Here is a 144,179-nt window from a genome sequence, read left to right as displayed (position 1 = left end):
TAAATAATTAAAAAATCGGGAATTTGGGCAATCGGGACGACTTGTCGACAGGGACGAGATGTATATCTTTGGACTCGTATTAATAAGTAGATCAATAATTCGTGTGTATTTCCCGAAAATTTAATTTTTACCCGGAGATATAATAAAAATTCGGGAATTTGGGCAAGAGGAAACAGTTGTCGACAATTACTATGTGAAAATCATCCGATTCGCGTTCCGATCTAGGTGAAAAATTCCTATAGCTTTTTCCCGAAAATTCAATTATTAGCCGAGAAAGTAAAAATACTTGAATTTGGGAAATGGGGACCAGTTCTCGGCAGGTACGAAATGGGTATCATTTGACTCGCATTAACACGTAGATCAATAATTCGTATGACTTTCTTCCGAAAATCCCATTTTTACCCGAGAAAATAATAAAAATTCGGGAATTTGGGCAATGGGGACCACTTGTCGAAAGGAAAGAGATACATACCATTCGATTCGTATTAATAAGTAGATGAAAAATCAGTATGTTTATTTTCCGCAAATTCAACTATTACCCGGGAAAATATCAAAATACGGGAATTTGAGGAATGGGGACCAGTTCTCGGCAGGTACGAAATGGGTTTCATTTGATTCGCATTAACAAATAGATCAATAATTCGTATGACGTTTTTCCGAAAATTCAACTTTATTCGGGAAAATAGTATCAATTCGGGAACATGGACAAATAGCACTTGACGAAGGAAACGACATGGTTATCGTTCGATTCGTATTAAAAAGTAGATCATTATTTCGTTTGCTTTTTTCCCGAAAATGTAATTTTTACCCGGGAGAAAATTAAGAATTCGGGAAACTGAGGAACGGGGAGCAGTTGTAGACAGGGACGACATGGGTACCATTCTATTCGTATTAACATGTAGATTTCAGTTTTCAGTTTTCGCAAATTTCAGTTTTCACCTTGGAAAATAAAAAATCCGGGATTCGGGCAAAGGGGACAATTGTAGACAGGGACGAGATGGGTATCATTCGATTCTTATTTAGAAGTAGATCAGTAATTTGTATGCCTTATTCAGGAAAATTAATTTTTAAATGGGAAAAATAAAATTTTGGGAATTTGGGCAACGAAATCAAGTTGTAGAGCAGGGATGACATTGGTATCACACGATTTGTATTCGCAAGTAGATCAATATCTCGTACTCCATTTACCATAAAGTTCATTTTTTACCCCGGAAATAATAAAAATTCAGGAATTTGGGCAATGGAGACAAATTGTCGACAGAGACGGGATGGGTATCATTCGATTCTTATCCACAAGTAGATCAGTAAATTGTATGCCTTATTCCCGAAATTTCAATTTTTAAATGGGAAAAAATAAAAATTCGGGAAATTGGGCTGTTTGCACCTGTTGCCGACAGGGACTCCGTGGGCACCATTCGATTCGTATTAACATGTAGATTAATAATTCGTATGACTTTTTCCAGAAAATGTAATTTAACCAGGAAAATAATAAAAATTCGGGAATTTTGGGCAACAAATACCAGTTGTAGACAGGGACGACATGTGTACTATTCGATTCGCATAAAAAAGTAAATCAATACTTCGTATGACTTTTCCCGAAAATTTAATTTTTAACCACGAAAATAAAAAGAATTTTCGAATTTTTGTAACGGATAACAGTTGTTGACAGGGACGACATGGTATAATTCGATTGATATTAAAAACTAGATCAATAATTCGTATGCCAATATCCCGAAAATTAAATTTTTACCCGGGAAAATAAAAATGCGGGAATATGGTCAATGAGGACCAGGTGTCAACGGGGACAAGATGGGAATCGTTGGATTTTCATTCGCAAGTAGATCAATAATTCGTATGCTTTTTCCCAAAAATTAAATTTTTCACCGGGAAATAAATTTTTGGGAATTGTTGCGATGGGGTCCTGTTTTCGAGAGGGACGACGTGGATATCTATCGATTCGTTTTGACAAGTAGAAATATAATTCGTATGACATTTTCCCGAAAATTATTTTTACGGGAAAATAATCATATTCGGGAGTTGGGCAAAGGGAACCAGTTATCGACAGGGATGGCATGGGTATCATTCGATTCGTATTAAAAAGTAGAATAATATTTAGTTTGTCTTTTTCCCGAACATTTAATGTTTAACCGGGAAAATATTATAAATTCGGGAATTTGGGCAACGGGGCCAGTTGTTGGCAGAGATGACATGGGTAGCATTCTATTCAAAGTAGATCAATAATTCGTATGCCATTTTCCCGAAACTTCAATTTTCGCCACGGAAAATATTGAATATTCCGGAATTTGGGAAATGGAGACTAAATGCCGAAAGGGACGGGGTGGGTATCATTCGATTCTTACTCACAAAGATCAGTAATTTGTATGCCTTTTTCCAGAAATTTCAATTTTTGAATGGGAAAATAATAAAACTTCGGGAAATATGGCAATGGGGACTAGTTGTAGACAGGGACAAAATGCATATCATTCGATTCGTGCTAATAACTTGATAAATAATTCGTATGATTCGTATTAAATGGTAGATAAATAATTCGTACTCCCGAAAATTAATTTTTTTACCAGGTAAAATAATTATAATTCTTCAATTCGGGCAACGGCGACCACTTGTCGTCAGAGACTACATGGTATCATTCGATTCATATAAACAAGTAGATGAATAATTCGTATGCGTTTCTCGGGAAAATTCCATTTTTACCCCGGAAAATAAAAAAAATGGGAATTTGGGCAATGGGGACCACTTGTCGACAGGCACGAGATGGATATCATTCGATTCGTATTAATAAGTAGATAAATAATTCTTATGCCTTTTTCTCGAAAATTCTACTTATCCCCGGGTAAAAAATACGGGAATTTGGGCAACGAGAACCAGTTGTCAAAAGGGACGACATTGCTTCCAATCCATTCGTATTAAGAAGATCAGTAATTCGTATGCCATTTTCCCGATAATTGAATTTTTACCAGGGAAAATAAAAAAAATCGGTTTTTTGGCAATGGGGACCAGTTCCTGACAACGACGAGAAGGATATAATTATTTTCGTATTAACAAGTAGATTAATAATTCGTATGTTTTTCTCCGAAAATTTAGTTTAAAAACGGAAGAATAATAAAAATTCGGGAACTCGGGTAATGGAGACCAGTTTTCGACAGGGACGAGATGCATATCATTGGATTCGTATTAGTAAATAGATCAATACTTCGAAGGCTCTTTTACCAAAAATTCCATTTTTACCGGGAAAATAATGAAAATTTTCAATTTGGGCTACGGAGGTTAGTTGTCGACAGGGACGACATGGGTATCATCCGATTCTTATTTACAAATACATCAGTAATTCGTAAGCGCTGTTCCCGAAATTTCAGTTTTTAATAGGAAAATAATAAAAATTCGGGAATTTGATCAATGTGGGCATGTTGTCCAAAGGGACGACCTGGGTACCATTCTATTCGTATTAACATGTAGAGCATTCGTATGCCATTTTCGCGAAATTTCAGTTTTCACCTTGGAAAATAAAAAAATCCGTAATTTGGGCAATTGGACAAATTGTAGACAGGGACAAGATGAGTATCATTCGATTCTTATTCAGAAGTAGATGAGTAATTTGTATGCCTTATTCACGAAATTCAATTTTTAAATGGGAAAAATAAAAATTCGGAAATTTGGGCAACGAAGACAAGTTGTGGACCAGGGACGACATTGGTATCATTCGATTTGTATTAGTAAGTAGATCAATATCTCGTATACCATTTACCCCAAAATTCAATTTTTACCACGGAAAATAATAAAAAATTCTTCAATTTGGGCAACGGCAGCCAGTTGTCGACAGGGACTGCATGGTATCATTCGATTCATATTAACAAGTAGATTAGTAATTCGTATGCCATTTTTCCGAAAATTCTATTTTTCCCCGAGAAAATATTAAAAATTCGGGAATTTGGGCAATGGGGACCAGCACTTGACGGGTACGAAATTGGTATCATTCGATTCGTATAATGAGTACATAATTAATTCGTATGCCTTTTTCCGAAATTTACATTTTTACCCGGGAAAATAATAAATATTCGGGATTTTAAGCAATTGAGACCAGTTGTGGAAAGGGACGAGATGGACACCATTCGATTCGTATTAATAAGTAGATAAATATTTCGTATGCGTTTCTCGGGAAATTCCGCTTTTACCCGAGAAAAGAATAAAAATTCAGGAATTTGGGCAACGGGGACCACTTCTCGACAGGGACGAGATGGATACCATTCCATTCGTATTAATAACTAAAAAAGGTATGCCTTTTTCCCGAAAATTCTATGTATACCTGTGTAAAAAATTCGGGAATTCGGGCAATGAGAACCAGTTGTGGACAGGGACGACATGGGTACGAATCCATTCGTATTACCAGGTAGATCAATAATTCGTGTCCTATTTTTTAAAAATTCAATTTTTACCCTAGAAAATAAAGCATTTCGGGAATTTGGGCAATGGGAACCAGTTGTCGACAGTGACGACATCGGAATCATTCGATTCGTATTCCCAAGTAGATCAATAAGTCCTATACCTTTTCCCCAAAAATTTCATTTTTAACCTGGAAATTAATAAAAACTCGGGAACTTTGGCAAATACCACTTGTCGAAAGAAATTACATGGGTATCGTTTGATTCGTATTGATAAGTAGATAAATAATTCGTATGACTTTTTGCCGAAAATTCCATTTTTACCCATGAAAATAAAAATTCGGGAATTTGGGCAATGGGGCCCAGTTGTCGACAGGAACGAGATGGATATCATTCAATTCATATTGTAAAACTCCTTGGTTAGAGCAATAAAATGTACTCGGGATTTGCACTTTTTCCTTCACCCTTTTAATATAAAAGTTTTATGTACACATATTATAATAAGAAACTCCACTAATATTTAGGTAAGATTAGATAGGAACCCGATGACCAAGCGTCGTGGGCTTTGAGGTGAGGTACTCTCGGTTTTCCCGAATTTTTTTCATATTCCCGAAAAAAAATGTTATTTTCCGGAAAATGTCATACGAAATGTTTATCTACTTGCTAATACGAATCGAATTATATCCATTTCGTCCCTGTCGATAGCTGATCCCGATTGCCGAAGTTCCGAATTTTTATTATTTTCCAACGTAAAAATGGATTTTGGAGGAAAAGGCATACGAATTGCTTATGTACTTATTAACACGAATCGAATGATATCTATCTCGTCCCTATGGACAACTTGCCGAGATTGCCCAAATTTCCGATTTTTTTATATTCCCCGAGCTCCTCTGTGGCTAAGCGGTTAGCGTACGCGCCTTTGACGTGGAAGACCCGGGTTCGATTCCCAGCTGGAGCTCATGTGGTTCGGATTCCACGTTAATCAGTAGGTCCACGTCTCATATAGCCTCGCTGCTGAAAAGGGACGTTAAACTCAAAATCAACTCAACTCATTTTTATATTTCCCATTTGAAATTTAAATTTCGGGAATAAGGCATACGAATTACTGAAATATTTCTGAATAAGAATCGAATAATACCCATGTCGTCCCTGTCGACAACTAATCCTCGTTTTCAAAATTCAAAATTTTTATTGTTCCCGGGTAAATTAAATTTTCGGTAAAATGCATACGAATTATTGATATACTTGATAATAGGAATCGATTGGTACCCATGTCGTCCCTGTCGACAATTTGTCCCTATTGCCCAAATTCACGAATTATTATTTTCTCGGATAAAATGGAACCCTGTCGTTTCCTTCGTCAAGTGGTATTTCTCCAAGTTCCCGAATTTTTATTATTTCCCGAATAAAAATTGAATTTTCGGAAAAACGTCGTACGAATTATTGATCTACTTGTTAATGCAAATCAAATTAAACCCATTTCGTACCTGCCGAGAACTGATCTCCATTTCCCAAATTCCCTTATTTTGATATTTTCCCGGGTAATAATTGAATTTTCGGAAAATATACATACGGATTATTGATCTACCTATTAATACAAATGGAATGGTATATATCTCTTTCCTGTCGAAAACTGGTCCCCATTCCCCAAATTCTTGAATTTTTATTATTTTACCGGATAAAACTAAATTTTCAAAAAAACATACGATTTATTTATCTACTTTTTAATACGAATCGAAAGATACACATGTCGTCCCTGCCGACAACTGGTCCCCATTGTCCAAATTGAAGAATTTTAAAAATTTCCCGAGTAATAAATAAATTTTCGGAAAAAATGCATGAAATTATGAATCTACTCGTTAATACGAACCGGATGCTACCCATGTCGTCCCTGTAGACAACTTGTCGAAATTGCCGAAATTCCCGAATTTTTATTATTTCCCATTTAAAATTGAAATTTCGGGAATAAGGCATATGAATTACTGATGTATTTCTGAATAAGAATCGAATGATAGCCATGTCGCCCTGTCGACAACTAATCCTTGTTTTCCAAATTCAAAATTTTTATTTTGTTACCGGTTAAAATTTAAATTTTGTGGAAAAATGCATACGAATTATTGGTCTACTTGATAATAGGAATCGATTGGTACCCATGTCGTCCCTGTCGACAATTTGTCCCTATGGCCCAAATTCACGAATTATTATTTTCTCGGATAAAAATGGAATTTTCCGGAAAAAAGGCATAGGAATTATTTATCTACTTTCAAATACGAATCGAATTATATCCATCACGTCCCTGTCGACATCTGGTCTGAATTACCCAAGTTCGCGAATTTTTTTAATCTCCCGGGTAAAAATGGAATTTTTGTGAAAAAGGCATACGAATTATTTACGTACTTACTAATACGAAAAGAATGATGTCCATCTCGGGACTGTTGACAACTGGTATAAATTGCTTAAATTTAAGAATTTTTTTTTTCCGGGTAAATATGTAATTTTCGAGAAAGGCCTACGAATTATTGATATATTTATTAATGCAAATCGATTGGTACCCATGTCGTCGGTATCGACAACTGGTCCCCATTGCCCGAATTTTTATTATTTTCCTGGGTAAAAATAGAATTTTCCGGAAATAACATACAAATTATTTATTTGGTTATTAATACGAATCGAATTATATCCATTTCGTTACTGTCGACAATTAGTTCTCATTGCCAAAATACCTGAAATGTTATTACTTTCCTAGGTAAAAATATAATTTTCCGGAAAGAGGCATACGATTTATTTATCTACTTAACTACATGAATCAAATGATATCCATGTCGTCCCATTCGACAACTGATCACCATTACCCAAGTTCCCGAATTTTTATTAATTTCCCGGGTAAAAATGGAATTTTCTGGAAAAAGTCATACGAATTTTTATCCACTTACTAATTTTATTATTTTCCCGAGTTCAAATGGAATTCTCTGGGAAAGTCTTAGGAATTATTGATCTACTTGTTAATGCGAATCGAATGATACCCATTTCGTACATGTCGAGAACGGGTCCCATTTCCCAAATTCCGAATTTTCATTATTTTTTTCCGGGAAATTATTGAATTTTCGGGAAAAGACATAAGATTTATTGATCTACTCGGGAATACGAATCGAATTATTCTCATCTCGTCCGTGTCGACAAGTGGTTCGATTTTCGCAAATTTTCGAATTATTATTTTCCCGGGTAAAAATTGAATATGCGATTAAATTGGCATACGAATTAGTTATCTACTTGGTAATGCCAATCGAACTCCTGTCGTCACTGTCGAAAACTAGTCCCAAAATTCCCGAATTTTTATTATTTTCCCGTTTTGAAACTAAATTTTCGGGAAAATGGCATAGAATTATTTACATAGTTCTCATTACGAATCGAATTATACCCATGTCGTCCCTGCCGACAATTGGTCTCCGTTGTCCAAATTCCCGAATTTTTAAAATTTTCCGAGTAATAATTAAATTTTCGGACAAATTCATACAAATTATTCGTCTACTTGTTAATACGAATCGAATGGTGCCGATGTCGTCCCTTGGACAACTTGCCCACGTTGACCAAATTCCCGAATTTTTATTATTTCCCTATTAGAAACTGAAATTTCGGGAACATGGCATAAGAATTACTGATGTACTTGTAAATAAGAATCGAATGATACCCATGTCGTCCCTGTCGACAACTAATCCCCGTAGCCCAAATTCAAAATTTTTATTATTTTCCGAAGTAAAAATGGAATTTTCTGTAAAAGGGCCTTCGAAGTATTGATCTATTTACTAATACGAATCGAACGGTACCTATGTCGTGCTGTTGACAACTGGTCTCCAATGACCAAGTTCCCGAATTTTTACTCTTTTTCCGGGTAGAAATGAAATTTTCGGGAAAAAGGAATACGAATTATTAATCTACTTGTTAATACGAATCGAATGATATTCATCTCGTCCCTTTCGAAAACTGGTCTCCATTACCCAAGTTCCCGATTTTTTTAAGATTCTCACAATTTTAAACTGAATTTTCGGGGAGGAACATACGAATTATTGGTCTACTTGTTAATATGAATCAAATGATATCCTTCTGGTCGTTGTCAGGAACTGGTCCCCATTGCCAAAAATCTAATTTTTTATTTTCCCGGGTAAAAATTGAATTTTCGGGAAAATGGCATACGAATTATTGATCTTCTTGTTAATACGAATGGATTGGTGGCCATGTCGTCCTTGTCGACAACTGGTTCTCGTTGCCCAAATTCCAGTATCTCTTACCCGCGTATAAGTAGAATTTTCGGGAAAAAGGCATACGAATTATGAATCTACTTATTAATACGAATGGAATGATATCCATCTCGTCCCTGTCGACAAGTGGTCCACATTGCTCAAATTCCCATTTTTTTTATTTTCCGGGGTATAAACGGAATTTTCCCGAGAAACGCATACGAATTATTCATCTACTTGTTTATATGAATCGAATGATATCCATTTCGTCCCTGTCTACAACTAGTCACCATTGCCATTTTTCCCAAAGTTTTATTATTTTCCCATTTAAAAATTGAAATTTCGGGAATAAGGCATACAAATTACTGATCTTTTTTGAATAAGAATCGAATGATGCCCATCCCGCCACTTTCGGCAATTAGTCCCCATTGCCTAAATTCCGGAATTTTCAATATTTTTCGTGGTAAAAATTGAAGTTTCGGGAAAATGGCATACGAATTATTGATCTAATTGTGATGACGAATAGAATGTTACCAATGTCATCTCTGCCAACAACTGGCCCCGTTGCCCAAATTCCCGAATTTATAATATTTTCCCGGTTAAAAATTAAATTTTCGAGAAGAAGACATACGAAATATTGTTCTACTCTTTAATACGAATCGAATGATACCCATGCCATCCCTGTCGATAACTGGTTCCCTTTGCCCAAATTTCCGAATATTATTTTTTTCCCGAAAAGAAAATTTCGAAAAAATGTCATACGAATTATTTATCTACTTGTCAATATGAATCGATAGATACCCACGTCGCCCCTGTCGACAAGGGGACCCTATTGCCCAAATTCCCAATTTTTTTATTTTCCGGGGAAAAAACGGAATTTTCCCGAGAAACGCATACGAATTATTCATATACTTTTTATATGAATCGGATGATACCATGTAGTCCCTGTCGACAACTGGTCGCGGTTGCCCGACTTGAGGAATTATAATTATTTTCCCTGGTAAAAAATGATTTATCGGGAAAATGGCATGCGAATTATTAATCTACTTGTTAATAGGAATCATACGAATTATTTTCAAGTTATTAGCACCAATCGAATGATATCCATTTCGTCCCTGTCTATCGCATTAACAAGTAATAATTAGTATGACGTTTTTCCGAAAATTCAATTATTACCCTTGAAAGTAATTCAATTATTACCCTGGAAAAAAATCGGGAATTTGGGGAATAGGGATCAGTTGTCGACAGGGACGAGATGAGTATAATTCGATTCGTACTAATAAGTAGATAAATAATTCGAAAGATATTTCCCCGAAAATTGCATTTTTACCTGAGAAAATAATAAAAATTCGGGAATTTGTGCAATGGGACCAGTTGTACACAGGGACGAGATGGATATTCGATTTATTTTAATAGTAGATAAATATTTCGTATGCCATTTTCCCGAATATTCATTGTTTACCCCGGAAATAATAAAAATTCAGGAATTTAGGCAATGAGAATAAACGTTCGACAGGGACGAAATGGGTATCATTCGACTTTTATTCACAAGTAGATCAGTAATTCGTATGTCATATTTTCGAAATTTCAATTTTTAAATGGGAAAATAAAAATTCGAGAATTTGGTCAATGGGGACAAATTGTCGACAGGGACGACGTGGCTACCGTTTGATTCGTATTAACAAGTAGATTATTATCAACTATTCATATTTTCCGAAAATTTAATTTTTACTCGGGAAAATAATAAAAAATTGGATATTTGGGGAACCGGTACCAGTTATCGTATTGGACGACATGGATATAACTCGATTCGCATTAACAAGTAGATCAATAATTCGTATATCATTTTCCCGAAAGTTCAATTTTACCCCGGAAATAATAAAAATTCAGGAATTTGGGCAATGCGGACAAATTGTCGACAAGGACGAAATGGGTATCATTCGATGCTTACCCACAAGTAGATCAGTAATTTGTATGCCTTATTCTCGGAATTTCAATTTTTAAATGGGAAAATAATAAAAATTCGAAAATTTGGGTAATGGGCACCAGTTATCGACAGGGACGACGTGGGCACCATGCGATTCAAATTAACAAGTAGATAAATAATTCGTATGAATTTTTCCTGAAAATTTAAATTTAACCAGAAAAATAAAAAAATCCGAAATTTGGGCAACGAATACAAGTTGTTGACAGGAACGCCATGGGTATCATTCGATTCGCATAAAAGGTAAATCAATAATTCGAATGACTTTTCCCGAAAATTTAATTTTTAGCCATGAAAATAATACAAATTCTCGAATCTGTGTAACGAATAACAGTTGCTGACAGGGACGACATGGTATCATTCGATTCATATTAACAAGTAGATCAATGATCCGTATGCCACTTTCCCGAAAATTCAATTTTTACTCGGGAAAATAGGAAAAATCGTTAATTTGGGCAATGGGGACCAGTTGTCAACAGGGACGAGATGGGAATAATTCGATTCGTATTAATAAGTAGATAAAAGATTCGTATGCCTTTTTCCCGAAGATTCCATTTTTACCCGGTAAATTATTAAAAATTCGTGAATTTGGGCAATTGGAACCAGTTGACGAGAGGGACAATAAAAAATCCGGAATTTGAGCAATGGGGACAAATTGTAAACAGGGACAAGATGGGTATCATTCGATTCTTATTCAGAAGTAGATCAGTAATTTGTATGTCTTATTCACGAAATTTAATTTTTAAATGGGAAAAATAAAAATTCTGGAATTCGGCAACGAAAACAAGTTGTCGAGTAGGGACGACATTGGTATCATTCGATTCGTATTCGCAAGTAGATCAATATCTCGTATTCCATTTACCCCAAAATTCATTTACCAGGGAAAATCATAAAAATTCGTCAATTTTGGCTACGGCGACCAGTTTTCGAGAGGGACTGCATGGTATCATTCGATTCATATAACTAGTAGATCAATAATTCGTATGCCATTTTTCCCCGAGGAAATATTAAAAATTCGGGAATTTGGGCAATGGGGACAAGTTCTCGACAGGTATGAAATGGGTATCATTCGATTCGTATTAATGAGTGTATAAATTAACGCCCCCTTCCGCCTAGCCTCGTCTAATCGAAACCAAATCGAGAGTTTGTTAGAAAAATTAAAAATAAAAAATCAAACTGTCAACCTGGGCTCAGATAACAAAGCCTGGCAGAGAGGGCTTTGGAGAGCGGTGCCGAGCCGTATCGCGAAAATTACTCCGAAAGCACAGGCAAAAATCACAGATCCAATATTTCTCTTTCCAAGGCAAAGGTAAACACATCAAACATAAACAAAGTAAACACTAACACAATGTTTCAGTTTGAAATTTAACAATTTTATTGACCAAACGAGGGAGGTGTAGATGTGCTAAATCGTTAGGAGTTCAAACATGAAATAAATAAATATAGGAACAACTAATTTTTCCGGCAATCAACCTGACTAATTTTCCAATCAATCAACTTTTAACTTTTGTTTCAATAGCAAATATTCTTCTGAATCTAACTTGCAAATATATTGTTGAAAGAAGCAATAGTTAACAGTTAATAATCTTACTAAATCTGGAATTTTAGCAAGTAATAAATCTCTTGTTCATTTCTATTAAACTCAACTTCTCAAATCGAATCACATTGATAAATTAAAAATTTTATTCAATCAGTTTTCTAACAATATTTTAGACAATCACTGATTGAAATTAATTCAAAAATTGATAAACTAAATTGTTCTTATTCAAAATAGTAAAATTTAACCCTGTTGGCAACTTTCGAGAAAAATTGAGAAAATATTCGTATTTAGAGAAAGATAGTTAATTTCGTATCAGTTTAAATATAAAGCCAAAAAGCTGCAAAGAAAAATATATAAATTAAATATTGGAAATACTGGATCCGGAAATGATTCTAGTATCAATCCGAGGTTTCCGTCAAAAATTAGAAAATGAGTATCGCTACTTAAATCAGGGAGGAATCTTCTTACTAGCGAAATGCAAATGTCCGCGAGCTTAATCCCTTTTGGAGACAAAACTACACACAACCGCACCAAATTCTCACTGTTAACGAAACACAACTACTTTTAAATAGAAATCAAAGTAGCAACTCACCTATTTTCAGATTACTTAAATCTTTACCTACAGACTTCCTTCCTTCCGCTGGAAACTTGGCCTCTTTGACTGAATGAAGGACTAACAACGATAGCAATTCTTTGCTCAGTGCCAGATAGCTTACTCTTAAAATTCTCGTGATTCAAACTAATTTCAAGAAATAAATTACGCCTTTACAGTTTCACCATTGGACAATTCTTTTGAATTACTGGTAGAAACAAGGTCTAAACCAGCAATCGCTCCAGACTAATATAAGTTTTGCCCAACACTACAAGTTTTCTCTCCTATATAATTTCCTTTTTTTAAAAAAAGAAATATTTCAGAAAGAAAGATGTGAGAAAACGAACGTAAAATATATATTGGAAACACTCTCTGAGATCGGAAAATAAAGCAATATGAGGGATTTATAATCACTTTGATTTCAATGCTCACTTTCCCTCTGCGACTCTGTAACTTTCTAACTGCACTAAAGTAACTATTTTCCTTTCCAAATTCTTTCTGAATCACTGAAAACTTATTACAACTTGTGTAATAGAATAACACACTTAATTCGAAAAGAATGAAAAACAATATTAACTTCTCTGGCACGGAACTCCGATTTGCCCAAGTAGAAGTATTTAACCACATGTCCTACTGCCACACCCAATCTAAGCCGAGAACGCGTAACAGGCAACAACTCCACATCTCCGGTAGACAATCAAGATACTAGACAACGTAACCAGGTGTTACGCTGTCAGGTAGATATCGGCGAGTTAAGGCACGCCCCCGAACGATCGCGCGCAAAACTCTTTTTTTTCTCCAGTTGTCCCAGTACATTAATTTACAGTCTATTCCTCCTTACATTTTTTTTAAATTTTCTTGCAGTTTTTTTCTTTTCTTCATTTTTTAAAAAGATTTTTTTTTACAAAAGTGAACTAATAATTTTAACAAATGACAAATTTTAACAATACTAATATAAATAGTAATATTAATATAATATATACAATTTTTCCTCCTTTTACTCATCCATTCTTCGTTTTCCAAGAACTCGAAAGGATGGGATAATACAATAATTAATTCGTATGTCTTTTCCCGAAATTTACATTTTTACCCGGGAAAATAATAAATATTCGGGATTTTAAGCAATGGAGACCAGTTATGGAAAGGGACGAGATGGATACCATTCGATTCGTATTAATAAGTAGATAAATATTTCGTACGCGTTTCAAGGGAAATTCCGTTTTTACCCCGGAAAAGAATAAAAATTCAGAAATTTGGGCAATGGGGACCACTTCTCGACAGGGACGAGATTGATATCATTCGATTCGTACTAATAATTAAAAAAAATCGTATGCCTTTTTCCCGAAAATTCTACTTATACCCGGGTAAAAAATTCGGGAATTTGGGCAATGAGAACCAGTTGTTGAAAGTAGCGACACGGATACCAATCCATCCGTATTACCAAATAGATCAATAATTCGTGTGCTATTTTATTGAAAATTTAATTTTTACTCGAGGAAACAAAATTTCGGGAATTTGGGCAATGGGAACCGGTTTTAGACAGCGACGACATGGGAATCATTCGATTCGTATTTTCAAGTAGATCAATAATTCCAATACCTTTTTCCCGAAAATTCCACTTTTACCGGGAAATTAATAAAAACTCGGGCAAATGCCGCTTCTCGAAGGAAACGACATGGGTATCGTTTGATTTGCATTAATAAGTAGATAAATAATTCGTATGACTTTTTCCCGAAAATTCCACTTTTACCCGGGAACAAAAAAAATTTGGAAATTTTGTCAATGGGGCACAGTTGTCAACAGGAACGAGATGGATATCATTCGATTCATATTAATAAGTACATAAATATTTCGTATGTCTTTTTTCCGTAAATTCCACTTTTACCCGGGAAGATAATAGAAATTCGGGAATTTGGGCAATGGGGACCACTTCTCGACAGGGACTAGATGGATATCATTCGATTTGTATTAATAGTACATAAATATTTCGTATTCTTTTTTCCCGAAAATTCAATTATTGCCCTGGAAAATAATAACAATTCGGGAATTCGGGGAATAAGGATCACTTGTCGACAGGGACGAGATGAGTATCATTCGATTCGTACTAACAAGTAGATAAAAAATTCGTAGGTCTTTTTCCCGAAAACGCCATATTTACCCGTGAAAAAATAAAATTTCGTAAACTTGAGCAATTTGGACCAGTTGTCGACAGGGACGTGATGAATATCATTCGATTCGTATTAAAAAGTAGATATAATTCCTATGCCTTTTTTTCGAAAATTTCCATTTTTATCCGAGAAAATAATAAGAATTCGTGAATTTCGGCAATAGGGACTAATTGTCGACACGGACGACATGGGTACCAATCGATTTCTGTTATCAATTAGATCAATAATTCGTATGCATTTTCTCCGAAAATTTAGTTTTTACCCGGGAACAAAAATTTTGAATTTGGTAAACGGGGATTAATCGTTGAACGGAAGACATGGGTACCATTTGATTCTTATTCAGAAATACATCAGTAATTCGTATGCATTATTCCCGAAATTTCAATTTTAAATGGAAAATAATAAAAATTCGGGAATTTGGGCAATGGGGACCAGTTTTCGACAGGATAGAGATATATATCATTCTATTCGTATTAATAAGTAGATCAATAATCCGTAGGTATATTTTCCGAAAATTGAATTATTACCCGGGAAAATAACAAAATGCGGGAACTTGGGGAATGGAGACCAGTTCTCGACAGGTACGAAATGGGTTTCATTTGATTCGTATTAACAAGTAGATAAATAATTCGTATGACTTTTCCCGAAAATTATATTTTTACCTGGAAAATAATAAAAATTCGCGAACTTCAACATATACCACTTGTCGGAAACGACATGATTATCGTTCGATTCGTGTTAATAAGTAGATAAATAATTCATATCACTTTTCCCCGAAAATTACATATTCACCCGGGTAAATAATAAAAATTCTGGAACGTGGGCAATGGGGACAAGTTGTCCACAGGGACTACACGGATATCATTCGATTCGCATAAAAAAATTACTAATTCCTATGACTTTTTCCAGAAAATGTAATTTTAACCAAAAAAATAATAAAAATTCTAGAATTTTGGCAACGAATAGCAGTTGTTGACAGGGACGACATGGGAATCATTCGATTCGCATAAAAAAGTGAATCAATAATTTGTATGCCTTTTTCCTGAAACTTCCATTTTTACCCGGTAAAATATTAAAAATTCGGGAATTTGGGCAATTGGGACCAGTTGTCGACAGGGACGAGATGCATATAATTCGATTCGTTTTAATAAGTAGATAAAGAGTTCGTATGCCATTTTCCAGAAAATTTCATTTTTACCCTGGTAAATAATAAAAAATCGGGAATTTGCGCAATGGGGACTGGTTTTCGACAGGGACGAGATCGATATCATTGGATTCGTATTAGTAAGTAGATCAATAATTCGTATGTCTATTTCCCGAAAATTTAGTTTTTACTTGGGGAAATAATATTAAATAAAGATTCGGGAATTTGGGCAATGGGAACCAGTTGGCGACAATTACTATATGAGAATCATGCGATTCGTGTTCCGATGTAGATCGAAAATTCCTATACCATTTTCCCGAAAATTCAATTACTACCCGATAAAATAAAAATACTTGAATTTGGGAAATGGGGACCAGTTCTCGGCAGGTAAGAAATGGTATCATTTGATTCTCATTAAGAAGTAGATCAATAACTCGTATGACTTTTTCCCGAAAATTCCATTTTTACCCAAGAAAATAATAAAAATTCGGGAACGTGGGCAATGGGGACCAGTTGTCGACAGGAACGATATGGATATCATTCGATTTGTGTTAATAAGTAGATAAATAATTCAAATGCCTTTACCCGGGAAATAATAATAAACGGTAAATTGGGCAATGGGGACAAGTTGTCAACAGGGACGAGGTGGACATCATTCCATTTCGTATTAATAAGCACAAAAATATTTCTTATGCCCTTTTCACGACAATTCCATTTTTAACCGGGAAGATAAAAAATTCGGGAATTTGGGCAATTGGGACCAGTTTTCCACAGAGACGAGATGGATATCATTCGATTCGTATTAATAGTACATAAAAATTTCGTATTCCTTTTCTCTAAAATTCTATTATTACCCTGAAAAATTATAATAATTCGAGAATATGGGGAATGGGGATCATTTGTCGACTGGAATGAGATGAGTATCATTCGATTCGTATTAATAAGTAGATAAATAATTCATATGATATTTTTTCCAAAAATTGCGTTTCTACCCCGAAAATAATAAAAATTCCGGAATTTGGGCAATGGGGACCAATTACCGACAGGGACTAGATGGATATCATTGGATTCGTACTAATAAATACATAAATAGTTCGTATGGCATTTTCCCGAAAACTCAATTTTCACCTCGGAAATAATAAAAATTCAGGAATTTGCGTAATGGCGACAAATTGTCGACAGTGACAAAATGGGTATCATTCGATTCTTATCCACAAGTAGATCAGTAATTTCTATGCCTTATTCCCGAAATATCAATTTTTAAATGGAAAAAAATAAAAATTCGTTAAATTGGGCAATGAGGACCAATTTTCAACAGGGACGAGATGGGAATCGTTGGTTTCGCATTCGCAAGTAGATCAATAATTCGTATGCCTTTTCCCCGAAAATTCAATTTTTACCCGGGAAAATAAAAATTGGGGATTTGTGGCAATGGGGTCTCGTTGTCGGCAGGGTTGACATGGGTATCATTCGATTCATATTGACAATTAGATAAATAATTCGTATGACATTTTCCCGAAAATTTCTACTTCCCGCGAAAATAATAAAATTCGGGAATTTGGGCAAAGTGTTACCAGTTATCGACAGGAATGGCGTGGGTATCATTCGATTCGCACTAAAGAGTAGAAAAATATTTGATTTGTCTTTTTCCCGAAAATTTAATTTCTACATGGGAAAATATTATAAATTTAGGAATTTGGGCAATAGGCACCAGTTGTCGACAAGGACGACGTGGGCACCATTCGATTCATATTAACATGTAGATCAATAATTCGTATGACTTGTTCCCGATAATTTAATTTTAACCAGGAAAATAATAAAAAATCGGGAACTTGGGTTATGGTTACCAGTTGTCGAATGGGACGACATGGATATCATTCGATTCATATTAATAAGTAGATAAATAATTGGTATGCCTTTTTCGGAATATACAATTTTTACCACGGAAAGTAATAAAAATTCAGGAATTTGGGCAATGGAGACTTATTGTCGACAGTGACGAGATGGGTATCATTCGATTCTTATTAATAACCAAATAAAAAATTTGTATGTTTTTTTCCGAAAAATTCCATTGTTACCCGGGAAAATAATAAAAATTCGGAAATTACGGCAATGGGAACCAGTTGTCGATAGGGACGACATGGGTACCAATCGATTTGTATTGATAAATAGAGCAATAATTCGTATGTCTTTTTCCCGAACATTCCATTTTTACCCGGAAAAAATAAAATTTCGTAAATATGAGCAATTTTGACCAGTTGTCTGCAGGAAAGATATGCATATCATTCGATTCCTATTAATAAGTAGGTAAATAATTCGTATGATTTTTTCACAAAATAATCATTTTTACCCGGGAGAATAATAAAAATTCGGGAACTTGGGCAATGGAGACCAGTTGTCGACAGGGACGTGATGGATATAATTCGATTCGTATTAAAAAGTAGATAAATAATTCCTATGCCTTTTTCCGGAAAATTCCCCTTTTATCTGAGAAAATAATAAGAATTCGTGAATTTGGGCAATAAAGACAAATTGTCCACAGGGACGACATGGGTACCAATCGATTCCTATTATCAAGTAGATCAATAATTCGTATGCATTTTTCCTCAGAATTTAATTTTTACCCGGGAACAATAAAAATTTTGAATTTGGGAAACGAGGATTAGTTGTCGACAGGGACGACATGGGTATCATTCGATACTTATTCAGAAATACATCGGTAATTCGTACGTCTTATTCCCGAAATTTCAATTTTAAATGGGAAATAATAAACAATTCGGGAATTTGGGCAATGGCGACAAGTTGTCTACAGGGACGACATGGGTAGCATCCGCCTCGTATTAAAGAGTAGATCAATAATTCGTATGCATTTTTTCCGAAAATTTAATTACATGGGAAATTTTAAAAATTCTGGAATTTGGACAACGGGGACCAGTAGTCGGCAGGGACACATCTGTATCTTACGATTCGTATTAATAAGTAGATAAATAATTCGTATACTTTTTCCTGAAAATTTAGTTTTACCCGGTAAAATAAAAAAAAATCGAAAATTTGGGGAATGGGGACCATTTTCGACAGGAACGAGATAGATATCATTCGATTCGTGTTAATAAGTACATAAATAATTCGTATGCCTTTTTCTCGAAAATCCATTTTTACCCGAGAAAATAACAAAACTTCGGAATTTTGGCAATGGGGACCAGTTATCGACATTAAAGAGATATATATCATTCGATTCGTATTAAAAAGTAGGGGTTTGGGCAACGAAATCAATTGGTGGACCAGGAACGAAATTGGTGTCACTGGATATGTATTAGCAAGTATATTAATATATCGTATTCCATTTACCCCAAAATTCAATTTTTACCACGGAAAATAATAAAAATTCTTCAATTTCGGCAACGGCGACCAGTTGTCGACAGGAACGGCATGGTATTACTCGATTCATATTAACAAGTAGATCAATAATTCGTATGCAAATTTCCCGAAATTTTCATTTTTACCCGGGAAAATAATAAATATTCGGGATTTTAAGCAATGGAGACCAGTTGTCGAAAGGGACAAGATGGATACCGTTCCATTCGTATTAATAAGTAGATAAATATTTCGTATGCGTTTCTCGTTAAATTTCGTTTTTACCCAGGAAAAAAATAAAAGTTCAGGAGTTTGGGCAATGGGGACCACTTCTCGACATAGACCAGATAGATACTATTCCATTCGTATTAATAAGTAAAAAATTCGTATGCCTTTTTCCCGAAAATTCAAATTATACCCGTGTAAAAAATTCGGGAATTTGGGCAATGAGAACCAGTTGTCGACAGGGACGACATGGGTACCAATCCATTCGTATTACTAAGTAGATCAATAATTCGTGTGCCATTTTATTGAAAATTCAATTTTTACCCAAGAAAAACCCTAATTTCGAGAATTTGGGCAATAGGAACCAGTTGTCGACAGCGACGGCATGGGAATCATTCGATTCGTATTCCCAAGTAGATCAATAATTCCTATACCTTTTTCCCGAAAATTCCATTTTTAACCGGGAAATTAATAAAAACTCGGGAACTTCGTCAAATACCACTTGTCGAAGGAAACGACATGGGTATCGTTTGATTCGTATTGATAAGTATATAAATAGTTCGTATGACTTTTTCCCGAAAATTCCATTTTTACCCGGGAAAAAATTCGGGAATTTTGGCAATGTGGCCCAGTTTTCGACAGGAACGAGATGGATATCATTCTATCCATATAAAGAAGTACAAAAATATATAGTATGTCTTTTTCCCGTAAATTCCATTTTTACCCGGAAAGATAATAGAAGTTCGGGAATTTGGGCAATGGGGACCACTTCTCGACAGGGACGAGATGGATATCATTCGATTTGTTTTAATAGTACATAAATATTTCGTATGCCTTTTTCCCGAAAATTCAATTATTACCCTGGAAAATAATAACAATTCGGTGAATGGGGATCAGTTATCGACAGGGACGAGATGCGTGTCATTCGATTCGTTAATAATATTTCGTATAATAAATAGATAAATATTTCGTAAGATATTTTCTCGAAAATTGCATTTTAGCGGAGAAAATAATAAAAATTCGGGAATTTGTGCAATGGGGACCAATTGTCCACAGGGACGAGATGGATATTCGATTTGTTTTAATAGTAGATAAATATTTCGTATGCCATTTTCCCGAAAAATCAATATTTACCCCGGAAATAATAAAAAATCAGGAATTTGGGCAACGAATACAAGTTGTTCACAGGGACGACATGGGCATCATTCGATTCGCATAAAAAAGAAAATCGGTAATTCGTATGACTTTTTTCGAAAATTTAATTTTTAGCTACGAAAATAATGAAAATTCTCGAATCTGTGCAACGAATAACAGTTGTTGACAGGGACAACATGGAATCATTCGATTCATATTAACAAGTAAATCAACGATCCGTATGCCACTTTCCCGAAAATTCAATTTTTACTTGGGAAAGTAATAACAATTCGTTAATTTGAGCAATTGAGACTAGTTGTCGACAGGGACGACATGGAAATCCTTTATTTTGTATTAATAAGTAGATAAATAATTCATATGCCTTTTTCCCGAAAATTTCATTTTCACCCTGGAAAATAATAAAAATTCGGGAATTTGAGCATTGGCGACAAATTGTCGACAGGGACGGGATGAGTATCATTCGATTCTTATCCACAAGAAAATTAGTAAAATGTATGCCTTATTTCTGAAATTTCAATTTTTTAATGGGAAAAAATAAGAATTCGGGGAATTGGGCTGTGGGCACCTGTTATCGACAGGGACGCCGTTTGCACCATTCGATTCATATTGAAAAGTAGATTAATAATTCGTATGACTTTTTCCAGAAAATGTAATTTTAACCACTAAAATAATAAAAATTCAGGAGTTTGGGCAACGAATACCAGTTGTTGACAGGGACGACATGGGTATCATTCGATTCGCATAAAGAAGTAAATCAATAGTTCGTATAACATTTGCCGAAAATTTAATTTTCATCCACGAAAATGATAAAAATTTTGTAATTTTTACAACGAATAACAGTTGTTGACAGGGACGACATGGTGTAATTCGATTCATATTAACAACTAGATCAATAATTCGTATGCCATTTTCCCGAAAGTTCAAATTTTACCCGGGAAAATAATAAAAATACGGGAATATGGGCAATGGGGACCAATTGTCAACAGGGACGAGATGGGAATCGTTGGATTCGCATTCGCAAGTAGATCAATACTTCGTATGCTTTATTCCCGAAAATTCAATTTTTAGCCGGGAAACTAAAAATTGGGGAATTGTGGCAATGGGGTCCCGTTGTCGACAGGTACGAGATCGGTATCAATCGATTCGTATTGACAAGTGGATAAATAATTCGTATGACATTTTCCAGAAAATTATTTTTCGGGAAAATAATAAAATTCGGGAATTTGGCGAATGGGGACCAGTTTTCGACAGGAACGAGATAGATATCATACGATTCGTGTTAATAAGTACATAAATGATTCGTATGCCTTTTTCTCGAAAACCCATTTTTACTCGGGAAAATAATAAAAATTCGGAAATTTGGGCAATGGGGACCAGTTTTCGATAGGATAGAGATATATATCACTCGATTCGTATTAATAAGTAGATCAATAATACGAATGTATATTTTCCGAAAATTCAACTATTACCCGGGAAAATATAAAAATACAGGAATTTGGGAAATGGAGACCAGCTCTCGGCAGGTACGAAATGGGTTTCATTTGATTCGCATTAGCAAGTAGATCAATAATTCGTATGACGATTTTCCGAAAATTCCACTTTATTCGGGAAAATAATAAAAATTCGGGAACTTGGAGAAATACCACTTGTCGAAGGAAACGACATGGTTATCGTTCGATTCGTATTAAAAGATATATCAATATTTCGTTTGCCTCTTTTCCGAAAATTTAATTTATACCCGGGAGAAAATCAAGAATTCGGGAATTTGATCAACGGGGAGCAGAGTTTGACAGGGACGAAATGGGTACCATTCTATTCGTATTGACATGTAGATCTCAAATTCGTATGCCATTTTCGCGAAAGTTTAGTTTTCGCCTTGGAAAATAATAAAAAAATCCGTAATTTGGGCAATGAAAACAAATTGTAGACAGGGACGAGATGAGTATCATTGGACTTTTATTCAGAAGTAGATCAGTAATTTGTATGCCTTATCCACGAAAATAAATTTTTAAATGGGAAAAATAAAAATTCGGGAATTTGGGCAACAAAAACACGTTGTCGACCAGGGACGACATTGGTATTATTCGATTCGTATTCGCAAGTAGATCAATATCTCGTATTCCGTTTACCCCAAAATTTATTTTTTACCAGGAAAAATAATAAAAATTCTTCAATTTGGGCTACGGCGACCAGTTTTCGAGAGGGACTGCATGGTATCATTCGATTCATATTAACAAGTAGATCAATAATTCGTATGCCGTTTTTCCGAAAATTTAATTTTTACCCGAGAAAATATTTAAAATTCGGGAATTTGGGCAATGGGGACCAGTTCTCGACAGGTACGAAATGGGTATCATTCGATTCGTATTAATGAGTACATAATTAATTCGTATGCCTTTTCCCAAATTTACATTTTTATCCGGGAAAATAATAAATATTCGGGATTTTAAGCAATAGAGACTAGTTGTCGAAAGGGACAAGACGGATACCATTGGATTCGTATTAATAAGTAGATAAATATTTCGTAAGCCTTTCTTGGGAAATTCCGTTCTTACACGAGAAAAGAATTAAAATTCAGGAATTTGGGCAATGGGGACCACTTCTCGTCAGGGACGAGATGGATATCATTCCATTCGTATTAATAAGTAAAACCAAATTCCTATGCCTTTTCCGGAAACTTCTACTTGTACCCGGGTAAAAAATTCGGGAATTTGGGCAATGAGAGTCAGTTGTTGGCAGGGACAACATGGGTACCAATTCATCCGTTTTATTTAGTAGAGCCATTCGTGTGCCATTTTATTGAAAATTCAATTTTTACCCGAAAAAATTACAAAATTTCGGAAATTTGGGAAATGGGAACCGTTGTCGACAGCGACGACATGGGAATCATTCGATTAGTGTTCATTAGTAGATAAAGAATTCCTATACCTTTTTCCCGAAAATTTCATTTTAACCGGGAAATTAATAAAAACTCGGGAACTTGGCAAATACATCTTGTCGAAAGAAACGACATGCGTATCATTTGAATTGTATTAATAAGTAAATAATTAGTTCGTATGACTTTTCCCGAAAATTCCATTTTTACCCGGGAAAAAAAGAATTTGTGAATTTGAGCAATAGGGACAAATTGCCGACAGAGACAACATGGGTAAAAATCAATTCCAATTATCAAGTAGATCAATAATTCGTATACATTTTTCCGAAAATTTAATTTTTACCCGGGAACATAATAACAATTTTGAATTTGGGAAACGAGGATTAGTTGTCGACAGAGACATGGGTATCATTCGATTCTTATTCAGAAATACAACAGTAATTCGTATGCCTTATTCCCGAAATTTTAATTTTAAATGGGAACTAATAAAAATTCCTGTGTTTGGGCAATGGCGACAAGTTCTCTACAGGGATGACATGGGTAGCATCCGGTTCGTCTTAACGAGTAAATCAATAATTCGTATGCATTTTTTTTTCGAAAATTTAATTATTACTCGGGAAGTTTTAAAAATTCTGGAATTTGGACAACGGGGACCACTTGTCGGCAGAGACGAGATAGATATCATTCGATTCGTGTTAATAAGTACATAAATAACTCGTATGCCTTTTTCTCGAAAATCCATTTTTACCCGGGATAATAATAAAAATTCGGAATTTCGGCAATGGGGACCAGTTATCGACGGGGACGAAATGGATATAATTCGATTTGTATTAACAAGTAGATAAACATTTCGTATGACATTTTCCGGAAAATACCATTTTTCCTCGGGAAAATAATAAAAATTCGGGAATTTGGCCTTGCGAACCAGTTTTCGACAAGAAAGAAATATATATCATTGTATTCGTATTAATAAGTAGATCAATAATCCGTATGTATATTTTCCGAAAGTTCAATTATTACCCGGGAAAATATCAAAATAGGGGAATTTGGGAAATAGAGACCAGTTCTCAGCAATTACGAAATGGGTTTCATTTGATTCGCATTAACAAGTAGATCAATAATTCGTATGACGTTTTTCCGAAAATTCAAATTTTATTCAGGAAATAATAAAAATTCAGGAACTTGGAGAAATACACTTGTCAAAGGAAAAGACATGGTTATCGTTCGATTCGTATTAAAAAGTAAATCAATATTTCGTTTGCCTTTTTTTATGAAAATTTAATTTTTACGCCGGAGAAAATTAAAAATTCGGGAAATTGGGGATCGGGGAGCAGTTGTTGACACGGATGGCATGGGTGCCATTCTATTCGTATTAACATGTAGATCAAAAATTCGTATGCTTTTTTCGCGAAATTTCAGTTTCCACCTTAGAAATTAACAAAAAAATCTGGAATTTGGCCAATGGGGACCAATTGTAGATAGGGACGAGGTGGGTATATTACGATTATTATTCAGAAGTAGATCAGTGATTTGTATGCCTTATTCACGAAATCTAATTTTCAAATGGGAAAAATAAAAATTCGGGAATTTGGGCAACGAAAACAAGTTGTCGACCAGGGACGACATTGGTATCATTCGATTTGTATTCGCAAGTAGATCAATATCTCGAATTCCATTTACCCCGAAATTCATTTACCAGGGAAAATCATAAAAATTCGTCAATTTTGGCTACGGCGACCAGTTGTCGACAGGGACTGCATGGTATCATTCGATTCATATTAACAAGTAGATCAATAATTCGTATGCCATTTTTCCGAAAATTCTATTTTTCCCCGAGAAAATATTAAAAATTCGGGAATTTGGGCAATGGGGACAAGTTCTCGACAGGTACGAAATGGGTATCATTCGATTCGTATAATGAGTCCATGATTATTTCGTATGCCTTTTCCCGAAATTTACATTTTTACCCCGGAAAATAATAAATATTTGGGATTTTACGCAATGGAGACCAGTTGTCGAAAATTACGAGATGCATACCATTCGATTCGTATTAATAAGTAGATAAATATTTCGTATACGTTTCTCGCGACATTCCGTTTTTACCGGGAAAAGAATAAAAATTCAAGAGTTTGGGCAATGGGGACCACTTCTAGACAGGGATGGCATGGGTACCAATCCATTCGTATTACCAAGTAGATCAATAATTCGTGAATCATTTTATTGAAAATTCAATTTTTACCCGAGAAAGTAACAAAATTTCGGGAATTTGGGCAATGGGAACCAGTTGCCGACAGCGACGACATGAGAATCATTCGATCTGTATTAATAGTACGTAAATATTTCGTATGCCTTTTTCCTTTAAATTGTATTTTTACCCGAGGAGGTAATAAAAAATTCCGGAATATGGGTAATGGGGACCACTTCTCGACAGGGACCAGATGGATATCATTCGATTTGTATTAATAGTACATAAATATTTTGCATGCCTTTTTCCCGAAAATTCAATGTTTACCCCGGAGATAATAAAAATTCAGGAATTTGGGAGAAGGGTACAAATGTTCGACGGGCTCGAGATGGGTATCATTCGATTTTTATTCACAAGTACATCAGTAATTCGTATGTCTTATTCTCGAAATTTCAATTTTTAAGTGTCAAAATAAAAATTGGAGAATTTGGGCAATGGGGACATGTTGTCGACAGGGATCACATGGCTACCGTTTGATTCGTATTAACAAGTAGATTATTAACATTTTTATGCATTTTTTCCGAAACGTTTTTTACTCGGAAAAATAATAAAAATTTGGGAATTTGGGGAACCGGTACCAGTTATCGAATTGGACGACGTGGATATAACTCGATTCACACTAACAAGTAGATCAATAATTCCTATACCATTTTCCCGAAAATTCAATTTTTACCAAGGAAAAAAATTAAAAATTCCGGAATTTTGGCAATGGGGACCAGTTGTCGACATGGACGAAATGGATATAATTCGATTCGTTTTAACAAGTAGATAAGCATATCGTATGACATTTTCCGGAAAATGCCATTTTTCCTCGGGAAAATAATAAAAATTCGGGAATTTAGGAAATGGAGACCAGTTCTCGGCAGGTTCGAAATGGGTTTCGTTTGATTTGCATTAACAAGTAGATCAATAATTCGTATACGAGCTATTTATCTACTCATTAATAGGAATCGAATGATACACATGTCTTCCCTGCCGAAAACTGGTCCCCGTTGTCCAAATTCAAGAATTTTTAAAATTTCCCGAGTAATAATTAAAATTTCGGAAAAAAATGCATATGAATTATTGATCTACTCGTTAATACGAACCGAATGCTACCCATGTCGTCCCTGCCGACAACTTGTCCCCATTGCCCAAGTTCTCGAATTTTTATTTTCCCACATAAAAATTGAAATTTCGAGAATAAGACATACGAATTACTGACCTACTTGTGAATAAAAATCGAATTTTACCGATCTCGTTCCTGTCGAACATTTGTCTCCATTGTCCAAATTCCTGAATTTTTTATTATTTCCGGGGTAAACATTGAATTTCCGGGAAAATGGCATACGAAATATTTATCTACTATTAATACATATCGAATATCCATCTCGTCCCTGTGGACAAGTGATGCCCATTGCAAAAATCCCAGAAGTTTTATTATTTTCTCCGCTAAAAATGCAATTTTTGGGAAAATATCTTACGAATTTTTATCTACTTATTAGTGCGAATCGAATGATACTCATCTCTTCCCTGTCGACAACTGATTCCCGATTCCCCGAATTCCCGAATTTTTATTATCTTCCCGGGTATAAATGGAATTTACGGGAAAAAGGCACACAAAATATTTATGTACTTATTAATACGAATCGAATGATATCCATCTCGTTCCTGTTGACAACTGGGCCCCATTGCCCAAATTCCCGCATTTTTATTTTCCCGTGTAAAAATGGAATTTTCGGGGAAAAGTCATAGAAGTTATTTATCTACTTATCAATACGAATCAAACCATACCCATGTCGTTTCCTTCCACAAGTGGTATTTGCCCAAGTTCCCGAGTTTTTATTATTTTTTCGGTTGAAAATGGAATTTTCGAGTAAAAGGTATAGGAATTATTGATCTACTTGGGAATACGAATCGAATGATTCCCATGTCGTCGTTTTCGACAACTAATTCCCATTGCCCAAATTCCCGAATTTTTGTTATTTTCTCGGGGAAAATTGAATTTTAAATAATATGGCACACGAATTATTGATCTACTTAGTAATACGAATGGATTGGTACCCATTTCGTCCCTGTCGACAACTGGTTGTCATTGCCCAAAATCCCGAATTTTTTACCCGGGTATAAATAGAATTTTCGGGGAAAAGGCATACGATGTTTTTACTTATTAATACGAATGTAATGATATCCCTCTCGTCCCTATTGACAAGTTTTCCCCATTGCCTAAATTCCAGAATTTTTATTCTTTTCCCGGGTAAGAACGCAATTTTTCCGAGAAACGCATACGAAATATTTATCTACTTATTAATACGAATCGAATGGTATCCATCTCGTCCCTTTCGACAACTGGTCTTCATTGCTTAAAATCCAGAATATTTATTATTTTCCCGGGTAAAAATTTAAATTTCGGGAAAAGGCATACGAATTATTTATGTATTCATTAATACGAATCAAATGATACCAATGTCGTCTCTTGTCACAACTTGTTTTCGTTGCCCAAATTTCCGAATTTTTATTTATCTCATTTAAAAATTAAATTTCGTGAATAAGGCATACGAATTACTGATCTCCTCCTGAATTAAAATCGTATGACACTCATTCCGTCCCTTTCGACAATTGGTCCCCATTTCCCAAATTCCTTAATTTTTTTATTTTCCGTGATAAAAATTGAATTTTCAGCAAAATGGCATACGGTTTTCTTATCTACATGTTAATACGAATAGAATGGTACTCAAGTCGTCCCTGTCAACAACTGCTCCCCGTTGTCAAAAATTCCCGAATTCTTTTTTTTTTCCTTGCTAAAAATTAAATTTCCTGGAAAAAGGGAAACTAGATATTGATCTATTTGTCCATGTCGTTCCCTTAGGCAAGTGGCATTTGTAAAATTTCCCGAATTTTTATTATTTTCCCAGGTAAAAATTTAAAATTTTGGGAAAACGTCATACGAATTATTGATCTACTTTTTAATGCGAATCGAATGGTTCCCATTTCGTCCCAGTCGACAACTTGTCTCCATTGCGAAAATTCATGAATTTTTATTATTTTCTCACTTAAAAATTGAAATTTCGGGAATAAGACATACCAAATACTGATCTATTTGTGAATAAGAATCGAATTATACCTATCTGATCCCTGTCTACAATTTGTCCCCATTGCCAAAATTCCGGATTTATTATTATTTTCGAAGGAGAAAACTGAAATTTCGGGAAAATGACATACGTATTTTGGATCTACATAATAATACAAATAGAATGGTACGCATATCGTTCCTGTCAACAACTGCTCCCCATTGCCCAAATTCCCGAATTCTTAATTTTATTCCCGGGTAAAAATTAAATTTTCTGGAAAAAGGCAAACAAAATATTGATCTACTCTTTAATATGAATCGAACTATAACCATGTCGTTTCCTTCGACAAGTGGTATTTGTCCAAGTTCCGGAATTTTTATTATTTTCCCGAATAAAAATTGAATTTTCGGAAAATCGTCATACGAATTATTGATCTACTTGTTAATGCGAATCAAATGAAACCCATTTCATACCTGTCGACAACTTGTCCCCATTGCCCAAGTTCTCGAATTTTTATTTTCCCACATAAAAATTGAAATTTCGAGAATAAGACATACGAATTACTGACTTACTTGTGAATAAAAATCGAATTTTACCAATCCCGTTCCTGTCGAACATTTGTCCCCATTGTCCAAATTCCTGAATTTTTATTATTTCCGGGGTAAACATTGAATTTCCGGGAAAATGGCATACGAAATATTTATCTACTATTAATACATATCGAATATCCATCTCGTCCCTGTGGACAAGTGATGCCCATTGCAAAAATCCCAGAAGTTTTATTATTTTCTCCGCTAAAAATGCAATTTTTGGGAAAATATCTTACGAATTTTTATCTACTTATTAGTGCGAATCGAATGATACTCATCTCTTCCCTGTCGACAACTGATTCCCGATTCCCCGAATTCCCGAATTTTTATTATCTTCCCGGGTAAAAATGGAATTTACGGGAAAAAGGCATACAAAATATTTATGTACTTATTAATACGAATCGAATGATATCCATCTCGTTCCTGTTGACAACTGGGCCCCATTGCCCAAATTCCCGCATTTTTATTTCCCCGTGTAAAAATGGAATTTTCGGGGAAAAGTCATACGAGTTATTTATCTACTTATCAATACGAATCAAACCATACCCATGTCGTTTCCTTCCACAAGTGGTATTTGCCCAAGTTCCCGAATTTTTATTATTTTTTCGGTTGAAAATGGAATTTTCGAGTAAAAGGTATAGGAATTATTGATCTACTTGGGAATACGAATCGAATGATTCCCATGTCGTCGTTTTCGACAACTAGTTCCCATTGCCCAAATTCCCGAATTTTTGTTATTTTCTTGGGGAAAAATTGAATTTTAAATAAAATGGCACACGAATTATTGATCTACTTAGTAATACGAATAGATTGGTACCCATTTCGTCCCTGTCGACAACTGGTTGTCATTGCCCAAAATCCCGAATTTTTTACCCGGGTATAAATAGAATTTTCGGGGAAAAGGCATACGATGTTTTTACTTATTAATACAAATCTAATGATATCTCTCTCGTCCCTATTGACAAGTGGTCCCCATTGCCCAAATTCCAGAATTTTTATTCTTTTCCCGGGTAAGAACGCAATTTTTCCGAGAAACGCATACGAAATATTTATCTACTTATTAATACGAATCGAATGGTATCCATCTCGTCCCTTTCGACAACTGGTCTCCATTGCTTAAAATCCTGAATATTTATTATTTTCCCGGGTAAAAATTTAAATTTCGGGAAAAGGCATACGAATTATTTATGTATTCATTATTACGAATCAAATGATACCAATGTCGTCCCTGTCAAGAACTTGTTTTCGTTGCCCAAATTTCCGAATTTTTATTTTTCCCATTTAAAAATTAAATTTCGTGAATAAGGCATACAAATTACTGATCTCCTCCTGAATTAAAATCGTATGACACTCATTCCGTCCCTTTCGATAATTGGTCCCCATTTCCCAAATTCCTTAATTTTTTTATTTTCCGTGATAAAAATTGAATTTTCAGCAAAATGGCATACGGTTTTCTTATCTACATGTTAATACGAATAGAATGGCACTCAAGTCGTCCCTGTCAACAACTGCTCCCCGTTGTCAAAAATTACCGAATTCTTTTTTTTTTTGGCTAAAAATTAAATTTCCTGGAAAAAGAGAAACTAGATATTGATCTATTTGTCCATGTCGTTCCCTTATACAAGTGGCATTTGTACAAGTTCCCGAATTTTTATTATTTTCCCAGGTAAAAATTTAAAATTTTGGGAAAACGTCATACGAATTATTGATCTACTTGTTAATGCGAATCGAACGATACCCATATCGTCCCAGTAGACATCTGGTCGCGTTTAATTAAATTCCGAATTTTTACTTTTTTCCTGAGTAAAAATTAAATTTTCGGGAAAATGCTAAGGAATTATTGATCTACTTTTTAATGCGAATCGAATGGTACCCATTTCGTCCCAGTCGACAACTTGTCTCCATTGCGAAAATTCATGAATTTTTATTATTTTCTCACTTAAAAATTGAAATTTCGGGAATAAGACATACCAAATACTGATCTATTTGTGAATAAGATTGGAATTATACCAATCTCATCCCTGTCTACAATTTGTCCCCATTGCCAAAATTCCGGATTTTTTATTATTTTCCAAGGAGAAAACTGAAATTTCGGGAAAATGACATACGAATTTTGGATCTACATGTTAATACAAATAGAATGGTACGCATGTCGTCCCTGTCAACAACTGCTCCCCATTGCCCAAATTCCCGAATTCTTAATTTTATTCCCGGGTAAAAATTAAATTTTCTGGAAAAAGGCAAACAAAATATTGATCTACTCTTTAATATGAATCGAATTATAACCATGTCGTTTCCTTCGACAAGTGGTATTTGTCCAAGTTCCGGAATTTTTATTATTTTCCCGAATAAAAATTAAATTTTCGGAAAATCGTCATACGAATTATTGATTTACTTGTTAATGCGAATCAAATGAAACCCATTTCGTACCTGCCGAGAACTGGTCCCCATTTCCCAAATTCCCGTATTTTGATATTTTCCCGGGTAATAATTGAATTTTAGGAAAATATACATACGGATTATTGATCTACTTATTAATTCGAATCGAATTATATATATCTCTATCCTGTCGAAAACTGGTCCCCGTTGCCCAAATTCCCGAATTTTTATTATTTTCCCGAGGAAAAATGGAATTTTCCGGAAAATGTCATACGAAGTGTTTATCTACGTGTTAATACAAATCGAATTATATCCATCACGTCCCTGTTGATAACTGGTCACCATATACATAATTCCGAATTTTCATTATTTTCCCGGGTGAAAATAGATTTTCAATAATAAGTCATACGAAATTTTTATGTACTCATTAACACGAATCGAATTATATCTATCTCGTCCCTGTCATAAACTGGTCCCCATTCCCCAAATTCCCGAATTTTTTTTTACCGGGTAAAACTAAATTTTCAGAAAAAAAGAATTAATTATCTACTTATTAAAACGAATCGAAAGATACACATGTCATCCCTGCTGACAACTGGTCCCCGTTGTCCAAATTCCAGAATTTTTAAAATTTCAGGAGTAATAATTAAATTTTCAGAAAAAAATGCATACGAATTATTGATCTACTCGTTAATACGAACCAAATGCTACTCATGTCGTTCATGTAGACAACTTGTCGCCATTGCCCAAATTCCCGAATTTTTATTTTTTCCCATTAAAAATTGAAATTTCGTGAATAAGGCATACGAATTACTGATGTATTTCTGAATAAGAATCGAATGATACCCATGTCGTCCCTCTCGACAACTAATCCTAGTTTCCCAAATTCAAAATTTTTATTGTTCCCGGGTAAAAATTAATTTTTTTGGAAAAATGTATACGAATTAAGGATCTATTTGATAATAGGAATCGATTGGTACCCATGTCGCCGATGTCGACAATTTGTCCCTATTACCCAAATTCAGGAATTCTTATTAATTTCTCGGATAAAAATGGAATTTTCCGGAGAAAAAGCATTGGAATTATATGTCTACTTTTTAATACTAATCGAATGATACCCATCTCGTCCCTGTCGGCAACTGGTCTCCATTGACCAAGTTCGCGATTCTTTTCAGGGTAAAAATGGAATTTTTGTGAAAAAGGCATACGACTTATTTACGTACTTATTAATACGAATCGAATGATATCCATCTCGCACCTGTCGACAACTGGTCCAATTTGCTCAAATTTACGAAATATTATTTTTTTCCCGAGAAAAAATTGGAATTTTCGGGAAAAAGGCTTACGAATTATTGATCTATTTATTAATACGAATCGATTGGTACCCATGTCGTCCCTATTGACAACTGGTCTTCATAGCCCTAATTCCCGAATTTTTATTATTTTCCCGGGTAAAAATTAAATTTTTAGAAAAAATGCATAGATGTTAGTCATCTACTTGTTAATATGAATCAAACGGTACCCATGTCGTCCCATTCGACCACTTGTCCCCATTGCCCAAATTCTCGAATTTTTATTTTCCCACTTAAAAATTGAAATTTCGAGAATAAGATACGAATTAATGATCTACTTGTGAATAAAAATCGAATGATACCTATCTCGTCCCTGTCGAACATTTTCCCCATTCCCCAAATTCTCGAATTTTTATTATCTTCCCTGGTAAAAATGGAATTTAGGGGAAAAAGGCATACGAAATATTTATTAACTATTAATACAAATCGAATGATATCCATCTCGTTCCTGTCGACAACTGGGCCCTATTGCCCAAATTCCCGAATTTTTATTTTCCCGGGTAAAAATAGAATTTTCGGGCAAAGGCATACAAACTATTTATCTACTTATCTATACGAATCAAACGATAACCATGTCGGTTCCTTAGTCCAGTGGCATTTTCCCAAGTTCTCGAGTTCTTATTAATTTCCCGGTTCAAATGGAATTTTCGGAAAATGGTATAGGTATTGATCGGTATTCGGAATAAGGTATTGATCTACTTGGGAATACGAATCGAATGATTCACATGTCGTCGCCGTCGACAATTGGTTCCAATTGCCCAAATTCCCGAATTTTTGTATTTTTCTCGGATAAAAATTAAATTTTCAATAACATAGCTCACGAATTATTGATGTACTTGATAATACGAATGGAATGATATCCATCTCGTTCCTTTCGACAAGTTCTCTCCGAATTTTCATAATTTTCGGGGTTAAAATTGAATTTTCTGGAAAACGGCTTACCGAATATTGATCTAATTCTGAATGTGAATCGAATGATACCCATCTCGTCTTTGTCGACAACTGGCCCCATTGTCCAATATTCCGAATTTTTAATAATTTCCCTGGTTAAAATTGATTTTTTGGGAAAAAGACATACCAATTACTGATCTACTTGTTAACTGGAATCGAATGATACCAATCCTGTCCTTGTCGACTGGAAATCCCCAATGCCCCCATTCCCGAATTTTTATTAATTTCGGCGGTTAAAATTGATTTTTTTCGAAAGTGGCATACCAATTATTGATCTTTTTAATAGGAATCGAATGATTCCCATCTCGTCCCTGTCGTCAATAGGTCCGCATTGCATAAAATCCCGAATTTTTATTCATTTCCCACTTTAATATTGAATTTTCAGGGAAATGGCATTCCAATTATTGATCTACGTGCTAACACGAATCGAATGATAGCCATCTGGTCCCTGTCGACAACAGGTCTCCATTGCGAAAAATCGCGAATTCTTTTTAATCTCCCGGTTTAAAATTGAATTTTCGGAAAAATAAAATACCAATCATTAATCTACTTGTTAATACGAATCGAATGATACTCATCTCGTCCCTATCGACAACTGGTCCCAATTGCCCAATATCCCGAATTTTTATTAATTTCCCTGGTTAAAATTGACTTTTTGGGAAAAAGACATACCAATTACTGATCTACGTGTTAACTGGAATCGAATGATACCAATCCTGCACTGTCGAATCGAAATTCCCATTGCCCCCATTCCCGAATTTTTATTAATTTCAGGGGTTAAAATTAAATTTTTGCCGAAAGTGGCATACCATTTTTGATCTATTTTTTAAGGAATCGAATGATACCCATCTCGTCCCGGTTGTCAATACGTCCGCATTGCATAAAATCCCGAATTTTTATTCTTTTCCCACTTTAATATTGAATTTTCAGGGAAATGGCATTCCAATTATTGATCTACGTGCTAACACGAATCGAATGATAGCCATCTGGTCCCTGTCGACAACAGGTCCTCATTGCGAAAAATCGCGAATTTTTATTAATCTCCCGGTTTAAAATTCAATTTTCGGAAAAATGAAATACCAATCATTAATCTACTTGTTAATACGAATCGAATGATACTCATCTCGTCCGTATCGACAACTGTTCCCCATTGCGAAATATCCCGAATTTTTATTTTTTTCCCGTTTAACATCGAATTTTCGGGAAAATTGCATTCCAATTATTGATCTACTTGTAAATGTGAATCAAATAATAGCCATTTCGTACCTGTCGAAAACAGGTCTCCATTGCTAAAAATCACGAATTTTCATAATTTGCGGGATTAAAAATGTATTTTCGGGAAAATGGCATACCTATTATTGATCTACTTCTGAATATGAATCGAATTATACCCATCTCGCGTCTGTCGACAACAGGTCCCCATTACCGCAAATACTGAAATTTTATTAATTTCCTTGGTTAAAATTAAATTTTCGGGAAAATGACGTACCAGTTTTTGATCTACTTGTTAATAGGAATCATGTGATGCAATCTCGTCTCTCTCGAGAACAGGCCTCCATTGCTGAAAATCCCGAATTTTCTTAATTTCCCTTTTAATTTGAATTTTCGTAAATGAAATACTAATTATTGATCTACTTGTTTATACCAATCAAATGATATCGATCTCGTCTCAGTCGACAACAAGTTCCATTGCCCAAAATCCAGAACTTTTATTAATTTCGCGGGTTAAAATTTATTTTGGGGGGAAAGATGGCATACAAATTATTGATCGACTTTTTAGTAGGAATTGAATGATACCCACCTCGTCTCTATCGATAACTGGTACCGATTGCGAAATATCCCGAATTTTTATTAATTTCCCGTTATCATTGAATTTTCGGGAAATTGGCATACCAATTACTGATCTACTTGTTAACGGGATTAACATGGTAACAATCTGGTCCCCGTCGACAAGAAATCCGCATTGCTCGCATTCCCCGAATTTTTATTAATTTCGCGGGTTAAAAATTATTTTTTTTTCAAAGTTGCAAACCAATTATTTATCTACTTGTTAATATAAATACAATGATACCCATCAAGTCTATTTCGAAAACAGGTCTCCATTGCTCAAGATCCCGAATTTTCATAATTTCCCAGTTAAAAATTGATTTTTTAAATGGCATACCTAAATATTGATCTAGTTATTTACAGCAATCGAATGATACCCATCTCGCCCGGTCGACAAAAAGGTCTCCCTTGCTCAAAATCCCGAATTTATTTAATTTCCCGTATTAAAATTGAATTTTCAGGAAATTGGCATACTAATTACTGATCTACTTGTTAACGGGATAAAAATGGTACCAATCTCGTCCCTGTCGACAAGAAATCCCTCTTGCCCGCATTCCCGAATCTTTATTAATATCGCGGGTTAAAAATTAATTTTTTTGAAAGTTGCAAACCAATTATTTATCTACTTGTTAGTAGGAATCGAATGATACCCATCTTGTCCCTGTCGTCAAAAGGTCCCCATTGCCCCAATTCTCGAATTGCGATTAATATCAGAGTTTGAAAATGGATTTTCGGGATAATGACATACGAGTTATTGATTTACTTGTTAGTACGAATCGAATGACTGCCATCTCGTCAAGGTCGTCAGCAGTTATACATTGGAGAAAATCCCGAATTTTTATTAATTTCCCGGGTTTAAATTTGAATTTTCGAAAAAATCTTATTGACCTACTTGTTTTTATTAGGAATGGAAAGATACCCGGCCGACAACTGGTCCCCATTGCCCAAAATCGCGATTTTTTCCCCGGATTTAATTGGATTTTCGGGAAAATGACATACCAATTATACATTTAGTTGTTAATACGAATCGAATTATACCCATCTCGTCCATGTCAACAACAGGTCCCCATTGCCAGAAAACCCCGAATTTTGTTAATTTCCCGATTTAAAATTTAATTTTCGGGAAAATGGCATAAAAATTACTGCTGCACTTATTAATACGTATCGAATGATAGACACACTGAGAAAAATCCATTATGCGGACAGCGGTATATTGTACAAATACAAGGATTCGTTATGTTTACTAAGGAAATCTGTACGGAGCGTACTTTATCCATATACTACACAGGTACTGCCTTTTACCCGCTTAGATATTACATCATTTCGCTGCAGGATGTCTGACATCTAACAATCTTCTGTATTTTACATACATATACGTATGTTAAGTACTTCAGTTATACGTTATATACGTCCATCTGTACGTGAGATCCAGACCGCCTATAGACACTCTTTCTTTCGCCATGGCTGACGTCATTGAACTACCGTCTTTTGCTTGCGAAACGAGGTTGTTACAATCGGAAAAGAAGAGAGGAAGGAAACAGAAACCTGGGTAAGTGCACTAGTTAACTATTACTTTAGTTAAATATTCCATTAATTATATATTCTTTTAGTGTAACTTGCCTTAGTATAGTACTAAGTAAGTAATATAGTTTATGACTACAACTCGTTAATGATTGAGGAGAATGGAATGGGTGAATCTGAATTTTGAGAAATCTTTGAATATTAATGTTTTGAAACATTTTACGTTACAAGGTAGCAAAATGAATGTTATGTGTTTATTCATTCCGTTTTATATGTGACGATTTATTACGTGGTGCAGAGTTACTACAGGACTGCTTAACATAATTGCTAAGAAACCGTTTTCAGCGCGAAAATTCCCTTGTGTAGTGAAGATTTAGGCTTTAGGTCTCTGGGCTTTCGGCATCAATGGCCTTGTTAGCCCGTCACATATGAGGGATGACGTCCCTCGATGAGCACACTATCCGGGTAAAGGAAGGGAAGAAAGGATTGGGGAAGGAAGAAAACGGCCTGGGACCTATATGTTAGGTACCACTCCGGCATTTTCCTGCTGTGAATGAGGAAAACCCAAGGAAATCTCATTCAGGATGGCTGGACTTAAAATCTTTTGATACTTTTTCGACTGAGGAAATCGATCCCCAACGGGATCGAACCCGGGACCGTTCGCACCGAAGGCGAGAGCGTTAGCAACTACGCTACGCGGGGCCACTTGTGTAGTCTAGAAAACTCATTTTTATTAGGATATTTGCATTTTTTTTTTTTACTTTTAGTTTAACGCCCCATGATTGTACATAAACGTAAGTGAGAAGGTGACGATGAGATACATGATAATGGTGGAATCAAGAAAATGTAAGGAAACTGGAAAGTCTTAAGAATAACCACACCTACAGTGTTCACCAAAAGGCTATTTGTCGGGAGCAGGAATCGAACCAGGGACCTAACAGGTCAGAGGTAAGCGCTCTACTACAGAGCTTTCTTTTGTTTAAAGAACTTGTTTACATTGAAATATATATATTTGACGAAGATATTGATATATTTTACAGCCTCACTGAAATTTTTTAAAAAAAAGTAGTCAGGGAGAGCTTACTTGTCAGGTTTTTAATTTTTAAATTTAATTTGATTTGATTTCTATTTATTTATATTTGCTTGTTATGTTCCCTAGTTAATTAATGTTTGGGTTACTGAGAATTAAAACCTTTTTAGTATTATTGTTATGGCATCACTTTGGAACCAAAACGTTTGAATATTTTTTTTTCTTGTGTTTTCATATAGGAAGTTGGTAAGTTTGTGCCTTAGCATTGGTTTGGTTTCTACTGTAGAACGTAATTGAAGGTCATGTTGAGTTGAGTCTTGGCGGGTTTGAGTTCGTGAAGTGTCAGGCACTGATTGTGCCCCTGTCTTCTGTCTGTGATGTTTCCTGGTTTTGGGCAGTGACGTATTTATGTTGAGGAGTACCAACGCAGGCCGCGTAACTACAACACAGCTTCAACACCTACGAGTGCCAGGCGTTTGAATTTCACCCTTCGTTCCGGCGTGACTAATGCAGTATAGTACTAGGTTCAAATTCTATGGCTGGTAAAAACGGTATGGTAAGAAACACAACGTAATAGTTATTAGTTTAATTAGTGTTTCTTCATAGTATTGTTTCACTATTTCTAGAAGGAATTAACTATTAACGAAGTAATGAATAAGCAAAAACACACTTTGATTGACGTTTACGATTTCTCATACTCCATTGAGGATGTTTTGATCCTCAGTTGCGCAAACATCCAGTGTGCGTTTTTTTTTTTTTAATTTTTTGTTGCTTACACTGCCTTACAGATGAGGGTTATAGTTAAGGAGCCGTACTTCCCATTTAGGGAAGGACGAGAAACGCCATACTTTCAGGAATTATTCATTGACTATCTAGGACAGCGTTTCCCAACCGGTGCGCCGCGGCACACTGGTGTGCCGTGAATGGGCCGCTAGTGTGCCGCGAGGAAGTCGAAGCAAATTATTAATTCTATAGCAATCAAATTGCAAGACGAAGGAAAAATGTATATTTTTATTTCACATTACTATGAACCTCTACTATGAATCTACAACTTTAAGTTTCATACCGTGTTACTTTTCTGTACATTTTTAATGTTGAAAATATATATTGGTTATCATTGTTGTGACTATTATTGCTTCTTTATTGTTGCAGACTATTTTGTAACTTGAAAATTTAAAATAACATTCAATCCTTTCGACAAATTAAATACATTTGTATTTTAAAAGTAAAAAAGATTTGTTTGTTCGTTCGTTATTTAGTGATCTTACTTCTTAGTGAAAGGTTGGATACAGTTTTCGAACAAGAAAGCTTAGTTTTAAAAACCTGAGTCCAATATTTCATTGCAATTGTTTTATATTTTTAAATTAGAATGAAAAATAAGCATAATAATTTACCACGGGGAAAAAAACAGTGATTGAGCTTTCTTCTCTGTGAGAAGGAGATCAATAATCGCAGAAAAAATACTAGTTTTATATTTACAAATAATAATATCTATGAGTGCACCGCGAGAATTCAAGTTACATCCGTAGTGTGCCGCAAGTTGAAAAAGGTTAGGAAACGCTGATCTAGGATGTTAAAAAGCAGGTAATAGACTGAGTTCTTGCCCTTGTACTTAGGGTGTTTAGGTAGTGCAACAATAAGATGTATCCTCGTGCACGGGAGATGAGAAGTACCTGTTCTTAACTATTACCCAGATGGGTTCCCTCGTGGCTAAGTGGTTAGTGTACACGCCTTTGGCGTGGGACACCCGGGTTCGATTCCCGGCCGGAGCTTATGTGGTTCGGATTTCACGTTAATCTGTAAGTCCATGTCTCATACAGCCTTGCTGCTGAAAGGAACGTTAAAATCAACTCAGCACTGCTTTACAGATGCAATTGTTCGATTCCGAGTTTGAATGGAGCTTTTTACGGGCAGGGGGTGACTTTTATATATACAATCCAAGCATTTTAGTTATCAGTCAGTGATGAAATATATATATACAGTAATATATACTGTAATATATATATATACAGTATATATATATATATTACAAAATTGAAAGTGACTAAGTTTATGACTCTCAATCTCTTAGGGCCGCGGTGGCTCAATGGTAGAGCGTTCACCTCTGGTGCTTGGGGTCCCGGGTTCGATCCCAGCTCCCGCCAAATGAACTTTGTGGTGAACAAACACCGCGTGCGTGGGTTTCCTCGGGATTTTCCCGTTTCCTCCCACTTTCTTCATTCCACCATTTCATTCATTGCTCATCATCACCGTCTCCTTTAGCCTAACCGGCATAACCGTGAGACATAAAACTCAAAGATTTCATTTCATTTTCATTTCCATTGTAGCTCTCCCCGCAACCAGTGTTGCCAAAATGTTGACAATAAGTTTGCGAAACGAGAGGTCGCGACTCGAATTTTGGGTGAAAAGTCGCTATAAAAAATAATCGAGAAATTCATTGTTTATAAGCATTGTTTTAAAGTTGTAGATGTAAACTAAACAATATGTTCTACTCACTGCCGCAAATCCCGGGGGGGGGGGGGGATGACGGATACATGTCCCCTCCAATCTTGGAACTGAGGGGGAGTATTCCCCAATAATCCGATTTGAAATGTGTTTTTTGGGAGAAATTTGATGATTTTTGTCCAATTGCTACAAAGGAACGTGAGATAAAATAGACGTCTCCCAGAATAAGCCTCAAATCTGCAGCTTCCCAATGCTGAAGACAACTCTGATACTCCACAACATTGTTTTTCAACTTCATAACTATTTTGGACATCGCAAAATAAAAAGTATGGTAACGGTCTTACCCTTCCCCCCCAATGTTGAAGACAGATTTGCGCCGCTGCTTCTACTCACATCTTTGTAAACAGGGCGCAACCAATCCTTGAATTCAGGGATCATTTCAGATTGTTTCGGGTACTTTTGTTCATATTGTGGAGTCAAAATAGTTCCGAAATAATTAACACTACAGTACTTACGTTAAGCAATTTTTTGTAAAAGAAAAACTGCAGAATAATTAAAAGACCCCAAAGAACAAATATAACAAACATCCACATCGCCTTTATTCACGCATCTATAGCTAATCTTTTTGCTATCGGTAAAGATGTATTACGTGTCTCTCTCAACGGAAACTGCGAACTAAAGGACATCAAGTTTGTAGTTCTTCTTCGTTAGAGGACAAGGGCAACATAACAATGCAGGATTGTGGGCCAGTGGGTACGCTGTATTTCCAAACTCTTCATCACTTGCGCTGATTAAAACAAACAAACAGAAAAAAGAACAAACAGAAGCATTATTAGTTCAAAAACTGTTTTGAGCTAATAATGCTTCTCTACAGATGAAAATTTTGTTTGCAGCAAAAAGTCGCTAAATGTATAAGTAGCTGAATCGTCATTTAAAAATCACCCATAAAAGTCTCCAATCGGAAAAATTATTCGTAGGGCGACCATACGTCCCGTTTTGACCGGGACAGTCCCGTTTTAGGGGCGTTTCCCGGCCTTCCCGTCAGTAGATGGAAAAAAGTAGTATTCGTCCCATTTTATGTAAATGAAAGAAGTAAATAACAAACCCAGTACCTTTACTCCTTTTAAAAGTATTAATAACAACAAAGAGGCAAAAATTGAACTGAAATTCCCTATATTAAACATACTCTATAGTTCGTAGTACTGCTCGAAAGACAGCAGAGATTTAGCAGTTGGTTGTGTGTTGAACAAACTTCAACGTGTCTTTCCTTTTTCATAAGTACCCGCTCAGTAACAAAGAGAGAGAGAGGGGGAACTCTGATATCAAGGCACTGATAAATGAAATGAAATGAAATTTTTGAGTTTTACGTCCCACGGTTATGCCGATTAGGCTAAAGGAGACGGTGATGATGAGAGATGAATGAAATGGTGGAATGAAGAAAGTGGGAGGAAACGGGATAACCCCGAGAAAACCCACGCACACGGTGTTTGTACACCACAAAGTTCACTTGGCGGGAGCAGGGTTTGAACCCGGAACCCCAAGCACCAGAGGTGAACGCTCTACCACTGAGCCACCGCGGCCCCAAGGCACTGGTAAGAACAAAGGTAGATCTAAAAGCCAGAACCTATCCCGTTATTAACTGAAAATTTTATGGTCACCCTACGCTATCGTTGAGGTCGAATTCCCCTGATTTAGTGACTTTTCCCAAAATTGGCAACATTGACCCCCACCGAACAACACCAAGTCATCTGTAGCCTAGCAAGCATAATAGTGGGACGTAAAACTTAAAGATTTTATTTCATTTCGAACAACACCCCCAGAAACCTACTGTTATACCATTCCCAAAACACCCTTTTGTACAATTCTCCCTATTCGAAAAAAATTGTAAATAGCAGGGTTCATACATAAATATGGAACTCAATTTCCCTGAATTTTCCAGGTTTTCCAGGTATTAATTTTGCAATTTCCAGGTCTAGTGGAAGAAACTAATAATACGAGAAGACATAAATTTTAAGAATACTATATTTATATATTTGAGAATGGCCACCCTTCTCCCCAATGAACGATTGCAATTAAATATTGAGTCACAAGAAAATAAATAATCAAAACAAATAAAATTTAAGTTGAAAAATATTAAGTTGAGAAGCCTACTAAGGGAATTAATTAAACACTTTTGTTCCATACTTGAATACATTCAAAATATATAAAAATATTGGGTTGGGAAAGAAAAAAGGGCCCGCGAGATTTTAACTGATTCTTGTAGTACTCGACGACAGAAATCGATTACTGAAAGAATTTTCAAAATCGGCGCAGGCAAATATGGAGAAAATCATATTTTCATGTACCTGTTCAAAATGGGGAAGGAAAAAGGGCCCGCGAGATTTTAACTGATTCTTGTAGTACTCAACGAGAGAAATCGACTAGTGAGGGAATTTTCAAAATCGGCGCAGGCAAGCATGAAGAAAAACCCATTTTCATGTACCGGATCAAAATGGGGAAGAAAAAGGGCCGCGAAATTTTAACTGATTCTTGTAGTACTCAACGAGAGAAATCGACTAGTGAAGAAATTTTCAAAATCGGCGCAGGCAAGCATGAAGAAAAACGCATTTTCATGTACCGGTTCAAAATGGGGAAGAAAAAAGGGCCCGTGCGATTTTAACTGATTCTTGTAGTAGTCGTCGAGAGAAATCGATTAGTGAAGGAATTTTCAAAATCGGCGCAGGCAAACATAGAGAAAATGGCATTTTCATGTACCGGTTCAAAATGGGGAAGGAAAAAGGGCCCGCGAGTTTGAACCGTTACGATGTATGTTCACGAATGTGCTCGTCTTCTCAAATTTAGTTAATTACTGTAGCACTGAAACATGTGACACAGAGTCACATTGTGGATGACTCTGCAATCGGCAACCACTGCACATATACTCCTCCAGTCCCACAGTTTTATTATTTCGATCCATTCCTCACGTGCTAACGGCATGGTTTAACATCTGCAAGAAAGAGGTAAATGTAACGTTCAATTGGCAATAGCTTTTCACCAAATTAAGCTGCATGAAATCTGATTGCATTTTTGACATACTGAGAAAATTCTAGCCCGTGGCCATATGTATCACATATCCCACCAGTTCATAATAAAAATTTTGAACACAAAATTACGGTCGTCCGTGTGATGTACTCCCAAAAGGCCTAATGTGTATCACCCACCTCACATTCAATGAAACCACATCCGTGTAGAATTTAGAAAGGAACTTCTTATGATGTATACAGTATGTCTCAAAAGTTCCCTGACATAGGGTAACTCTGTTATTATCAGAGTTACAGCAAAATGTAAGAGGAAAAATCATATCGAAATATGACGTTTTCAATCTAAAGTGAACACTTTTTTTTTCAAAAAAAATCGGACGAGATATTTGTGCTGTATACTCTTTATGCACCCAAATTTAAATGAAAATGCAACGTTGTCATTTACCTGGACCCACAACATAAGTGAATGAAGTTCCTGTTTGAAACGGGGGCTGGCCATCGAAATGTTAGCGCAAAAGAAAGTAACTTCATTCACTTATGTTGTAGGTCCAGGTAAATGGCAACGTTGCATTTTCATTTCACATTAGGCGCATAAAGAGTGTACAGCGCAAACGAGTCATCCGATTTTAAAAATTCCTTCACTTTAGATTGAAAACATCATATTTGGAGATGCTTTCCTCTCCTACATTTTGTTGTAACTCTGATAATAACAGAGTTACCCTATGTCAGGGGATTTTTGAGACACCCTGTATACCTTATTTAATGTATGTTTTATGTCACTATAACTGTAGTATAATTTAGTTTGTTTAAATTTACAATTTAATATAAGTAGATTCGGATTTACATGCGTAGGATTTTGTATGCATCTAACTAATGAATTCTTTTATATTCATGCTTCACTTAGTGACTTGGCTTTGGACTGCAACTGATTATTGTAACCCATTATTGCTTGAGAAGAAACAAGATATCCGAATCTTCATTTGAAGAAATCAAAGGTCTATTGGAAAGCTGGGGATTACAATCATTAATTTCTACATTTCAAGGTGCGTAAATTACATATTCTGTGTTTCTTGTTAAATTACTATTACTATTATTGGGTTTAGAATCAATCAAGCACTTCATGATATTTTATGGGGATCAAGATGGGTGCCGGATAGATAAGTATTTAAGCGTCAGGTTCTTAATTCTTTTCAATTTAATATTTAATCAATGATTATTTTCTCCCTCGTTATTCGGCCAAATCGTATTCCAAGATCATCAATTTTCATTACTCAATTCTGACCGTCAACCTACATAGCATATTCGTAGGACGTAAAACAAAGATTTCCTGTTATTTTTTTTTGTTTCTATCTCTTTCCTCCATAGCTGTGAAAAATAACGCCTTCAGCATCATAAATTTGTATGCTACTTGCGCCTTCAGTCGTCTACTCTTCGGTGGCTCAGTGGTAGAGCGTTCACCTCCGGTGCAGGGGGTCCCTGGTTCGATCCCAGCTCGCGCCGTGTGGACTTTGTGGTGGACAAACACCGTGCTCGTGGGTTTTCTCGGGGTTCTCCCATTTCCTGCCACTTTCTTCATTCCACCATTTCAGTCATTTCTCATTATCACCGTCTCCTTTAGCCTAACCAGCATAACCGTGGGACGTTAAAGATTTCATTTTTTATTAATCTCAGTATTTTATAGTGTATTCTTAAGCTTAAGGTGATGTATAATTAAATTTTGAATTCAGTTAACTTATTTTATTTCTCAGATTGTTTTTAAAATGAATGTAAGTAGTAGGGACCCCGTTATGCGCGAATGACTCATCCTCACTCTCTTTTATGACCGGGGTGAAAGGTCAATGACCTGGCCCGGGGTCAATGACCTAGGGGTACCTAGGACCACCCCCTCTAAATTTTGGCAAGGGTACCTTGGCCCACCCCCTAAATTTTGGCAGGGGTACATAGGACCACCCCCTTAAATTTCGGAAATTGCCAAATCTAAAAATTTGGTATGGTAGCCTAGGACCATAGTATGTACCTCTATCAGTATTGGGTGTCTATGTCGTTCCCTTTCATGGGTAAAAAATTGCCAAAAATTCAAATTTCGGGGGTTTTTGACCTAATTTATCCCCTTTGATGAGGTGTTATTACCCTATATAGTTATATGGGCGTATACAGGGGTCCATTACCTTTCATAAGACATGGGAATATTAATGCACCCCTTTAAAAATTTGGGAGGGGTACCTTGGCCCACCCCTTCATTTTTAGAAATTGCCCAATTTAAACATTTGGTATTATAGTATAGGACGCTAATATGGACCACTATAAATTTGGGTGGTCCACCTCGTACCCTTTTAGGGGTACAAAATTGCCAAAATATAAACGTAAGCAATACGTTATACCACGTGTTTTGTTTCGACCTAAGTTATCCCTTTGATGAGGTGTTATTACCCTATATGGTTATATGGGCGTATACAGGAGTCCATTACCTTTCATAAGACATGGGAATATTAATGCACCCCTTTAAAAATTTGGGAGGGGTACCTTGGCCCACCCCTTCATTTTTAGAAATTGCCCAATTTAAACATTTGGTATTATAGTATAGGACGCTAATATGGATCACTATAAATTTGGGTGGTCCACCTCAGTCCATTTTAGGGGTACAAAATTGCCAAATTTTAGTACAACCACGTGTTTGGTTTTTAACCTAATTTATCTCCTTGGATGAGGTCCTATTACCTTATATGGTTATATGGTCATGTATAGGTGTTCATTCCCTATCATAAGACATAGGTACATTGGTGCACCCCTTTAAATTTTTAGGAGGGGTACCTTGGCCCACCCCTTCAATTTCAGAAATTCTCCAATTTAACCATTTGGTATTATAGTACAGGACCTCATTATGTATCATGATAAATTTGGATGGTCCACCTCGTTCCCTTTCATGTGTACGAAATTGCCAAATTTAGGTACAACCACGTGTTTGTTTTTTGATTTAATTTATTCCCTTGGATGAGGTCCTATTACCTTATATGGTTATATGGTCATGTATAGGGGTCCATTTCCTATCATAAGACATAGGTACATTTTTGCACGCCTTTAAATTTTTGGGAGAGGTACCTTCGCCCACCCCTTTAATTTTGGAAATTGTTCAATTTAAACATTTGGTATTACAGTATAGGACCCTAATATGGATCACTATAAATTTGGGTGGTCCACATCGTTCCCTTTTTAGGGGTACAAAATTGCCAAATTTTAGTACAACCACGTGTTTGGTCTTTTGGCCCAATGTATCCTCTTGGATGAGGTCCTATTACCTTATATGGTTATATTGTAATGTATAGGTGTTCATTTCCCATCATAAGACATAGGTACATTGGTGCATCCCTTTCAATTTTAGGAGAGGTACGTACCTTGGCCCGCCCCTTAAATTTTGGATTTTTTTTTGATTTAAGCATTCGGTATTATAGTACAGGACCTTAATATGTATCATGATAAATTTGGATGGTCCACATCGTCCACTTTCATGGGTACGAAATTGCCAAAATATAAACGTAAGCAATACGTTGTACCACGTGTTTGACATTTTGACCCAATTTATCTCTTGGATGAGGTCCTATTACCTTATATGTTTATATGGTTATGTATAGGGGTCTATTCCCTATCATAAGACATAGGTACATTTGTGCACCCCTTTAAAATTTGTTAGGGGTACCTTGGCCCATCCCTTAAATTTTAGAAATTGCTCATTTTATATATTTGGTATTATAGTACTGGACCCTAACATGTATTATGATAAATTTGGGTGGTTTACCTCGTTTCTCTTTCATGGGTACATGTTATATGGGTATGTACAGAGGTTTATTACCTTTATATGTTTATGTTCCCTTTTAAATTTGGGGAATTATCAAATAACAAAATTCGGTAAACCTTTTTCTAGGACCCATTGTAGATGTTGGTGTTCCTCTTATGGCCAAATATTCAAAATTTAAAGGTTATTGACCGGCTTTATTATTGAATAAGTACAGGTTTTATTACTTTTTCATAACACACAGGTGTATTTGTGTACCAATCTTAAATTTTGGGAGGGGTACATTTCTTATTGTCATATCAATAATTGGTAACGGTTCTTAAAATTGGATAGTATCTCATTCATTGGGTAAATCATTGTGAAATATGAGTATGATCACGTAATCAGTTATTGACCTATGATGGAATTAGGAGTCCAGGACATTGGAACATTGAAACTTTGTAGGATAATTTGAGAATTGCGTCATTGGTTTTGATTATTCCCGCCAAATATAAACGTAAGCAAGACGTTGTACCACGTGATTGTCCTTGATGAGGTAGTGTACAGGGATTCATTTCCTTTGTTGTGGTACTTCTTAAGTTTGAGTACACACACACTTCTAGAAAACAGTTGGTTCTACTCAGGTAAACAATTGACGGACATTATTGACATTATTGAACATATAATGATATGATTAACTCTAAGACTTAGGTATATCAAGAGAAGTATTCTTTAAATTTGGGAATGGTGATAAACAGAATTTTAACATAAGGTGCGAAATTTGAAACAATACATTGAACTTTAGTCACAGCTCATAGTCTAAGATCATTGGTGGTGATTGATTTGAAATCTGATAGCTAACCTTATTGAATTTTATGACTCATAGACGAAAGGCAATACATGCTACAACACTGGCAAAGTTATTGTTAATGCAATTTGATTGGTTGATCACTATCTGTCGTGCAATCTGATTGGCTGATCACTATCTTTCGTGCAATCTGATTGGTTGCTGATTTTCAAATCTTTGCTGTATTCAGTTTTAAGTTTTGTTTAACATTTAAAAATCTTGGTTTCGTTCAACATTTTGCACTCACTGATAAATATGATCAAAACCGTTTATTTGTTAATCGAATAGTTAAAAACCAGATAAAGTTTGACGGTTAACCGTGAAACGTAAAATTTTTTTTAGTGTGAAATTTTTTGCTTGAAATTTTTTGTTTGAAAATTTTTTCGTTTCCAAATTTTTTTTGTTTCAAAATTTTGTTTGAGATTTTTTCGTTTGAAATTTTTCTTTGAAATTTTTTTCGTTTGAAAATTTTTGTTCGAAAATTTTGTTTAAAATTTTTTGTTTAAAAATTTTCGTTTCCAAATTTTTTGTTTGAAATTTTTTGTTTCAAAATTTTGTTTGAAATTTTTTTCGCTTCAAAATTTTGTTTGAATTTTTTTTTGGTTTGAAATTTTTTTGTTTGAAATTTTTTTCGTTTCAAAATTTTGTTTCAAAGACTTTTGTTTGAAATTTTTGTTTCAAAGTTTGAGTTGACATTTTTAAAAGTCTGTGCACTTATTAGTAAAGAACTGGAACTGTTTAGAACAAAAACCTTTGACAACATTGTGGTGCAATATTACACGTCAGAACCTGGGGTTGTACTTGAAATGAAAAAACACAATTCATTGAAATGGATCATTTTATTACACTCCACATACATCCATACCAGATAGTGGTTCTGGATATTGTCGATACAATGTATTTTGAACTTCTTGCACTAGTTTGTCTTTAGCATATAATTTTAATTCCAGTTGAAGTCTTTTAAGGTCTAATGCAATATCAATTGGTGGAAACTCAATGTCCATTTGATCACAAATAAACTGTTTATCAATACAGGTATGCACCCACGAACGATGTTGACAACCATCACAATATCTAGATACATGTTGTACAATATGCATAACACATTTTTCAAAATAGTACTTTTTCAGGAATATACTAGTTTTGTTGCACACTTCCACTGCATGTTTCACACACTGAAATACGTTGATAAATTTGTTCCATTCAGTTTGTGTTAGATACACCATGTTGCGAGGGACATGAAATGTACTCTTTTTACGTAACAGCACCATCTTCTCTTGGAGGACTGTACGCAGCACCACTTCATGATTTGAGCCTAATGATTTGACTAGGGTCACATTTAGCTCATCATGAAAATAATCGTTCATTTGGTCGATTCGTGAATATAATATTTGCCATTCTTCACAGGTCAGTTGTACACCAAATTGTTCTGCTTTGCCCAATCGAATCACTGGGTCAAATGTTCTAGCACTGATACCAATCATCACATGTTTTGTTTGAAATATATTTATTGGATAATAGCTTGCGAAGATGAACTCTTTATCGTTAGAAGTACACATCTTTCCTCCTGAAAAGCACTTGCTCAAATGATTTCGTGGGATGACACTGTATTTGCTGGTTTATAGTTATTGCTGACGTCATTGGTAAGGAATGTGCTGACGTTTGAATTCATGATTTCATCACAGTTGCTGACGTCATGCCGACCAACCAAATTCATACAACTACAGCTGACGTCATTGGAAAGAAATGTGCTGATTCATGATTTCATCACAATGGCTGACGAATCTGGCTGCGTACTAAATTCAAGTTGATGACTTCGACCCAAGAATCCTTTGTAACATAAAGATACAGATCCAGTATTTAAGAAACGCAGCAGTTCTTCTTGTTTTGATGCCTCCATGGGTAAATATCTTGCTGGTAAAATTATATTCTTATCATTTTCAAGCTTCACTACGATTCTTAATCCAAACTTTGTAGGGATCATTTGGCTAGCTAAGATTCTATAAGGTACATTTTGTTGTAAATCAGTAATCTTGGTAAATGATTTCATCAAATCACGTGTGTTTAGAAACTGCAGACAAGTAGCCATGATGATGTTATCATGAATACTAACTCGAACGATACTTATATATGATGCAAAACTGATGACGTTGCATGATCATGTTCTAACGTGTACTATTGCACCACAACGTTGCCAGATGTTTTTGTTCTAAACAGTTCCGGCTAGTGCATACCTGTATTGATAAACAGTTTATTTGTGATCAAATGGACATTGAGTTTCCATCAATTGATATTGCAATAGATCTTAAAAGCCTTCAACTAGAATTAAAATTATACGCTAAAGACAAACTAGTGGAAGAAGTTCAAAATACATTGTATCGACAATATCCAAATCCTTTATCTGGTATGGATGTGTGTGATTAACCAGTGCAGTGTAATAAAATGATCCATTTCAATGATTTGTTTTTTTCATTTCAAGTACAACCCCATGTTCTGACGTGTACTATTGCATCATAATAAACAGTGTTACCAGAGGTTTTTGTTTTAAACAGTTCCGGTTCTTTACTAATGAGTGCACAAACTTTTAAAAATGTCGAACCAAACTTTGAAACAAAAATTTCGAGAACAAAAATTTTCAAACAAAAATTTTCTACCGAAAAAAATTTCAAACAAAAAATTTCAAAACAAAAAATTTTCAAACAAAAAATTTTGAAACAAAAATTTCAAACGAAAAAAAATTCAAAAATTTTGAAACAAAAATTTCAAAACAAAAAATTTCAAACAAAAAATTTTGAAAAAATTTCAAACAAAAATTTTTTAAACAAAACTTTCGAAACAAATTTTTCAAACTAAAAATTTCAAACCAAAATTTCAAACAAAAAAATTTGAAACAAAAATTTTCAAACTAAAAATATCAAACGAAAAAATGTCAAACCAAAGTTCCAAACAAAAAATTTTTCAAAAACTTTTTAAATGTTAAACAAAACAAAACTGAATGCATCAAAGATTTGAAAATCAGCAACCAATCAGATTGCACGAAAGATAGTGATCAGCCAATCAGATTGCACGACAGATAGTGATCAACCAATCAAATTGCATTAACAATAACTTTGCCAGTGTTGTAGCATGTATTGCCTTTCGTCTATGAGTCATAAAATTCAATAAGGTTAGCTATCAGATTTCAAATCAATCACCACCAATGATCTTAGACTATGAGCTGTGACTAAAGTTCAATGTATTGTTTCAAATTTCGTACGTTATGTTAAAATTCTGTTTATCACCATTCCCAAATTTAAAGAATACTTCTCTTGATATACCTAAGTCTTAGAGTTAATCATATCATTATATGTTCAATAATGTCAATAATGTCCGTCAATTGTTTACCTGAGTAGAACCAACTGTTTTCTAGAAGTGTGTGTGTACTCAAACTTAAGAAGTACCACAACAAAGGAAATGAATCCCTGTACACTACCTCATCAAGGACAATCACGTGGTACAACGTCTTGCTTACGTTTATATTTGGCGGGAATAATCAAAACCAATGACGCAATTCTCAAATTATCCTACAAAGTTTCAATGTTCCAATGTCCTGGACTCCTAATTCCATCATAGGTCAATAACTGATTACGTGATCATACTCATATTTCACAATGATTTACCCAATGAATGAGATACTATCCAATTTTAAGAACCATTACCAATTATTGATATGACAATAAGAAATGTACCCCTCCCAAAATTTAAGATTGGTACACAAATACACCTGTGTGTTATGAAAAAGTAATAAAACCTGTACTTATTCAATAATAAAGCCGGTCAATAACCTTTAAATTTTGAATATTTGGCCATAAGAGGAACACCAACATCTACAATGGGTCCTAGAAAAAGGTTTACCGAATTTTGTTATTTGATAATTCCCCAAATTTAAAAGGGAACATAAACATATAAAGGTAATAAACCTCTGTACATACCCATATAACATGTACCCATGAAAGAGAAACGAGGTAAACCACCCAAATTTATCATAATACATGTTAAGGTCCAGTACTATAATACCAAATATATAAAATGAGCAATTTCTAAAATTTAAGGGATGGGCCAAGGTACCCCTAACAAATTTTAAAGGGGTGCACAAATGTACCTATGTCTTATGATAGGGAATAGACCCCTATTCATAACCATATAAACATATAAGGTAATAGGACCTCATCCAAGAGATAAATTGGGTCAAAATGTCAAACACGTGGTACAACGTATTGCTTACGTTTATATTTTGGCAATTTCGTACCCATGAAAGTGGACGATGTGGACCATCCAAATTTATCATGATACATATTAAGGTCCTGTACTATAATACCGAATGCTTAAATCAAAAAAAATCCAAAATTTAAGGGGCGGGCCAAGGTACGTACCTCTCCTAAAATTGAAAGGGATGCACCAATGTACCTATGTCTTATGATAGGAAATGAACACCTATACATTACAATATAACCATATAAGGTAATAGGACCTCATCCAAGAGGATACATTGGGCCAAAAGACCAAACACGTGGTTGTACTAAAATTTGGCAATTTTGTACCCCTAAAAAGGGAACGATGTGGACCACCCAAATTTATAGTGATCCATATTAGGGTCCTATACTGTAATACCAAATGTTTAAATTGAACAATTTCCAAAATTAAAGGGGTGGGCGAAGGTACCTCTCCCAAAAATTTAAAGGCGTGCAAAAATGTACCTATGTCTTATGATAGGAAATGGACCCCTATACATGACCATATAACCATATAAGGTAATAGGACCTCATCCAAGGGAATAAATTAAATCAAAAAACAAACACGTGGTTGTACCTAAATTTGGCAATTTCGTACACATGAAAGGGAACGAGGTGGACCATCCAAATTTATCATGATACATAATGAGGTCCTGTACTATAATACCAAATGGTTAAATTGGAGAATTTCTGAAATTGAAGGGGTGGGCCAAGGTACCCCTCCTAAAAATTTAAAGGGGTGCACCAATGTACCTATGTCTTATGATAGGGAATGAACACCTATACATGACCATATAACCATATAAGGTAATAGGACCTCATCCAAGGAGATAAATTAGGTTAAAAACCAAACACGTGGTTGTACTAAAATTTGGCAATTTTGTACCCCTAAAATGGACTGAGGTGGACCACCCAAATTTATAGTGATCCATATTAGCGTCCTATACTATAATACCAAATGTTTAAATTGGGCAATTTCTAAAAATGAAGGGGTGGGCCAAGGTACCCCTCCCAAATTTTTAAAGGGGTGCATTAATATTCCCATGTCTTATGAAAGGTAATGGACTCCTGTATACGCCCATATAACCATATAGGGTAATAACACCTCATCAAAGGGATAACTTAGGTCGAAACAAAACACGTGGTATAACGTATTGCTTACGTTTATATTTTGGCAATTTTGTACCCCTAAAAGGGAACGAGGTGGACCACCCAAATTTATAGTGATCCATATTAGCGTCCTATACTATAATACCAAATGTTTAAATTGGGCAATTTCTAAAAATGATGGGGTGGGCCAAGGTACCCCTCCCAAATTTTTAAAGGGGTGCATTAATATTCCCATGTCTTATGAAAGGTAATGGACCCCTGTATACGCCCATATAACTATATAGGGTAATAACACCTCATCAAAGGGGATAAATTAGGTCAAAAACCCCCGAAATTTGAATTTTTGGCAATTTTTACCCATGAAAGGGAACGACATAGACACCCAATACTGATAGAGGTACATACTATGGTCCTAGGCTACCATACCAAATTTTTAGATTTGGCAATTTCCGAAATTTAAGGGGGGTGGTCCTATGTACCCCTGCCAAAATTTAGGGGGTGGGCCAAGGTACCCTTGCCAAAATTTAGAGGGGTGGTCCTAGGTACCCCTAGGTCATTGACCCCGGGCCAGGTCATTGACCTTTCACCCCGGTCATAAAAGAGAGTGAGGATGAGTCATTCGCGCATAACGGGGTCCCTACTACTATGTACAAACGTTTATTTTCATTCTTGAGTGTTTAAAGTGATGTATAGTTATTAAACATAGTATTTAATATTGTACTCTTAACGTGAAAGTGATATACAGTTAACTTTTGAATTCAGTTAACATTTTTCTTTCTGAAATTGCTTTAAAAAGTATGTAAAAACGTTTCTATTTTCTTTCTTGAGTGCTAAAAGTGATGCAAAGTTATTAAGCTTACTACTTTATATTGTATTCTTAACCCTAAACTGATACACAGTGCGTTTTTTAATAAATTATATCAAGTTATTTGAGTGACGAATACTGGTAGAAAATCCTGACTACTACTGGAACATTTTGATTTTAAGGTGACGACTACTGGTGCAAGGATTTTAAAATATTGTTTTTCCTTCAACGGCTACTCCTTTTTGAATTCTGACTATATGGTCATTATAGGAAGGATCAGTGAGTCCTTCCAACTATGGTACAGCTCCGACAGATTCACGATGCTCAGAGAAGAGACAAAATAGTATGTTTTCAACCTTAAAGTGAGATGCAAAAGTAAGTGAGTACTCCAATGGGGTTCCAATGCGGTACCTAATTTCTGCATTTTAGATATTTGGAAATACATGTCTCTAAAATGTAAACAACTGATTTTTTTTTTTTAACTGAAAACTGCAACTCGGTAAGCCTTATGGATACCGAGATATGGGAAAATAAAGAGCGATACTATAGGTATGTGGGACTTGCATACTTGACGCTAGAATTCGGAAATTGAATTAAAATATGACTAACGGCTATCAAGATGTTGTCAAATAAAGGGAGGACCAACACAGTTAAGGGGTTTTAGTGTTAGATGCTAAAATTTCCGAAATCGGTCATAGAAAGTTAATAAACATCAGTAGCAATTTCATCTTAAAGTAATTAGATATCTTCAGGGGGTGTTAGAACATCATGGAGTCTACCAAAATTAAATTTTAAAAGCTTTTGAAAATATAATCTGACATTTGTAAACAATATTTGAAATATGTGTTTACCCAAAACTTCCAGCTAGTACATCTAACATCTGGAGAAACACTGAAATAAAAGCGTATGAGATCTTGAAATTTCGGAAACAATTATTGGTCGCAACAAAATTAAATCAGATGGGTACTTCTATGGGTTAAATGAGTACCTTAGTACAATTTCGATCGAAAATTTAGTTCAGTCCTAGGTTTTCTTCAGGCAATTCCAAGGGTTCATCGAGCTGTGCAAAAGAATGAAAAGTCGCTGTCAATATCTAAGATAGTCGAGAAGATATAAGGAATTATATACTTTATGACGTAAAAATAGATCTTTATGGATTTGTACTTTTGGGTCTTTCCCATAAGAAAAAAATTCAGGAAATTACTGTATATACCTTAATAGACAATTCAATGGACGGGGATACAGTAGCTTAGTGGTAGGGTTTTTAACTAGTCTTCTTTTGCAGAAACTATTGGAGTTTTCACTTATCCCATAGAGATACGATCATACTTAACTCCCTATTTCATTTTAAAATTAAATAAAAGGAAATATTTCAGTGTAGCGACCCACGATTATGCATTTTAGTCTCAGGGAGATTACGATTAAAGCAAGTGAATGTTGTTGACAGAATTGATGGAATGCAAAGGTGGGAGGAGAGGTAGTACCCCTAGAAAACCCACGAATACGATGTCCACTACAAACTGACGGCCGCGGATCGAACCACGAACCCAATACACCAGAGGTAAGCACTCTACCACTAAGCCACCGTGCTCCCGCCCATTTAATTTTCTATTAAGGTATATACGGTTGTTTTCTGAAATTTCTTCTTACAGCAAAGACTCAAAAGTACAAATCCATGTGGGTCTCTATTTTTACGACGTCATAAAATAATTTCTTATATCTCGCTTGCTATATTAGATATTGACAAAAAATGTTCACTTATTTCAGAGCCCGATGAACGCTTGGAATTGTCCAAAGAAAATTTAGAGCTGAATTAATCTTTCGATCGAAATTGTACTGACGAGTCTGAGGTTCTCACTTAACCCATATAAGTACCATCTTATTTAACTTTTGTTAGGATCAATAATTGTTTTCTGAAATTTCAAGATCTAATACGCTTTTATTGTATGGTGTCTCTCTAGCTGCTAGATGTACTAGCTGGAACTTTTAGGTAAATACATATTTCTAATACTCTTTACAAATGTCAAAATATATTTTACAAAACTTTTAAAATTTAATCTTGGTAGACCCCATGATGTTCTTAAACTCCATGGAAATACCTAATTATTTTAAGATGAAATTGCTACTGATGCTTATTAACTTTACATGACCGGTTTCGGAAATTTTACCACCTAACACGAAAACCCCATAACTATATGGATCCTCCCTTTATTTGACAATATCTTGATAGTCATATTTTAATTAATTTTCTAAATTGTACTGTCTAATATGCAAGCTCCACGTACCTATGGTGTCGCTTTTTATTTCACCATATTTCGGTAACTGTTAGGCGTACCGACTTGCGGTTTCGGTAAACACACACCTCTAACGTTCTTTAAAACGTTATTAAGACATATTTTAGAATATTTAGAAATGAGAGTTCTGGGAATATCATGGTACCCGAAAACCCCCATCAGGGCGTGTGTGTAGTGTATTTAATTGAAACTACTTTTGAGGTTGTTGTAAGCCCTCGTAATTACGTTTCCGAAACTGCACCATCTAGTACGCAAACTCCACAGTTCTGTAGTGTCGCTCTTTATTTTCCCATATCTCGATATCCATAAGGCTTACCGAGTTGAGGTTTTCGGTAAACAGATGTCAGTTCCTTACATTTTAGAGACATATATTTTCATATATCTAAAAAATACAGACATTAGGTACCCCATGGTAGCCCGAACACCATTGAGGTACCCACTTACTTTTGAATGGTAATACATTTTGAGTTGTTGTTCAGCATCAATAAACACTTCATAGTTTTTCTACGTGCAACCCAAAAGTCCATACCTGACCGAACAGATTTTGTCCATTTAATCTCAAAAATGTTAAGATACTTTGTATTGTTAAGTACAACCAAATTAAGCACACTGAATATAACATTTTAAATATTTTCTGATTTTTGTTGCAGGTATTTCGTGCATCAAACCAGGATTCTGCTTGAAAGACAGTCAAAAGGAGCAGTGTAGGTTGTGGCTAAAAGTACGCCCTTTCTGAAGACAGACTCAGTTGTACTTACATTATTTTGTACGAATATATAACCCTAATAAAGATACTGTACTACAAATTATTTCTTTCTTCCATAAATTATAATAAAATATTATCTCTGTTTAAAGAAAATGATTGTTAATGTTAAGCCATTTTAATTCTTTTTCTCTGTAATAAGAACATTATCCCTCGCAATATTTTTTTATCTTTGTGCTATTGCGATTGGATGAAGTAAAATTCTATACGAAGCACTATTATTTCAGACATGCATTAATAACTAATGTATTGTTCTGTATGTAAGACAATGTGTATACTGAACATGTCTAGCGAAGGTGTTGTTTTAATACAGAATCTATAACTCAGCTTTTCAGTAGTCAACTTTATTGGGAATCCGAAGAAAGAAGTTAAAAAAAAAAAAAATGTTAGACTTACCAGCGTGTGTGTGTTCGAATTCTGGACTAATCCAAATTATCCAGAGAAATCATTATATATTTCTTTGTTGCTATTTCAGATGTATCCTTTATCCAAGTCGTATGAAACGGAGACTTCATACATCGCTATACTTTGTATGAACTATGTTCCGTATTTACTTAATCACTTTGTAACTTTCTCTAGTGTTGACAAGGCCGCAGGTGTCAATCGAATAGTTTAGTGTTTCACTCATGTCACCTTGTGACTAAGGTACGTCCTGTCGGTATATATATGGTACTGGGTTCAATTAGCGATAAAATACATTTTTAGCGTTAAACAAATGCAAAAATCTACACGAAATGAGATACCGTGATCTCTGACTTACGGATAACACCAAGCAACTAATGGTACTGAGTGTGATTGAGTTTAATAATTACTATTTGGCTAAAATCAGTGTTCCTTTATCTATAGTTCTTTTCGTGCTTTGAATTGCAAAGTTTGAAATAACCGTTTTAAATTATTGTGTATATATATCTTCCGAGTAATTCTGAGAATCATTGCTCTTTCTTTAAGCAATGTATGAGACTGTTAAATTGCTCTTTCCTTAAAATGTTGCACTAAGAAGGATGCATCCAGGAAAGTCCAAATTTGCAGAATGTCTATAGCAGGGAAGAATAAATATGTTTAGTCGATGGCTGCACAACGCCTCCGCTGTCACCACGTTGTCACACAGCGAATACAGCGAACGTTTAAGAGTATTCTGCACTTACTATTAGGTATCGGCCTGGGAACTTTGGCGCATCTACCCAGTCTCCTTCTTGGTGTTTCATTTTTAATGGCGAGTACTGAGTAGGAATAATATTGTAAGCGAATGCGTTTCCGGCTGACACCACACTTTTAATTATTGCGACATTTAAAAAAAAAAAAACCTGTTAATTAAAATGTACAGAGAAGTTATTTCTGGAAAATTCTATTCAGGCCTCTTGTGGTAACAACTGCACTTTAGTAGAAGATACTATTAAGGAAAAGAATGAGGTAAAATAATCTTTACATCGTACAAGCAATGGATGATAACAGCTTAATAAATGATTGTACGTAAATCTTGTTTGAGTTTGAATATAGGATTGTATAAGGCTGTGCATTTTGCATTATTATTGAGGTGCTGCAACTAACTAACTGCAAACCATATGATAAATTCTTACAGTAATATATCACATATTGATTTACTCTGTATGGAAACGAAAATAGTTTAATATATGGTTAACCTCCTTTGTGCCAGGGGCGGATCCAGAGGGGGGCGATCGGGGCGATCGCCCCCCCCCACAAGAGGAAACTTTCTTATTTTATATATAAATAAACCCATCCATAACAAGTTTGGAGCTCTTAAAAGTAGCAGTATTACCGCCGACCGCCCCCCCCCAGAAGTCCGTCCTGGATCCGCCCCTGCTTTGTGCCCATAATTTTAAAATTAACGCTTGTGTCACTTTTCAACACTTGACTTTGCAGTAGCTTTCCAACGAATTAGCAGGAAGCCCAAACTTATAGGACACCCTGCAGGTAAATACATTTCTTTGGACAGTTTCACTGCTCCAAACTAAGATTTGAAAAGTGTAGTATTGTTAATTTTATTATTATTGGCACAAAGGAGATCAACCATATTTTAAGCTATTTTTGTTTTCATACAGAGTAAAACAATATTTGACAACATTACAGTAAGAATGTATCATGCACTTTGCAGTATGTTGCAGCACTTTAATAATGGTGCACTATACGTACACTCTAGATCCTGCATATGTCCGATCCATACATTACAAGAAGGCAATACGTATTCGATACAGGTAAAATCTGTATATTTCATATGGACAACCTATTAGCTATATACATCCAATCTATACATTACATATGGCCAACCTGTACGCGACATACGTATAATCTATATGCTGCATGCAGACAGTCTGTAAGCTACATATATGCACTCTGTATGGTGCATACGGATATTCTGTATGCTGTATCTGGACAAGCTGTGTGCGACATAAGGAAAATCTGTATAATACATACGTACAATACGTATACTGTATCTAGTCGTACGTATGGGGCACAAGTACAATATAGATGCTGTCTCGGGGTTGAACGCAAGAAACATACGTACAGAACGTATATTGCATACTTCTTGAAATCATGCTCCGTCCTGATAGTCAGTGTATGTCGTCATTATTAACCCACATGCTACATACGACCCTGACGTCACAAAGCTAGATATTACCTCCGTATATACTTGTTACTGCAGATAACGTCACACGAATGACGTCATTGCACTTGTGCAGACAGTACGTATAATACATACTTTTTCAGCTATACGTTTGCTGCAGGATGTTATATACGGTTGTACGTTAAGTCCAGAAACTACAGGAATTACGAATGTAACCTACGTTTTTAAGTATGCCACCTACATTTTTTTTTCTCAGTGCATCTCGTCCCTTACGACAACTGATCTGCATTGCCCAAAATCCCGAATTTTTATTAATTTCCCTGGGAAATATTGAATTTTCGGGAAAATGGCATACCAATTATTGATCTACTTCTGAATGTAAGTGGAACGATACCCATCTCGTCTCTGTCGACAACTGGTCCCCATTGCCCAAAATCCCGAATTTTTATTAATTACCCTCGTTAAAATTGAATTTTCCGGAAAAAGACATACCAATTACTGATCTACTTGTTAACTGGAAATGAGTGATACCAATCGTGCCTCTGTCGACTGGAAATCCCCATTGCCAATATGCCGAATTTTTTATTAATTTCGGGGTAAAATTGAATTTTTGTCAAATGTGGCACACCAATTATTGATCTACTTGTTAATAGAAATCGAATGATGCCCATCTCGTTCCTTTCGTCAATACGTCGGCATTGCACAAAATCCCAATTTTTTATAATTTCCCAGTTTAAAATTATTTTTCGGGAAAATGGCAAACCAATTATTGATCTACGTGCTAATACGAATCGAATGATTGCCATCTCGTCCCTGTCGACAACTGGTCCCCATTGCGAAAAATCGCGAATTTTTATTAATCTCCCGGTTTAAAATTGGATTTTCGAAAATATGAAATACCAATCATTAGTCTACTTGTTAATACGAATCGCACGATGCTCATCTCGTCCCTATCGACAATTGGTCCCCATTGCGAAATATCCCGAATTTATATTATTTTCCCGTTTAACATTGATTTCGGGAAAATGGCATTCCAATTATTGATCTACTTGTAAATAGGAATCGAATGATAGCCATCTCGTCTCTGTCGACAACAGGTCCCCATTGCCAAAAATTTTGAATTTTTTAAATTTCTTTGGATAAAATTAAATTTTCGGGAAAATGAGGTACCAGTTATTCATCTATTTGTTAATAGGAATCATGTGATGCCATCTCGTCTCTCTCGAGAACAGGTCTCCACGGCTGAAAATCACGAATTTTCTTAATTTCCCTTTTTAAATTGAATTTTCGTAAAAATGAAATACCCATTACTGATCTACTTGTTTATACCAATCAAATGATGCCCATCTCGTCTCAGTCGACAACAGGTCACCATTGCATGAAATCCTGAATTTTTAGTAATTTCCCCGTTTAACATTAAATTTTCGAGAAAATGTCATACCAATTATTGATGTATTTGTAAATACAAACCAAGTGATAATCATCTTGTCCCTCTCGATAATTAGTCCCTATTGCGAAAAATACCGAATTTTTATTAATTTCCTGGTTTAAAGTTGAATTTTCGGGAAAATAACACACGATTTATTAATCTACATGTTAATAGCAATCGAATGATACCCATCTCGTCCCTGTCAACAACAGGTCTCTATTGCTCAAAATCCCGAATTTTCATAATTTCCGGGGTTAAAATTTGAATTTTCGGGAAAAAGACAAACCAATTTCTGATCTACTTGTTAACTAGAATCGAATGATACCAACCTGCCCCTGTCGACTAGAAATTCCATTGGCCACATTCCCGAATTTTTATTAATTTTGGGGGTTACAATTGATTTTTTGTCGAAAGTGGCATACGAATTATTGATCTACTTGTTAATAGAAATCGAAAGATAGCCATCACTTCCCTGTCGACAACAGGTCCCCATTGCGAAAAATCGCAAATTTTTATTAAACTCCCGGTTTAAAATTGAATTTTCGGAAATATGAAATACCAATCATTAATCTACTTGTTAATACGAATCGAATGATACTCATCTCATCCCTGCCGACCACTGGTCCTTATTGCCCAAAATCCAGAACTTTTATTAATTTCGCGGGTTAAAATTTATTTTTTGGGGGAAGATGGCATACAAATTATCGATCTACTTTTTAGTTGGAATTCAGTGATACTCATCCCGTCTCTATCTACAACTGGTCCCCATTGCGAGATATCCCGAAATTTTATTTATTTCCCGTTAGCAATGAATTTTCGGGGAAATGGCATTCCAATTATTGATCTACTTGTAAACAGGTATCGAACGATAGCCATCTCGTCCTTGTCGGCAACAGGTCTACATTGCTCAAAATCCCGAGTTTTCTTCATTTCCTCGTTTAGCTTTCAATTTTTGGGAAAATGGTATACCAATTATTGATCTACTTGTTAGTACGAATCGAATGATTCTCATCTCGTCCCTGTCGACCACTGGCCCCCATTGCCCAAAATCTAGAATTTTTATTAATTTTGCGGGTTAAATTTATTTTTTGGGGGGAGAATGGCATACATGTTATTGATCTACTTTTATTAGAAATTAATGATACCCATCTCGTCCCTATCGATAACTGGTACCCATTGCGAAATATACCGAATTTTTATTAATTTCCCGTTTAACATTGAATTTTGCGGAAAATGGCATTCCAATTATTGATCTACTTATAAATAGTAATCGAATGATAGCCATCTCGTCCCTGTCGGCAACAGGTCCTTATTGCTCAAAATATCAAATTTTCTTAAATTCCCTGGTTAAAATTGAATTTTCGGGAAAATAACATACCAATTATTGATTTAATTGAAATTGTAATCGAATGATACTCACCTCGTCCCTGTCGACAACAGGTCCTCATTGCCCAAAATCGCGAATTTTGATATATTTTCCGGGTTAAAATTGAATTTTTAGGAAAATGTCATACCAATGATTTATCTACTTGTAAATACGAACCGAGTGATACTCATATCGTCCCGAATTTTTGACAAATTCCCGGCTTAAAATTCAATTTTCGGGAAAATGGCATACCTAAATATTGATCTACTTATTAAGAGCAATCAAATAATACCTATCTCGCCCTGTCGACAACGTTTTTCCGTTGCTCAAAATCTCGAATTTTCGGGAAAAAGACATACCAATTACTGATCTACTTGTTAACTGGAATCAAATGATACCAATTCTGCCCCTGTCGACGAGAAATCCCCATTGCCCCCATTCCCGAATTTTTATTAATTTCGGGGGTTAAAATGGAATTTTTGTCAAAATTGGCATACCAATTATTGATCTACTTTTTAAAAGGAATCGAATGATAGCCATCTTGTCTCTGTCGTCAAAAGGTCCGCATTGCATAAAATCCCGAATTTTTATTAATTTCCCAGTTTAAAATAGTTTTTCGGGAAAAAGGCAGACCAATTATTAATCTACGTGCTAATACGAGTCGAATGATTGCCATCTCGTCCCTGTCGACAACTGGTCCCCATTGCGAAAAATCGCGAATTTTTATTAATCTCCCGGTTTAAAATTGAATTTTCGGAAATATGAAATACCAATCATTAATTTACTTGTTAATACGAATCGCATAATGCTCATCTCGTCCCTATCGACAATGGGTCCCCATTGCGAAATATCCCGAATTTATATTATTTTCGCGTTTAACATTGAATTTTCGGGAAAATGGCATTCCAATTATTGATCTACTTGTAAAGGGGAATCGAACGATAGCCATCTCGCCTCTGTCGACAACAGGTCCCCATTGCCAAAAATTTTGAATTTTTTAAATTTCTTTGGTGAAACTTAAATTTTCGGGAAAATGACGTACCAGTTATTGATGTATTTGTAAATACGAACCGACTGATAATCATCTTGTCCCTGTCGACAATTAGTCCCCATTGCGAAAAATACCGAATTTTTATTAATTTCCTCGTTTAAAATTGAATTTTCGGGAAAATAACAAACCATTTATTAATCTACATGTTAATAGCAATCGAATGATACCCATCTCGTCCCTGTCAACAACAGGTCTGCATTGCTCAAAATAACGAATTTTCATAATTTCCGGGGTAAAATTGAATTTTCGGGACAAAGACAAACCAATTTCTGATCTACTTGTTACCTAGAACTGAATGATACCAACCTGCCCCTGTCGACTGGAAATTCAATTGGCCACATTCCCGAATTTTTATTAATTTCGGGGGTTACAATTGATTTTTTGTTGAAAGTGGCATACCAATTATTGATCTACTTGCTAATACGAATCGAATGATATCCTTCTCGTCCCTGTCAATAACTGGTCCCTCTTGCAAAAAATCGCGAATTTTTATTAATCTCCCGGTTTAAAATTGAATTTTCGGATAAATGAAATACCAATCATTAATCTACTTGTTAATACGAATCGAATGATACTCATCTCGTCCCTATCGACAACTGGTCCCCATTCCGAAATATCCCAAATTTTTATTATTTTCCCGTTTAACATTGAATTTTCGGGAAAATGGCATTCCAATTATTGATCTACTTGTAAATATGAATCGAATGATAGCCATCGTCCCGGTCGGCTGCAGGTCTAAATTGCTCAAAATCCGGAGTTTATTAGATTTCCCCGTTTAACATTAAATTTTTGGGAAAGTGGTATACCAATTATTGAAATAGTTGTCAATACGAATCGAATGATATCCATCTTGTCCTTGTCGACAACTGGTCCCCATTACCCAAAATCCCAAATTTGTATTAATTTCCCGGGTTAATATTGAATTTTATGGAAAATTACATACCAATTATTGATTTAATTGTTAATTGAAATCGAATGATACTCACCTCGTTCCTGTCGACAACATGTACTCATTGCCCAAAATCCCGAATTTTGATTTATTTCCCGGGTTAAAAATTAATTTTTTGAAACAAGCAAACCAATTATTTATCTACTTGTTAACATGAATCGAATGATACCCATTTTGTCCCTGTCGTCAATAGGTCCCCATTCCCAAATTCTCGAAATTTTGTTAATTTCTTAGTTTAAATTTGAATTTTCGGGATAATGACATACGAATTATTGATCTACTTGTTAATACGAATCGAATGATAGCCATCTCGTTCCTGTCGACAGCAGGTCCCCATTGGCCAAAATTCCGGATTTTTATTAATCTCCCGGGTTAAAATTGAATTTTCGGAAAAATCTCCTTGATCTACTTGTTAATAGAAATCGAAAGATACCCATCTCGTCCCAGTCGACAACTGGTCTCCATTGCCCAAAATCGCGAATTTTTATTTTTTCCCGGGTTAAAATTGAATTTTCGGGAAAATGACACCAATTATTGATTTAGTTGTTAATAGGAATCGAATGGTTCCCATCTCGTCCCTGTCTACAACAGGTCCCCATTGCCTAAAAACTCCGAATTTTGTTAATTTCCCTATTTGTAATTGAATTTCCGGGAAAATGGCATAAGAATTATTGCTCTACTTGTTAATACGTATCGAATGATAGCCATCTCGTCCCTGTCGACAACAGGTACCATTGCCCAAAGTCCCGAATTTTTATTAATTTCCCTGGTTAATATTGATCTTTCGGGAAAATGGCATATCAATTATTGACTTACTTGTTAATAGGAATGGAATGATACCCATCTCGTCTCTGTCGACAACAGGTACCCATTGCCCAAAAACCCGAATTTTTAATAATTTCCCGGGTTTAAATTCATTTTTCCGGAAAATGACATACCTAAATATTCATGTACTTGTTAATAGGAATGCAGAGATACCCATCTAGTGTCTGTCTTGAACAAGTCTCCATTGCTCAAAATCTCGAATTTTCATAATTTTCCCGGTTAAAGTTGAATTTTTGAAAAAATGAAATTTCAATTATTGATCTACTTCTTAATGCGAATCAAATGATACTCATCTTGTCCCTGTCGACCACTGGTGCCCTTCACGAAAAATCCTGAATTTGTATTAAGGTTAGTCAGGGGCGCGGTAAGGCGCGTATTTGCCCCAGGCAACAACTAGCGCATTTACGTCGCCGAAGGTCATTGATAAACAATTTATGTAATTTTTGTCTCTGTTTTTTCACTTGGAAGCTCCTAAAACTAGACTTTCTTTTGTGAGTAGTTTGTGAATCTTCACGTACCAAAGTTCCACAGTAATCCGCCAACATTCACTGTTAAAAATGATTTATTCAAAAATGAATACATTTTACTACTCAAAAAAATTGAGTAAATTTGTCTCAATTTTGAGGAGAAAATAACTCAAAAAATGAGAATGAGGAAATTTAGTTGCATATTTGAGTCAGAGACTGGTTCTCAAAAACGAGTAATAAAGTAGTCTTAAAAAATATTGTTTTATGATATAGATATATCCCTGAATATCGTGAGATATAAAAGACAGTTTGCAAATGCAAGACTATGGAAAACAAGTACGAACAAACTAACATAAGAGCACAAAATTCCTTTATAATCCTGAACTATATGTTCTCATTCTGGCTGATGGAGGAACTACTTAGCGGATGGATAAAGAGAAAGTTAAAAGGCCAAATGGACGACTTGTGTTGTTTACTAATCATAGAGGATTTCGCAGGTAAGTACTGCTAGCAATATGAATTTAGTTTTAAGTGTGAATGCAACATTGCTTGTGTGCGATCATTGTAATCGATTGACGGTTAATCACGACAATCCATTATTTTCCTTCGAAAATCATGAGTAATGCTTCTAGGTACTGGTTCCCAGATAGAATGCCCGGAAGCCGCACTCTATGCTTCTGGGCATTCTATATCTTAGACAAACTTGTTGTGTTAATGATATGCGACTTTCCAATATATTCAGTAAATTGTTTACTTTTTTTTTTTTGGTGAATTGCGGCGTGCAGGTTTACTTTTGGCGCTGCACTGTAAATAACTGTTGGAAAAATACAATTCTGTTAATAATTTCCTTCTTATTGTCCCCTAAAAGATTTGTGGTGGGTAACATGAAACTCACTTGCGGGAAGGTTCTAGATTACTGGTTCCCCATGTAGGTTTGTAGCTGGGTTGGTTTCTTTCTCTACTAAAGTTTATACATTTAATCTTCACAGTATTGCCTAGCGAGCGTTAGCGAGTGAAGGCGGGCTAGAGCCCCGCAGGGCACGTTGTTTTCTGTCTTTATTATTGCTCATTGGAAAGGGGGACCAGTAATCTAGAACCATGTCCTCACTTGCATGCCCATATCCACGCGGGGGGTCTAGGGGGTCGGGCTCCTAAATTTTTACTCCCTGCCTAAAATGTTCACGGTAGGCTGGCAAATGAACTATAATATGGTTGGATTTCTCCCCCCCCCCTTCATTTTTGGGCTGGCTACCGGCCTGCTCACTTGCACAGATAAAATTTCAAGGGACTACCACAAGTACTAGTTGAAAAATTGCAATTGCTTTACGATTCCATATAAATACGGATTCCGTATCTGTTGCATAAAAACTACAATGTAAAAAAAACACAGGCATTACTCGAACAGACTGTTCTATCAAGTTTTGACACATTTTTTACATTCTCAGGTTTGGTTAAAGTTTTTTTTTAGCAGCACTAAATAAGAAGCTCCAGTACTACATACAGGTTAACTTCAGAAGGGCTCGATGTAAATACAATGTGGACCTATGGCATAAACATGAATGAACTTGTGCTAGGTGGCAATAAAAGCATAAATGCTATCTAACCGAGTCAGTGCAGGACGAACCTGGTGGCACTGTTCGTAGGTTTCTTTAAGAAAATTTCCCTCGACTGACACAAACTTTTCACTTTTTCAAATTTTCCGTTGTTTGTTGAGTGTCCAATACTTATGACAGAAGTTATGTAATAATTTTAATTTAGCTATATTAAGGGAACTATCACCAGTGGCGTCATTTAGGGGGCAGGGAGGGGTAATTGCACCCCCTGAGATTGAGATTTATATAGATTTTTTGAGTAGAATAGTGGTCAGTGAAAAACGCAAAATTTTACTTATATCAAGGGGTCTTGCCCTCCCGCAAGCAAAATCTGAAATGACGTTTCTGCTACCAACCACATTTGTTTTATTCATTTGCTTTTTCCTTCTATTTTTACGTTTACTGTTTTTTTTTCAGAAGTATACACACAGTTAACTAAATGAAATAGAGTGAAATCTTTCAGTTTAACATCCCATGATTATGCTTTTAGGTTATGGGAGACGATGATTACAGCAAGTGAATGATGATGGAAGAATGAGAAAGTGGGAGGAAACGGGAGTACCTGGAGAAAATCCACGAACACAATGTTGTTTATCACAAGCTTGCTAGGGTGAAAATCGTACCAAGGAAACCATGCACCTGAGGTAAGCGCTCCCCACTGAGCCACCGTGCATCCCACCAGCTAACAATGGGTGCAAATTATGCTACTTGCAGCACACACAAACTATTGCAATTGTATTGGTTTATTTCTGAATAACAAAGAACAATTTAAGTAGTGATGTTCCTTAATCAGTCAACTAGAGAATTCCCCTGAATTTTTCATGTTTTATCGAAATATTCCCTTTTTCCTTTTTTCCTAAATTTGCCTATGAAATTTCCCTAAACTAGGGAACTTTCCCTCAAACTACGAACACTACGGTGGCTGTTTCAGCTGAATTACTTATTGTTTAACACGGTTGTTGATTTCGTTACTCATCGGGAAGTGTGGGAACCTAAAAAATGAAGGTATGCGAAATGCACAGAAGGTTAGTTTTTTCGAGTTTCATGTCAATTCCTTCATTGTACCTATTTTTGTATTATTATTCATATGTCTCATCCATCATTGTCTCCCTTTACCGTCTGGTTAGATTCTTTGGCTTGGTGCAGTTCAACCTGGTTAATGTCTTGTCCGTACAATGCTGGGACTTTATACTGATACATTTCAGTCAGGATATGAATCTGACAGTACAGTGCTTTTGAATCCGTCTTACCAAGGGCCGAGGTGGTGCATAGTGTTCTTTGTTCGATTCCAACTTCCGCCAAGTGAACTTTGTAGTAGACAAACACCATGTGCGTGGGTTTTCTCGGAGTTCTCCCACTTCTCCGTTCCCCCATTTCCTTTATTTCTCAAGTGACAAATTCATCTCTCAAAATATGTGCTATTACCCCTGCGTACACATGAAAGAAAAACACCTTTTTTCAAGCTTCTTTTATATTTCACTACTACCTTCGTTTTCCCTTTAATGGAATCTACAATTAAAAATCTGCCTTGACAAGATTCAATACTTATGACTATTATGTACTATTCTACTCCTCCCCCTCCGCAATTTCTTTGTACACACCCCTGGATGGAAAAGGACTAGTCTCCAAAATCTAAGTCTATCAATCAGTATCATATTTAGTTATTACTTCAATTAAACAAAAGTAGGCTTCGGAAGAAACCAATAAACTTCTGATTTTCTTTCCCTTCAAAATAAGAAATAACCATTCTCATATACAGCTTCACAAAACACACGACCTCATTGTTTCGAGACTTCGGCCTTCAAGACTTCAACCTCTGTAGCATACGGAGTATAAATGTAAGGCATTATACTGAAACTTTGATTTCATTTGTTTCATTTGAATGTTTGCAACGTTATGATTTGGCATGGTTTTTAATAGTAACGAAATACTTCCTGCATTTATCTTTTATTCTGTCTTTTATAGTAGTCAGTATTCTAATCCAAACAATTTCGATAGCCCCTACTATCTTCCTCATTAGAGTTGGGAATTTTACAAGCAAAGCATACATGCAAAACTCAACGATGACATCGTGAGAGGTGTAATATTTTCCGTGTGAGTTATTCGTGCAGCTGAGAAGGTAGCAAGCGCTATTGAAATATCACGAATATAATACTCAATACTAAAGAACACGAAGTAAACTGAAAATATTTCGAGGTTTTGAAGAACAGGTTTACACGTTTAGCTCGAAAGTTTAGTCTTATTTCAGTGTTTTATCGGATACCAAATTAATATAAAACTAAATGTTATTAGGTAAAAATTTATCATACTAATTTCGGGAATATCTGACTTATTAGTTGTACGTACAACCAGTAAGAGCACGATCTGCCTGGTTTTATCATAGTTTACTTTGCCTGAACAAGAGTCTAATTGCTACTTCACATTATTCATGTATGCGCATTTCTAACATTGCAGTAAAACATTATGACAATGAACTACTTTGGAACTTCATGACTAGAAAGAGGTAAAATATATTATTTAATAGAATATATTTGTATAACAAATAAATCTTTATATTTCAGATCGATGCTGAATTTGAAATTTTGTTCGGCGCGACAGAGTCTGTTTTCAATGTCATCTGTTTGGCAGTGATAATTTTCTTTAAGGATTCGCTAGAGAAAGTTCTTGGTGAGATAGATCAAGTTTTCGTGTATATTTATCATATTTCAGGTTGCATGTATAAATATGTACACAAGAGTCTATTTATCATCAACACAACCCTACTTCTGGCAAAGCACCCATTTCTTTTTGTTTTTCTTCTTTACAGTATCTTTTTATAGTGTCTATTCACAAACTATCAAATTCAATCGCAGCAAATAGTAGCTTTTATATGCTTTACTTTGAGAAGTAAAAATAAGTCAGTATTTTGAAACACGTAATACCTTTTTAAATAAACGTACGTGAACTCGAAATTGCACATCTTTGGCTTATTATCTTCACGTCTTTATTTATTTATTTATTTATTTCAGAAAACAACAGGCGGATGCCTAATTACAGTTTTCGATCATGATCATATAATTTAAAATACACTTATGATAACAAAATAATACGATTGCAAAATACTTTAAAATACATATAACATGATCTACACCTTATTTATTTAGAGTAAAATTCTGTCTATAGCTAAAAATGTCTATCTCTGGGTGCTTTTCTGACACCTTATTATACAATAAACACATTTTTCTGACAGGCGATACATCCAATGCATTAGTCCTTTGCGCTGAGAGATAGAATATGCTATTATGGGGTCTGGTTGCTCTTAAGACAGTGATGGGCAAAGCATGGCCCGCGGATTAGATGTAGCTCCTTAAACGTTGCCACCCAGCCCACGACGTGATTCATTACCTGACGAATATAACTTCACTTCTGAGAATCAGTGGATTATACTTCCAGCCAAATTATGAGAAATGTTTAAAAATGCATTCACAATACCATTTATCACAGTCCCCTTCATGATCTTTCGAGTATTAATATAGCTTGGTTTTACAAGTGATACAATCACTGCTGTTCTTTTTTAAAATTATATTGGCCCACCCATATTTTTTTCGTTTTCTTTGGCCTGCGGCCCAAAATGTTTCCTCATCATTGTGCTAAGGAATATAACAATTGTCTAGGGCTTTAGAAAGCAGTACACTTTAAGTAAAACCTTATTTCAACTCATGGAAGTAGTTTTTGAATAATTTAGTATGATTTACATTGTACTTAAAAAATATTTTGGCAGACAATAGCAATATCTACTAATTCCAAACATTATTATATACTGACTTAGTCATATTTTCTCTCTATAGCAATCAATTGCGCACTACATTTGCTTCCATTTCTACTACCACAAGGTGTAATCACACGTAAGAAAGGAGCTAAAATAGTAAGGAGAAGGCCGGCACCTTACAGGAGCCACGAATATGTCTTTGCAGAGCTACAGGTAAGTCGTGTCAGGCATTTCATTGGACACATAATTTTTGTATACCTTCCTGATTAGGAATATGTCCATTATCGTTCAATTGTAGTCATAGTTTCATAATTACAGAGTTAATACATTTACTTTCCAGGTTATACGTTTTGGAAATATCTTAATAGAAGGATGGTTTTATAAATAATTTGATTGCATACTAATGGATGGTTCTAACGTCATCTGTATATGTAGCAGGGTTGGCAAAAACCATGGCTTTTATTGAAAAAAAAAAACGTTTTTTTTTTCGTTTAAGCCAGGTTTTTTTGGTTTAAACCAGGTTTATTTGGTTTAAATAATTTGCTCTATATATTCATATCATATATGGACAGAAATAAGTTTGTTTCGCCTTGATGTTATTATGCAACAGCCGGGTTATGCTGGAAGGGGTCACATAAGCTTAAAGCGGAATAAAAACTGCTTCAAGAGTTACATCCGAGAGAAATTGTCCTCCATTTGAACTCGGAACCAGGACTAATTGGCCACAAATGCGATACGTCTGCCGACTCACTCACGAAGGAATCCTGATAAAAATACGTTGTACTGATCTTTACATGCTTCTTAATATAGCTCTCAAGAGTGATTTCAGAAGGACAAAAAGATAAACCGTTGCACAAGTGAAACCATTACACTGAATTACATATGGACAATTTCAGAGTACTACGGAGTACAGAAGAACTAATTTAATTCAAGTTAGTTACCGACGACTATTATTGCGCCAAAATAAACAAATACAACTACTTAATTAGCATATCACAAAGATACTATTTATTTGAGTAAACTTTGGCTTAGACTCATTTATACATAAATAGATATCGAAGATACTTCTCATTTCACTAAATGCCTCTCGTGGGGTCTGTATGACCCCCCCCCACACACACAAAGTACGGCATTTCGATGTATTTTATCAATAGTAAACAAAACAATATTTAGAATGTTTCTTTGATTACAATTATATAACAATAATAACTACAAAAAATCAGAAAACAAACATTTATAAACTTACATAAAAAGTTGCTTTTGTAGTATAATCTTTTTGAGTAATGAATGTGGAATTTTGGTCTGAATATAATACGAATAATATACGGGAGTGAAACGTGATAACCCACAAATGTGTGTTCATCAAGATTTTACAAACACTTACACTTTTACGAACATTTTCGTTTTTTGGTTTAAACCAGTTGATTTTTTTTTTAAAAAAACAGCTGGTTTAAACCTTGGTTTAAACCAGCCAACCCTGATATGTAGTCATTAAGTTTCCTTTCTGTGAATAAAGAATCTGTATTCTCTTGCAGTGGCGTAACTAACAGGCTCCCGGTATTTAAGTTTCGGAGTATAACTTTATAATGTTTGGATGTTAAAATCACTTTGCAGAGTTCCTTCGTGGCTAAGCGGTTAGCGCACCCGCCCTTGGCGCGGGAGACCCGGGTTCGATTCCCGTCGGGAGCTCATGTGGTTTGGGTTCCACGTTAATCAGTAGGTCCACGTCTCACATAGCCTCGCTGCTGAAGGGGACGCTAAACTGAAATTCAACTCCATTCAAAAGCACTTTGCAGGTTTCATATTGCTGCAAGAGTACTCTACTTAGAGGAAAAAGAAATTACCGAACCAGCTATAATAGATTTAGTGAATTCTACTCGGAAAATGTATCGCCTTTTGTTGCAACAACTAACAAGTTTCCGATGAGTAGTGAAGAAACAATTTAGTGAAATTTTAACTTGGAATTAATTAGCCAATTATTTAGTTGTAGATAACTTCTTATGTTAGTAGTGTTCTGGATTTGTGTACTTCTTTGCAATGTATCTCACTTTGCATGTGACGAAGCCAATTCTGAGCGATTATTCAGTACACTAAAAGCCATCAAACTTTATATTCGTAGAACAAGGTCGAAGATGAAATTGAGCTCAGCCCCGTAACTTGGGCTTTTTCTTGGAAGACCAAACATTAATTAGACCTTCTAAAATATGTCAAGTTGAGGCCCCCTAGAATAATGATGGCATTTGAAGTGAAATCCTTACTAAACGTGTTCGATACTTCTTGGGGCGCCATTTGATGGTTTACTAAAGTAACATCCAGATTACATATATGTTACATCTTAAAGGAATGTATTTCATTCAAATAGTGGGCAGCAGAAACACCTTAAATTATTTGCAATGCTTTTGAAAATAGTACGGTGCTTGTCAAGTTAAATAAATGAGACAATATTTCACCCACTTGAAAGCCTTACTAAATATATATTTTGTCTGGGGTTCTAATAGGACACATTTTACTGAATGAGGCTCGGAACACACTTTCGTTTCATTTTTTTTCCTGTTATGTGGTAAACCTATTCCAAGCTTTATTTATAAGTTCCTGTTCATATCAAATCATACAAAGCAACAAAGTTTTAACTTAAATGAATCCTATCAAACAACTGGAAGCTTAATTGGGAGGGCAGTTTCCCCATTCCCCCGCAAAAGTTACGGAATTGGTTGAGTCCTTTGCCAATCCTGAGAACTGAAAGCGAAGAATGGTACCACGTTGATATTGAGAAAGTAGTCAGCGAATTACTCTCCCAAAAAAAAAAAAAAAAAAAAACGCCAGTTTAGAAATATGTGAGCAAGTTCCACAAGTTTTGACGAGTTTTCATATGTTAGTTGTAATGTGAACGTTACGAAGAAATTATTTCTGCTCTTGCCTTTGAGGTGAGCGGTCCCAGGTTCGACTCCTGGTGGAAACACTCGGCCGAAAGAGTGTAACACCTTTTTCAGACCTGCCATCTTGAGTGAAGTCTTTCTTGGGTTTCGTTTATTCATACCATTCAAATGCCGGGATTGAGGTACCTAATATAATGGTCCCAGGCTGCTTCCTTCCTTTCCCAATCCTTTCTTCCTTCCCTTTCATCGTATAGTGGGCTCGCTGAGGGACGTCATCCTTCATACGGGATGGGCTAACGTGGCCTTAGATGCCGACAGCCCAGAAATCTAATTCCTAATTCCTACAAATTATTTCTTTTAGAAAACTTTTTTGTCCCATGTAATTGCTTAATAATAATAATAATAATAATAATAATAATAATAATAATAATAATAATGTGCAATTTTTGTATATTAGCAAGTAGTGTCTGACTAGATGGAAAAATAACTCTACTACTGTATAAATTTTACGTGTGCTATGAACGTAGAAACAGGATGAGCCCATTTTTACATTTTCGCGGGTGGAGGGGGCATGCATTCTTAGTTACGCTACTGTTCTCAAAGCATTCTAGTAATTCGTTTAGCAATTGCTAAAAAAGTAGAAATCGAATAACGGTGAAATTTTATATAAATTAGAATTTGTGGTGTGATTCATTGTTTCTTTTTTCCTGGAGGGGAAACAGTGAAGGAATCTGATAAGAGGATTTTACTTATGTTGGTGACTCATAGCCTTTATTAAAACTGTTCGACTTTGAGTAAATGTATTAAGTGTGGCAGAACAAGCATTGATTCAGGAAGCTCCGCTAAAAGACGCCACTTATGTTTTTTTCCGTAACATATAAACAGAAATGACTAATTTTCAGATTTATTGTTTCATTGTCTTGCATAGATGAAACAGATCGAAATGTTTTTGGTTACCTTTCAATTTCCTTATTTTTATAATCTTATTTCAATTGATATTAATCCTTCGAGAACGTGACAACCCTACTATTATTATAAAGATCGCCATAGACGAGTCAGGTCTTAAGTCTTTCATTTGATGTTTATTAGGATCACGCAAGTGGGATATATATAATATTGTAATGTTAGTACCATAGGTGTTCATTTTACTCCGACCTCACTCACCTTCATTCTCACAGTGAATTGGCCCTCGCCCTCACCTTCGAAGAGAGTTGACCATCGCTCTCGCCTTCGTGTTGAGAATTTGTCCTCGCTCTAGCCCTGACAGTGACAGTTGGCCCTCGCTGTCCAAGCTTGTCATCGCTCTCGCGTCATTATGGTTGAGAGAGAATTTGAGGGTGAGGATGCCCTCGAGAGGGCCATCCTCGCAAGGGTATACACCTCTTACTTAGTACGTCCGTTAAACCGCTCAATAATTCTTCAACAAAAGATAATTTTAAAATTGTTTTCTGCAATCAACAGCTAGATAATTATCTCGGAGGAGTTCGTTAATGGATATAATCCACCTACTTGTAGTGATAGAAATAAACCATTTCCGGTTAACGTTGATCACTATAGAGCATAGACAGTAATCTCACATTGTATATTTTTTAATCGATTAAGCGTCCCCAGAATATATTCCATTTCCACTCTAATCACTCTGCTAAAACACTAAATGGTAGATCTACTACAACTTCGGGTTTCAATATTATTGAAGAATTATTGCGTAATTCTCTTTACTGTCTTTACCAGAGTCTATATTATCGTATTTCAATTGATACTAATTCAAATTAGAACGTAGCAACACTAATATTATTCGAGATATCGCCATACACGAATAAGATTTATAAGTATTTCATTTTATTTTTATTTCTATTGTCACTAATTACACAATCTCTTTGTTTCCAGGGAGATGAAAACATAGACACAAATGAAAAACTTCTGGGAGGATCTCGAACATAGCTGTTTATATTGTCCATTGGCAGTCGACACAGACTGTTTTCCAACGAATGCATACATCTGTCATAGTACTTTGTAGGCATATTCAGAGGATTCATGTATCCTCATTGTCTTATGTAAGTTGTTATAAAAATTGTGCTCATGTATACTTAGTTCATTATTTGACAAATAAAAAATACAATGTACAAACATATTTTCCTTTAATCAAAATGAAACAAATATATATACATTTAAGTTTGTTTGTTTTGTATATATATATATATATATATATATATATATATATATATATATATATATATATATATATATATATATATATATATATGTGTGTGTGTGTGTGTGTGTGTGTGTGTGTGTGTAACGTCACATGATTATGTTTAAAGGCTAAAGGAGAAGGCAATGATAATGAAGTGATGCAATAAAGAAAGTAGGAGGAAACGAGAAGAATACCTCGAGAAAACCAGTGCACATAAAATTTGTCCACCATATCAGGCTTACTTGTTTAAAACTACGCAAACAAACATCACGAAAACTTTAAGTTACAAGGAGCTTGTGTGTTGATTAAATTATTATTCTCATCTATGCTATTTATGGAAACAACAGGTATCAGCATAAAAATGTAACCTTGCACATTCAAAATTGAGTAAAAAAGTACTTTAACAATTAGATTATATTAGTATTCAAAAATAGGAAAGGGAGTATTTATTCTGCTGCCTTGCTGGCACAGGGAAAATTCCCCAAAATTACAAAGGTAGATGAATTTCACGCTGCACTAAAAAATTTATAGTAAGTACGCCTTCTACACATTAATATTGATGTTAGATATTTTCATCTTCAAAGCTCTGAAATAGAAGTAATTTTTGAAGTACGCGTATTTTTTCTAAAGCTGATTTCTATTTTCCAACTTTTAAGAGGAAAATGTTGTAACTTCAATATTAATGTGTAGAAGGTGTACTTACTATAAATTGTCCAGTGCAGTGTGAGAGTAATCCAACTTTCTAGTTCCAGGAAACCTTCCCTGTGCCAGCAAGGCAGCAGAATAAGTACTTTTTTCTCATTTTTGAATACTAATAAAATCTCATTTTTGAGTACTTTTTTAGTCATTTTTTTTAAAAAAACCCTTCTCATTTTTGAGAAGAGTTTTTTCTTAAATTTGAGGGGAAATCTCAATTTCTGAGAAAGTGTATTTCTCATTTTTGCGGCTATCTGAGCATTTCGAATACTTTTCTACTCACTTTTGAATATACATGTTCTCAATTGTGAGGAGATCATTACTAGTTTTTGAACAAAGAGTTTCTCAATGTTGCTTATATTCATCTCATTTTACGGTTAACTTTCTCATTTTTGAGAAAATTTGTTCTCGTTATTTTTGAAAAATAGCAGTTTCTCACTTTACTTAAGAATATTTTATCTATCTTTTAAGAGAATTTTTACTCAAAAGTGAGTAAAATTTACTCAAATTTGAGTACATATTGTTCTTATATTTTGAACACCCACACTTTCTCACTTTTGAGAACAACGTATTCGGAGCTATTCTGAGAACACAATGTTCTCAAATTTGAGTCAATTTTACTCATTTTTAAGTAAGTATTTTTAACAGCGTTGTTGTTCTCCAACGTGCCTGATAATGGAATTCAATTGCTTTCATGTTCTGGTGAAATTTTTTATGTTCTTCACTTTTATCACCGAAGTTAGAAGGAAAGCTGTCTAAATATGAATACAAAAAATAAATCTTAAGACTCATTTTTTACCCTAAGCTTTTAAACTTCTGGAGCATATTAGACCCAATGTACTTGTAATTTTCGTCTCTGATGTTCCCGAGAAAATTATGACACACGTCCCCGAATGCACTTGATGCTTCCTTTTCAACACTTCTTATACAGTGTTCAAAGTCTGATTGATCTGAAGACCGATGGATATTCTTTCTTTTAACTTAGCACTTGAAAGTTGTGGGAATTTTGTCACTAGACACTGGAAGCACTGTCCATCTTTATTCAGACTTTTGACAAATTGTTTCATTAGGCGCAGTTTAATATGCAAGGTGGTAATATAACTTGTGAAGGGTCTACGAGGCAGATGTTTTTCAACTTTTTACTTCCTATATTGCGGCTTTCGCTGACCATCAGTTTGAGTCCAGTGCTTATTCCATTCTCTGCTGTTCCATTCGCAAAATGTGGCATGGATATTTGGTGTACCCTTACTGCTGTCCAAGAAGCATACATATCACCTTCAGATCGCAGCACAATAACCAATGATGATCCTCCTATTTATTTTTTTAAAAAAAACATTTCCATATTTTCGTAAATCTCCTTTAAATGTGCAGAATGAATAATGGGTATGCAGAGGGTTGTTGGTTGCTGTTGTGAAAAAGCAGACCATTCAAACTTCTCCTGTTGGATTCAATGAATAGCCTCCATTCCTCTGCATTATAGTTCTCGCAATTACAGCTTACGCAGCGATGTTATTGCGTTCCCAACGTGTAACGCGGTGTGATATCATTCAGTGCTACCAGATACAGTACATATTTTTTCAATGTTAGCAGAATAAGTAACTGCATGTCTTTTATTACAAATTCAAAGATAATCACAAGGCTATGGCATCGAAATATATTTTTATATTTGTAATTATAATCAGTACTAAACTTACGCGTATATGCTGTAACGTGTGTGTAGCATATACAATGTATTTCTCTAGTAGAAAAAATATTTAAAGCAAGAGCTTTTAATTTTATTTTTTAGTTTTGTGATTTCTGATAAAAATCCCTCTTTATTATTTGTAATTATATTTTTCGAACATTCAAAAAGAGAGATGATCTTATTTAGATATACACACATACACCGCACAAGTGCGTAAATGAACAATGACAAATATATTTAAAGAATTTAGCATGTGAAATTTCCGTTCGTTATTATTGAACAATAGCAGAATACCCGTTTTTTACACGAGGAGAATACATTTCATTTTGGGTATAAAGGGCACCAAAACTGTCACCAATGAACTTAGGGACCCCAAAAACTGTGAATTCGACACTAGTATCAGTGATTTTCAATTACTTTTACACGTCACTCTCCCCCTTTAGGAGTAACTAATGGAGGCTGCATTTGGATTTAAACGGCATCGGAACTGTCACTGCTCATCTCAGCCACCCCGAAAACTATGGATTCGACAATAATATCGGCCATTTTCGATTATTTTTATATATCCACCCCTTCCCTTTCTCACAAGTTGTGGTGCTGAATTTGGATTTAAATGGCATCGGAAGTGTTAATGTTCATCTGAGGACGCCCAAAACCATGGATTCAACACTAATATCCGTCATTTTCCATCATTTATATATATATTTCCCGCCTCTCCGCCCCCAAGTTACGAGGATGAATTTTGATTGAAACGGCATCGGAAGTGTTACTATTCACTTCAGCGATCAAAAAAACTATGGATTCGACGCTAATATCGGTCATTTTTTATCATATTTATATATCTCTCCGCCCCCCAAGTTGCGTGGATGAATTTGGATTTAAACAGCATCGAAAATGTCACTGCTCATCTCAGCGACCCCGAAAAATATGAATTTGGCACTAATGTCGGCCATTTTCAGTCATTTATATATATTGTTAGCCTTGTCTACTCTGGTTCGAAATGAATGTGCGGATAGATAGCTTGAATGAGAAGACCAAACTAAACTTAGAGAAATACCTGAAATTTCTCTCTTAAACACGCCCCTGAAAGTTAGTCAAAATGTATAACATAAAGGTTAAGAATAATTTAAGATGTGATTAATGAGAATTTTATTGAATTCAGAAAAAAACTTATTGTTCATTTTATAACAGTTTATTGGTCATTGAAATTAGTGTTCTTAGATTTGACTTGTTTAAATGTCTGAAAGGTTGTGACGAATAAAGTAAGGAAATCTGGCCACAAGAATATCATACCTTGATAGCTTCTGGTTCCATGCTGTCAAGAAATCCCCTCTGCAATTCAGCTTTGGATGTTATAAAACGTCCATGGAAAGATGAAACTCGACACTCGTAAAATATTCTTAAATAAAACTTGTAGGCGTACTTTCCGAAAACTTAAACTGAAATGTCTTATTCCGTTCCGTTACGTTAGATATGATCTCGTATTGTAAAGTAGCATGTTCGTTTACTATTTCGACGCGTGTACTACTCGATCTCAATCGCTTCATGACTTGATCTAATCTTTTCATCTTATCTTAACTTAATGATCTCTCTTAATTTTAATCTTCTTGTCTTATGATTTCTCTTTCCAAGGAAACGGTTTTATATAATCGAGAAATGAGGTTGCAGATTTCATAGATATTTCATGACAACAACAGACTCCAGTTAGCACGTGAAATTCTTGAGAAAACTCAGTTGAAATAGAATATTCTGCTGACCAAAAATCCTTAGAATCTCCAGATACAATCTCTCGGATGATCTAAATTTTGTTAATCTAAGAAATTTCTGAAACAAATAAATACATAATTCTTACAATGTTACAAACATTCTGTATTCAATTCTGAAAGTAAAATGCTGATCCAGTGGTGATTGTTTAACAGACATAATAACCTCATTATATGAATTCTCTTTTTAACATAATGTTTAACTAGGTTGCAGTATTTGCTTTTCGTAATAAAGATAATAATTCATCACCAAAGTGAATAATTTTCATAACATGATGTTCTTCTTCTTATTTGTATGACATGATTTCAATGAACAAAAATGATGTAAATAAAACTAAGTTAAATAACATAAAATATTGTACCTTTACCAAGAATCGAAGTCTAGTACTATGACATCTAATAATATCCCATAAATATCCTAAAACATCATATAACATTCCATAACAACGTATATATATATATATATTCCTACCCAAGATGGGGGCCTGAATCTGGGTTTAAATAGCATCGGAAGTGTTATTGTTCATGACAGAAACCCCAAAAACTATGGATTCGACACTAATATTGGTCATTTCCGATCAATTGTATATCTCCTCTATCCCTCGCCTCCAGGTCTTGGCACTGAATTTGGATTTAAACGGCATTAGAAGTGTCACTGTTCAATTCAGCGACCCCGACAACTTTGGACTGGACACTAATATGAGACGTTTTCGATCATTTTTATATATCAACCCTTCCCCCCCTAAAGTTTCGCCTTTGAATTTGGATGTAAACTGCATTGTAAATGTCAGTGTTCATCTCAGTGGCCCTGGAAACTACGGATTCACACTAATATCGATTATTTTGCATCATATATATATATATATATCTTACCCCAGTTTGCGGGGATAAATTTGGATTTAAACTGTGTCGAAAGTGTCACACTTCAGCGCAACAACCCCGAAAACTATGGATTCGACACTGCTATCGGCTATTTTCAACAATTTTTATATATCTCCCCTCCCCTGATTTCTTTTTATTTAAACAGCATTAGAAGCGTTGCTTTTCATCTCAGCAACCACGAAAACTATGGATTTCACACTAATATCGGTCTTTTTTGATCATTTAATGTATCTCCCCTCCCCAAGTTGCAAGGCCGAATTTGGATTTAAGCTTCATCAGAAATGTCACTGTTCATCTCAGCCACTCCGAAAACTATGAGTTCGACACTAAGATCGGTAATTTTCAATATATATCCGCACTTCCTTCCTCCAAGTTGCACTTTCAAAGTGAAATGTTAAAATCCATCCCAGGCCCGAACCTCATCTACGTTGAAAATTTTTATCAAGAACAGTCTGGTGGTTCAAGAGTTGTTAAGTTACAAATATAGTCACTTTCATTTATATATATGTAGATAATTTATCTCACTAGAAAACTGGTATTTGTTTACATACAAAATGAGTTGAGTTGATTTTGAGTTTAACGTCCCGTTCAGCAGCGAGGTTATATGAGACGTGGACCTACTGACTAACGTGGAATCCGAACCACATGAGCTCTCGCCGGGAATCGAACCCGGGCCTCCTACGCCAAAGGCGCGTACGCTAACCGCTTAGCCATGTATATTAGAATATAAGAATATTAGATATTGATTATATGTCTTAGTGCATGAGTATCAGTGAAATTTGCCTACTGCTCTTTCCTTTAAAAAGTAATTTGGTTAAAGTTAACGAAATTTCACCCGACCAAAGAGCACATTAAGAACTCAGTTTCATTCTAGAGCCCTATTTGTTGCAACAGAAACGCTACATGGTGGTAGATGTGTATGCAATTGTAAAAGTTCTGTAATTAATGCACAACTAAGAGTAAACAACAAAAAGGCACATAAAGGAAACGAGTTCCGACTATTAATTTTCAAGAATAATTACAACAGTTTTATTTTCGAATGCTTATTTTTTAAATATTCACAATATTGAAATTTCTCAATTTATATTTCTCACGCGTACGAAAAAAAAACTGTTCCATTACTAGTAAAACTAACCTAATACAAAGATGTTTGTTATTTTCCCTATTTTCCTGAAAGAAACCGGAAAAAACGTTTTTTTTACCAACCTGTTCAAAATTTCCGGAAATTTTACAACACTAGTTTCAAATATCTAGCATCAATATTAACAGAGAAAAATCATATTCACGAAGAAATTAAATGTCGTCTAAAAGCAGGGAATTCGTGTTACTATTCGGTTCAAAATATCTTGTCGCGAATTCTGTCGAGGAATTGGAAGCTTAAAATATATAAATCGATAATTATGCCTGTGGTTGCATATGGATGCGAAACATTGTCGCTTACACTGAGGGAAGAATATAGACTGAAAATATTTGGGAACAAGATCCTGAGACGAATATTCGAACCCAAGAGGAACGGGAATGGGGAATGGCGGAAACTTCATAACGAGGAACTACATAATTTATACGGTTTACCCAACATTGTTAGGGTCGTCAAGTCTAGGAGGCTTAGGTGGGCAGGTCATGTAGCTAGAATGGAAGAAAGTAGAAACGCTTTCAAAGTCTTGAATAGAAAACGACCATTAGAAAGACCTAGGCGCAGATGGGAGTACAATATTAAGACGGATCTCGGAGAGATAGGAATACAAAGTAGAAACTGTATGCAGTTAGCTAAGGAAAGAAGTCACTGGAGAGCATTTGTGAACGCGGCCTTGAACCTCCGGGTTCCATAGACCATAGAGTTGCTTAGCTAGTTAGTTAGTTAGCCCCGTTCAGCAACAAAGCTATAGGAGACGTTAAACTACAGCTTAACGTAAAATCCTAACTACATAAATTGTCGCCGAAAATCAAACTCAGGTTTCTCGCGCTGAAGACGTCTATGCTAATCATATAGCTACGAGGGAACCGAAAATCGAAATATGGTTATGATTGCATTGTCGTTATTATTATTATTATTATTATTATTATTATTATTATTATTATTATTATTATTATTATTATTATTATTATTATTATTATTCAAGACTTCAGATTTCAATGCTGAATCTGGAATCAGATAAAAAAAACACATATGGCCAATGAGTGGGAGAGAGGTTAGCGAGAAGTATACAGGATTTAAGGAGGAGGCGCCCGGTAAACGGTCGGGAACCACTGCTTTAAACATTATCACTTACATTTTATAACCTCGCACTTGTGTTTCCTGCTTCGCCCTGCCCTTGTGCGGATTTGATGCAAAACTAGCTTGTACAGACCAGTGAGCACAGATTGAGCTGTATATTACGCATTTGATGATATAATTCCATCAAGAAACCATTATCAATAAAGACACGACAATAACATCAGTTACAAAATATGTCTCTACGTCCAATGCACGTAAGAACTGCAGGAGTTATTTTTTAAAAATTATCTCTTACGAAACTCGTAATGCTTAAATAGGCCTATTCCATCAGCGGATTTTCATTCTGCTACGAATGCTTTCAAAAAGGATTTGATTCATAATCCACTGGCACGTGTAGGGGAACTAAGAAAACAGACACCTGAATAGCACATGAAGTGGAGTTAAGAGCAAGGATAACAGGTCTGATAACACTAGTTTTAAAACACTGCAGGCAAATGTATGTTGCATTTACTGCAGATTTTGAAATCACATTCCAAAAGCTGGCAATTTACAGGGAAGATATAGTAATTTAGCGTCCCTTTTAGCAGGAGCCTCATGAGCTTCTGCGGAGAATCTAATGCGGGTCTCCTGCGCCAATGGTGTGTACGCTATTCACCTACCCATGAGGAAGCTATATGTAGTAATTTAGAAACGAAAGAGAATTTCTTAGGAACTAGCTTGTCTATACATTGAACCATGTAAGTATAGTCTTACAAAGTTATAAACAGCAACGCTTGACGTCTTCGGTACGGAAGACTTACGTTTGTTTTCCGGCGAGAACTTATGTATTTAGGATTTTACATTAAGCTGTAGCCTCTAGTCTCATATGGCTTTGCCGCTGAACGGGTCTCCAAACCACAAACCAATCGCTTTATTTTCATCTGATTATATTTATTAAATGTTTAATTACTTAAAAGTCTCGAATGGGAGTATAAGAAAGACAAAATATTGAGTTGAGTTGAATTTCAATTTAGCGTCCCTTTCAGCAGCGAGGCTATATGAGACGTGGACCTACTGATTAACGTGGAATCCGAACCACATGAGCTCCCGCCGGGAAAAAACAAAATATAAAACACGTAACATTTGTTAAGTTTTTTTGGACAATTTTATAGTTTATTTCTGTAGTCAGCTTGTGATCCCTCGCTCGTTCTTCACGTCCTCTTCAGAAGGCTGGCCCTTGGGAACCACTGGTTTAAATCTTAAGGTGATGTAAAGTTGACCCGGTATATTCATTCTAAAGAAAGGCACGGTTAACTTTGCATTGTCTGGAACTACGCGTCTTTAGCCCAAAGAGATCCGGATTCGATTCCCGGCGTAATCCCATGTGGTTCAGATTCCGCGTGAAGTAGTAGGTCCATGTCTTGTTATAACCTTAGTGTTGAAAGTGATGCTAAACTCCAAAGAAATATAATGCAATTCATATCGTATGTTCCAGTTGGTATCCTTATATGTTTAATAAAGAATGCTAGCTAATAATGGGCATCTAGTTCAGTTTAGTGGGCACTTCTCGTGCAATTGAATCGAGCATAGCTTATCAATAACGACACTACAACGTTATTTGCCGCAAAATACTTCTAAACTAGACCTATTTTTAAATGCAAATAAAGACGAACTGGAGCGTGTAATGTAAAGTTAATCTGAGAAACAATTTTTGTACATGATAAAAGTAACAAGGCCAATAAGTTTTCAATTTTACATCATCAATTGAGTGGAACCCAAGTTCTGTACGTAAATGTGAAATCAAAAGGAGGTGTTGCATAACAAAATGCATGATTTCTGCAAAAAAAAAAAAAAAAAAAAAAAAACAGTGTATTCATTGTGAGTACCATCAGCTAATATTGTCTCTGTGATTTAATAAAAAAATGTTAAAATTGTAGTCAATAATAACATTCATGTGAAGTGTGTTTTATAACACTTTTATTTGGACGATGACTTATTTAAGGATAATTTATTTGTACCGCGTAAGAAGTGAATATAAATCAAGAATTATAATACAATGTATTTCACAAGTAATAATATTGATAATCTCCTCTCTGTTTATAAACACACACACAAAACAGAGAAACGAAAGCAACACGCATAATAGGGATGAACTTGAATCTTTTTGACGTCATCCGTACGTGGCCAATAAGAGTGCTACTTCAGCCATGTACTGGACGAACCTCTTGGGATCGGCGAAAATGCCCTTACCATCATCCAGTTTTCGAAATAACACTGTCCCAGAAACATTTTACATGCTTATACGGGACATTCCATACTTTTCTAAGACAATATAGTGTTCGCAGAAGAAATACGTGAATATTTCATGTGGCTACACATAACAGTTTAGCAATGCACTATTTTCTATAGTAATTTCAAGGACGCAAGGGACACTAATTAGCCGTCATTGTTTTCCCACCATACAAAGCACGTTCCTCTCGCATCACAGAATGCGATTCTACAGTATTCGCACTTCTGGCATCGCCAGTATGACCGGACCGCTTTACACTCACTAACGACCACGATGAATCTTAGTGTGTTACCTCTTCGAATTAAACGAAACGGAGGATTTAAGTATGCATAAAAATCGTAGAAATTAATTAAGAATTTACCATAAATTAATAAATAGTAATAAGAAAAATACGTACTTTAATAAATAGAAATAATTACGTTGTGTAGATGGTTATGTATAACAATGTGATTACTACAGTGAAGTGCTAAAATATTTTAAATTATTTTATATATCAGTGCATTATTTTAAATATTGAAGCAGAAAATGCCTACAATGTAACAATCTAGAATGAACTTGGATAACATATTATGCAAAAGGTGCAAAAAAAAAAAAGTAAGTGTACAATCACTATGTCCCACATGTAACCTCAAGGTAAGAAATTACTCAGAAATAACAAGATCTAAATAGAAACAATATGTCCACGCTACTGATCTAGCACGGGACGTTGAAGACGAACATGAAAATGTGTGCTCTTCGATCCCGTGCTCTACATGTATTAAGTTGACTGCCGAATTAGCTTCGAAAGAAGAAATCATAAACATTCTTCTTGAAGATATTAATAGACTAAAAGAACGCACTAGCAGAGTGAACGAAGTTTATGCAGGAAGCAACGAGTTAGCTAGGAATGCGGATATAATCGCATCCCGCAAACCAACGTGGTCATCAGTTGCGGAAGGAACAGTACCTTCCTCCAGCTTAAGTGTTAACCCCTCACCTGTATGTACTTCAAATCGTTTTCAGATTTTAAACGGTGCAGAGTACAATGAAATCTCACCAGAAATAAACAAGCTAACTAGAGTGCAAAATAGGTTAGAGTCAGGTTCCGGAAAGAAAGTATCTGTTAAGAAAGCAGTCACGGTAACTTGTGGTAAATCCGTGGGTAGTAACAGAAATAGCTCCTTTATTAAAAGTGATGGTATGTTAAGTGATGAAAGTAGTAGTCAGAAATCTAAGAATGGTAAGAAAAGGTAAGGATAAAGGAACGAAATGCATAAGTGTTTATGCTGATAGCCATGGTAGAGGTCTGGCCAAGATAAATCAAGAAATTACCCATCAGTATCTGCAACTGGGTACGTGAAACCAGGTGCTAGAAGTAATGAAGTAATGAAAGGTACTGATACATCTAGGAATCCTTCTGACTGTATAATTATTATAAGTGGGTCAAATGATGTCGCCCATAATAAAGGAAATATGACAGTTTCAGCATTACTCTTTACTTTAAAAAGAAATGTAACAAGTAAAGTCATTGTTGTTGGACTAGCACTGAGAAATGATCTATTACAAAACTCCTGTGTTAATCTTGCTATTAGAAAAACAAACAATAAGATAGAAAAGGTATGTAAACAATTTGAAAATGTAGTTTTTTTGGAAAGAGAGTCAGTAGAAAGAAAATATTTCACCTGCCACGGACAACACTTAAATAGGTCAGGTAAGAGCGTTATTGAAAAAGCTCTCCATGCCATTTTGAACAAACAGGAGACTAGTGCAAATTGCATTTCTCCTTTCCCCTTTCGTGTCAGAAACAGGGAAACATGTGAACGTCTTTAAATTGTCCTTCGTACAGAGTTGAATTCAGAGGCTTAGATACCAAAATAATCCAATGAAAAATAAATTTCAGGTTTCAATTAAAAACAAAGAGCCCAATGAATTATTGGTAGTTCATCAAAACAAACAAACAGTTCGGAATAAACAAATTGATTTAGAAATTATGTTAGAGATATATGATATAGATGTATTATGTCTCTCAGAACCATGCCTTGAGGTAAATAAACATATAATTATTCCGGGTTGTAGTTTGGTTTCTAGTTATTGTAGAAATACAATGAAGTGTGGGGGTGTTTGTATAATAACGAAAAACACACTTAACCCTTCACGTCCCAAAGTAATTGGTAAAATAGAAAGCATTGATAGACATTTTGAATATACAGTACTGCAGTAGAGTTACCAAATAAAACAACTAATCAAATTATTGTTCTAGTGTATCGCACCCAGATTCCAAAGTATGTATATTCTTCAAAAAACTACAACAGGTTTTAAGTGAAGTCACCAATAAATATGATACAGTTATACTATGTGGTTATTTTAACATAGATACGAAAGAATCAACCACAATGCGTGATACATTCCTCAATATTTTATCAAGCTTTAATTTACATATGACAGTATTTGAACCAACTCATTTCACCAAATCTTCCTGCAGTTCAATTGACAATATATTTACAAATCTTCATCTAAATTGTTACAGATCCCATACTCTTTACATGGCATTGAGTAACCACGTAGGACAAGCGTTGTATTTGACAAGTTTTTTCCAAAGATAGCGAACAAACTATAAGGATGCTAGGGAAAAGATACTATAAAGAACACAAAGTAGCAACATTTCTCTCTTTGCTTGAAAATGAAAATGTTGTAAATGACGAAACTGCCAATCCTAACGTCAAGGACATGTACAGATATTTTATTTGTATATTTAAATTATTATTTGAAAGTGCCTTCTCTTTATTTAATGGAAAAGTAAACAACACACGTAACAAACCGTGGATTACACATGACATTATGGTTTCTAGTATGAAACTGAAAGAGCTGTTCAAACTTAGTAAGAAACAAATGATATAGAAATTCTTGATTATTATAAAAATATAAATCCTGTACAAAAAGATATTAATAAAGCCAAAAGGGACTATTATAGTAATAAAATAAACAACACACAGAATAAAAGCAAAGAATCGTGGAAAATAATAAAGTGTGAATTAGGAAAGAAAAATGAAAAACAAAAATATAAAGTTACGTGTAAAAGGCAGTAACTTTACTACAAATGACCCAAAGTTGGTTTCTGAGTGCTTAAATAATTACTTTTGTACGGTTGCAGAGAAAGCTATACGTGATATACTTACCCCAAGCGACACAAGTAGACTACAGCCGCTTAAGTACATCAGTAGGTCATTCTTCATTACCCCAACTTCCCCATAAGAGCTCGTGGAAGCAGTAAGTAAATTTGATAATAAAACATCTGCAGGAATGGATGATATTCCACAGTTTCTTTGGACGAAATGTATCCACATTATCGCACCTTCATTAGCGGACATCATTATTGAGTCATTTTCCCAAGGAATCTTCCCTGATGCACTAAAACTCTCAGTCGTTAAACCCTTGTTCAAAAAAGGATGTAGAAACAAAATAGAAAACTACCGTCCCATATCACTTTCTTCTGTTTTTTCAAAACTTGTTGGAAAACTAGTATGTAAGCGACTACTAAGTTTCATCAATGAACAAAACTTAATCACGAAAACGCAACACGGATTTATAAAGGGCAAATCCACAATTACTGCCATATATGAACATTTCAAAGTAGCTATAACGTCTCTTGATCAGAAAGCCAATACTGTCGGAATATATTGTGATCTCTCAAAAGCGTTTGATTGTGTAGACCATGATATACTTTTTGGTAAATTAGAAAAATATGGCACTAGGGGTATTGCTTTGGAATGGTTCAAATCATACTTGTACAAACGTAAACAAATCGTACAACTTCTTCATATGGATGAAACAGCTAAAAGTCTGATCAAAATAAACTCAATTGAAAGAATAAATAGAAAATCCCACAAGGATCACTTTTAGGACCAATACTCTTTCTTCTATATCTTAATGATTTATCCTTAAATATAGAGGAGGGTATTTACTCCTTTTTGCTGATAACATAACAGTAATAGTAACTGAGAAAGACAGAGGTAGCTTGCAAGAAACTATTGATCTTAAAACATCCCAACTCACGCATTGGTTTTCTTCAAATAAATTAAAACTAAATGCGGATAAAACAAAGTGCGTTCTTTTTACCATTTATCTCACTGAATATCAAACCAACTGTCACACATATCATTGAATAATGAAGTATGTACATTTACTAATACTGTAAAATTTTTACGTATGTATCTGGATGATAATTTCTCATGGCAACAACACGTAGAGAAACTAAGCAAAAAATTAGCCCAGGCTATGTACATAACACGAAATCTAGTCCCAATACTTAATCTGCAATCAATTCTGTCCCTGTACTATGACATATTCTTTTATCATATTGAATACGGAATTGCGTTCTAGGGGTCTTCGCCGAAGCTTCAGAATATATTTAAACAACAAAAATGTGTCTTAAGAATCATTACAAAATCATCGAAACGCACCAGCTGCAAGAAATATATTTGAATCATTGAATATGATGACAGTCCCTTCTTTATACATATTTGAACTTCTGAAAATTACCTGGGATCATTTAGATAATATTAAAAGAGATGGTGATGCTCACAACTACTTTACGCGTGGAAAAGATAACTTATCCACTGTGTATCATAGAACATCAACATACGGAAAATCACACATCTGTATGGGTGTAAAGTTGTACAATAAACTACCTGGGTACATAAAAAAAGTCATGGTAAGAGTTTCTTTGTGAACTCAGTGCGCAAACTGCAATTAGAAAACACATTTTATACTGTAAATGAATATCCTAGCAGCAAATTTTAAAACTTCCAAAAGTATTTAAATTCCAATAGTATATACTAGATTTGTGTCAGTTGATATAGTTTTATGTATAGTTAAAATGGTAAATACAAATATACATTAATTAAAATAATAAATAAATTCATATATATATATATATATATATATATATATATATATATATAAATAATTGTTATATGGATTACAGAATTGGTTTAGCCTATATCTATTTTCACAAGTTGTTGAACACTAGAGCATTGTATTTGTTTTAAATATTGTATCGAAATTATGTACTGACGAGTTCTATACCATTGTGTACAAATGTACATGCAGCATGGTCCAGAGAATGATTAATAAATCTAATCTAAGAATTAAATGCAAAGGAGGACCTGTGTTCTTAAATCTTACCCATAGACTGATTTTCATTGAAATTTCACTTAATATCTTGAAGATGTTCTGACAAACATAATTATTTATTATTCGTGACTAAACAAAGAATATTATTTTATTAATAGTTATATCTGAATTCCTGTTTTAAACCAAGTATGAAAAAAGGAATGAAATAAAAACTGAAAAACGGAACACAAACTATATTTTTCTCCAAATTTCCAGCTGATAAAAATGTATTTTAAACCACTAGTTACAGTATATAAAAATATAAATATACTTACAAATCAGTTTAGTACCTTTGCTTAGTGGTAGTATTTATTGTACCTTGTTAAAACGGTGGTATTTTTCGATTACTGAAAATCGGTAAACAATTTACCATAAAATAGTAACTACGTGTAAACTTTGTTACTTTCAAATGACTGAAGCGAAGTAATCTTATAATGATGTTTTAAAAGCTGGTCATTTGGGCGGTCCAGGAAATCATTTGGGGGGCTGGCCCCAAGAGAATCCCCTTGACTATACTCTTGGAGCTTGTACTACCTAGTAAGCTCCTAATAGTGATAAAATGATAGGACACTAGTGATAAAATGGTAATCCTTTAGTGTGCGACTTCCCTCAAGAACCGCTACAGAATTTTAATCCCTTTTGCACTCTGGTGATGATTCGGAGACCTGAAGATTAACATGGAATACGAAATACGTGAGCTCCAACCTGGGTCTCACACAAAATGTTACATACGCTAAACACATACCAACGAAGGAACATTTTGAGTTCTTGGGGCATTACTATAAGGCTGTTCTACCAAATTTTGACGCATTTCTTTCAATTTCAGGTCAGGTTATTGTTTTGTATTTGTTTTAGCAGAGAATGCGCTCTATGAGTAGCTTCATTACTACTTGCAGATTTACTCTACGAGGTGTAAATGTAAATAGTGTGGGTGTACGGTATAGAAAACTAAAGTGCATAAAACATGAACCAAATTGTGCTAGGTGTCAACTAAAAAGCACGAATGCTATCAAACAGAATCACTGCAGAAGAGCAGCAAGAGGCCCAAAGGCAGCCAGGGGATCAGTGAAGGGGTCAACGCATAAACGAAGGTAGTAGAAGAGCACACTTACGCATAGAATACTTACAGTATCACTCAAAATTCATTCCAATATCCTGTACACTGGCAGTAATTACTTCTATTCACACTCTAATTCCTTCATGAGAGATAATCCACATCGCATTTTACCTATAATTTTTCTATTTGATATAGAGCTAAAAGTCTGAATGAACCCTTCCTCTTGGCTATATCTTAAGAATAACCCTGATTCGACGTAGGGTCTCTGAGACTTAGGATCCTTAGTTCTATCCTCTAGTTTTCCACAAACATGTGACAACAATATTTAGGCAAGGGTATAGATTACTCACCCACATCTTCATCTAGCTATAATAATTTAAGAAAACAACATGCCCTGATGTATTATAACCCTCCTTCTCGGCAATACTCTGAATTCAATATGGAGATTTGATAAAGAAATGAACCAAACTTGCTACTAACCTGCTGTGGGGGTCAGCATTCTATACCGTTACCCATTTTTTTTATTCTGTGAAATTTGTATTGGATCATATAATGAGTTGCTATAGTAACATTTTCCAACTTCCATCTCCTAATCCAATTAGGCCCAGCCAAGAGCCCAACTCTGACCACAGGTTTCCCTGTCAGTTGACTGCAAATGCGTTCCTGAACCTTAATTACATGATGCAACTTAGACACATGTTGATGCTGGAAATATTAACAACTTATGAAAGATCCGTTGATTATAAGGTGTACAATGCAGCTTTCCCAGTAGGAATCACTTTCTAAAGCACTAAGTGCGCTTGAGACTAAGGGAATTTTATATGCATGAATATAAGTATGCACAGTTAAGACCGAATAGTACTGCCAGCTCGGCTTTAATATACGGCTGAGGTAACATAAAATAACTCTTGCTGTAATTGAATTACTCCATCACATAAAACATATGCGAAGTTTTCTTTAAGTTGTTTAACTTATTTCTTTCAAAGTGCTAAACTTATCTTGAAATGTTTTAAGTCTCTTGCCACATGAATTCAACTGAAGTGATTCACTATTAAAGCAATTGATACAAAAGGACACGTAAACAAAACAATCAAAAAGATGGCGACGGTTTGTTCCAGCACAAGTCTTTCTGCGCTTGCGCTAACACTGAATAGCACACTCATCATACATATTGTGTACAGAACTATAAAGATAATCATTATGGCAATAAAAACGATAACTATGTAATATTTTACGTAGAGCACATACAGTACTAATTTTCTTACATTATTCTGATAACATAGAAAAAAAATTATATTTTTTATATGACCACAATTATGTTTCCAACGACAATGCAATTTTCACTATGTTTTCTCATAAACTTACTCGTTTCTAAGTGTGGGAGTTTCTATGGCTCTTAAGGTTACACAAGAACTATGTACTTTACAAAAAGCGCAAACCATAAATATTATTTTCTTCTATAATTTCAGAAACTCAAAGTCACAATATAAACTCAGGTAAACTCTTAAAAGATAATTTATTTATTTCTTCTTTGTAATATTTGTTACTAAATGATAACCTAAACTGGCACAATCAATGTATTGTGAAACATTTAAGAGTTCTCCCTTGCGCATTATCGTAAAAAAAAGTAAGAGTGTGTTAACTAGACGGAAAAGCTTCAAAGAATGCAATTGCTTACTAACGTCGTATTTTGTAGTTATTATTAAACGAGGAGTAGACTATGGTCCCTACGTATTTGCATGAATAATCACATCATTCATGTGATGCAGTTAGTGAAACATTTCAACTTTTAAGTGGTGAATATTCACGGAGCTTCAAGTTTCAATTTCAACCCTAGGAACAACACGGTTGAAACTGTGAGGAACGTAGACTATTTATTTAATTTTTTTAACGTTTGTAATTGTATAAAAAATCTGAAAAAATGGCATTATCAGGCTTGACCCCAACAATCATGAATCTTGCTTAGTTTTTAAAGTTTTATGTTTTTATATTTATAAATAAAGAAAATCATTGTAGGCGTCAGAGGCCCCTTTTGGTAGATCTGATGGCTATTCACCGGATACACTAACTGTTACATTCCAGTGTTTTGGCTATTTGTTTTATTTTACTTGAAACATTTTCGGAATTGCAACATGCACGGGCACTCTGTAAGCAGTGAATATATTATTAGATATAGGGTTGCCATCTACCATTATAAATGTTTAAGTTTTTATATTTTTTGATCACTTACTTGTTACGTAAATATTTTATTTGCTATTACTTTATTTTTTCATACCTGTTAACACTTAAATATACCACGTTATATTTTAGTCACACACACACTCAACGCACGGTGAGAGGGAGAGAGAAATTCAGAAAGAGAATACAATAGTGATGAGAAACAACTACGCTGCTGTAACTGGTGAAATCAAGTATTTTTGATCATGGAACTTACAAGCAGCTTCCTTCAAGCTCACTGAAGACAGTTTTGTAATAGGAAGTTCTGTATGGTATGTTGTGACTGTATGTCCCAATTTGCAGCAGCATTGGAAGAATGAAAAATATTGCTCCTAGCAAAAGTTCAACTGAGAAAGAACTTTAAGAATTTTTCAAATGGAAATCACATAAAAGATAGTGAGCTCTATCTTTGAGACCAATCTCAACTAACAACATACTATCTTTTGCGGAAAATGAATTTACAAATCTCTCGTCGTTTCAAAGACTTAAAATGTGAACGGAATTACACATTTTAATATTCATGGTGTTGTTGTGCTGTTGGTTTGGAACACTGACAGGGAAGTTGAAGTTTGCTTTCTTACGTTTTACATGCGTATTCCACAGGTGAAAAAAACTGATGTGTTGTGAGAAAAATTGTAACTTTATGTTTGGTTCGCAACACTGCTTCTATAATGACATTTTCTATAGGTACAATAAAGTTTCCTCTAACTGTCTATCTTTTCGAGGAAACAAAATGTAAAAGTATTTCGTCATCCTAAGTATAACTGGAATGGAAAGTATAAAAGGCTAAACATGAATTCATTGGAATACTGTAATATTCCCCGCTCTTCCCCACTCCATCGCACTCTACCCAAACACCAGTCAAGATCGATTAAAAGAAACCTTTGCACACGTCCTGCATGGTATTAAATTGCCATTGATCTGTAGGATCGTTTTTATATAAAAACTAAATAAATAGGTCATAGTTACCGACATAATAACAATTAAGCACAGAACTAGCATTACTGTACGTAGAAACCTAGTAATAATTTAGAACAAAAATATGCAATGCGTTAGAAACCCAGATTTCGAATCAAACAATATAAATAAGTTTCCGAGAGAAATAATGATATTTTAGTTCGGGAGATCACAGGCCGCTCCTGCCCTTGGTATTTAATGTAACGCAAAAATTCCCTGGTGTTCCTCAGGTTAACGATACAAGGATGGGCAATATATCTATGGAATAAGTATCACAAAATTTTGCGAAATCATCAAATGATAGTTACAATTTTCCCTGTCAATAATCCTTGTAAAAAGAAGTCAAAGGTCTACCAGTGTGGATCAGAAAGCGAATGTTGTTTGATTTGATGCAGCGATAACCAAATTATCCGTTTAATATCAAATTTAACCACATGGGGATATCATTCAACATCAAGATCGTTGTCCTTCTCTACAGCATTCCTACTAATGGAGATGTTGTTTGTTCCGATATATTGCTTTATTAGTCTAGAGACCTTATAAGCCTCTCTATTTTAGTTGAATGTGTATATATAACACATTAAGTAGGTGGTAATAATGGCTATATACATATACAGGGTGTTAATGAACTAGGCCAACAAACTGTAAGAGTTGATTCCTCACATCAAAATAAAAGAAAAATTCATGTGGACCTGTGAGGAAAAGTGCATAGTTTCAGAGATAGGACTGTCCAAAATCGCGAAAAAGCCAAATTTCAAGAGACCCTATTTCAAATTCGTAAAACTGTGGATAGTGGTCCTTATCAGCGTAAAGGAAGTTATGCATACGCAGACCAGAAATGCACATTTAATTAATGTTCAATGATTGTACAGAGTATTCCCTGCAGAATGAAATTCCAAGATATGCCATCTACCGAATTTTGAGATATGCCCTGACTTTATGATTGTCTCAAAGTAGACAAACGATAAGTCTTGATAAAAGTAATATGGAATCCTTTGGCGAGATGTCGGAAAAGTTAAGGATCGTCAACAGCACGGTCTCTCGTACTCGGGAAAACTCAGGCTGCGATGATTTTCTTCACTCTTAGAAGTGAAGAAAAGGTGAAATATACCGTGACAAAATACATCACATCACACGTTATTTTGTACACAAAAAACATGGAGATCTGGTTCTTAACACTTCCGAGTTTCCTCCGAAGCATTGGATATCGATTGTTGTCAAGGCTTACATCTTGCATACTTTGCACCCTCCGTGAAATTATGGTATATGTGAAAGCTCTACTGAGAGCATATCTGTTAATTACACCCTGCAGTAAATAACCTGCACAACTATTGAAAATTGACCAAATATGCATTTTTGAATTATGTATGCGTGATTTCCTTTACGTTAAGAACCATCATCCACAGTTTCTGGAATTCGAAATAGGACCTGCTGAGATTTAGGTTTTTTGCGATTTTGAGCATCCCTAGCTCTGAAAATTTGCACTTTTGGCCATAGGTCCATATGAACTTTCTTCTTATTTCGATGCGTCGGAATCACCTCTTACAGTTTGTTGGTTTGTAGGAATAGTTCATTAATACCATATATATATATATATATATATATATATATATATATATATATATATATATATATATATATATTGTAACTAATATTCTTAAAATATTTAATTAAAGAAATATACTATTTCTTATGATAATTACATGACCATGAATAAGAACAAATTATCTTTGCTAATTGAAATTTTATACTCACTCTCCTCTATTTCTGAAAATAAGAATTAAAGCATTTGCTTATAATACTACTATAACAAATTACCTTAATGACCTAAGGTTCGGATATCTAAAGTTAACCAAACAGTTCCAGCCCAGTTTGTTATTAACAAAAACATTTAAACGTTGTGCATCAAAAATATTAACCACATTTGGAATTAGGGTGTTTGGCAATTCATTTATATATATCACTTTCGTTCTGCAAGTGAAATCCTAATGGCTATTACTAACTGTTAATAACACTTAAAGTATTTTAGATTTTTCAACGCATTATATCTTAGCACACAGTTATACATACATAGAGATATTCATTATGGTTTCGTTAGAAAAATCGATTCCTAAGGGTATTTAATTACTTGTTAGTATGTATCCATTAAAGAAAGCTTTCAAGGTTAAAATATGATAGCACAATTACTACTGCATATGCTCATGTGCAGAATTATTTATGCCCATATGTAATTTAACTGTGTACAGCAATTGAAATATTTATAAATGGAGCACAAATTATTCGTTATTACACAATTTTCGCATAATAAGAGAGTCTAGAATAGCATAATTTCAAATGTGACATTGATTATAAAATCCTGTGATTATATTGAAGCCAACATGAGTCTTAAAGCAGTGACAAATAGTTTTTTTCTGTTGTGTATCACAATTTTTGTATGCTCCTTTCATTTACGATTTCGAGAGTAATGTGGTTTTCTTCGGCGTTATTACCGTAGTGTTTGGAGATTTGACCTATTTTGTGTAGCGAACATGCAGCCGGAATGGGCTAAATTATAAGTTTATTTTACAACATTTTTCATTATTAAGAAATTAATATTTCTTGGTTGAAACTGTAAACATCCAAACGAGCTTTGTGATTCCAGAATACACTGCTATTCACGGAAAACAACGATTCTATTTCCACAAACAAGCACGCGGATGTCACAGAAACACACTTTCACCAACTTAAATTTAAAATCTATACGGGTAAACAAGGATGTTTACCTGGTATGAAAGCAAAACTTCAGAAAGTTTACGCGTCCAGAAATCATTATCTGCAAGAGTGTATACACCGACGCTCAGCGTGTGCACCGCTCAAGAGGACCCGACGCCAACACCTTGGTTATGTAGCAGCGGCCCCTGAAGTCCAAGAAGCTGAACCGGTCTTCGTCCAAGTCTTGAAGGACGTCCCTGCATTAGACGACCCCCAGCGAGGACTTCTAGTTCTCAAGTCCAGATCCATTGAGGGAGAAGACGAGGACAGCCGTCAGCCAGCTTCGAAGCCAGGACCACGAAGTCCAGAGCCGAGCAGCGAGACCCTGCGAGTCTGCGAGGCGACGCCTAGGAAATAAGAGAAACAGTCTTCCGGCGGGTTTCGAAGTAAGGACTTTCACTTTCCAAACAAGTGATAAAGTGCGTCGTAAATTTTTCATCCAAAGTGACAACAGTAAGCCAGTTCTATTCGACAGAATCCAGCGGATAAAACCTGAGTAAACAAAACCATATTTTGATTTATTCTCAAAGAGGTTTGTTTGAGGAAAAAGGAAACTAATATTCTATTCACACACATAGCCTTGCATTGGCATGTTTTGATTTATCTGTCTCATTTGGTTAGCCTTCAGCTAACGAGACAACCGGTCAGAAACCGAGACCTTTCAGGTCAACGCGTAGACCGGCCTTTAGAAATTATAATTATCCCCTCAGAACTCCGGATCTTTCATTAAATTCATTCCTTCATTTCATATTCATCCTTTTGTAATAACATATAAAAACCAATTTCAAATCTTTTATTCCAGTAACCGCATCATCCTGATGCGTAGTTTTAAGTAGATATTCTAGCGTGACAGATTATATTCCTGAGCTTTTAGTAAAGTACTCTCCAGGTAATCTGGAGTGTAACTAAGTAATCACTAATTTCTTTAATTAACAGCTCAGTACTAATTTAAGTTAAACAATTAATCATACGATAACAACAGTAATTGTTTACAACAAAGTATCATTGTAAGAATCGTTGAAGTATCGTTGTATGGCTCCCCGCATCTATTAATAATGGAGTATTTTGGTTTCTTTTTCCTCAAATTATCACGTAATCTTGCTTGCATACCTCATTTATCCCATATTTTACTGTGCTACTGAACTTGTGGAACTTTTGTTTCTTTCCCTACTGAATAAGAGAGATTTGGTAGAATTTAGAAATGTCACGACATAGGCAAAACTCCCTACATCCTCCCCAAACTACGACGGTTGTTCTACCGTCCGCGCCACTTCCCACCTTTTCTGCGTTAGAGACAGAGGATCCCCAGGATTTCATTGATTCGTTTACTAGCATTTCGGATGTTCATAACTGGGATCATAATAAAATGCTTAGTGTTTTTCAGTCAACTCTTCACGGCCAGGGTAAGTTTTGGTTTTCAGCGCATAAGGATACATTCCAAAGTAAAACGTGGGACGACATAAAGACAGAATTCTTGAATCAGTTTGGTGTTACTAGGAATACAATTTCGCGTTTTCGTGCTTTTCGCTCACGTGTCCAGAAACCGGGCGAACCTTTAACTCTTTTCTTATACGAAAAGAAATATATCTAGCAGATCTCTTGAACAAAACTATGACCGACAAAGAGTTTATTTTGGAGACAGTCTCATCAATGTTGCCGCGTTACACACAACATTTTTTCCCAACTGCCTATTAATACATTTGAGAAGCTCATTTCAGAAGCACACCTGAAGTAAACGGCTGACGAACTAGGCTCACATCAGAAACTGGGACAGGTTTCTTTTTCACCTCCCCTTTCTACTGCGACTCAGGATACTAGAGAAACATTGAAAGACATAGTTTCTCAAATACAGAACTTGCAGTTACAGTTCAACCGGCACCTTGAGTCGCCAGACCGAGTAAACTATGTCACTAGTAAGGAGAGTACAAAGCCTGAAGGTTTTTCTGTTAGGAAGTATGATTCTTCCACCAAGCATAGGAGTCGTTCTGCCTCTCCACAGGTTGAAAAACCTGGCCGTAAGCGATCATCCTCCCCTCCGCGAGCAACTTCTTCCTGTTGTAGTTGTCACTGCAAAAGTAACAATTTCTCTCAGCAGCAAGGTAACAAATCAAATGGCTCCCAGAAAAAGAAAAATGGGAAAAGTAGAAAGAAAGGGAAATTCAATAACAATAATCAATCTTCACGTCAAGGAATGGCCGTACATACGCCTTTTTGGCCCCCACACCCACATTTTTTGGCAAATTTCCCGTATGTAAATCCTGTCGGTACAAATTCCCTCCCAGCTCTTCCCTCACAAGGTTCTTCCTCTTCAGTTACGATTACTGAACCAAAAAACTTGTGAAGGGGGATCATAGACCCCCATACCCCCCACCATCTACCAACGTGCACTCTACCCAGAGCGCACACCCTCCTCCGATCTCCGCCCTGTTTCTCCGCGGGTGTGTTACCCACTTCCCTTCCAGCCACGGTATGTTATACCTCCCCTCTGCATCCTCCCGCTCACTTTCCAAGTGACATTTCCCTCCCCTACCACACAAAATATCACTCCTCCAGTGATGCATGCTTTCGTTGAAACTCCTGTTAACCATGTTCCCAAGAATGAGAATCAAAACAAGGAAAATATTGTTTTGCCTCTTACTCACAAAGGTGATTTAATGTTTGTTCAGGGCGATCTAGCTGGAAAACAAACAATGTTTCTCCTGGATACGGGAGCAGAATCGAACATTCTTAGTTGTTTCAATTTACCACCAGGCGCGAAACCATTTGAACTGCATACCACTTTGTTTGGCATAGCTAATACTCGCATTCAGGTTTCTCAAGCTTGTTTAATCCCGATTAAACTTAACGGTAAATCCTTTACGATTTTGTTTCGTTTGATACCTATTAGGGATTTTCCAGTCATACTTTCGAATACTTTTTTGAAACAACAGTCCGCAAGTATAAATTATGAACGCAACACAATTACGTTGCAGCATCACGGGTTTCGGCCCACTTACCAACATGGTTCGGTTGCCATGGAAACAAAAGTCACTAGTTTACTTTCGTTTCACATTACCAACAATAGTGATTTCGTTTTAAGTACACAACGTACTGTTGTAATCCCACCCCGTACTGCCGTATTAATTCCTTTGACTTTACCGCTGAACATCACTGCTGAAGAATTATACATTCACTCACCTATTGAAGAGAATTTGCATAAATGTGTGATATTATGTACTGTCGCAAAAACCCATCAGCTTTTTGTACCAGTGGTGAATGACTCCCCAGTGACCCGCTATTTTTTTTGAAAAACACGCCTATTGCGTTAGCTAAAGTGCTTGAAGCACACACTGACAAGCGTGTTGAGGTGAACACAATTAGAAAATTGTACACACCAACCCCAGAATAGGTGCGCAAAACTACGCGGGAGCGATGGGACAAGATTGCTCATTTAGTGGACCCATCCAAATTCAATATTGATAGTACGCTACCACTGCACCAGCAAGAGCAGTTGCGTGCATTACTCACACGTTATGCGAATGTTTTAAAATGGCATCCAGATGATTTTACATCTATTACTGCGTTTGAGGCGAGTCTCAATCTCAACTCTCGCGAACCATTTCAGACCCCACAATTTTCAACCCCACACAGATTAAGATCTAAAGCCAAGGAACAGGTTCTTAAACTTTTGCGTCAGGGCGTCATTGAGAAGTCTAACTCAGATGTTCGCAACAATGTTTTGATAGTCCCGAAGCCTAACTCACAGGATACGAGATTGGTCCTCGATTTGCGCCGTTTAAACCTCCAGTGCGATTTAATATCGGATGCAATTTCGTCAGTTTCTGACACAATAGAGAAGCTAGCGGACGCTACTCTATATGTTACCTTGGATATCCATCAAAGTTATTATCAGCTGAAATTAGCTGAAAAAGATCGAAAATTTACTGCATTTTCAGTGCCTTCTTTAGATTTGAACCATTCACAATATCAGCTCACCGCTGTACCAATGGGTCATAAAAACTCAGCCATTAATTTACAACGTGTGCTGCGCCAAATTTTCGAAGATGTTTGTCCTAAATCTTTAGCATCCTATATTGATGACCTTCATTTAGGCTAATCAAATTTCGAGCATTTATTGCAGAATCTCGAAAAAGTGCTACAGGCAGCACAGCAGTACTCGGTTCTTTCCAATTTAGATAAATCAGTTTTTGGCCCACAAGAAGTCAAGTGCCTTGGTTTCAAAATTAAAAACGATCAGATCCGTCCCGATGAGAAAAAGGTAGAGGCGATCTTACACATTCCAAAACCAAAGACAGTCAAACAGTTACGTAGTTGGTTGTCTTCAGTCAACTATTTTCGAAATCATTTCAAAGACATGGCTACAAGACTAGCTCCATTATACGAAGCTTTGCGTGCAAAGCCGAAGTCCTTGGTTTGGAATGAGGCCCGCAAGGAAAGTTTCAATTGGATGAGAAAAGAACTTACTTCCTCTCCTCTGTTACAGATCTATTCAGTAGAAAATACTGAGTATGCCGTCGCTGTTGATGGTTGCCTACAGGGAGTAGGCGCATGTCTTTTACAGAGGAAGATAGGAGAGAAAGAGTATCATCCTGTAATGTATGCATCCAGTCGTCACCCCGAGCGAAAAACCCCACCTCCGGTGTATGAGCAGAAATACTTTGGCGTTTACTATGATTTGAAAAAAATTTAAAGTTATCTGGTTGGAAAAAAGTTCACAATTTTTACTGATTCCACAGCCTTAACAGCCTTGAAAACTTCTAACTACCTCCCACCCAAGCTACAACGTTGGAGAGAGTATGTTCTCAGTTTTGACTTTGATGTTCAGCATGTCAAAGGAATCCGTAATACCATACCCGACCAATTATCCCGCAACCCCCTCCCCCTCACGGAAGAGACAACGCGAGAAGCGAACGAAGAACCTCATGCATTCCAGTTGTTAGCGCTAGACAGAAACGTTGATATCGCTGCCCTACAGCGAGAAGAAGCGTATTTTTCAGTTATTTGGCAAGTCCTGTCAACAGACGAAACGACTCACCCTCAATACAAAAACTACACCAATAATTTTGTAATAGTTAAAGGTTTTTTGTACAAAAAGGTTACATCAATTCCCGATAACCGGTTGTTGCTATGTGTTCCAGCAAAATTACGAGAAGCTGTTTTTGATGAGATTCATGTGCATTCTTTAACACATCCAGGTTTTTGTATGATGTACAATATCCTGAAGGTCAAGTGTTTCATCCCGCAAATGAAAAAATGGCTTTACCACCGTTTAAAGCGTTGCACTGAATGCGCTATCTTTAAACGTCCCCAACCAACTACTGTCGACGCCGTTCAAAGACACCCGAACTATGGTCTCTTTAAGGCGTGGTTGCTGGACCTATGTGGGAAATTGATTCCACCAGAACCTGACGGATATCAGTACTATTACGTTGCCGTAGAACACAGCACTAGTTTCTGTGTAGTACATCCAATCGTTACCCCCACTTCCGACGCACTTATTTCTTTCCTCATGGAAGAAATAATCATCCCATATTCTTGCCCAAAAGTTTTGTTCACGGACAGCCAGTCGAGTCATACATCAACAAAAGCAAAGCAGTTTTTAGAGGCTTTAGGAGTGCAAGTTCGCTACACGTTACCAGCAAACCATCAAACATTAGGGTTTTCTGAAAGTCACGAGAAAACCACACAAGACGCACTCCATTTCTTAACGTAAGACGACCATAAGAAATGGCTAACATTTCTTAAAATGGCTGTCGCAAGCGTGAACAAAACTCTCCTCACTTCAGTCGCTGTCTTCCAGTTTCAACTCGTGTACAGTGCTCAACCTGTTTTCGCGGTTGACAGGGTACTCCAAGCCCCCGTGAATAACGAGGCTCTAGAGGATCGTCTTACAACGTTGACAGACTTACGGGATTATGTCCTCTACAAGAAAGAGAAAGTGTTTCAGCGTCACCGTGACAAGAAACACGCTAAACAAACACCGACTGAGTTTGTTCCACAGTCCCAAGTCATGGTTCGACGTTTATACATCAAGCCACATGAATCGGGACCACTGAGAGCTTTATTTCAAGGACCGTATCAAGTTTTGGCTAAACTGGACGATAATTCGTACCTACTGTACATTGAGGGCAAGCCAACTCCAGTCGCTAAAAATCGGTTTCAGCTCTACCTCCCCGAAGAACGTTCTGACCCCCATTTTGAAACTAAATACAGGAAGTATTTGCAATAAGCAAGTCTTGAACCCAACCTAAAACCATAGCTTAGTTCATAGCGTCCAACATGCGTTTCTTGCTAATTCCCTGCTATGTTTTTTTCTGGAATTTCCCCTTTTTGGTTCTATCGGATCCTTGCTTGCAAATCGTTCTCTTTGTTTTCCAGCCCCTTTTTCCCCTTACTTTCTTCATTCAGTATTATTTTCCTCCCTTCTTTTCATTCCACCATTTGTTCACGGGAATTTAATATTGAATAAATTAAGTAACCCTTCGAGTAGTTATAAAGCTATCCGCACTACATTTCGAAAAGGAAAACACAAACACAAGACAACAAAGGAAAGAATTAGGTACAAAAAAAAGAGTTCGTAGTACTCACATGCGGTAAATTCTCTTGTGCTCTTATTTTTTTCTTTAACCTTTTTTTTAGCGAAGTACCAGCACTAATAACAAATGTTATACGCATCACTCTCATCATTTTAAAACGTGCCACAAAAAAAGAAATAAAATGTGTTATAGCACTTTATTCTAACACAAGTGTCTCACTTATACACACGCTTTTTTTCTTTTTTTTTCACACGATAGGAACTACGTTCACAAATCACCCGTGACTGCAAATGTACCCTATGTGCTTCAATGTCATACTTTCACTTTATGAGTGTTGCCAGTTTACCATTTTTTTCCTCAGCAATGTCTTGTAATTTTCCTCCCCGTCAATACCGTTCGGTGCCCAAACTCCTTTCCGTTAGCATCATTTCGGTATAATTATACGAACTAAAATCATTTTTTACATTTGTTTCCAAATTTATATGCAGGTGTCTCTTCAACTTTATTTTACCGACTGCCCGCAATCTGAAACAACAAAAACAGATACTGCCAACCCTGTTTTCCCATCTTTGTCTGCTTATGACGTATAGGCTCAACCAAGAAGTCAAAGTGCACTGACCTTCCTCAACAAGCCAATATGTCAGAAACATGACAAAAAAATAGAGAACAACACGGTTTTCTGAGGTCGTGGCTGGCCACCACGATATGCTTTCAGAAGAGCGTGATTTTTCTCTCTCCTCTCTTCCGTTTCATTCTTAAGAGTAGGTTCGAGAAACGAAACAAACAATATTCCAATCCTTTACATTAGGTTCGAATCCTGAAGACATCTTTCTTTGTCTCTTTCAGGACTTCATTTCATCACTCGTTCGCACCCAACTCTATTCCTATCATGAAGTTGACAGACATCCTAGTTATTGTACTACTCTGCGCTGTCGTCGCTGGAGCTCTCCTTTTCCTCATCGTTTGGTTTTATTTTTGCACGAAAAAGCGAAGCCGTTTTTCCAAATTATATAGGAATAACATTGCGTCCCAATATAGAGCCACTCCGCGACAATCCACCTATGATTCCGAACTTGATCATCTCTTCGATGCTTTACAACCACTCGAAGCAGATTCAACAACTACCCCCCACCCCGCACCCTTGCCGACACCGGTGTCTTCACCCTTTTCCCCCTCCCTCCGTAGTGGCTCCATCTCTCCTGCATCCCATCCTTCCGTTGGTAGACAACGAGCGCAACGTAGCGTTACGTTTGCCCAAGCAGAGAGATGTGTCAATACAAACGTGAATTGTCCCCCTTCCCCCATGGACATACTCCAAGAGGAGTACCCCGTTGGAGATTTGGGATACATTTCCCCCGCGTAAACAAACGGATTTACAAGGCCTTTTTCCTTTTGCTTTGGTTTTAGAAATTTTGTACGTCGTTTTACGTGTTCTCTTTCCCCCCCCCTCCATACCTAGCATGAAAAGACTAGATTGCTCTTCTCTCAGGTGTAATGGAGTTCACTTAGGTCAGTAGCACCATTGGACCCATTAGCATGCAATCAGGATATGAACCTCGAGAGCTCGAATATGGTTTTCGTTGCTCACAAAAATGCATGGAACACCTTCTAGTGTTAACCTGAAAGTTTGAAGTTCAAGTGGTGTTTCCCCAGACGAATCCAGGACTTTCGTCAGTGTTTCACCAACCCACTGTGGACATGTGTTTAAACATGCAGTGTTTGTGTTTTTTTCTTTTTTCTTTGTGCATTTCTCACAACAAGGCTTCCTGTTACCGGCGACGTGAGGCAAGAACATTGAAGTTGCCGATCCACAATTTCCTTGGTTGTGGACATTCAGTGCCAACTTGCGATGACACTGCGTTTTTTTTTTAATTTTTTTGGTGATGGAAATTACATTTTTCTTCTTTTTTTTTATTTTTGAGTGCATAAGAACAAGTAATGAAGTTTGGACTTTGGACTTTGCCAATAGCTACAATGCATCAATGTTCAACTTTTTTTTCTCTCTCCTGTTTTTTTTTCTCTCGAATTATCTTTGTATCTTTACATGTATATCATTCTTCATGCTTTTTTTTTACATGACAGATCACATTTTTTAACTTCCTTTTTCCTCACGCCTCATGTTCTATGTAAAGAGAAATCCTGATTTTGTAAGGTTTGTTTACTCACTGTTGCCTTTCGACGTCATACTTCGTTATCTATTCCCCGCCAAGGTATTACTTCGTTCAACAATTTCTAAAGTAAACCTTGTTCATACAGGTGATTAACCAGGTCTTCTTGCCTCAGACCCGAATGGACGAATTATACAGGACAAATGGCGCATACTTCGATGTTGCCCGTATCATGCCTTGGTCGGTGGAATGTAGCGAACATGCAGCCGGAATGGGCTAAATTATAAGTTTATCTTACAACATTTTTCATTATTAAGAAATTAATATTTCTTGATTGAAACTGTAAACATCCAAACGAGCTTTGTGATTCCAGAATACACTGCTATTCACGGAAAACAACGATTCTATTTCCACAAACAAGCACGCGGATGTCACAGAAACACACTTTCACCAACTTAAATTTAAAATCTATACGGGTAAACAAGGATGTTTACCTGGTATGAAAGCAAAACTTCAGAAAGTTTACGCGTCCAGAAATCATTATCTGCAAGAGTGTATACACCGACGCTCAGCGTGTGCACCGCTCAAGAGGACCCGACGCCAACACCTTGGTTATGTAGCAGCGGCCCCTGAAGTCCAAGAAGCTGAACCGGTCTTCGTCCAAGTCTTGAAGGACGTCCCTGCATTAGACGACCCCCAGCGAGGACTTCTAGTTCTCAAGTCCAGATCCATTGAGGGAGAAGACGAGGACAGCCGTCAGCCAGCTTCGAAGCCAGGACCACGAAGTCCAGAGCCGAGCAGCGAGACCCTGCGAGTCTGCGAGGCGACGCCTAGGAAATAAGAGAAACAGTCTTCCGGCGGGTTTCGAAGTAAGGACTTTCACTTTCCAAACAAGTGATAAAGTGCGTCGTAAATTTTTCATCCAAAGTGACAACAGTAAGCCAGTTCTATTCGACAGAATCCAGCGGATAAAACCTGAGTAAACAAAACCATATTTTGATTTATTCTCAAAGAGGTTTGTTTGAGGAAAAAGGAAACTAATATTCTATTCACACACATAGCCTTGCATTGGCATGTTTTGATTTATCTGTCTCATTTGGTTAGCCTTCAGCTAACGAGACAACCGGTCAGAAACCGAGACCTTTCAGGTCAACGCGTAGACCGGCCTTTAGAAATTATAATTATCCCCTCAGAACTCCGGATCTTTCATTAAATTCATTCCTTCATTTCATATTCATCCTTTTGTAATAACATATAAAAACCAATTTCAAATCTTTTATTCCAGTAACCGCATCATCCTGATGCGTAGTTTTAAGTAGATATTCTAGCGTGACAGATTATATTCCTGAGCTTTTAGTAAAGTACTCTCCAGGTAATCTGGAGTGTAACTAAGTAATCACTAATTTCTTTAATTAACAGCTCAGTACTAATTTAAGTTAAACAATTAATCATACGATAAAAACAGTAATTGTTTACAACAAAAGTACCATTGTAAGAATCGTTGAAGTATTGTTGTATTTGTAAGAAATGTGAATTTAGCGTTCGTACAGCTTTATTGTTTGGGAGTTATAACAATTATATAAAAGATTTGTCTTAGTTGCAACTTAAGCATATCGACCGTATTGCGATCTGCAATTATGATATTCTCTAATTTGCACTCTTAATGTTCGCGTGTTGGTGACCAATATTGAGCGTGGATAGTCTATTTGTTATTTGAGACGTTATGGCCTTTATACTTTCAGACCATTTGCAGACTTGTTTTTGACCAATTTGGTGCACATTCTAACAGTGTTTTACACAGTGTCAAAAGAAAAGAATCATCCTAGTAACATTGAAGAAGTACAATTATCAATGTTACTCTTAAAATACAAAAGTAGTACCTAAAAATTAATTACATTGTTCATTTTGATTTCTTCACAAATATCGTAACAGTTATTTTCATTTAAAGGGAAGCCTTCTCTCTGTTATTATATATATAAGAATTATGGACTTAATAGTATTCGCTATAATATTTTAACCTGTTTTATTATTTTTCATTTTCCCTTACAGTCATATTATATGGATTACTTTTGAAAACAGTTATGCTCTTAATTTCATTGTATGTTTATGTATTTAAGGAATTTTGATGATTATATTCATTATCATGCATATAGCTATAACAATATATAAATTATACGTATTTAATTTTACCCTAGAGTACTAAGCCTGTTGAGAACCACGTAGATACTAAGCATTCGTAATTTTACGACTGTCAGTTTTTTTCTTTTTTAGCCATATGTATGTGATATAATTGTTTGAAAGTATTACTGTTTATGACTATGTACATTATTACGTGAAATAATGTATATATTTTTTTATTTTAAAACCTTTCTATTTCTCTGCCTGTGGCGGTCATTTTTCACTCGTATACTAAAAATGAAAAGGTTCAGAAAAGTTTGTTAAAAAATACTTTAAGAAAATATTTTGACAAATTAATTACTTTATATTATACAGAAAAGATTCAAAAACCTCGTGTTGTGTAATATAAGGCAACGTTTTATGTTTTTCTATCTTAGATATAAACGTAAATATCGCATATGTTCAAAATGAAGAATGACATAGCTTATATCAGGGTCTTCAACCCGCGGCTCGCCGGGCCCAATTTATAAATTTAAATTAATTAATGAATAATACGGAATGCATTAGGTTATGGAAATATAACAAAAATTATATATACGTTAAATAATGCGAATAGTTTCAAACGGACTCGATAATTAGTGTAACAACATCAACAAACGGTGTAAGAAGGACATAATTGGAAACTAACAAAATTAATTAGGAAACAGGAGGAAAGAAAACTATCTAGTTTCATGAAAGTTAAGTAGTTTCTTAGTTAAATAAGTTATTTAATCAATAATTTCAAAATATATTTCAAAAGGAAATTCACACGCAGAGTAGAGTGAAACCCATAACAATAATAATAACATCACGTGCCACTAAAACTACTTTAATTAGTAAGCTTTATGAAAATAATGTATAGTTATGTTTCAAAAATTCCTTTTCGGGAAATAATAAATTATTCCAGATCACAGACAGGATCACGAAGTAGAGTCATTTAAAAAAATGAATATTGGAAAGCCTACTTAATTATATATAGAATTAAAAGAAAAATGTGGAGAGATAAAATCCAGAAAATATAAAAACTATCTTCTATTTTTAGTCGATATTGAGATAACGAAAATTGTTAAAATTTTATTGTTTAAGTGCATTGTTTGTGATATTTTTCAAATTAGTAATCATTACACTATACCTGTTTCGGAAAGAAAAGCAGCACATTATAACACATTCAATTAAGTAGAATAACAGACTTCAATAAGGAATACCTATATCACATGGATATGTCTCAGCAAGTTTTATCTTTCGGGGGACCCCATGAGCTTTTCCTCAGTCCAGATGTTTACATACAAAAATGAATCAAAAGTCTTGTTTCAGGATGCGGAAGCGTAAATTAACTCTTCGCTACTATAGGCATCAAAGTTTACCACATGCGAGTACAGATTACAAAGCGAATGTTCAAAGTTATTACTGTTATTATTCGTCTGTTTAACGAAATTGTCAGCGTGCTCGAGCTCGGTGTGCATAATCCTTATTCTATTTTCGGTGAGAGCACTAAAGTTCTCCAATATTTACCTAGCATCATGAGATAATTGGGGTGCTGCCTGAATTAAGAGGTAACAAAGTAAAGTCTATAAAGCTAGAAATAATGGCGCTGGGAACCTTTGCGCTGCCCACGTAGCACTCAGTTGAACGTGAGTCAACTCGGAAAAAACCCTGGGCACCATGAAGTTTAATTTAGTATTATTTGCAAAAATCGTCTGTATTTCAAATCTGTATAACTGAAGGATGCCAAAAGTTATCTATTTCCTATCTGTCTCTCCTGCAATTTTCCCTCCCTTTGCCTATTGAAAGAAAGAAATTACTAAACTTCGTGTCACAGCAGTCAACGAAGTTTTTGCCGTTCATCTGGCTCACATTTCAGCCGATAACTCCAGGCCTCATCTTCGTAAGGCAATTATAACCGATCTCTATGGTGTGTTTCTGGTTATGTCATTAATGCGTATTGCATTAATTATAATATTGTACTTGAAAAGTTCCTACTTATTATCATATGTGGACGTGGTTTAGAATTTTTCTTTCCTATCTATACTATTACATAAAATAGTAAATGTGACTCTTGTATCAACATACATATCATATTATCCGAAACACCAGGAGAAGTTTCTCGAAGGAAAAAACGGTGACAAAAGACCTGCACAAAGAAAATAAACACTTAAGCAAATCCAATATGCTGTGACATGTATCTCGAAGAACCGAATCTCTGTCAAAAATCTAGCAGAGTAATTGGCCCCTTACCGATCTCATCCAGCGTGAGCGCACATGCGTGCAACTATAGCTAGAAAATACAATTTGAGCAGGAAAATCTTTTTATTATGAAAACAAGGGATAAGAAAGTTTTTCAATACATATCTTAAGAGAGTTTAAAGGAAGTTCAAATATCTTTTACTGAAAATAAACTATCTCACGTGAAGAGGATGAAACTCCGCATATGACCATCCCAATAAAAATAAAAGTAACACAATATGTTAAGCATTAAAAAAAAATTCCATTCTTAAATATGGGAAACTAAGCAATTTCTATTTTCCGATTTTCCAATCTTTATTGTGAAACTGTCAAGTGTGATGACTCACTCAAGCTAGATATGTAAAATTCGTTATTTAAACTCTTAATTAAAAGCAAGAGAATGTATGTTACGAAGTTCTGAAAAATTCCAATTTTTCTTTACTCAAAAATTAAATATCAGCATTCTCTTAAATTTTAGGGATGAAATTCCGTATATAAACTCCTAATTGAAACAATCCAAAAACATATTTCAGCGTTTTTAAGAATTCGGCTCCATAAGAGACGATTTCTAGTGTTAAAAAGATTTGAGTCTAGTCCGAAAATGACTAATGTGAGGATTTGCTTGACCTGGAGGTATAAAATTCGGTAAATACCCTTATAATTAACAATATGTGATCATATATTGCTGGATTTCGAAATTCTCCTTGAAAAGTGAAAATAGGGGTAATTTCTGCAATATTCGCACTTTCGTTTTTATATTTATTAAACTTTATATTTCCTGTGTGAGGAACCGACACTTCGAATTGTTTTGTTATATACGTTATGCATTTGCTACGCTAAACATGTTTAGATAAACATTTAGCAGACAAATTTTATTTTGGTGGCCAGGAAGTTATTTGGAGGGCCGGACTTCCGTTATCTCCCCCGTGATTACACTTCTATTGTATCACTCTACAAATGTAACTGGAACAGATGATCATACACGTTTGTACTCAAATGTATAACGAAAGATCGCACAAACGCTAAACATGTCTCAATATTCAAAGGAACATTAATGAAACGGAACATTGAATGCAACAGAACAAAAGGGGAAAATTTAAGTTGCGACCATGGCAGACGTACAACTTGCCGTTAAGTGTAAGGACCAAGTTATTCTTCCTCCCAGATCAACGATCATGTTTATTTGGTTGAGATGAAGCTTCTCATCCCTTTCAGGATAGAGATAATATATAAATCTAGAATTTAACGTGGAATCTGAAGCTTGTGCAGTGATGTCAACCCGTGGAAAAATCACATTTTGTAGTTAGTTTTTGACATTTATTTCTTGAAAAGGGATAAAGGGAATTTTTGTAGCAATTGGCAGCAAATATGGGACTTTTAGTTGAGAACAAGTACATTCTTCATGGGTGGGAAATAGGCCAATGAGTCATCAACAATCTTGGAATCTTATTTTTTTAAATTACTATAACGTGGGAAATTCAAAACAAAATGGGAATTTTTGCCTCTCGAGATGGGATTTTGAGCTTGGCATCACTGAACACTGGTATTCGCATTAGGAAGAGAATTCTGTTCTCCCACACCAAACGTGATTACAGAAACCATGCAGCCACGATTAAATTTAAAGGTCGAATTTGCATTTTCTACATGCAAACTTTCTAGCAATCGGTTAATTTTTTAAAGCCCTGCACTCACCTTTACGAACGTTTTCCTTAACGACTAAAGATAGTCCAGAATTTTTTGACACAACATAAATATATATATCTTTGGCAAGGGTCTGGTAGGACCTATGTCATTTTTTGGGGCTAAAATGAGATGTTCGTCAAATTTTAACGCCTATAAATGGATATCTTCTTGAGCAAGAAAGGTAAATGTTAATATGAATGGTATATATTCCAAACTATTTCGTATTGACATTTGCTCTTCTTGCAGAAGAAAACGTACACTTATAGACGTTAAAATTGAAGAGTATCTTATTTTTGTCAAAAAGTGACATTGGCCCTTTTAGACGCAAGGCACAGATATATACATATATACGAAAAGTACGAGGCCGACACGAAGACCTGTATTTGCTCGGCCTACTTCCACACAGTTCTTGTATCCCTAACATATCGCTAATTGTAAGAGTTTTCGAGTTAGGGCCTGCTATCGCATGCTAATACATACTTTCATGCTCCTGGATTTTATCTTGCATCACAGAATCTCTCGCTCAGCATGCCTTGCATGGATGACAAGTTGAACTTCTAGTGAAGAATTTTAGTTTAGTTGACTTTAAAACATTTCATTTGCAACACCTACGATGATACTTTTATTAATCTTCATTCGTTAGGAAAATGAACGTGAGTATTATGAAAATAAAAGTAGGTGAAAGGCAGCTATTGTTTTCCACGAGACGATAATTTTTTGTCTAATCTGCATTATTGGCTCGAGGACGAGAGAGTTATAATATGTATTTGGGTCCAGACGAGTAATATGACAAATCTTTAGGGGCGGGTCTAGAGGGTGAAAACTGGGGGGGGCAGCCAGAAAGGTACTATGATAGGTGTATTATGGATTTAGAATAAACTTTCAAAAATATACAAATAATAGGTTAAATTATTTTTGTGACTCAAAAACTGAGCGATCTAGGATCCCGGTCCTAGGCTAGATCCACCATTTCAATTTTCGGCTTGTTATAAAGGAGACGATAAACTTCACGAGTCTCGTAGGCGACATTAGTTTCCATTCGTTTCCAGACGTAGTTAATATTCGTTTTCAAACACTGTTTTATTGTTGCTTGATTCATAGTATAAAAACTATAACTTGATTGTACGAACATATTGAATAGCTTTATCAATGATTAAATATACACAAGTTATTATCCAAATACCCCAGCAAAAAATTTGGGTTAAAAGTTATTACAACAATCTTCTTTAGGCTTCTAACCACTCGAGAAAATCTCATAACTTCTAGAAAAATTACAGTAGAAAAATCAACGCGCAAGTTTGTACAATACATACATTTACAAAACAAGAACAGAAATTTTGAAAAGTTAATCAATGCGAGATGAGATGGCGTTCTTTAAGATTCAAGACTAGGCGATACAACTTCTGTGAAATGTTTGAAACGAGGTGATAAACCCTTTTTTCCCATCTCTCTCATGCGGGCAACACTAGAAGAAAATATCAAAAAAGTACATAAGAATTAGGATAAACCTCTTGCGTGCCGAAAATAAAAAGAAGTCATTGTTTCTAAGAAACACAATTTAAATTATTATAAACTAGCTGTTATGCCCGTTCTTCGCGCGGGTCAGATAAAATATCGACCTAAACAAACTGCACAACGGAAGAGCGTTTAAGAAATATTTTTAAAATTGGATCTAGTTTGTATGAATGCGTATTTTACACCATAGATGTGTTTTCATTGGCATGGCTTTAAAAGTGAACATGGTTTATACTTAATACGACAATTAACTATCGTGTTTTTAACCACAATAGAACCATCTACGGTACTACTAAGAAGAAGAAACTAACATGAATGTAGATAAAACTATGAGTCTCATACTAATATCGGCTATTTACGATTACTTTTATATGTCGGTTTCGCCCCAGTAGGAGAACCCCAGCCCGCTAAAATTTTTGCTGAATTTGAAACTCACCGCTAATGGAAGTGTCACTATTGACCTCTGCGACTTCGGAAACTATGGATTTGACACTAATATCTGTCATTTTCGATTATGTTTATATGTCTCGGTAACCTTTTTATTGTGGACCCGGTTTCTTAACGCAATGTTCAGTTTCAACCTTGAGATCTAGACCCCCGAAAAATATGGATTACACACTAATATTCATTTTCGATTTTTTTACGTCTTGGTAACCCTCCCATCCGCAGGTGCCTTCAACGGTAGCTGAATTTGAAAGTCATCGCTAATAGAAGTGTCACTATCGATCTTAGGGACCGCGAAAACTATGTATTTGAAACTATTATCGATGATTTTGGATATTTTTACATATCTTGGTATCCCCCTGGTGACTCCCGGAGCGGGTACAGTGGTAGCTGAATTTGAACGTCACCGCTAATGGAAGTGCCACTATTGATCTCCGCGATCACGAAAACTTTGGATCTCACATTAATATCGGTCATTTTGGGTTATTTTTTATCTGCTCTGTATCCGTCCTATCCCAGGCCCACAGCCGAATGGGGACAATTTGGAAGCTAATGAGATCGGATTTTCACCACTAGTCTCAGCGACCGCGAAAACTATGAATTTGATACTAGTATATGTCATTTTCTACTACTTTTACAAGTTACGGTAAAAGGCCCTCTGAGACGCCTGGTTCGAAGTTTAAACAAAGCTCTTTGCCTTGGTCTGGGACCTGGACCAAAATACCGATGACGAAAATTTGCTAACTATCGGCCCATTCGACTGGTCCCCAGGCCGCACACAGACAGACACAAACACAAGGAAAAAAAGCTCTTTATTTTATTAATATTAGATACTAGATGAACTGGTTAAGAATGTAGGATCATAATAGAAATTTTGTATTCATTACCATTGTGCATCATATCACAAATCTGAGCAAAGCTAATCAGAGGAAATGTGCATGCGTCAACGAAGTGAACATCATTTTTGACAATACATATTCTTTTTAACATAAAAATAATACATCTTAATATTTTTCTTTAAGCCGACATATAGTGTTCATGAGCAATATTTTTCCGAAAAGCAAAGCCCCATTTATTCATTTCTTCATTTAAAAAGATGCAAGAACTGAAGTTATTACACTAATTTTTGTTGATTTGTACGTACAATTTAACTCAATCCACGTGTTACGTTGACAATGATTGACAAGAGGAAGACGGGGGCAGTGGGAGGAGCCATGGACTTACAAAGCCTGCTCATAGTATGACTGACATGAAGTGGGCGAGGCAACTGAGGCAGATGTGTGCGTTTTTTTGTTTGTGTATATAAAGCATACTGAAATAGAATTTCTGTTAGAATTTAAAAGAATACATTTAAAATTATCAATACACATATTTACTCAAATTAAACACTCCTATATAATTTTTATTTCGTAGAAAAACAAACGACCCCGGAAGTTGCCAAACTAGAAAAATAGCGGTAAACAAGTGTTTTTAGTAGTGTTCTAAATGGTAAACTTTTGAATACATAAAAACTATTTCTCTTTGCTGCAAAGTGTACCAATGTGGAAGTATAAATTTCAAATTTTACTATCCAAAGTACAGATTATTTAAATAAATAAGCAAACTACAGGAAAACTAATAAGAAAAAATTATGACCGACTTTCGGGATTTGATTTTTTTGTCCCCGAAAGTTTTTTGACTCCGCAAGTAACTGCTTTTACAAAAAACTCTATCCCGTAAGTCGAATTCGCTCTCTCTCCTCTCTCTCTCCCTCCCTCTCTCTCTCTCTCTCTCTCCCTCAGACACACACACACACGTACAAACACATAATTCATTGATATGAATCAAGCAAAGTCTTTCAGGTGACAGGATTAGATTGCAAGTTTCAGCATATCCTTTAAGTTATTTCTGATTACACTTAAACGTAAGGTCATTGTTGTGAAGCAGATTACTAGATTTCAAGAATTAAGTTCATAACCTCGTAATAGAAATTAAATTTAACATTTATAGTAAATCGTGATTTATTTATAAACAAACTATATATTTTATAAATGAAATAAGTAATGGTACTTACATAAAATTCATAAAACCACAGATTTAGAAAAGCACTAAGACACTACACTGTATTATAAGACATGAGTTTTTTACTTCACAATTTTGTACTAAACTCTTGAAGCAGATGGATTCTGTTTAATGTTTACTGTATGAGTGACATTAACGAGGCCTACGTAATACAATGACACGTCATTAACGTTTAAAAACTTCAATAACTCTTTCTGTTTGACGTATCTTCCGGGAAGAATCGTTTAAGTAAAATGATGTTTACGTTTCTTTTCTTGTATGATAAGAAATGTTCTCAAAACTATGTTTTTATCTTTTCACTACACAAAATCATATATGGTATGTTTGTCTCCAGATCACAATTTTCGTAAATTTTAATGTGTTCTTGCCATTTAAAAATTGTAAACATGAAGCCATTTTTATACTTGTCTGTATGGTTATTGTAGAAGCTGTTGATGATGATGCTTTTGTAATGCTTCGAAGTTGTTTGAAGTAAGTATTTATATAGAATTATAGGCATATTCATTTACTTAATTAATCAGATAATTCTTAATTTCACAATGTATGACATCATTCAAAACCAATAAAATTGTAAATTGACAAATATATTACTGACACATTAATTTTACTTCCTCACAATGATGTAATATATATTCTGACCTTTGATATGGTTAATTTAACTGACTATTATTTATGACAGAACTATAACTGATAAAAAATAATGTTTGTTTGTCAGCACAATAAAAAATTCCTTTCATATCATTAAAACAATAAATATGCTAACTTCTTAAGAAAATAGCTCTTGTTTTATAGGAAATCATTAATGAAATTTTCGTTTTTCGGTTATTAAGGATTTTTAGGCATAGCATATGTAATAATTACTTTAATGTAAAATTTACATATGGATTAGTTGTAAGCATATATTTTGTTATGATCGATAATGAATTCTTTAGTTATGAGATATTAGTAAAATATGTAAATTTGTACGAAGTGCGTGCATTAAAGTGAAATATTGGCAAATATTTCTTAATCTAATGTTTGACTGTTACAATTAAACGAAACTTTAATTTCGTAAAAGGGTAAATCAGCATTAACATTTACGAAGTTTATACGATAATCAGTATTCACCACATAGCTTAAAACTTCAAAAGGATGTTTTACATAATGTTTCAAGGTTATTCAGCATAATTAGGTCTGCTCAATACACAGATTATTAAATTAATACAAAGGAAATACAGGATCCGATTACACGATTATAGAATGAGAATTAATCATAAGCAGTGAACATGTCATCTTATTTTCCCTACTTTAAATGATAAAATTTCAAGAATGTATGAATTTAGCATGATAGTTGAATAATCATCTTTTTGTTGTTTCACCTAAATTTAACATACGACACCAGATATTAAGTAAAATTAAGTTTTAATTTAACTTATCTTTTAGTGTAATTTCATTCGCAATATGTTGTTCAGAGAGTATTTTCCGTGTTTTCCAATTGTGAAATCAGATCAATACGTAAAGACAAAAAAAAATAAGAAACAACAATTGTTTTTACCTTTGTAATTTGTTACCAAGGTATGAAGATGAAAAACAACTGTGCATTACAGTTATGAAGCTGTATTAAGAAAAAAACGAAGCTCTAAAAGAATCATAATAGGCAATGACAAATTTTATTTTTTTACAAATTAACACTACAGGTCGTTTAAGAAAGTGTACCCGCGAGAACATTGCGCGTTTTGCAATATCAAATGTCATATATTCCAGAAGTTTGAAAACGAAATTGGAAAAATAAATAAGTATCCTAATTAAAAGTTTTATTTTCATTACTTCTAACATAACATTCGAAAACAAAAATTATTTCTATTATGTTCTATGAGAATATTATCCACTTTATAAGATTTATTTCTTCATACGTTGAATTAATTTAGATTATTGTCTTAAGAATCAAGCATTAATTGCTTTTGAGTTTCTCTTGAACTCATAAGGTATAAATCCCTGTATTAAACAAAACATGACCTTTCCTAAAGACCATTTCAGTGTTATAAAGACTCGCTGCTAAACGTATGTTAAACTCCTAAGTAACTAAATCTTTTCCTCAAAGTTAGCTGGGAATCTATACAATTGTGAATTAATCCGTATACAATTCTGATTTGATTCGCAGTAGATAAATCACATGTTTATGCTTGCTCTAACGTTCAAGTTTCGCTTTTTAATGTTCGCTAACCAAATAGTTTTTCATTCCTGGAGAACTTACAGATTATATCCAGCAAAATAGTTGCGATTAACGAAGCATAAAAAGGTAAACTGGCCATGTTTTTGGCGTGGAAAACCTGAGTTCGATTCTGACGGAACTCATGTGTTTCGGATTCCATGTTAATAAGTAGGTATTATCCTAGTTGTTAAATGAGAAATTAAATCAAAACCAACTCATAATGTTGAAAGTTTGATTTGCAACTTTAAGTTTGAACTTTTCTGAGTTCGAAAAGTTTCTTTAAAAATTTGATTCGAAAATTTTTCGATTTGAAAAGTTTGTTTAAAAAATTTGGCTTGATATCTTGAGTTTGAAAAATGTTAAGTTTATACGTTTAATTCGAAAAAAATTAAAATTTAAAATTTCCAAACATCTGATTTAATTTTTTTAAAATTTGAAATTCGATTTGAAAATTTTTAGGTTTGTAAAGTTTGTTTTCGAAATTCGGCATGAAATCTTCAGTTTGAAAAATTTTTAAGTTTATGAGTTTCATTCGAAATAGTTTAATATAAAATTTTAAATTCCCAAAACTTGATTTAAGAATTTTTTTTAAAAATTGTCTTTTTCAAAGTTTAAAAGTTTTCGTTTCAATATTCTCTTTTTAAATTTCAAAATTTTGTTTGAAAACTCTGTTTGAAAAGGTTTCTTTGGGTTCGAAAAATTTTTTGTTCTCAAAATTTTGTTTAAAAATATTAGTTAAAAATTTTTAGTTTTTCAAAATATTTAGGATTGAAAATTCTTGTACTCTGCGGACCCGTTTTGAAAAGAATTGGAAAATCCGGCAACATTATTTTGATAAATGAAGCGCTTACTGAGAATCAAAATGCTGAGCGTTTAAAAAATCACTCGAAGAATGAACCATTCAAATTTAAGCAAAGCGTCGTCTTTTAATTTTATTCCGCGAACAGAAACGAGAAGTACTAAGTAGGTTTTAAATCACCTGAACTCCTCCTTTTATCCTTCTAATAGACTGAATATATAAGCTAATGAATGAAGAAGCTTTTCAACTTTGGAACATTTTTATTTAATTTGCGAACAAAAACGATATAAATTAATGTTGTTAATCAGGTCAAACATCTTATAGATAATGAATAAACGAACTCGTGGTGATTCAATGATAGAGCGTTCACCTCTGGTGCTTCGGCTCCCTGGTTTGATCCCAGCTTGCGTCATGTATACTTTGTGGTGGATAAGGTGTGGGTTTTTCAGGATTCTCCCGTTTTCACCCTACTCTCTTCATTTCACAATTTCTTTCATTTCTCATGATCACCGTTTCCTTTAGCTTAACTGGCATAACTGTGAGTCGTAAAACTTAAAAATTTCATTTCATTTCAATAAACGAAGTCTCATTGTACTCTTTGCAAAGAGCAGATTTTGTAATTTCATAATAACAAACTCGTATGCGTAACAACAAGCTGAAATGTGTAATGTAACATAACATGTGCATGTTCTGTCATACGAAAAGCTACTCACACCGGAAACTAAAATTTCTCAATAAAGTACGGTAGTTCAGCGCTTGTCTCTGATCTGTAAGTCCCCTGTTCAATCCGCAAGCAGGTATGTTTATAATGTTTCGTCATTCCACCATTTCTCATCATCATCGTATGACGTAGTCTCGAGAGGACGCTAAATTCAAAATTTCCTAACAGTAGCACCACGAATCGAACTCGGAACGATTGTAATGTCTATAACATAGTAATCAATCATAATTCAAGGAGTACGATATAAATCACGAGGTCTTACATTAACTTAAAATTGGTAAGGGTGAACAATACACTGTTCATTCCTGAGTTATATTTTAAGGAAAGAAATGAATCGTGAAGTATATATAAAATTTGAGGGATTGATCTTAAGTACGTCTTTATATAATCATATAACGTAATAAGATCATTAATTCTCATCAAAGGGGACGATATGAATCCCAAATTTAAAAAGCCAAATTTTTGGCTTTTTAAATGCGCTGAACTACCAAATTTAAAAAGCCAAACTTTGTACTCAATTATATAACGAAAAGGTCTAGTGAAAGGTAATAGGATATGGTAAAAAAGAGATCCGAAATTGATATTTTAATCTCACCAAAGGGAACGATGTCCTATACCCTTTGCACCTCATGTGAGCCAAGGTGATCTTATGTATCCTGAGTGATCCTATGCATTTCTTGTCCCATGAGTAAGCATAAGAAAAATTTCAATAGGTGAGGCGCACTCCCGGACCAAAGCATCCCTGACTCATTCGCATTAACACTATGGTCTATGGGGCCCCAAATTAAATATTAAATAGTTAGGTAGGGTGACCACCTTAATACTCTAGTTCCCTACCGATTTTGTTTTTATCTACTATCGTGTTTGCGTTAGTTTTGATCAGTAAATTCATATCTTCTGAAACACCGGATACAATTTTAGAAGTCGACCTATTCGAGACACCTGTTAAAACAACGGCTTTTGCGGTACTTGGCAAATAAATTCTCATTTGTATAGGGCTCACGGTTGATTCTTTTGTTTTATTTTGGGTTTTATTCTCTAAAAGATAGCTCCACGGATCACTTCTTCGTCTGAATTCGAGGTAGAATTGCTTATTGTATCTTCCAATTCCTGATTTGAGCCTTACAATTGTAGGCCGCTTGTACTTCTTATCTCAATATCATCTGTCTCTCATGTTTTATTTTGATCGTATCGGTTTCTGCGTCACTTACATTGCCAATCGTCATTTGTATCTGATTTCTTTTAGCTAATATGAACTTCCACTTTAAAAGCGTTAATTTCTTTGATTTATCACATTTGCAGATTAATCTGCAACATTTACAAGAGCAAATATCAAATAACTTCTGCGCATCGTACTTACATTGCTCTAAATTGTTTCTTAATGCTTCGGTATCAAGTTTTTTGATGGGGTCAATGGTTGATTGATATTTTGAGTTGTAATTCAAAATCGTATCTTTAATTCGACTGAAAGGCAATACAGGAAGAGAGGTTCGCAGCCATATCGTCTCTAGTTCATTTGATCAACGGCTCAACTTCAGCAATAGATTGAGCAGCTGGTTGTTTGCTTCCTTCCCCTTGCAACAGTAATTGAACGCTTGCATAGCACCGCATATCTTCGTAGGTCGGTAAAACCGCAGCATTTTCAGGATTAATACGTATCTTTCATGGGTTCAAACAAAATAATTTCGATGGTGATGGACATAAATTGCAGTGGAGTGTATTATTTTTTGGCTTCGAGTGATTTTAGAATCAAGATTCTGTGAATTAAACATTTAGAATATCCTTTTTACCCCTCTGAATTCGTGCAGGGTACGATAGGTCTGTCCACTTATAGTTCTGCATTTGTAGTATATGTAGTTTGTGCTGGTAAGATGGCGGTAGGTGTAGTTTATTTATAGTTAAATTAAATTTCATAATGTCCGTGTAAGTGAGAATTAGGACTCCCTCTTATTCCTGAGTTTATCACGGCTTCCAACATATTATGGGCTAAATAAAGAATCAAAAAGGAACCCTTATTATTAGTAGTTTTAACCCTTTGAGGAACCCATAGTCCAATTTGGACTATACGGGTGTTTCATGGTACATTGCGTTATAACTGTTCTATTTGAGCTTTTTCGTCCGGGAGTTTTTGTTTTTCAAGCCCAGAGGCATTGTAGAAGACATTACGTATGAATTCACACCTTCCTGCGTCCAGACATAGGAGGTGAAGACGTCATAATTTTAAAATATATATTTTCTCTTATGAAGCCTATGTTCATGATTTTTTGACGGGCTTATTTCTCCACGTACAAGATTGAAATTTTGCACAAATATTCAGTTCACCGAGTAGTATTTACCACATTTTTCTCCGATTTCTGCGTTAAAACAGGGGGGTCCAGAGGGGCAAAAGGTTGAAAAAAGGGACATTTTTACCCAAAAAATCAAGTTTTCCCTCATTTTCCCGCCTCAGATACATGATGGAGGCACGCGAGTCATACCGTCTGAAAGGCATTTCTATTCTGAAGAGAATGATCTGCAAACCATGATCCTAGTCTAATTAGGGATGTGTCAGGAAAATTTTATGAAAATATACTTCTGTATAGGGGAATATGGGACATTTTCTGAATTTTTTGGGCGGGCTAATTTTTGCACGAAGAAGATTAAAATTGTGCACAAACAATCGGTCCACCGAGTAGTATTTACTATATTTCTTTCAGATTTCTGCGTTAAAACAGGGGGGTTCAGAGGGGCTAAAAGTTGAAAAAAGTATATTTTTACCCCAAAAATTACGTTTTTCGTCATTTTCCCGCCTTAGATACATCATGGAGACACGTGAGACATACCGTCCGAAAAGCAGTTCCATTCTGAAGAGAATGCCGGTCGAATTATTATCCTAGGGTAATTAGGGATGTCTGAGGGAATTTTTATCAAAATATACTTCTGTATAGGGAAAAATGGGACATAGTCGGTATATTTTTTTTTTTTGCTGGCTTATGTTTTCACGTAGAAGATTGAAATTTTGCACAAACATTTAATCCACCGAGTAGTATTTACCAGATTTTTTTCGATTTCTGCGTTGAAACAGGGTGTCCAGAGGGGCAAAAGTTGAAAAAGGAGATATTTAGAGCAAAAATTCCCTTTCTTCGAGATTTTCCCGCCTTACGTACATGATGGGTACACGTGAGTCATACCGTCTCAAAAGCAGTTCTATTCTGAAGAGAATGACGGTCGAATTATTATCCTAGGGTAATTAGGGATGTCTCAGGAATTTTTTCCCTGAGATCATGGTGTTTTGCGGTAATTTGGGGCTTTGTGGGGACTCTTGATAAAATTTCTCCCGCCCTTACTATTCAAGATTGAAACTTGAAATTTGGCACACACATTTAGTCTACCAAGTGCTATTTATCAGAATTTTTCAGATCTCTACGTTCACACAGGGCCGCTCCAGAGGGGCCCAAAGTGTGAGAGAAAATATTTCCCTCCGAAATTTTTTTGACATCAATTTTCCCTCTTTTGTCATAAGAAATGGGCATGCAAGTGGTACCATTTGAAAGCCAGCTTCATTCTGCAAAGAATGAGGTATGAACCATGATCCTAGGATAAATAGTGACGATGCAGTAGCTGCTTGACTGAAAGTCTAAAAAATACCCCAAAAACCCAGGATCCCCAAAGGGTTAATATGTCCTTTCTGATGCATTTAAATAATTCTGTAATTGGAAAACCAAGATTTAATTAGTAGGAGGGTCATTGGGCTCTGATTATTCCATTTCCTTTTTCATAGTGCATAGGGCCGGTTTACGATGGAGAAGTTCAGTAATTTGTTTGATTTACGTATAGTTGAACTGTATGATAAAATGATTTAACATGTCTAGTGGTGTGTATTAATATTTGTTTTCTAAGTGTATGTGGGATGTAACATGTATGTGTCAGTAATTCAGTATTTTGACCGTAGTAATATGTGACTGATAAAATGATTTATTTCTTTATGTAGAGTGTATTGTATAATTAGTCATCTCCTGCAGTCAGTTTAAATGGATAAACCAATTCGCTACTCAAATTCATAGTAACACTGTACCGTTATTACTTATTAGATTACTTATTGTTATCGATGACAAAGTACTAATTTTATTTCCTAGTGCAAAATTAGTTTTCGTACAATCAACCATCTCGTGTCGGGTGGATTACAATTTGCCGCTAGGTTTTTGTTACTCCGATAATTAATGAACTGGCCAACAAGAAAATTACCCTTCTTTTGCAATTATTGATGAGTAAATATTAGTTCTGACCCATATGAATAGGTATTTAGATTATTTACACTGTAAAGGAACTTTCTTCAAACGCACAGTCATTTGTATAGTCCAGTATGAAATTGTTAATAACAGTAAACTTTGCTTTCGTTTTAACCTGAAGTTTGTCTATATCGCTTTATTTTCTTTGTCAGGCTGCGGTTTCAATTCTTTCTCTCCGTTGCTTTCTGTGAACGATCGCATTGTTTACATTTTCTGAAATATAGTTGCATGTAGTTAAGGATATTGAGTTTTCATTGCTTACAAAATAATCCGAAGCAGTAAAGTGAAATATAATATTTTTTGTTTTGAAAGAATCTGATATCAGTTCATACACGCTCACTTGCGTTGATTAATGTATTACAGTAATGTGTTGATTTTAATATATATAATGAGACTGCTTTGAACAGGCTTGGAGACGTAATTCTAGATTATAGTGTCTGAAAATAAATCGACGGTAAGGAAATTTGAAATATATATATATATATATATATATATATATATATATATATATATATATATATATATATATATATATATATATGAGTAACGATAATATTAATGATATATATCTGTACGGTAGTGAGTATAAATAGATAATAGAAGACCCGCGAATATATATGCCAACTTGCAATTTCTGCCACAACTTATTGCTTGTATTTATATAATAATAAGTGCATTAGTACGGTAATCATTAAGTCAGAATACTTCTGTGAGGTTAGCGGGTAGTGTAAAAATGATGGGTTGTATTTTCACTTTGTGGTAAACATACAAACTAACTAATAATCTGGCCTGACGATGTAGCAAAGGTCATGTAGCAAATAATTCCAGATGTTTCCCAGTTATTCACAGAATAGAATAACTGTTTGCAGTATTTAAATATAAGCATTCAGTTTATATTTGAGATCCTACTCTGCTATTTTAATTTTTTGACGTCATCTGATTAAGCTAACTTCAATGATTTTCGCAGGGGTGAAGAGGTGGATACGTAATGTAGAAAATTCATTACAGTAGAATCTCGTTTTACCGTACCAGTGCGTCCAAAATCCAATGTCCATGAATGTTCCTTTCTTCCACTTGAAGTAGAAATAGAGTTTTGAAATTAGTTGGCGTCTGAAGGTTAGCGCCATTATGGGCTGGTAGCGACTGGTAAGAATTTGGCAAAAAATTACTAGTAAAAAAATTATTTTATTTTATTTTTGTTCTAAATTTTTTAAATCCCTCTTAGGGTTTCTTCTATTTTATTGACTCTAGTCTAGTTTCCATAATTTACTAGGAACTCTTCTCAGTTTCTGAGGGGTCGGATATGTTTTATTTAGAATTTATAAATTAGAGACCACTGTGACTTCCAGGTAGGGCCGGCGTCAAAAGGCCTAGATTGAACACAGATGAGATTTCCATAAATCCACTCTCTTTTTAGAAACCTCGCTCAGGACACGGACCAGGTCGTGGGCATGGAAATATTTATCTTAAGCTAAGCATTTAGTAGGCCAACTGTTTTGGCAAATATGACATTTATGGCTGTGAATTGCTGTATGTCTAAATTCGATCACCTATCTTTGTGCATTTAGTGTCCTAGCTTATTCCTTTGGCGGAGCTTTTTTTCTTTTATCTTCTCTATCTGTCCCTCTATTCTCTTTTTCAAGATTTTCTTTAAATTTTTTATCCTCCCCAGTTCTGAACTTGACGTATGTAACCTTTTAACATATATCATTTGAACCTTAATTACCAGCTGATATATTGCAATACACGATTCTTGGAGGCATTCGTTGATGTTGAATATTAACATTTTCCCAACATATTTCGACCCACTGCAATAGCGAGCGATGGTTCAGTAAATGATAAAATTTTACTTTTTTCATTATTCCTTTGGAATTCTCCGCCGGATTATCAGCCATGTCTACTTCTGTTTCTATTGGTAAAGATAAACGTAAATGTTGTTGTAGTTTTTTGAGCCAAAGTAGTGTTGACATTTGAGTACAATATATTTATACATATTCTGTGTACATGGCTGTCATGCGAATTAAATGTCTCCCAGTTTAAATAAAATGTTTGAGAATTTAATTTTATTATTATGTGCCAGTTATTTAAATTTGCTATATGTGAAGTGTTGCCACCTAAAAAATTATTTTATCGGGGTCATTAATTTGAAAGTTTAAATGATTTTTGAGTATATACATATTAAGATATAAATGTATGTGGAATATAAATATGATATTGAAATAAAATGTATAATGATAAATTGAATAACTAAATATGTGTAAAGTGTCTTGTATCTACCCGGAACGTTCCTTGGTTGCTATAGTTCCGAAATATCTAACCAATATAAAATTTAAATGTTAGAAGATACCGCCCCATTTTAGATATCCTCTTCAATCTTTGCAATGTTATTAAGTAACACATGTAACAATAACCATCATCTGAATTACACTAACTTCATGTAGCATGGGATTAAGGTAGCTCATCGTAAGCCTAATGTATCCTTAAATCTACCCTCAAAATATTAAACTGTAATCTTTCTGTAAAACTACATTTCGATTCGTTCACTCATGGCTCCCATACGATTCCTCAAACTTAACCAATGTTTCCATCTCATTAGTCGTGTTCTCAATACAAACGAAAATCCTTCTGAATTTGGAAAATTCTCGTTTCTTTATATATTGTGTGAATCTACCGATGAATGTAAACACCGGGTAGTACAAGGTGATATTGACTGAATGATAGTCAGTGAATTGGATAGTAAGTGAATGACAGAAGAAGTAGCATTGGTCACCGTGATATTAGTGACAAAACTTTGCTATCTGAATCCCAGAAATGGGAGAAATGCATCAATAAATACTCTTGCGGACAGGATGTTTGTCAGTTACAATGAATGAACGTAATCTAAAGTTTGTGTATAAAAATGAAGTAAAGTTAAATGCATGAACACTTGAAATTATGTGATATTATAGCTCGTCTAGAACTACGAGAGAGGACTCGTAAAATTACTTTAAAATTTTTCATATAGGAGATAAAAACTCATTTATAACCCTTATCTCAAGTTTTTTTTTCTTTCACTCATCATATTGTAGACTAATAATTCACGGACTTACATCATGTATACCAAAAGTTAAATAAATATTTTTTCTTTCTTTCCTTTTTATCTCTATTTGTTAACACACACACACACACACACACACACACACACATATATATATATATATATATATATATATATATATATATCTTTTCATTGCTGTTGTTGAATCTCGTGGTTAGATGGTTTCTTTAAATATCTTCACCCGTGTCCATACGCTGTCCTGTATCTATGTGACTGTGTGTAAATGAATGATAAATTCAGTTTTAAGTGGGGGCGCGGTGGCTTAGTTGTAAAGCGTTTACCTCCGCTGCTTGGGTTCCCTGGTTCGATCCCAGCTCGCGCCGTGTGGACTATGTGGTGACCAAGCAAAATGCTCGTGGGTTTTCTCGGGGTTCTCCCGTTTATTTAAAAGATTTCATTTCAGTTTTAAGTGCTAGCATTTTATATTGATTCACTATGATAGTGTTTATAATAAGTGTATAATAGCATGTTATATGCATTAGTGAATGACAGAGGTCATGAAAGAAAACTAATTCTTAAGTAGTCTAAATCGACTTTGGGAAAAAAGCTAAAATAACAGGATTTTCAGAAATCTCAAAACTTCTATTTGTGGAAAATATATACATTACTTTAATTCTTTTCCTTTCTTAGCTGATTCAAATGTGCCTTCGATCTCCATTATAAAAATACAAATACTGGATACTGGTATTTAACATTTCGAAATAATAGACAAACAATCCAATTAAAACTTCTTGTTACCTGGGCTGGGTTAGAGCAACTTCCATTTGTGCAGTTGCCTGGATCCAGATTGTGGTAGTAAGAGGGAACGTGTGTGTCTTCGGGATGACTTCAGAATTGATCCTCAAGTAGTACCGTTCGAATATGAATCTCCTTTGAATAGCTATACAAATTCCTTGAAGATAATTCTATAATTAACCAGTAATCCTTTATAACTAGTTCCTTTTTCCTTTCTGTTTATAATCTTTTTCTTTTCCCACTTTCTCCTACCTTCCTCTCCTCTTTCTAACTCTTTCTTTTCCTCTTTCTAATAAAACTTAAGAAGGGTCGTGGCTGGCAGTTGTCTCTATAGACACGGTCATTATATTTCTTTAATGTTTCTCTTCGGAAGTCCGATATGAATTAGTTAAGCCTAAAACATACACATGATGTAAGAATCCCAAAACTGATCCATTTTTTAATTGCATTTTTACTAAAGTTATTAAATTGAATATTCAGTTTAAGAAATAGTGACTCCGCTTCTATTTCAGTAATTGGTGACCGTGACTTAAGACAGTTACCATGGAAACGATGGTTATTATGGTTATCAGGAATTATTTGTTAAGTATCAAAATTTAAGATCGAGCACATATTGAATTGGTCGTAAGAATGTAAATGATAGAAAACAAATATTATTGAGTAAATGATTATAGTTGTTGGTGGTTCTTGCCTTACCTGTAAGAAAGGGAAGGGAATAAACACTAATTTTTCAGAAAACTAAAATGTAAATGTTTCAAGTTGGTCAAGGATGTAATAAGTAGAAGTTCCTTATTTATAAATGATACTTGGTTTATAAACTTTGTCTCATTAGTTTATTAGTATTCAGTATTGTATGTGCATTTCTGTTTGCATTTGAAACTATGGCAACCAGTAACAAAATTGTTGTAACACAAAGTGAACTCAAAGTCTCATGTATTCAGTTTACATTAAGTGAAAAGAACAAAAGATCTCGCGTCTCACGTACACTGGTAAAATGAAACGGCTCTAAAACGAAATGGATTCATTTTACCTATACTGATTTAGACAACACCATTGAAAATGAGGAAAGAATCACGAAGAGAGAAATTCCAAAATATTGTAACGATTTCCCTGAAAAATTAAACCAGTCTCTTGACCAGATGTGTGTCTCGACCCCAAAATAAACGGAACATCCCGATTCCGATGGAAAACGCGGATATTGCACGACAACAATCAAGGCTAGATATTTCCGGTGAACATATTTGACCTCGAATATAATGAAAAGAATGAGGATCACACCGGTGATTTACAATACAACACGAATTGTGAAAAACAGTAACAGCCCCTCAAGAGAATGTGTTCTCTTGCAGGATCGATATGACTTTTTTCTCGCAATTGTTCTACCAAATGAATCAAAACATGATCGAACGAATGAATAGTAACATGAACGAACCGAAACAGGAATTAAAACAGTATATAAAAGGTAATAATGAAAAGCTTAGTAAAATGGATCGTGATACTGCAGAAATGAGGCGCGATATGAATAAAAAAAAATCAGTAGAATGGAGCAAAGGCTAGATAAATCGAAGTGAGAAACTGACGCCCGATTCGAGTCATTAAATCGACAGCATATGTTCGGACTTCAATGAATAAATTGAAGGAGGAAATGTCTGTAGATCCCGATCGGGTGAGGTACAAAGCCCAACAATATATATATAACAATTAAAACAAGAAATAGATACTATAGATACTAAATTGGCTAAGGTTGATACAAAATTTGAAACCGTAGACTCTAAATTCGCGGCAGGTATATTATAAATTAGAGCAACAGCAGGCTGAAATCAATAAGTTGAATTTAACTTTAACTAACTTATCAATGGAAACGAAGTTATAAGCGGTGAATAATAGCGATGATGAAATCCAAGAAGAAACTAACCTTCAAGTTCAATTATGAAAATCCAGTCGTGATAAATTAGATATGCCCTATCGTTTCCCTTTGAGCATCTCACCAGAAATAACTACAGAGGATGAAAATAAAACAATTATCGAGAAAGAAAACCGAGTGTTGGCTGATGCACGGGATTCGCCCTCTGCCTCTCTTTCTCGCCACCATACTCGTTATGATGTCCCTCATTATACAATTTCTTCTTAGACAATGTCCCAACCAGTTTCTCTTCCTCTTCTTAACAATATATAAAATCGTTCTTTTCTCCCCCACCATTTCTAACACCCACTCATTCGTTTTCCGCTCGACCCAACTAATTCTTTCCATCCTTCGCTACACTCACATTTCCAATGATTCCAGTCGTTTTTAATCACTTTTACGTAATGTCTACGTTTCCGCCCCATACAGTACAACACTCCACACGAAGCATTTTATGAGTCTTTTTCTCAACTCTTTCTTCAAGGTGCCACAAAAGAGACTTTTCTTCCTCCTAAAGGCTTCTTTCGCCATTCATATCCTTGCTTTTATTTCACGTTCGCACTTCATGACATTAATAAGAATACTACTCAGATATCGAAAACTGTTCACTTATTCTATTTCCTCGTCACCTACTTTTATATTTGAAACAGAAATCTTCGTTCCAATCACAATGGTTTAAGTCTTCCTAACATTTATTTTCATCCCATATTCTTCAATACCCATCCTCAGGTTTTCTAAGATTTTATTGATTTCGTTTCCAGATTCTGCAAAAAACGCTATATCGTCTGCGAATCTTATGCATCTAATCATTCTACCTCCTACCGAAATGCCATCATCTTGAAAACTCTTTCTCACTATCTCTTCTAGATGGACATTAAATAATGTTGGCGAGAAGCAGGATCCTTGTCGAACTCCTCTGCAGTCTCTTCCGTCAGTTCTTCCCCTATCCTAACACTTACTTGTGGATTCATGTATAAGTTTCTTATGTGTTTTCGACCTTTCCATTACAACACTATCTTCTTTAGAACTTCCAACATCAATTCCCAATTCACGCGGTCAAAAGGCTTTTGTAGATCGATAAATACAACATACACTTCTTTCCTATTAGGGATATCTTTCACCGATCACCCTTAATAATCTAATAGAATCTTTGTGTTCTTACCTCTTCTGAAACCGAACTGCTCCTCCTCAACTTCATTATTTGTTCTTCCATCTAACCTTCCGTTCAGTGTCCGGAGCAAAATGTTAGCTGCATGAGATATGAGACTAATAGATCTATAATCCTCACATCTCTTTGGGTTGGATTTCTTAGCCATCGGATTCATGATCGTCTTCAGGAAGTCTTTTGGCCACTACCGTTTCATGTATTTCATTGCATAATCGGAACAATTCTTTATTTTCCCTTGTTTCCTATATTTTTAATGAATTCGATTGGTATATTATCTATCCTGGTTGCCTTTCCATTCCTACTGTCGAATGTAGCCTTTTCAAACTCATCCCGAAGAATATTAAATCATTTATCATCCTTGCCTACATCATTTTCTACTTCACCTTTTAGGCTACACGGTCTATCACTACTCTCACATAAGTCTTCAACGTATTCTTTCCATCTTTCTATTACCTCATTTCTGTCGCTGACTACCTTCCCATTTTTATTTTCTATTGTCATCGTAATACAGCCTTGTTTCCTACGAAATTCCACAGATTTCACGTCCTTATACATTTCCTCATATTTCCCAACTCTTTCTAATTCTTCTATGTCCTTGCATTTTCTTTTGTAAAACTCTTCCCTCACTCTGTCTGTTTCTCTCCGTATCTTATTATTTAACTTTCTGTACATCTTTCTGCCCTCTTCTGTATCAACCTGTTTCCACGTCTTCCTTTCCCTCCTTTTCTGCAACATCTGCTCTGTATCCCATGGTTGCTTAGCCGTTTTGTGTTCACGGTAACCTACTGCTTCTTCTGAACCCTGCTGTAAGCAACGTTTAATGTATTCGTAGTGTGCGTTACTATCTGCGCTTATTGTTTTCTGGTTTTAATATTTTTCTTCGAATTTTTCAACGAAAAGTTTTCTTGCTTCCTCGTTTTATAACTTTTCACTATTCAAAACTTTGTTACTTACTTTTCTTCTGTCTACATTTTTCAGTTGAATATCTACTTCGGCCAGCACAAGATTATGATCAGAGAAAATATCAGCCCTGGGAAGGGTTTTCGCGTTCTTTAAGCTATTCCGGTACCTGTCCTGAATCATAACATAGTTTAGTTTATATCTTCCACCGTCTATTGGTGATTTCCATGTATATCTTTTTCTCTTGTGCTGATTGAACCACGTGTTCCCAATTACTAGTGCATTCTTTCTACAGAAATTCACTAGTCCCTCTCCTCTTTGATTTCTTTCGCCTAAACCATATTTGCCTACGATACTGCCTTCCGGTTCTTCTAAAACAACTGCATTGAAATATCCCATTACAATTATGCATGGACCCCTCTTCTCACTATCTATAATTTCTTCTATTTTCTGATAATTTTCGTCTACTTCTTCAGTTGCATGCCAAGTCGTTGGTGCATATGTCTGTATCACAACTAGAGCCTTCGTTCTCGCTTTAAGTCTTAACATCATAACTCTATCATCAATAAATTGTACTTTCTCTACCTTTTCCTTTAAACGCTTTCCAAGAAAAATTATAACGCCATTATGAGCGCCCTTTTCATTACCTGAGTAAAACATCCTATACCCTTCTATGTTCAACATCCCATTAAGTTCCCATCTAACTTGACAAACTCCTACCAAATCTAGGTTATTTTATTTCATTTCTTCTTTAAGATTTTTTAAATTTTCCTCCCTATAAGATAGTACGTACATTCCAAGGCCTTATCCTAAACCTTTTTTTCTTCCCTGTCTTTCTTTCTCTGTCTCTCTTTCCCCCATTATTACTTTTTCGTCGAGTAGTCCTTCCCGAGCCACCACCCTTCACGGAGATCAGAATGGGGTATTTTTCCACCGGAACTATATTTTGACTTGCGAAAGACCATTGTACATATGTTCTGTTTTTGCTGCCAGCAAACTAGGTAAATAGAGTGGTGGGTTCTCGTTGCCTTCCACCCTAAAAGTCATTCTTACACGCCTGGGACTAAATGTCGAAGTCGCCGTACCAATCACTATGATTTCCGCCAACTTCGCTACTAGAGAACTGATGCCTTCTCCCAGAAAACTTTTCGTCTGCCTACTCCATTTAGACCAATTCGGTAGGGTGGCTCTTCTGGTAGTGAACTACCACCGACATAGCTCTAAGTTTCACCGTAGCATGCAATCCTCCCCAACCGACACATAAGTGTCTTCGTTAAGGTGGTGTTTATAGGAGTAGATATGAGGCACTTTGGCTGAAATTTGATCCGTCCCCGTTTGAGCCTTGTGGGAAACTTTTGGTTGTGGGAACCCGCTGTTGCTATGCTCATAATCTTGGACGCTTACCAGTTATAGAAACAAGATGAAACATACCTTTTTCGTGGTCTTGTCGTGCATTTGGTAGTAATTTGAATCCCCAAACTCCACCCCCTACAGCGAAGAGCATAAGCGGAAAGTATGTGTTTGTTTAGATCATTCCGTTAGCAACTGTTGCAAAGGAAGAAACATAAACTTAAAGATGGCATCGTCAATGAGCTTATTAGATAAGCTTAATATGCAATCAATGGTACCCTTTACACAAATGCGAGAAATTTGAGATTGGGGTACCATTTCGTATTGTAAACTGTGAGATAATTACAACGATATATGGTAAGAAGGCATGTGTAACATTTGCAGGAGGCGAAAACGTGATTTTACCACGAGGCTGTAATGAAAAATTGGAAGCAGATTATTAACGTATTTACAAAGTGGAAATGTCTTGTTAACATATAAAGGAATGAAGATGAATGTATCTTGACGTAACATGCACGATCTTGAATTTACTGAACTGGTATACTCATCGCAAGTGTATGGTGACATGTAAAACAAGATAAAACATGAATTTTCCTCTTCGTCCTCCACCCTTCATGCATACACAGGCATCTGCATGCATATCGACATTATTCTGTGTTGATCATATACTGGAGTAACATGTCTTTGAGTGCTTGTGCTTCAACTATGGACACCAAGAAAGAATACTTGTTAAATGTTGAAGACATGTTATGGACTTAATTCAATGTAAACCAAATTAATTTGTATTGGTCTGGAAACATTAGAACCAGTGATTCGTGTTGGCAAAGGGCTTGTGTTTGGAGTTGAGCTAAATGTGGCTGAGTGGAAGAAACTTGTACATTTCACCCCGTTTGTTACGGACTATTTAAATTCTCAAGTGAAAATTACATTTATAAAATATCTTGGCCGAAAAAACGAACTGGTGATACGAAAACTAATGGGTGAAAAATTAATGGTGTTAGAGAAGAAAAAAACACTTCATGCTCCTCGGAATACTGTGTACTTAACTTCAAGTGATTGACTTTATTACTTGGAAATATTACCGTGTATTGAGCATTCTGTGAAAAACAGTAAAGTTCGTAGTGTTGTGATACGTGAATATATTGATTTGTGTACAGGTACTATTTGCAATCATGTACAATCACAGTGTCTTACATGCAGAGGACTTGACGGAATCCATACCTGTGTAGATGAACAGAGTATTATTGACGTGGACATTGATGGTGATATATTAAAATTGGAAATGAAAGTGTTTTGCAAACAAAAACTCATTGATTAAATTATGGTTGATTTATTTGATAGTGTACAGACACAGCCATGGTGGGATGAAACCGATACTCAACCTTAGGAGAGTATCAATGAAAAGAACGTCTCTTCATAAAGAAGAAGAAAATTGATTTGTTTTTTCATGTATACTAAACAACGTAATAACAAATGTAATAAAAATATATAGTGAAAGTGAAATGTTTTATTTGTGTGTGTTTTTTGTTCGTTTCATACACCTCAATTTGATATCATTTTTAATTAGTGATAGATTTTTTATGTTAAGAAATAATCCTAACACATTTTTTCCTCGTATACTATAAGTAATATGTATAATAATAATAATGAATTCAATTTCTTGAAATGAATGTTAAAATAAAAGTTAGTATTTGAAATTATTATTATTATTATTATACAACTCTGTCTTAAGTTTGATAGGATTTTTTTATTTTTTTTTCAAAAGGAAATAAAATAATTAATATAAAATTTTTAAAAAACAATGTCCTATCATAATAATATTGAATTCTCATTTTTGGTTTAATTTAAGAAAGAATAACAGATTAAGTATTTGAATTCATTATTATTATTTAGTTATGTGATTACATCATTGAAATCAGTATTAGATTCTTTTTTAAAAAAAATACAGTATGAAATTCTTTAATTCAATGAGTTAAAACATGTTTTATGATATGTGTATTTAATTACATAATTGATCATAAAACATATTTATTAGGAAATGGAAAAATTAAGAAATAAAACATTTGTTTTCAAAGAGAAAGAAGAATAATAGAAAGTATTTATTGACGTTGATGATGATATTTACACAATTAAAACGACGGTAATTATAGTACATTTTTAAAAAGACAGTACGTTAGTTTTCTCCATTGTCCATTTAATGATAATTTCACAGTTGCCATATACTGCTCCCTAATGCTGTCCATACACACGTACACAGTTGTGTTGTTTTTACACATACACAGTTCATAGTTCAATTAATGATAACTTCACAGATGATACAACTGCTGTTGATGATGATGAAGCGTAGATAAACGTGATTATGTACAATGATGATGTCCATACAAACGTTGAAGATCTTTTATTCTCTGAAGTGAAAACAATGAAAAACATAACTTAAAATTTATTTTATCTATAATCATGAAGAAATAAAAAACAACAAATGATAATATATACAAACATATTATAACAAAGAAGAAAAAGGAGAAGAGGAAATGATTCCCTGCAACAGTAATAGCTAGAATTTTATCTATAATAAAAAATATTCAAAACAAACGAATAAGAAGAAGAAGAAGAAGAATGAAGACATGATGATATGTATACAGGAGAAACGATTACCTGTAAAACTAAATAAACCAAGCGGCGATCATTTTTCTGGAGTTGATGAGAAAGTGTAATGAAATTCATTTAAGGAGTTTCCTTTAGCTTTGAAGCAAAGGAAGAGGTATGAGTAATGTCCGCATAGGGACGATTTCACACTTTGAATTTGTTTATTATTAAATGTATAAGAAATGGAATTTCTACGTAGACATTGAATAGGTTGCATTATATATGGAGGAAATCCAAATGTATCGAAGTAGTGGGTACGTCCATCAGTATGAATTTATACGGAAATCCAGTCTGTGCCAAGTTTGTTCGACGAATCTGTATTTATGATGATAGCTGCAGGTAGTGGAACATGTGTTCATAATTGATTGGCTGCATATACGCCAACAAAATGATTGTGAAATAAAGAATTTGTTTGCAAAGCATTCATTAAATCTAGTGTAGAGGACATCATGTATAAAAATGCAGACATGCACATATATGATACGGTATTTAAATAATAACAATAATAATAAGGTGCCTTTAAAAATCCATGATGATGTTACTCTGATGATCCACTTCTAAGAGAGATTGGAACTCGCCATATGATGCATGAAACAGGTGCTGGTAGAGGATTCTTAAAATGAACATCCAGACGAACACATCCGTGATGTAAAAGGTTGCAATGCTGCACAGCGCTGGCTCCTCCATCTTGAGTAATATATAAAACAAAGATAGTGTATCCCTGAGGAAATACAAGGCGAGGAATATTGTTGCCATGATTGGAAAAGTGAATAGATGATCAACAGAATAAGGTATGATATGAAGAAACATAGAGGTTGTTTTCAAAATTTGATTCCAAAGGCTTTGAAGGTACAGGTATCAGTGTATTATGAGAAGAAATTGACGTCAAAATGTTTAAAACGAAATGGATTTGAAGTTATCGTTCCTGTATAGGCATCATTTTGAGTAAAGGCTACAATCACTCGAGTTGGTAATACTCCCATAAATAAATTTTCGATTGTTTAGGTTGTAGATCCTTTGGAATGAGGAATGACTTCATTTGCACTGTTCTGAATGATATTTGGCCGTTGTTGACTGAAGAAGATTTTATGTGCTAGTTTTATTGTAGGACTAACATTAATCTTTCTAATATGTAAGCAGCGTCTAAAATATTTACTTTAGCCTCAACAGATGAATCACTAGCGATGAGAGAAAAGTTTGGCTTTGCAGGAATTAACTTGAGGCGTAATTCTACTCTTTGGATTAAAAATTAATCCAGATTAAAAATAATACAATGAAGATGTGCAAGCATGTCGAATTTTGCACTTTTTTGTTAATTAAAAACGTTGTTGAAACCCTCTATTATCACTAGATGTTGCATCCATATGTGCAGCAGTATCTTGAATACAGAATGCATATTGAAGATGTGTATTTTTAGGAGAATCATCATAATTTAACAGTTTTTCGATGTATGATCAATATGGATGATTATGAGATGGAAATGAAATCAATTTGTTATTTAAATACACTTCCACTTCACTTAAAATAGAATTTAAAAAGTCATTAATAGGAGCCATAGCTTTATCACTTTCACCAAATGGTGATCCATCAGGCTTAACGATTTGAGCTTCTATGTAAAGAAGAGTATGTGGTAGATCTATGCATTCGGGACTTGTTTCTGGAATGACAAATTCTATAGGGGCATTATCAGCTAGTGAACAGATTGGTTTCTATGTAACAACATGATTATCCAATATACTGGTTTGCGTTGGTTTTGTAGAAAAAAATTTCTAGTTCACTTTTTACACACTCGCAGGATTGATGATTTAAGAAAGCCATGATGATTATGATTTAATCAAAGATAACGTGTAATACTTTCCTCTTATACGACTGATTTTTCTTTGTTTTCTGGGTACGTTTGCTCTTGCCCTTCTTCTTCTTCTTGCGCTTGATGATGTGTAATGATGAAAGATTAAAGTTGGAATGACGTGTAATTCTTCTTCTCTTCGTTGATATCCAGATCCTAGCATAGATTTCAGTGTATCTTTAGCTTTTTCTTGTAAGATGGACTTCGCTTCTCCCATTCGTTGATGAGAGGAATCGTTAATAGGTTGTTTATCAATGATGACATCACTAATAACGTTTGCTCCAGATTTTAATAATTACTTTTTTTATTGTTGTATTAATATAATGACAGAGCGAAATAATCCTCCAAGTAAACTTCCAATACCATATCCAACTTGATAAGGTGATCCAACATAAACGTTTCCAGTTCCAGAAAGAGCTTGTTTTTGATAATGTTGTAAATATGGATTATTCATATTTGTTGATGTTGGCGCACTGGTCGATAATGTAGTTTAACGCATACAGTTCCGAAAGTGAATGCCAGTGGAGAGCCCGTACTATCTCTTATACCTATTTTGATATGTTCAAAATGCATTTTCTCTATAGGCACATAATGTGGAGAATTAAAAATTTCTATAACACTACTACCAAATGTATGATTGACAGGATTCATATTTATGATAGCTAATAATGGTGCTACTGTATCTCCAACAATTACGGATTGAATTATATCACAATATACATTCATTGTAGATGGAAGTCCTAAACGTAAATTTGGAATGCTTTGGCCTTGTTGCATATCGTATAAATCAACACTTGGATCAAATCCCAACATCGAACTAACACTTGGTTATAATGCAACGTCTACATCTATGTCTTTATGAAGACGTGGTATAAAACAGGCATTACTCTCACGAGTGTAGAAAATATGTAAATTTGTGAATCTGTTGTACGTATTAATTAACTTTATCAATTCTGAAATGTCAGTGTAATAACGTACAGGAATAGTTACAAATTTCCATTCACCACTTTTTGCAGGTTTGTAAAAAAATATTTTCTTCATTAATATTTAATATTGAATGAGAATAATGAATCTCAACAATAGTCACTTCTCACTCTTCACGAAATTCCATTCTTTGATGAAGTTTAGTAGTGTATGATGTTAAGGTGTTGTCAGGAAAATATTCCATAGAACTATTACTGGGAAGCGTAACGTAAAAATCTCTGTCAGGCTCCATTGTTCTGCTCAATCTTCTTAACGGATGATGCAGGTGTCCAGGAATCGAAAGAAGAGGGATATCCTTTCCAATGAACAAGATATTCTTTTCTGCTACCTTTTCTTCTTGTACGTATGATTTTATCTATGTAAAACGTCTTTGATAACGTCACAGGTTTTAATTCCTATTTATAAAATAATAAATCCAGTGGTTCTTTGTTTAAATCTTCAATTTCTTAAACAGGAACAATTCATCTCTTGGTATTATCTTTTTCAATTTAAATATTCCTAAGTCCAGTTTTGCATGTATCCTTTATCAAATGTACGTTTAGTTTTACTAATTCGTACTGTATCACCAATCCTAAGATGTTTGAGAAATCTGGATTCTTCTTCTTCTTCTTTATTTTATTATCATACTGATTATGCCATACTTGTAATAGGTTATTTTGAGAAACATTTGCAGGTAACATCTTAATGCTTGAACGATAACCTTCATTGTATGTTTTCACAAGAAGAGGTAATACATTTAAATAATTATGCGTTTGATACTTTGTGAAATACTTCCACATTTTTTCTTTTAAAGTTTTGTTAAAACGTTCTACAATACTAGCCTTTATATCAGGATTTTTAGTTGTAATATGTTTTATTTTGCTTTCCTCTAAATACTTATGTACTCTTTTATTAGCAATCTCACTTCTTTTATCTGTTGGTAGTGTAATTGGTTTTCTGTCTTTGAAAACAATTTTTAATGCTATTAAGACTTTATTTGTACTTTTAGATTTTAATGGTACAGCCCAGGCATATCGACTGGACACATCTATCACTGTAAGAATATAACGATATCCATCATTAAATTTATGAAGAGATTGAAGATCATTAATATCACTTTCCCCCTGATCATCAATATTATTCACTACATAGAAATCTCTTTTAAAACGACTTATATGTTTGTGTAAAGTATATGTTGTTTGCTTCAGTAACCACTCTTTTATACAATGTATACGAATTTTCTTCTTTGTAGCTAACCACAGTTTTTTAGCAGTTGAAAACGAAGCAGGATGTGAAACGTTGTAATAAATATTGCTTAATTGTTTGTTTATGGTTTCCATCTTGACCATATTGGACTTTACACGAACGTTTTCTTTTCCTTATAGGAGATACTACCTTTTCCTTTTCTTCTTTTCTTCTTCTGCTTCTTCTTCGTTGTCTTCTGCAGGCGATTGCAGAGATATTTTTTCTCTTGATGATGATGCTGTAGTTTGTCGTAAAATATATGACAAACGTTTTGAGTATCCAATAGGTTCTTGAGGTGTGTTATAAGAAGATAAATAATTACAAAATTGTTCCCATCCAGATGGATTTGTGTGTTTCCGTTGTCGTGACCCATCACAAATTAAATCTACAATATGAGATCCTTCTAGTTTATCACGGGTTCACGGGTTCTTCTTGCTTTCGTATTAATTGTAAATATTTTTGAAGAATAATATTATATTGATTCCACTTGCTTCATCAGTAATCGATGATAAATGTAAAATCTGTTGCATTTCTTGATCCAAATTAGATTCACGTTTCTCCAGGGAGTTGCTGCTGATGATGATGCTGGTGTTTATATACGATTAAGAACTTCAGGTGGAACGAAAATCATTTTCTTTGCGTCTTCCATTGCACTAGCGGAATAGTATACTTCATAATGCACTACTTAAAATAGGCGCTAATATTGCCGGCAGGAATCCACCCTGCTTCACTAATAAATGTTTCTTCTTCTTTTGGATGGAGTTTCCTTTCTTCACAAGATAACGAAGCGTCGTCTTGTATCGCTTTAATCTTGCTTTCTGTGTCTATGTAAGAGGTACATTCCCTTTAATTACATTATAACAACATTCGCAAATACTACGAATAACTGAAGAGTCTGCATTGGCCACTATAGCTTTACGTAATCTAGTATTTGCTTTGCTCAGCGTACGAAGAAGATATCCGTGTTTTACTCTTGGAGACGTATTGCCAGAATGAAGAAACACAGTATTAAACTTTCATTATAAACACATATTCTTCTATTTTGTTGGAACATAAACGTAATGCTAAATATCATCAGGAAATATATTTGTTTGAAAACGAAGTTCATCTGCCGTATCCATTTTTAAATCAATAAATAAATATCCATATGGTAACTTTGTTGCGTCGTTGAAACTTTCTTGAAGAAATTTTGGATTCTCAAGAGTTAGTTGATAACACAAAATCTTTAATTTGTGAGTTATCTCTTGGATTTTTAAATAATACGAGATAAGAACAATTCAAGGTCATATCTCTGCTTCCTTTTCCCTGATGAAATATGTTTTGTGTAATAAATAGTACACTGAGATTTCTATGATGATAACCCTTTGTAAAGAAATCTACTATATTGCGGTTCACTGTACACATTTGATCATCACTAATAATAAGATGTGGTAGTTTCGGGTAAAAAGTCTTTTGTTCGAGGTAATCCCTCAATAAATTGTACTTTTGTCGAAATTTCTCTGTATGTATTTTGCCATTCTCTATAGTACCAATAAATATGACAAAACGATGTATTAACTCATACGTGATAAATTGGACAGGAATCGTATTACAAAGGAAGTTTTTCCACATCCACTTGCTCCGGCAACAATACATGAAAAGGGATGTTTCCAAGTCGTATCCATGTTAAAGAGTAAGATCATTCTTTCTTCAGACGTATATTTATAAAGGGATTTATTAAATTTCTCTTATTCTTTTGTTGGAAGTAGTGTAGCCATATGGAAGGGTATCATATCAAGTTGGTATTCTACGTCGTTTTATATAATTTACCTTACAAACTTTTGTTTCGGGCATGCTGACGATAGCATGATCTTCCCTGTGGCAATTTTTCTCTCTTTGATAATTTTGATTTCAGTGGGACGAGATTCTTCTTCTTCTTCTGCCTCTCTTCACTATCAGTTTCTCCATTACATCAAAATTTAGGTATTTAGATGATTCATACTTTAATGAAAAGCCTCGTATTTTTCATTCTTCAAACTCCTTTTTTGTACTGGGATCAAAAATACTTAACGTGTAGTTCTTGGGTCCAGCCGAGTCGTATTCTGAAATATAGGCCTCTTTACCATTACAATATTTACTGTTGGTAATGAAATAGGAACTTCATCTGTGTATTGCCAATATACATATATCATATCATCATTTACTGGAATATTTGATGTACGCCTATATCATGAGATGTTAATTTCTGATATAATTCCTTTCCATCATTAATAATGCTTACATGACCCGTTCTGACGTTGTCCAAATTTTCTCTAAAATGAATTTAGCACTAATTTAGCTAAGCTCGTAAGTGCTGGATTATGTTGAATTTTATTTTCATCTAGACGCATTCCTTCCTTTTCATAAAATTGATGAATGTACTTCCTCTTTAATTCATCTGTTTCACACCATGATGACCATCCACTAGCTTCCGCTTTTGCTTCCAGGAAGGTGTTCATGTACTCTGCAAATAAGCTGCCACTTTTTGTTTCTTCATCATATTGAACGTCATATGCCCACGTTTCACGAAGATCGATTATTTTGTATCCTTTTTATAATGCCTTTCTTACTTTATCTGCTACCCATGTACCAAGTAGAAATCGGTCTTCACTTTTTGATTGCAAGATGACTGGTTTAATTCATCACAACATGTACGACAAAGTGGAAACATCAATCTATTATTTGATTTGTAATAGATTAGTGGGTGTAAGAGATTTTTGGAGGTAGAATACTTAGTTTAACTAATTCTTCTACTTATTGAATGCTTAGAATATTTTAATCTCCAGGCAGATAGATAGTAAAATGACGAATTTGAAATTTCTTAGTCTTAGAGATATATGGGTATAGCGAAATAACATCCTTGTAATTGACTCTTTCGTCTTCAGATTCTTGTGATTTATGATACAAATATATGGCGTCCTCCATATAAAGCGTCACGAGG

This window comes from Thermobia domestica, chromosome 9 (genome assembly GCF_964235325.1).
Source record: "Thermobia domestica chromosome 9, izTheDome1.hap1.1, whole genome shotgun sequence".
Lineage (NCBI taxonomy): Eukaryota > Metazoa > Arthropoda > Insecta > Zygentoma > Lepismatidae > Thermobia > Thermobia domestica.
Note: the sequence above shows the minus strand (reverse complement) of the source record.